The following is a 124,975-nucleotide window of genomic DNA, read 5'->3' as shown; positions in this document are numbered from 1 at the left end:
GACCGAACGTACTACTTAAGGCACTCTCTTAAAAACAATTATTTTTCTACTATGTAGATGATTTTTATGGAAATTATTATCAACAGGATACAAAACCCACATACTAGCTACATCTTAGGTTGCACTCCAAAAATATAGCACACCAATGCTCGTGAACTTTTCAAACAAAAAAAATTAAGTGAATAATAATAAGAAGAAGATACCGTGTTAGATGAGATGGTGTGAAAAAGAGGGAATGTAAGAGAGAATATTAGCCTTGTTAACTTGTAAAAGAAAGAGAGAATATGAGGTGACAGAAAAATTATTCTTATCTACCCAAGCACATGTAGAAGAGAAATGCTTCATAAAAGAGATATAGCTGGTCAAAGTTTCAAACTTCCTCCCAATGGATATATAAAAAGAATAAACGAAGCATCTCTTGATTAAGGGAACCAAATGGTCAAAGTTTCAAAATACAACTACCTCCAACAATAAGAAGCGTAAAATGTTTCTTTGAAAATAAAGCTCTAGACCCTGCTTGAACCCTAAATCAACATCTTGCTACTGTAAAATCGCCATTTTATCCCCTGCAAAATATGAGTTGGAATCCTGGAAGAGGGGTATAACCATCATCAAAACCCTAGAGCTATGGTGGCCTTCATTTTCTTGATGCGGGAGAGGAAAGAGGAAGAAGGAAACCCAAAATAAGGATGGCAACGAGTCAGGTATGGATAAGTAGGCATAATGGCCGTCTCATATTTGCTTCAAATTGGGCGGGACAAAATAGAACTGGTAGAGTTAGACAAGATGGGTTGAACGGCTTGGATCAAGTATAAGTTATAAAAATCAACTTTTATTTTTTTACATACAAATTATTTTTTTTTGCTTTATCAAAAAGATTTGTGTAGAGTTATATATATTTAGTTCGGATTCGGGACAAATTTTATCATTATCCGTATTAGCTCTGAATCCATGGTTAATCAGGTAAGAAGGATAGTTTTCGTAATTGTCTTAATATTAAGGGATATTTTGATCTTTTGGATACCTAAAGGCGGGGTGGTTCTATATACACCCCCCCTATTGCTCAGGACACCCCCCAAAAATTAAAAAAAAATTAAATACTCTCTACACCCCCCCATTTGCTAAGGACACCCCTAAAAAATTAAAAATTCCTAAATTACCCCCCACCCTCCCCACCCCCTCACCTAAATTGCTCTCTACACCCCCCAAACCCCCCCACCCCGCTCTTCCCCTCCAAAACACCTCGCCAACGCCCAAAACCCCCCCGTTCCCCCTTCTCCCTCTCGTCGCCGGCATTCTCCCGATCTCCGACCACCTCGCCGGCTTCTCCCGGAACCACCTCGCCGGCTTCTCCCGAAATTTTTTTTTTTCACGGTTCGTGCTCCGTTCGGCACTGGATCGCCGAACAAAAGGCTTCTGTTCGGCTGAACAGTGCCGGACAGAAGCCTTCTGTTCGGCACTGTGCAGCCGAACAGATCTGTTCGGTTGAGGGTTGCCGAACAGAAGGCTTCTGTTCGGCACTGTTCAGCCGAACAGAAGCCTTTTGTTCGGCGATCCAGTGCCGAACGGAGCACGAACCGTAAAAAAAAAAAAAATTTCGAAACAAGGTGGAACACGTACCTTTGCGGCCGATTCTTCGTCCCAAATCACTAGTTGCTTGTCCATGCTTCGAATGGGGCTTAAATCTCCTTCAAAGATCGCCTAAACGATGTAAATGGATCGAGGGGTTTAAGGGGGGTTTGAGGGGTGTTTTTTTTTTTTCTTTTCAAAACGAAACGGAGGAGGAGGAAGGAGGGGTGTATGAGAAAATTTCAAGGGCAATATGGTAATTACGCTAAAGGTTAGTTTGGGTATTTTTTTTTTTGGTTTTTGGGGGGTGTCCTTAGCAATTAGGGGGGGGGGGGGGTATATAGAACCACCCCTAAAGGCGTGAGAGGCTGATAGATTTCTGGATAGCATTGCACAAAAATAAAATTTTTTAAAAAAAGATGAGGGTTTCATTGCAAATTTTGAAAGCATAGAGGCGCCATGTCAAAAATCATGCAACTTGGTGGTGTCCAATCACGTTTTCCGTATATGACATGACTCTGCATATGCAGTCACTCGTAACTCTGCGATGGAAACTATATTTCATAAATAAAAATATTATTTCAAAAGGTAATGTAGTTGCCTTACTGCATTCCTCCTGCATTAAAGTCTGTGTCATTTTTTTTTTGTATCAAAGATTAAGTGTAAGGTGGAAAAATGTGAGAGGCTCGGTGGAAAATTTTAGGATGCCCTTCCATGCATGAAAAGCCGCAGAAAAGTCCAGACCTGGCAGGACTGCTAAAAATTTAAAAGTCGAGACAGAGACAAAACTACGGTCGCCATCAACCCACGATTCCAGATACAAATTGCCCGTGAGAGATAAAAGAAAAAGTTAAAACAAAATAATATTACTCAACACTTTTCAAACTCTTACGTTCCAAGTCCAACAACCCTCTCATTAGAAAAAAATATATCGTTTCATCTCAAAATATCGCGTTACGATACGAACCCGAGAAGAAAACGTCACATCATACTCCTTTCCATCAGCATTCAGCAGTCGCTTTCTTTCCTTCCTTATCTCATCTAACTTTTTCTTTACTTGCTCGTTGACGCATACCAACCGCGGCCTTTTCTTTCTCGGACCGCCGATTTATCGTTTCGTGTCGTCGAATCGGTGCGATATATCACGATATATCGGATCCGTCTGGCGGTGGCCGCGCCTAAAGGTCCATTTTAACGGTTCTCCGACGCGGAAACCGAGACTACTTTATTTGTGCCTTCCAAACATTGGAGCCCCTTCTTGGAGGTAATAACGAGAAATGACACTGGCCTCCTTTTTTTTTTTTATTTATGTTTTTTGTTTTTTTGCTAGGAACGCGGGCTTGCTCCACCTGCGTAGCAGCTTCTACTAGACCCTCCTTCTACAAAAAAATATTCGATGCGGATCGCAAGTTTTCACTTGCTCTCTCTAACTCGTGAAAATTTCATTGGGCCATCCACATGCGAGTACGTCACCTCAGCGCCACCTCAGTACCGATGTAAGGAAATCATATACACACAGAGCTATCCGGACATGGAGCATACGGAGCTCTAATTTAATCGACGTCTGCGCATTTTGAATTCGAACAACTTGGATGGAGTCTAAGCTTCCTTACCATCAGGCTACCATCTTGGTGGCAGCACTGGCTTCCCTTGCGGAAAAAAACAAAGGGGCAGGGTGCCGGTCAGCAGCGCTTCTATTTTAGTTCCGAAAAATAAAAGTAATCTTTTATAATTAATTATTTTAAAAATATAAAAGTGATGATTACGGTATATATGGCCAGGTGGAGATAATAAAAATTATAGCAATCGTGGTGATAATGATAGCAATATGGCAGATTGTAACTTTGATAATGATAGCTTAATGGTGATAATGCTAGAGACGGTGCATGGTGAGGATGGGAAAGATTATTTTTTATATTATAGAAAAATAAAGACGCACAATTTAGGACTCCACTAGGAGGCTTTTTTTCGTTGTTATAGAAAGATTGGCCAGCATGATAGGACCCACAAGTAATCTATGAGGCGGATCCATCGACAAACGACTAGTCATAGTCTCCTTTTTGGTTGAAAATTATATTTTATGTTTGCTTTGGCAAATGATTTATTATAAAAAAATTAAGTTGATTGACCTGGGGCATGGAATGCTATACATATATATATATATATATATTAGAATGCTAAATTCTTGTAAAAATAATGAGGAAGTTCTCATCTCTGTGCTTTCTTTGACCATAGCCCGGGGACCCTTGTCACGTCCTACTTTTTATTTTCTATGGCATGCTGCTCCGTAGCAGCAACGGAGCAACGCGCACGCTGTCCAACGTTGAACGCACTTCGGATTAAAGCAGGCTGTACAAGTCGTGTCATGGCTTAGCCTGCGACCAAATAGAGTTGATCATAGATCGTAACTTTGAGCCTAACCTATATCTATTTTTAATCCAACTTTAGATCGAATCTATTTAAAATTTAATATTTTTTTATCCAAATTCGACTCATGATCAGTTTAGCCACGCCATATATATTATAGTCTAATTTATTTTTCATTCATATCTTGTTTAAAATTAGTTGAAGCAGATATTAATGTTGGATTTTGTTCTTGCTTTGCTGATGATTTACATGATGTTCAACACGCTTTATTTAGTAAGCCAGCGAAGAATGACACTCTTGAAAAAGAACTTTTTTTGGAAATTTTAAATTTCAGAAAAGATTTTAATTTTAAAAGGATTTTTATCCTCTTCTTTTTAGTTGTTTTAAAGTTTTAAAACATTTTCCCTTTTTAGTTCTATATTCGACATGTAGAAGCAAGTTCTCTTGCTTTTATAGAAAATCCCATCCTTTGAAGTTCAAGCCGATTTTAAGAGGAGTGGGCTGGTGATCGTATATGTGCGCTTGACTGAGGACCAAAACAAATAGGTTGTTTCGGTCAGCACTCAGTCTCAATAACACAAAAGATGAAAGAAGATCAAAAAGAGGTATAAGGATATATAGTATAGGCCAAAGTATGGAATTATACCTTATACCTATCTATCTATCACTATTTTAACTTGTTATCCTTTCCGTCAACCAATAAGTTTCTTAGCACATTCGGATGCTATAAAAAGTGAAAACAAATTTTGTGGTATATCTTGTGGAACAAAATAGGCAAACACATTCTAAGGTCTATAATTGAGCAACAATTTGCTATTTTAGGAGGAAAATGGTGCATTAGTGCTTGAATTGAATGAATTTGTTGGGAATTTGATGATGATGGATATGAGATCTATTCTTAATATTGCAATATCAAAAACATAGTGGCAACGTTGATGGCTTAGGAGGTACATTTCCTATAGGATTTGTATTGCCGATTTGAAATGAAATTCTAAACATTAGTACTTAGCTAGGGTTACCTTTTTCTTTCAAGCAAGAATATCATGTCCGTTAAACCCGTATTTGCAAGGTGTGAGAACTGGCCTAGATTGGGTCGTATTGGACTGAAGTCGACGGCCCCAACCGACTTCGACTTATAATTCAAATTAAGAAGAAGGGACCGAAACAGAGGATACAATTGCGATCCTCTGCTTCCCCGCCCCCCTTCTTTTGTTGAGCAAATAAGCCACAAAAATTGTGGCTATTATGGAATCCGTGGGGCCATTTGAACAGTTGCTGGCCGTTGGGTCATGCTCAACTGCCACCAGGATCACAAGCGGGTGCGACAAACATTGAGCTTCTCCCCCCATCTGAAATTCTTTAAATCCCTCTCATCTTCTGCGATTGATCCACCGATAAGCCTCTCTTCCTTTCTTCCTTACCTCCGGCAGCCATCGTGTCGCCGAATCCGAGCCCTGTCACACCAAAATCCTCTTCATTTCTCTCTAGTTCCTTGACGGCTCTAATTTTCTTCTTCTTCCTGTTTCGAGCGTCGTCACCACAAACTCGTCAGACCAAGATCCACCACCTCCGCCACACACCGATGAACTTTCCTTCCCTCTTTCTTCTCTATTCTTCCTTATGTTGAGGCATCTCCCCTGTTTTGGGCCAAATCGAGAATGTTCCTTGGCTTCTCCTTTCTCGTCGGCCATTGCAGCCACTGCCGGCCTCCGCTATTGTCGTCGACTGGCCATCAACCCCTCAATTACTACCGTTGCGTGTCCAACCTACTTTAATAGAAAGGATCAAGGTTGCACAAGTAGATGACCCTTAGTTACAAAAGATTAAAAGTGATGTTGAATCAGGTTTTGATACCAAGCCATCAGTGATTAGAATAGTGATATTTGGCATTTTGTGCATCTTATATCTGATCCATGCTACAGGTTTTAGATCCTGAATCATGATTGCTTGAGACTTGGTGGAGTGTACTAGATTTTTTAAAGATATTTGTAATTATTAGAGTTCCAGTTTAGACTAGTTTTGTTAGAACATTTTATTTAATTTGAACTAGTTAGCATATTTTGACTTACGCTACTTTGGAATAATTGATTATGATAATGATTTGTTTTAGATCATAATTAAATAAATTTTAAAGAATCGAAAAACTATTATTGCTTTAAAATTATGATATGATCTGTAGTATTGTATGCTTGTATATTTCGTCATGCAGGTATGCGGTATCTGTTATACTCTAGGTTCGGAGTGTGACATAGGGCTTATAACACCCTGCACAACATGTAATTATTTGGTAAATTAGAAAATCATTTCAAGGTGCTATTTAGTTGGTTACGCTTTTGCCGTGCATCCTTCATCAAAAAGCGATGCAGAATATGTCACCAAGAAACATACACATCTGTTGCACTAATAATTGGTGAAAATTTTCCATACATGCAACAATAGTCCATCAGTTGCACTGCAATATTCAAGTGCGGTAAGTTTATGTACAAGAGCAGTACCATCTCTCTCTCTCTCTCAAAAAAAAAAAAGAAGAGAAAAAAAGCATGGCTTGCAGCAATTTTAATTGGCAATTACTTGATAAGTATGATGTAGCATTTGAAAAATGCTTATGGTAGTTGGTTGGCGGACGGAGCACACGGAAGAGTAGGCTTTGTAATTAGAAATCACCTGAGGGGATTGATTGCAGCTAGGGGCGATGCACCACTGACCGGGCCGTCATTGAGGTCGAGTTACAGACTGCCTGGAAGAGCTTGTCCTATGCGCGGAGGGTCCTTGGAGTTGACAGAATACTCTTAGGGCTCGTTTGGTTCGCGGAAAAAGAATGGGAAAAAGTGTAATCAACGGGAAAGTAATGGGATGCCTCTTATTTGATTGGAGTTTTCAAAGAAGAGAGACGGAAAAGTTATATTCCCATGGGAATATGATTCCCACATTCAATGGAAAAGTCTTTTTCATGAGAAACATGCAAAAGTTACTTTTTCATAAAGCATGAATCACTTTATTTTTATTTTTTTTTCCAAAAAGGCCCTTCAGCATTAAAGAGGCATTAAAGACCTAATTTTTATTAAGGGTATAATAGGAATTATACATAACTTTTCTAGGTAAGTGGATGGTCAACCAAACATAAGCACTTTGTAAATCTATCACTTTCTCATGATCAACCAAATATACCAAAAGTACTTTCCTAGGCATCCTATTTTTAGGAATCTGATTTTTAGAAATCATATACTTAGGAGGAAAAATGCTTCCTGCAAACCAAACGAGCTGTTAGAGGGGGACTCCATCATGATAGACTGGATATGGAGAGCAATCCGGTTGGAGGCGGGCTTCCGTTGCTTCGCGAGATTCGCGGTCTGGCTAGTGAGACAGGTTTTTTCCAAGCAGCACATGTTTATCGAGGGGCGGACAATACGGCAGACTGGTCCCCTTTTTTGTGGCTCAGCATTCGGATGGTGTAATTTGGACTGGGGTCATTGGAGATGTATCCAACCCTCTATATCATTTTGTTTTTTTTTTTTTATTTGGCAGGCTGAACGCCGCTTTTAATAATAAAAAAATAATAATAATATGCTTACTGAGTGATGGCTCTCTTTACACGCACCATACATCACACGTCCATAAGCCATGCATGTAGACAGCGTGGAAACTGAGCTACCGAAAGAAAAAACAAAGAAAAAGCTTCCACTGAGAGTCACGTAGAATTCATATCAATGGCGGTCAAACTCGTGGTTCTCACCACGTACCACCTTTACCACCATACCACCCTGCTCACGCACCAAACTTGCATGTTGGCTACCCAACATCAAATCCTCTACCTTCGTAAATTCTTTTCGCCAATTACACGAAACACGAGGACATCGGGACCGTCCAACCACTCCGAAAGCCATCGTTTTGTCCTACATGGCCGATATTGGAATGGGAATTTACCGTATCGCGCGATTTATCGCCTGAAATCCCGAGATCTGCGTCCTGCTTCGATTCACGTGAGGATTATTTTATTCCACTTTCTTTTAATGATGGGACCGCAGGGGCTTTTTCGTCCGCCGGGACGAAGTCGTGATTCGATTCGCTGTCCCGCCGTACCCGGCCCTCTTTTCCAAAATTACCTCTCTGTCCCAATCCCAGTCCCGTCGTACTTTCCTGGCTCCATGCTCCTTAATTAATGACTAATTAACTGAATAAGATCGATTTGTGGCCCTAATTTAATTAATGACCGTCGTCCTAATTCCGAACGTGTCCATCAACTTTGCCACGTGTCGGAGTTGCACGTGGCAAGTCGGGGACCGTCGAAAAATATTCTAATAAAAGACCATCGCATCGGTGAGCGGTCCATCAGACCCATCCACGGCGATAGCGACCACCGATTTGGATGGTGATGGGTCCAGAAGGACCAGAACCGAGCGAACCTCGCTTTCAGAGAGAAAGAGAGTAAGAAATAGGGGAACTATGGTCATGCTACTAGCTGTATCGGGACAAACAGCAAACAGCTCTTCTTCCGTGTCCATTCCCCCAGGGCGTCCTTCTCCAGCTGGACTGGATGGTACACGCGGGACCCACGGGACCCCGAACGGACGCGTCGCCAGATTAGGTGTACCAGCGCCCACCCCCTCTTTCTCTCTCTTTCCCTTTTACGCTATACGGACGGCCCTGATTTAACTCCACGGTATACATTCTTAGGTGGACCATATTGCCCCTTCGATGCAGCGCAAGAGTCCAGTTAATTCCGGGGGATTTGTAGTTTTGAATCCGGACCCTCCGACGCACATGCTCGCGTTCGAAATGGGAGAGGACACGACCGCAATTATATAGAAGAAGGCGTCTCTTTTTCGTGAAAGGACAAAAGGCCAGAAAAAAGCGAACTGACAGCGAGGGGGACGGAATCCGGGACTCACGTGATTAGATTGGTTGGTACGATACGTGTCCAAATCAGAATGGCTGGAGGACGGAAGTTTCCCGTTCTGGGACCTGCCACGCGTTTCGTTCCAGCCGTACGCTATTATTCCCGGCCTTATACAAAATTAGAAAGAGGACAACCGATTCTTAGAGAAGAACGCGGGCTTATCAATGTAACCGTTGATAAGCCAACGAGCTTATCGATCTGACATGTGACAGCCACAGCGCACTAACTCCATATAGCGACAGCCCCATCGGTGGCAAATATTATAGTAAGGGCGATAAAATTACCCCCGTCTTAGTTTTTGAACAACATCCAGTGGCCGTCCTAAAAATCTAAGGGCAAGGAGAGACGTGCATGTTATGAAATCGCTGTCGTTCCTAAAAATCGAGCTGCCGTTTGGCGCACATGGAAGGAGGGAGTAAACGGGTACGAGGAAGGATGACGTGGCGAGCGGAGACGAAGTGAAATGAAAAGACGGAAATGCCCTGGGGAGCCCTCGGGAGCCGCGGATACCTTTACCTTTCGGGTGAAATGACTATTTGCCCTGGAGGGCCTCCTCGAAACCGACAAGGACTTTCTCTTCCCGGATTGCCCCTCGCGACGTGACGAGCGGTTCCTCAATTTTTACCGCAATGCCCCTACCTGGCCGTACAGGAAGCCGGATAGCGACGCCACGAGGGGCTGGCAGGATGGTAATTTGGGGCAAAACTAGGTGCTGTGATGGGATCCCGGTCGCGACCTAATTGCCAGGGTTTCCGCACTATAAAATGGGGAAAGGAAAGATGGAGCGAGCCGATCGAGGCGAGTCGGGGCTATAAAAGGCGAGAGAGAGAGGGCAGTGGAGAGAAGAAGCGAGCACGGCGGCTGGTGAGCGAGAGAGAGAGAGAGAGAGGGAGAATCGGAGGCGAGAAGAGAACAGAGGGTTTCTCTTTCCTCGAAACCCTAGAAGTCGATCGAGGGATCCATCTCTGAGTTTATCTGCTTCTTGTGTGGAAATATTCGCTTTTTCTCGGTTTCTCAAGGGATCGGGTTCCAGATCGAGGGTTTGTCTGGGGGGATTTGGAGACACGACGTTTCTCCGGCACCAGATCGGCCGTATATCGCTGGGACGAGCTCTCTGTCGGTTTTAATAGCTTTCTTGTAAGGGTTTTCTCCTTCCTTTTTGCGTTTTCTCGGTGGATTTTTGGTTTCCGGTGGTGGATGGAGGAATTTTTAGGGGTTTCGATTATGTGTTTAAAGCTGGGTGGAGAACGTGGGGAAGGTTTGTTGAGGGTACCTATTCTCTGAGTTAGGGGGTTTCCAGGTTTCGGCTGAGATCTTTGCAGTTTATGAGGTGTTGGGGAGGATTTCGGGAGAAAAATATGATTTTTTTTTAATGTTCGTTGAAGTGTTCTACTTATTATTTACTGTGTGCGACTGTAACTTTTGTCTTTGAGAACTGGGAGCTCGGTTTTCCTGGTTAAAGCTTTATAACATGGTGGTGTAGGTGAAGAAGAAGTTTTCTGAAGATTTTGGTACGATAGAGAAAGTTAAAAAAAAAAAACACTTCCTTTGGAAGTGATTAGGAAGGGCTTCTGTGGTTTGGAGGACTGCTGGTGTTTTGTCTTGTCTTTTTTCTCTTTAGATTTAGATACCAGATCTTTGCGCTGGAGCGTTTAGGGATTCCGGGAACCATGTCGTCGTTGAGCAGGGAACTAGTTTTCCTGATTCTGCAGTTCTTGGACGAGGAGAAGTTCAAAGAAACTGTTCATAAGTAAGTCGCCTTCTTTTTCTTCGGTTGTTTCATCTAAAGCTCATACATTTACCGTTCTGCTCTCTTACACAACTGGTCTTCTTGGATCCTAGGTTGGAGCAAGAGTCGGGCTTTTACTTCAATATGAAATACTTTGAGGATCAAGTCCAGGCAGGGGAATGGGATGAAGTTGAACGGTATCTTGGTGGATTCACAAAGGTCGAGGACAATCGCTACTCCATGAAGATCTTCTTCGAGATTAGGAAGCAGAAGTACCTTGAAGCACTTGATAGGTGGGATTTTGGTTTCTGTGAAGCTTCCTAAGTATGTCCGGGTTCCTTGAATTGGTTGTTCTGTTTCCTTTCAGGCATGACAGGGCGAAAGCTGTCGAGATACTTGTGAAGGACCTCAAGGTTTTTGCTTCTTTCAATGAAGAACTTTTCAAGGAGATCACTCAATTGCTCACCTTGGAGAATTTCCGGTATCCCTTCTGGGCTGTTTTCTTCTTCCCAGATATGTTTTTTATTTCTTTTCATAATGTGGTATTTACTATATTTTCGCGTATGCAGGCAGAATGAGCAGCTTTCTAAGTATGGAGATACAAAATCTGCCCGAAACATAATGCTCATGGAGCTTAAGAAGCTGATTGAAGCAAATCCTTTATTTCGTGATAAGCTTACTTTCCCACCCTTTAAAGCTTCTAGGCTGCGTACACTGATCAACCAGAGGTATAATTTTGTTTTATTTAGCACCATTATTCCTTTCCATATGTTCGCTGTAACTAGTTTTGGTATTGCCTGGTGATAAGTAGATTAAATAACCAACCATTACCACATTTAGTGGAATTAGAGAATAGAATAAATGCTTTCAGCGGGGTCATGCTAGGACCTTCTTTCCTTAAAAGCACATGTGCATTAACCTGTGTGCATTGAGTTAACTTCTTACCATAAGACATACATCAAGACATACGAGCATTTTAGTAGATTAATATCTAAATCTGGGAGCATGATAGAAATGTGGGATAACTAATCATTTATCCCTGTTTCATGTAAATAAGTTTTCTTGTTTAGCCCTGTTGCACATCTGACTCATTTATGCTCTTGTTTTCAGTCTGAACTGGCAGCATCAACTTTGTAAGAATCCACGCCCCAACCCTGATATCAAGACACTTTTTGCTGATCACTCATGTGCTGCTCCTACCAATGGAGCCCGTGCTCCTCCCCCTAACAATGGCCCCCTTGTAGGGCCAATTCCTAAGTCTGGGGCATTTCCTCCAATTGGTGCTCATAGTGTAAGTGGACTGCATTACCAGTTTTCTGAACCTTTCTTATCATTCCAGGTCATTGATTAATGTCATAGCACTTGGTGCAGCCATTCCAACCAGTTGTTTCTCCATCTGCAAGCGCCATTGCAGGGTGGATGACGAACGCTAACCAATCTTTACCACATGCTGCTGTGGCGCAAGGACCCCCAGGGTTGGTGCAGCCTTCGGGTACAGGTGAGCCTCTTTTAGTTGTCCCTGTTCATCATTGACTTGATTGATTATGGCTTAACTGAGGCTATGATATGCTTTGCAGCTGCATTTTTGAAGCACCCAAGGACTCCCACAAGTACTCCTGGTATGGATTATCAAACTGCAGACTCTGAACACTTCAAGAGAATGCGTACTGGCCCATCAGATGAGGCACGGAATAAAATATCATTCCTTGGAATTTTCCTAACATGTTCTTGGTTATAGCCTGGCCTTCTTTAAATTTGGACTTATTTAGTTTCTTATGCCATAATAACAAAATGATTTTTAGGTCTCATTCGCTGGTGCATCTCATCCACCTAATATTTATTCTCAAGATGATCTTCCCAGAACTGTGGTGCGGACCCTTAATCAGGGTTCGAATGTCATGAGCTTGGATTTCCATCCAGTTCAACAAACATTTCTTTTAGGTACATGTCTGCATGATGCACCTGTATAGTATCACAAATTTACTGTTAACGATTTTCCTTCATTTGATTCATTTGTATGGTATCTGGTTTTTATCATAGTTGGAACCAATGTTGGTGACATTGGGATATGGGAAGTTGGATCTCGAGAAAGGATCGCGCATAAGACATTTAAGGTTTGGGATGTCTCATCTTGTTCTTTGCCATTACAGGTGCTCTCTCAAACTTAGAACGAATTGCAGTTGCTTTATCAAATGATATGTGTCCAATTGTGCTTTCAGACTACACTTTTCCTGCCCATCTTACATTAAACCCAATTCAATTTCCAGGCAGCATTAATGAAAGATGCTACAATATCTGTCAATCGGTGCTTGTGGAGTCCTGATGGAGCTATTCTTGGTACAGTGAAAGCAAATTACTTCTCTATTGGGTGATATTTCTCTTTTATTTATGCCTTTTATGCCTCCAAACTTTGCGAGCTTGTTTTATGCTTGATTTTTCTCTTAGTATTATTCTAATGCTTTGTTATTTTTTGTAGGTGTTGCATTTTCGAAACATATTGTTCAGACATATGCTTTTATTCCAAATGGAGAGCTGAGACAACAATTGGAGGTGAGTCGAAGGGTGCAATTTTGGCAAAGCAGCCACATATCGGCTTCTGACTTGTTGCATATTTGTCTAGATTGATGCTCATTTAGGCGGTGTTAATGACATTGCCTTTTCCCATCCCAACAAGAGTTTGTCGATTATCACGTGCGGTGATGACAAGACAATTAAGGTCAGAATCAGGCAGGGGACTTGCATGGATTTTTGAAAATATCGTGGAAAGAAATTTTCTTACAATGCTTACATGAATCACAGGTGTGGGATGCTGCAACAGGACAGAGGCAATACATGTTTGAAGGGCATGAAGCTCCTGTGTACTCTGTATGCCCTCATTATAAGGAGTCTATCCAGGTTCTTTTTCTTGTCTCTTGGAAGTTCATTTCTGCGTGGTTGATTTTGAATCTCACAATTCTGAATGTTTTTATGTGTTGCTGCATGTTATAGTTGGTTTTATTAATTATTAATTTATCCTTGACAATGGTGTCTCGGAATTAGCTCTTAAGAATTTTCAGTAAGGTTTTATCTTCAATGACAACCTTTTCTTCGATCCTTCTAATTCTAGCTCTTGCATGCAGTTTATCTTCTCCACTGCTGTTGATGGGAAAATCAAAGCATGGCTATATGATTGTTTGGGATCCAGAGTTGACTATGATGCGCCTGGGCATTGGTGCACAGCGATGTCATATAGTGCAGATGGAACAAGGTCAAAAATTGTCTGTTTTACAGATATTTGTTAATACATTGACATTGATTACTATACTCGTCTTGCTAGGAATAGAATGCTATTGTTATTCTACTTAATATTCAACTAATGCACAGAAATCATATTACTACTTCTGCAAGTTGTGGAATCTAAAAGTGTTCTTTTCTCCCATTTGCCTGTGCTTCAATTCTTAATTTGGTTGAGCTAGGATTATGCCTTACTAGTACACCTTGGTCAAATTATGTTGCCGTGGATGAATGACATTTTCATCAACATTTATTTGCAGGCTTTTTTCCTGTGGAACTAGTAAAGATGGTGATTCGCATTTAGTTGAGTGGAATGAGACTGAAGGAGCTATTAAAAGGACATACTCTGGATTTAGAAAGCGTTCATTAGGTGTCGTCCAATTTGACACAACTAGGAACCGATTCCTGGCTGCTGGAGATGAATTTATGATTAAGTTCTGGGACATGGATAGTACCAGCATACTAACCACCACAGATGCTGATGGTGGATTGCCTGTTAGTAGAATTTTCTCTGAGAAAATTTTCTTTTAATTTGTGCCATACTGAAAATGGACAGTTTACAAGTCTCCTTGCTTCTCTGATGCAGGCAAGCCCACGTCTAAGATTCAACAGAGAAGGTTCATTACTTGCAGTTACAACAAGCGACAACGGTATTAAAATCTTAGCCAACACTGATGGGCAGCGCTTGCTAAGGATGCTTGAGAGTAGGGCATTTGAGGGATCTCGAGGGCCTTCCCAACAGATCAATACGAAGGTACTATACTGCCAACTTATTTTCCATAGATGGATATTATGTTTAAAAATGCTTTACAAAGAGCCAACTGTGATGTGAAGCTCGAGGGTCACATTGATCCGGACCTACACAGATACTTGTTGGCTTGTCTGATTTATGGCTGAGAAGTTAGTTAAACTATCATTTAAGAAATAATCATTGAAAAAAAAAGTGAAATTTGTTCATCTCTCTCTCGTCACCCCCCCCCCCCCCCTTTTCTCTCTCTCTCTCTCTCTCTCCCTCCCTCCCTCCCTCCCTCCAATTTTCAATGGGCAAGAAGTACTGGGCTGGGCTCTGGTTTCATTTTCTATCCACTCGGCACCATACAGAATTAGTTTTTAGATATAGTTAAATGTATTAATGCTGTAACAATGTCTCTGCCTTCTGCAGCCTCCACTTGTCAATGCATTGGGTGCTGTTTCTAGTGTTTCTAGCCCATTAGCAGCCACTCCTGAGCGTCCTGATCGAGTTTTACCTGCTGTCTCAATGGGTAGCATGGTGAGCCACTAATGAACTTAATATTCCTATTTCTAACATGCATTTAACTACATAACCACAGCTTTTGGTGTTCTATGATTCGCTCAGGCACGCGCAACCTCCACTGCACATGCACACCTGCACACATAGACACAAAACACGCAATGCGTGTACATACATATGTGTTTATATGCATAGGCATGCATAAACATCTGTGCATGTATAGGAAGCAGTGAGGTAACAATGTCGAACAATTCGCAGGCTCCTATGGAAAACAATCGGATGGTTGATGTTAAGCCAAGGATTTCAGATGATGCTGACAAGATCAAAAGCTGGAAATTAGCTGAAATTGGGGACTCTGCTCATCTTAAAACCTTAAGGTTGCCTGACTCCATGACAACAACTAGCAAGGTATGCTGTCGATTGAACTGACGAATTTATTGCTGCAACCTCTTCGACTTCGACTACCATAATTAAGATATTAAAGAACAAGTTAATCATTTGTATTGCGTAATTTTAACTGCTTTCAATTACTCTCAATTTGTTTAGCATATATTATTAATTGAAACTATGTTATTAATTGGTTTGAATTCTTGTAACTTGAAGAGCAATTCCTTTGAAGGTTGCACTTATATATTAAAACAACTGCGGGGATCCATAGCTATACTACAGAAAGAGGCAATTCCTCCTACTATGCTGTATGAGATAAATAAAAATTCATGAGAATTGATGACAACTATATATATACATGTACACTTTGGTGTATTTTGAGTTTTATTTATTTATTTTTTGGAAGACCTTCTATTAATCATGATGCCTTTACTCATGCAACACTTCTTCTTCTTTTTTTTTTTGCTTAACTTTGAAAAACTCTTGCTGTCTGCCCCCTCGCTTATATAATAACATATTTTTACAAAAATGACTATGCCTTCTTAGAACCCAAGCTAATGTTCCTTTGATCTGCAGATTGTGCGATTGTTATATACGAACTCTGGGCTAGCTGTCTTGGCTCTTGCATCCAATGCCATACATAAGCTGTGGAAATGGCAGCGCACCGAACGAAATCCATCTGGCAAGGTTAGTGTTTTTGTATGTGTTAAAGTGAATCTATTTATTGTACCTCTGTTTCCTAATGGTCATTTTTTTCTCTTCAGTCCACTGCATCTGTTGTCCCTCAGTTGTGGCAACCATCAAATGGAATTCTCATGACCAATGAAACCAATGATAGCAACCCAGAAGAAGCAAATGCATGTATTGCTTTGTCAAAGAATGACTCATATGTTATGTCTGCATCTGGTGGGAAGGTTTCTTTGTTCAATATGATGACGTTCAAGGTACATGGCTTTTTACAATACCATCCTTCTCATTGGATACAGCTTGATTTATTCTTCATCTATAAAAGCTGACTTTCCTGTTTTTAATGGAACTTTACAACTAATCTGTAAAATGCTTAACAGGTTATGACAACTTTCATGCCACCCCCTCCTGCAGCCACCTTCCTGGCATTCCACCCTCAAGACAACAATATTATTGCCATAGGAATGGAAGATTCTACTATTCAAATATACAATGTTCGAGTTGATGAGGTAATCATATGACATTTTGATTTTGTGTATAAGGCTGAAAATCAATCCTAAGCTCTTATTCTGGGAATTATTCATTACTATTGCGATTCTGGACATCATGAGCTTTCAGAAAGAAAGTCGTTTATTATTGGTTACAACAGCATCACATATCCTCTCAGCTCACAATTTTCATGACTTCCCTAAATCCAATTTGACTATTATTTCAAGTTCTTCATTTTCCCCTCTCTATCTTTTAACAACTTGAACTTCAGAAGCTGGGCCTTTCCATGTGCCCATAACATCTTTTTGTTTCTAGGTCAATTTTTAAATCTTTTTATGATTTTGGTTTTCAAGTTATATGGATATGTGTGCCATTCATGTCAGCACAACCGAAAACAAAAAATCCAAAATTTCATGACTTTTCTAAATCCAATTTGGCTATTATTTCAAGCTTTTTATTTTCCCCTTGCCATCTTTTAACAATTTGAACTTCAGAAGCTGGGCCTTTCTACGTGCCTATAAAACCTTTTGTTTCTTGGTTGGTTGATAAATCTTATTATGATTTTGGTTTTCAAGTCACATGGAAATGTTATGCCATTCATGTCAGCACAACAAAAAACAGAAGACCTTCCTAAATGTGCATATTGATATTTAGGACATACGCGCTAATCAGAATATCTAAAATTGTCCTTTTTTATCTGTATTTGTGCTGGCTATCTCAATGTTACACAACATTTATTGCACACCTGCAGGTGAAAACCAAGCTCAAGGGTCACCAGAAGAAGATCACTGGCCTAGCATTTTCCCAGTTACTAAATGTCCTTGTCTCTTCAGGAGCCGATGCACAGGTATACAATGTTTTAGCATTTTGTGGATCAGACTTCGAAAGATGCAAACGTAGCTTATGATCAGACCTTTGGTTTCTGGAAAATCCTGTTATGACATTTTTTGTTGATATCACCAATTCTGCAGTTGTCATTAACTCCTAAAAGCCAGTATAGAAATGATGTCTTATTAGCTAGGCAAATTGGTTTCTTTTTGGACACAGGATTATTAATAGCTTTTCTCTGCATCTTCCTTAGGTGTGTTATGGATATCACTCTATCCTTTGACTGCCCTCAACTTTGAGTGACTTCTATTTATCTGATTGACTTGCAGCTGTGTGTGTGGAGTATAGATGGATGGGAGAAGAAGAAATCAAGATTTATTCAGGCACCAGCTAGTCGTGCATCCCCGTTAGTTGGGGATACCAAAGTTCAGTTTCATAATGATCAGGCACATCTTTTGGTTGTTCATGAAAGCCAACTGGCCATCTACGACAGCAAGCTTGAATGCTTGCGCTCGGTTAGTATTTTTTTATAGATATTGCAGTTTTGTATCAATAAAGGATATCTGCTCTCATATTTGCAAGCTCTTCCTATTTCCAGCTAGCCATTTGTATATTCTGTCATCCACCTTTGATTAGTTGTATTCAAATTGAATCGTATTTTCTGGATTTCATGATTTGGTCTCTAGTGTTTATTACACTAAAACAATGAAAGAAGAATGTTTGAGCCATCTAAGGAGTAGCTCATCATTAATTATGTTTTTTCCATTATTTTTTCCCTTTTCACACTCTGTTTCTTTATTAACTTGCTCACATGGAAGACCAAGAAATATGAGAGGTTTTCTTCACTGGTAAGAAACCTGTAATTCCAGTTACAATAATTAGCCATTGTTTTGTCTACTAATTCATTATGCACTATTCCTTCCACATAAGGCTTAATGGTGGATTCGTTCAAAATCTATAATCTGTATTATGAGTCAGCGTTGCATAATTTCCCACTTTCTGAGATTATGCCTATTTCAGGTTGAATCAGCTTACTTTTTTCCTTTTTCCCTGCAAGCAGTGGTTTCCAAGGGATGCATTACCAGCACCAATTTCAAGTGCGATATACTCTTGTGATAGTTTGTTCGTGTACGCCGGATTCTGTGATGGTGCAGTTGGCGTTTTTGAAGTAGATGGCCTGAGGCTTTGTTGCAGGATTGCACCGTCTGCCTACATATCACCATCCATTACCAGGTATGCCAGTATTCTTAAATGTAAAGACTGAAGCTAAAATTCAATTATCAGTATGCAATAAAAATCCACGAATCATGTGATTGTTGTGTTGAATTACCATACAATCAGATAAAACCATGGTAATATAGGCAGCACATCAAGATATTTAATAATATGTATTTTGAATATGTCACTTTAAGCAAAAATTTGCGAGTCTGTCCAATAAAGATGTCATTTTGCATGCATATCATTTCTTGCTTCTGTTTATGCAACTTCTAATGATGACATGATAAAAACACAAACTTGAAAAATTTCAACCCGAATCCAAACTTGGTCCTAAGTATTCCACTTTATGTGGTCCGATGATGCTTGGATACCCTGCCTTTATTAGCTTTAGTTGGAGATGTGGAAACTGGATAACTCAGGCGGTGCTCTTTTCACAGCATCATTCTAAACTTATTGGTACGCGTATCCAGAGCTATGCAATTCATTAGATATTTCCTTTTTCTTAGTTAAATCTTCACTTGTAAGAAATAAGTGGTATATTTTACCCTGCCAGATATTTTCGTTTTCAATATTGCTTTTTTTTATAAAAAAAAATATTTTTGGTTCTCCAATTTTCGGAAGCTCATTAGTCTAGACGTTTCCGCCAGTGCTGGAACTGTTTATCCTATGGTGATTGCTGCCCACCCATCAGAACCCAACCAGTTTGCACTGGGAATGAGCGATGGTGCAGTTCATGTGGTCGAGCCATCAGACGCTGAGCCAAAATGGGGTGCGCCGCCACCTCAGGACAATGGAGCTCATCCGTCAATCTCCAATTCCGCATTGACTACTAATCAGGCATCTGAAGCTCCTCCTAGGTGACTTGGGAGCAGAACAGCAAGAAGGCTAGGGAATCGAGCAGACTTGCCTGAAAACCAGTAGCTCTCCAGCTTCAGAGGTGATCTCTTTTTGAATCTCAGCCCGATGCCATACCGCCCGAGGGCTGGTATATCTTCCCTTGTAAAGCATCTTATAATCTGTCTACCGTCCTTGAGATATTCTTTTGTTGTTGGGTTGGGAGAGTAGCAGCATGTAAATTATATCATATTATGCATCAGACATGGGGAAAGAAACATGGTTAAGGGCTAAAGATCTGAGTCATCTGACAGACACAGGAAGTATGCACAAGGTCTTCCTTCTCCCATGCCCTTCTTCTGCTGACTGAAACCTTTTCAATTTTTTTTCTTGGGAAAAAAAGGTTCTGTTACGAATGATGTATGCGTGTTTAAAATTTCCTTGTGCAATTGCTGCCGCTGCTGATTTGGCGTGGTCGATAAGTGGCCTGTTTTGAGAGATCTGATTTCTGTCCTCCAGCTTTGCCTGTGGAAGATAGCATAGCACTGTGTGAAAGCACTAGGAAACCAGGGCAGCTTGTGCTTTGTGTAGGAAACAAAGCACTAACTTTTCCTCTCTTGATTGCTCATGTGTGACCGGAATGGCGTTGATGAGGCTTTTTCAGGCGGTCTATAGCTTTTCCTCCATGTATGTTTTCTGACCAAGGCTTGTGTGAGGGAGGATAAGTATTGGCATAATACCCTCAGAAAGCAGAGAGGGAGACAAGTCTTAATGGCTACATACAAGCATAACTTTTCTCTCCTCCGATGGAGATATAAATCAAATGATTCACCCTGTAGCTGTTGCAGGGTGAATAACTTCTTTCTTGGTTGCACTAATACCGACTCTAAACTTGCCAAATTCGGCCCCAGTCCGATCTAATTTAGCCCAAACCCACCTATTCCAAACCAACTTAGCTGATCCGATCCAATCCAACCCAATTCAACAAATCCGATAGGACCTTAGTGAATCCAATCTAACCTTAGCCACGTGATATTGTTTGATGGCACCTGGCTATATTCGATCAAGCCTGCGATGCTTGATCATGTTCAAACTTATCTAATCGTGCCCGATCGCATGTGATCAAACTTTGATCGCCCCTAATTTGACCCTATCCCATTTAATTCTACTTACCTCATCCAAGACCCAATTGACCCAACTTGGAGGCCAAATGCCATTCCCCCAAAACTCTGTCCTAATCCTATCATTTCCTTCTTCCTCTTCCGTTTCCATGAAACCCTAATCCTAGAGCCTCCACTTGCAACTATACAATAATAATAATAAAAAAAAGAGCTCTCAAGGAGCTTCAGGTGCTACACTCCTCTTTCTCTCTCTTGGTTTCTTTCTTCCCCTTTAATTTTCTGTTATTATCTTGTATCATAACCCTAGACTAGATTAAGTCAGGAGCCTAAATATTGTCTCTATGATATAGACTTCAATCTTTTTTCAAAAAACAAAAAAAGCTCACAATGATCATGTATACAGCAAATGTCGAGTTATATTGGACAACAATGATGAGTCTAGAAAGCTGTCAATAGTGGTATGGGGGTGGTGTATAAAATATGCTAGATACTAAATGACATACTTGAAGAAAATGGTTAAACATGGTTCCTAAGAAGTTTTAAACTTTGTTCACATGGATTACATGTCCAACCTAAGCTTTGCTCTAAATCCATCTTCTTTTTTTTTTCAGAAAAAAATCTTTTTTTAATTTTTAATAAATAAAAAATCGAAGGCTTATCTTACTTATGAGTATATGACATTTATTTCGAACTCACCTTTGAAAATTAAAAACCAATAGCTACAATTATTGCACATCCTTGTAATCTCTTGTAATATAACTTGCACCAGCTTCATCCTTACTCAAATTTAATCTTCAGAAGACTAGTCTGAATGGTTCAAGGAAGATGATGAGTGTCATCAGTAGCAGCAATTTCCGAATGAGCCAAGGTAGACCAAGAAATAATGAAAGGAGAAACATTTTGATTGAGAAGAAGTAACTCATCTATTAGCAAAATTTCCTTCCTAACAATTTGCATATGTGCATATAGGCTCCGTCCAGCCGAATGCCATACTTACATGATAAGCATCGAAGCCCATGCTTATCAGCCATCAGGGTTTTTAATCAACCCAAAACAATAGCCATGTGTAGACCATCCAAAAGCATTCTCTAAACGAAGACTTGAACGTGGAGCCGGGATCTTCTATAGTACATCCATATGGCAGAGAGCTACGCATATTTGGATGGATAACACATCATCCATCTCCAACCATCTATTAAGTCGGGCATGCCAGCCAGGTTCTATACGGGATGCGTTGGTGATAGCTGTCTATTTTTGAGATGGGCGGTAGCCATTCATTTTCGAGATGGACGATATAAGCCATGTTCTATACGAGATGTGTTGGTGATAGCCGTCCATTTTTAAGATGGGCAGTAGCCATTCATTTTCGAGATGGACTATATATCGTATAGCCTTTTATGGTGCAAAACATGCGATACAGAAGGTCAAGACAAATGAAGTGAAGCTTTCAAGGTCATTTGGGTGATAAACACCTTGACGCGTTGTGGAATGGCAAGTAAAGTGAGGGTTTCTTTATCATTTACTTCTGTATTCAAAAGAGGAAATATAATATTTTACTCTTAATTGCCCGGTTGCACATCCTAAGATGTCATTCCAGCTCCTGATCCTGCTCGCATGGCCAGCACATCAATCCGATTAGGTGTTCCTTCTTTTGCGTCGTGGCAAGCTTGAATGCTAATTTAGGAGAAGAAAAAAATAAAAATCCCTCGCACCCAGAAATTTCGATGGCCCACACCAACCAAAAGGACCAGCAAAAACTTCTGACCTGACTACCAAGAGGCCATGGCCATTGTCCGGTGATTCGCTCTGGTGACTCACTCGAAGTAATCCGTGTATTTCTTGGTTTGGTTTGTGCTCTTTTTGCTGCTGCTGCTGCTGCTTGTTTCCATTGGCAAACGTTGGCTCTCCAGCGAGCAGCGCTGAATGGAGCACAGGTGTTCGAGGAAATGCCTCGGTACTTACAGTTTTGTCCGCCGTCTTCCCCACGTGTAATGCTACTAGGTTTACCATCTTTTTAGAAGCATAACTTAACGGTCAAAAATTTTCAAACGTTATATGCTGTGTCAAACGGTCGGACTTGCATCCACGAGCCATGGATTTCCACAGCCTCTCAAGGAGGCAGCTGCAGGCCCTCTGCAAGAGGAATCGAATTCCAGCCAACACAACCAACATCGCCATGGCCGACGCCCTCCAAGCTCTCCAAACTGTAAGTATATCACCTTCTCTCATCTCCTAAAACCCAACAAATCCCCCCAGCCTTCGGTTTAATTCCTGCTATCAAAACCAGGTTGGAGGTTTGGACGAGATCAAAGAAGCCCTGCAGTTCCAGTCTCCCTCTAAGGCAGAGGAAGGGTCGCAGGAGCTGCCGCGCTTCTCCCGGAGAACCTCGGCTCGAAGAGGGCCCATATCCCTTTGTCGGGCTTGTCCCGGTTGTGCGGGAACCTCACAGTCTTCACTGGTCAAGAAGAGAGCCATGGAAGAAGAGAAGAGGGGAAAGCAAGAGAGCCATGGGGAGATACCTGAAACGCCATCAACTTCCAGTCGCCGCAAGACACGAGGGTCCGGGACTCCGGGCGCTACGAGAAGAGCTGCAAAGAAGGAGAAGATAAAGAGATTAGAGAGCCTGTTCGATGAACCGGAGACTCGATTTGCTCGGAGTCCTCGGACAACGTCAGCTCTGCAGCTACTCGGCACTCCAGTGGAGGAAGAAGAGAAGGCGACGTCTTTGAGGTCCTATAAGAGAAGGCGTTCATCTTGTCCGAGGAAACAAAGGGAAGACGAGGTCGATTCTACTCCCCAAAATAGCAGGAGATCGGAGGTTCTCGTAAAGACGGCACCTTTAGCCCAGGAACATGCAGAAGATGAAGGTATATGAAGCTACTGTTTTTAGCATGTCGGCTTCTCATTTTCTTCCAGCTTTGTTAACATCAGCAATTTCTCTGATCTTTGATGGTGCAAATTCCAGATTTCAGAGATTTAACTATTGGTGGCGCGAAGGCCATCTCCAGCGAGAAAGCAAGCGCACATATGCTGTTTGATCAGATGACAAGCTCTTTTCAACCTTGTCCTCGAGATACAGTGGATCTTAAGGAAGAGTTTGGTGGCAATGTGAATGCAGTGGGGGTAAGCAAGGAGATCAAGGAAGGTCCCAGTTTGATCACAGAAGGAATAAAGAAATGCCAAAATGAAGCAACTGGGGAAGTGAATTCTCTTGGTTCTGGATCCAATGTGACAGGCCCAAAGGCTGAAGGCCAAAACTCTGAGCTCAGATCAGTAGTGGAACTTGACCAGAATTCAAGAAAAGAATCAAAAGAAAGGGATCGACAACAGGATCTACAGCTCACTTGTTTTGAATATTCACCAATGAGAGGGCTGGTGGAGTATAAGGGAACAAAGAGAAGAACAATGGAGGGTGGAAGAACCAATTCAGATGACCAATGTCAAAATTCCAGCTTCCAATTTCTAGCAAATGAGGCAACAGAGACTGACAATAGTCAGTTCTCTCATGAGTTTCCGGCAACCTGTCCTCCGTCAATAATTCTAAACTGCAAGGCAAATGGAGATTCATTAGAGACGGAGGCCAATCTAGAGCTTGCGGCTGCTTCCGGCCAATTGATCCTAAAGGGAACTAGAAATTCATTGGATTTGGAAGCTAACCCAGATGTCTCTTATGAGTTTCCTGCTACAGACTGTAACAGCCGTGATGACCTGATTCCAACTACTGGTTATCAAATACTTCCAGCATCAGAACTCCTCGATAACAGTGGCAGCGATGATCCAAAATCCAATCCATGTAGTGTGGATCCAAGGATGGAAATCTCCAGCGAGCTTCCAGCAAGCAGCCATCAAGCACCTGCAACATCAGAAATTCCACGCTTTGATGAAGAAAGAGGTAGCACAGGTGTTGCAGTTCCTAAGATTGAATTCTCTGGAGAGACTCTGGATACTTGTAGTCAGATACCATTGGAAAGTGTAGGCTCTGATAGTCGATGTGATGTCGATGGAAACAGAGAAAAGACGAACCTAGATCAGTGCGACATACTGAAGCAAGACAGCAATTCCTCAAATCTACGAGTTACTGCAGAAACTTCATGTGCCGTGGAAAAATTTTCTGGCGAGATTTCGGCCTCTCTCAGTTTTGATGGATGTGAGGATGTTACTGGCGAGATTTTGACAGGCAGATATCCAGAGTCTGGGAGCATCCCTGAGACCACCTCCTCTCCTCGTCTGCAGATAGCATTGCCGGATTCAATACTCCAGAGCTCACACTCCACTGAATCTCCAGCCATGAATGGAGACCTGCTATGTCCACCAGCAGACCCTGGTATGCAGAGCCAACATGCTACCGCATCTCCAGCCAATGTCTCCATCGAGGTTGGAGACCCTTTGGACGCCACTGAATCTGAGGCCGGGATCTCAGCCAACAGCAGAGATCTGATCTTAGAACAAATGATTTCACTTTCAGGTCCAAGTTTGAACACATTAGTTGCTACCAACCTGACCAAGTTTGCAGAGCCGATTGAAAAACTACCAGAAATTTACTCCTCTGGTGACAAATTCCAGGGCATCGGTGCTGATATTATGGAGTTGGAGGGAGGAAGTAAGGAGGTGAAATGGAGGCAAGAGCCCATCAGTATTTGTAGGGAGGAGGGCGTAGCAGCTAGAGCACAAACCAAGGCAGAGAAACATAGAGCAAAGGAGGACTTGGATAGCTTGAGCATAAGGAAGCTAAAGATGCTGTACAAGAAGAGAAGAAAGAGGGTGAGTCTGACTTCTTCGACAGCGGAGGAAAGAAGGGAAGAAAAGGAGCTGCAAATTGAGGAGGGGGAGTGGACCAAACAGAAGAGTTATTTGAATGGTCTAAGCTTGAGGAAGCTGAGGATGATGTACAAGGTGGTGGCCAAAAATAATGCAAAGGTACGAACCCTCTGTCTTAGATAAGTACAATATGTGCATTCATGAAATCATAGTTGAAGACTTAAATGAATTTAGTGGAATGTGTTTTCAAAAGAAGACTTGTATGCTGTTGAAAGTTCAAGTGAAGAAGTGACATGGTTTGGTAAGCTCTGGTTTTTAATTATCCAGGACTAAACTGTCCAACACTTCTATCCACATTATGTATGAGAATATGTCAATGTTCATTTATTCAATGTTTATGGTAAAAAATGTGGCTTTATTATGTAGACTGGAGTAGAAATTTTATTGAATAGATAAGAAGGGGAACATGATGTTTGAAAAATTATGCCTTTGGTGTATGCAGAGTTCGTAACATGACAATGAAGATTTCAAGGATGAGTCATGACACAAAGAAACTATTGAGATATATCTACCATCAAGTACACAAAAGAAAGGGAAGAGTGATGGGCAGTCCAAACATTGAAGGAGGGAAATATACGAAAAAACTATTCAAGCTGTGACCTTGCAGTTGTGCTGCATTTAAGCCACTAATATAGGACTACATTTTCTTCACATTCTAGTGCAATTTTTGGTTATTTCAAATCAGTTAGTGTTACTGCTCAGTTTGTTGATGGCCTAAAAAGGGTCTTGTGATAGAAAAAAAGTCCGAGTTTTTGACTGGGCATTGCTGCAACAAATGAACTTGTATGGCATGGGGTTTTCTAAATAACCTTTTTTTGTTGAATCTAAATATATATTTTTCAAACATGTACTAGATGCGTTTTACTATTGTCTCTTTTTCTTACCAACAATCTGACAATAAACAGTGAATTCTCTCATATGAATTGTTGGCCATTTTTATTTTCAAAAACAGAGAGACCTTCATCAGAGGCACTTTCTCACTCTAGATTCCCCACCTTCTGCCTTCACGACATTATTCACCAACTTTAGACTCTACCAGTAGCATCAGTCAATCCTATATTTCTATTTAGTTATTTCTTTATGTCCTACGCAACTGATCATGGTGATGAATTTCAAGAGTAAATCATTTGCTTAGCAAAATTCTTATTGTTTCACTTGTGTAGCAAAATTTTATGTCATCTAATTTCCCATTTTATTTTTATTTAATGTATTGAATTTTGATATTTGCTAGATAATTTCATGTTTTCCATTCCATAACTTTCTTACAACTTTAGCCCAAATTTTTCCAAGTCCTCTCTCATAGTGTGAGTTCATTTCAACCTTGTGTCCAAGACCGCTCTAGGTAGGGCTTTTGTGAGGCTCTGAGCTTTTATGTTTTTTTTCTTTGCGTGTCTTCAATTATGTGTGCGTGATTTAATGAGTCTGATACGTCTCTAAACTTGTACTAATCTCTCTCTCCTGGCAAGAAAAAATAAATCCTAACATTTTAGTTCTTTTAAACTTAGAATTATGGTGTTATTTAGTAGCAGTATTAGTTCTCTAAAGCATGTATTAAGTGCCTGATGTTGTGTCTCTAACATTTCAATGTCTTTGGCGATGATGAAAAATTTCAACTTTTCCATCTTCAATATTGTGATGTTTGACTCAATTGATGTGATTATCTGATCATCATAGTTCATAGAATATGCGATATTCTGCTATCTGTTGCACCGTGCAATTGATTTTTTCAAATAATTCAGTGAACCTGCTGAACAAGGATAATGAGCCTATCGATCATATTTTTTGTCTCGATTTCTGCAATGCCAAACAGGTTATGTGCTTTTCGGATTCCATCATCTTTGGTTGTTTGAATTGCTAATAGATAGATAGATAGATAGTGAGGAAAGGTGTTCTTGAGAAAGCATGCATCAACAGCTTAAAAGGCCTAAGTTATCTTAAGATGAAGTTGAATTTCGTCTATGCATTGTTGGCATTTGTCAGGTTGCTTTGCATCTGGTCAACTTCATTAGGTTTTGATTTTTGAAAGGATTTAATTCATATCTGAATCTTAGAATAAAGGGGACCAAAAGGAAGAGCAGTGGCAGTGCACATCCTTCAAGGTCTTCTAGAGGCAGAAAGAGAGATAAGAAAGAGACGAAGGAAACAGGAGCTTGCGGTTTAAGAGAATTAAAGTGCAGAGTTAAGTAAGACTTGGGGTTTAAGACCTAGTATTTTAGGGACTCACTGGCTGCAATCATTTGGTAGATATATACTATGGAAAGAAAGAAATGCTCATATTTTCAGATTTGTTGTTAAAGCAACTTCTTTAATTATTAAAAGGGTTAAAGAGTTATGGATACAATAGTCTAGGATAGTTTATACAGAGTGTTTTAGGGATCTTCAACATTTTAAGAATGCCTGTATTGCCTAAGAGCATTTTCTGTGAGGTAGGTCTTGCTCTTTTGTAGCTCTTTATGTAAATGTTGATGGACTTTAACCCGTTTTTTCTTACAAAATAATTGTGATTTTTGTTATGTAGAGACTTAGAGATGATAGGATATTTCCTGATGATGTTATGTAAGAGACACTTAGGTAGAGAGGATATTTCCTTCATCTTTCATGCACAAACCAACCTATTATGCAAAAGTTGTCCATCGAATGTAGGCTTCTATGACCTAATTTCTAGAAACACACTCAACTATCAAATGCTTGTTGTTCTTAGATTATCATGCACTCGCACACCAAGTATTAATATATTACTCATATGTATCCTAGCTTTCAAGGCACCACTCGCCTTTTATTTGTTTATTTATGTTGAGATAAAGAGCGATGAGGGGTTATAACTCCACACCTTACCTTATAACTCATCCCTTCCTTCACCTAGCCCCAAAAATGGAACTCTGAGCATATCAAGCCTAATACTTGGATAAGTTATAAATTAGGAGGCTCATCAACTTGCTAATCATCTCTAAAGAGGCTCTCTCACAACTGTTTTTCAAGTTCTTGTTTCCTACCTGAAATCTTTGGCCTCACCAAGAATGACATGTGACTATACTTAGTTTTAAAATGTTACTAGGTTGATCATGTGCTAACTTGAGCTGAAACTAAGTTAACTAACCCAAGATATAAGGTTTGGATTTGAATAATAGACTCAAAAGTTATTGGATTTGGTTTTGCATTTCGAAATCAAGTTCGAAGTCTTAATCATTAGGTTCATAAATGCTGATTTGGAATTCAATTATCAACCGCCCCCCTTTATGGCAACAAGTCGTGCAAGTTACATCGATCTCTTTATACCGCACGGCAAGAGAGCCATTTGTACGCACATAGTTGGAGCATTGTAGCATTACATTGTTAGATTTGGAGATATACCCTATTAGCCATTTGCATATTTAGCACTACGAATAGTTGAGAAATCATGGCTATCTCATATCCCTATAGTCATATGCAATACAAGATATGCATCATACATCAGCCAAAGAATCTAAAAAGAGTTCACGAGTACTCATATTTATCTAAGTTTCTTCACTTTCATGCATGTTCTTCAAGATTCTGTTTCTTATATAAGCTCTTTGACCTCACTAAGACAGCATGTGACTATACTTAGAAATGTCCCTAGATCGATAATGTGCTAACCTAAGTTGAAATTTACTAGAGATATAAAGTTTGGATTTTAATAATAGACCTACAAAGTTATTAGATTGGGTTTGCGCCTCGAAATCCAATTTGAACTATTAAATTGTGTTTACATTTAGGGTGTGTTTGGTTTGCAATTACGATTGGAATTAGAATCGGAATTGGAATAAATTGAAATCGGAATTAAAAATATCCCTCAATGTGTTTGGTTCGTAACTAGAATTAGAATGAAATTTGAATACTAGAGGAGAGTAGAGATTGAGTTTTAGAGAATTGAGGCATTCTCATTCTTTTCTAGAATCAACATAGGAATAGATCTCTCCTCAACCAAACAGCTGAAATAAAAGTCCCTCATTCTTATTCCTATTTCAGAGTCCAAATCTTCCCAACCAAATATGCCCTTAGATCCATCCCTTGAAAGCCAACTTGGTAAGAAAATGCTTTGGGGCGCCAATTATAAGCACACAAATATTCACTGGGCCCACAAATGCTTGGCAATCTCATCATCAACTAATCCCCTATATTGCATCAATTTTCTTTCGCCACTTGGCAAGAGGACTATTTATGTGCACAGATCAGAAGCACCATAGCATTACATGACTAGATATACATACATACTATAAATGCATATCTACTATATTGTAAAATACATGTACATGCTATAGTATAAGTGGAATAAGCTGACTAATTTCCATCTCAATTTCACTAACCGAATATTCTTATTTTTAAAAAGTATTACCTAAGAGCATGCTATGATATTTTTAGTAAATATGTAAAACAATGTATTTTATTTTTTGTTTTCCTGTTTGTTAATTACATGAGTCAGTATTTATGCTCTAACCAATCAACCATTAATTTTAACTTAAAATGTTTTATTTTTTATAATTTATAGTATTAAACATTTCCTTAATTTTATTTTATTTATTATTATTCTCAGTATATTTTCTTTTATTTCTAAGCATGAATTGCATGTGTGTTGCTTACTAGTATGGAAAATGCTAATTAAACCTATTTATGAGAGCCTTGATACATTGCTCAGTATTGCCTTATCTTCTAGTCTTAGGCCTCGCCAGAAAGAAACGGAAAGCAAAAGCCCTCACCTCAGCTCCATCACGATGCCCAGTACTGTAACTTTCCTGGCGTTCCACCTGGTGGGAAAAAAAAAGTTAGAAGAGTGCATGGATGAATCATTTTTTGTTTCTAATTCAAAAGAATTAAGAAAGAGGGCTTGATGGTGACAAGCTGAGGCAGTAAGCAATTAAAGGAAGGAAGGAAGAAGGCTCGAGTATCAAAATGAAAAATTCAGAAACCTTTCAATAATACACTTTTTCTCTCCATCAATATATCCGCCACTGCCCGCAAGTTATACCTCATTTAACACGCCAAACTAAGGTGTCCCTTAATTTTGGATAAATTATACCCTAGCCTGCATGGACCATATAGCCGATACATCTCGGTTCACCGATACACAAATGAGCTATTGTAATTATCTATACGCACGGCCAGATGGTGCATGGAGTGCAAAATATAATTTTTTCTAATTTGGGAAGAAGAAAGTAGCTAAACTACGACTCATTTTTTTCAACTAAATTCCTACATTTGGCTTATGGTTTGACATGCTGCATGCAGTACAAAATATATTTCCTTCTAATTTGGGATATAGCTTGCAGCGATATAAAGTAGAAAGTAGTTAAACCATAACTCATTTTCTTCAACTAAATTCCTACATTTGGCTTATGGTTTGACCACTTGAAATTGCTCATGGACGCCATCTATGTTTAGAATTAATTCCTACTGCACAAAAAATCAACTGTTTACTATTTATGACTATCGAGCTCGATTGGTACTGAAAACTTTTTTCTTCTTTTATGTGTTTTGATCGTAAGAATGCTTGGGCAACAAAAATAACAGTTGCATAGGTGTTATTTTGTTAACTCAATTTTTATCATTATTTTATGTCCTTGTTATTTTATTATTTAGAGTTTATGAGATAGTATTTTAGTGCACCAAATAATTTGAAATAACTCATTAAGTATCCGATTATTATCCGATTGAGTACCTAATTAGCTATTTACTCTCTCTCTCTCTCTTTTTTTATGAACTACGGAGCATGTACCACGTAGCCATGTACGCTACTAATTACAGCTACTCGTTTCTGTAGTAGTGCATCAAGATAACCACTTGATAAATAAAATTTATATGAATGAGCGGCTATAATTGGCGGTGTGTATGGACATATGGTGTATGCCTCGTATACGATATAAGTTTTTTCTTCCCTTTGTATTTGTGTGTGTGTATGTGGATGGTTTGGCTTCACAGGGAGGGGTAGTCTTTTAACCAAAAAAAAAGAAGATAAAATGAAGAGGCAAACAAAGAAAAGTATTTGAAACAAAAGAGGCCCAAATATGACTTTGGGCCTTGCTCAGGACTCTATGGGACTGCGTGTAACCTAGACGCCTCTCTCTCTCTCTCTCCATCTCTCACTCTCTCTCTAGACGCGAGGCGATGCCGCGATTCCGACTCCTGTTGGTGTTGTGCCGAAGGAGCAGCGATCTCCATCTCCACTCCATCCCCCGGCACTTCGCTTCCTGCCCCCTCCCTGTGGCATCGCCTCTAGATTTCTCCAATCCCCGAGAACGAGAAGGAGACTCCTCGGAGGAGAAGCGTAGCGAGACGCTGTCGTCGAGGGTGGAGAGGCTGACGAGGGGGGAGTCGGTGGTGTCCGCTTTCCAGAGCTGGATGCGAGAGGGATTCGCCATCCACAGGGGCGACATCTTCCACACCGTCAATCGGCTTCGGAAGCTCAAGATGAACAAGAGAGCTCTCGAGGTTAGAGTCCCCATTGATTCAATGCAATAAATCTCTGTTTTTTGGATTTATACTTGATAAAAATTGTTATTATTTATAGATAAAGATTACGTCTTTGCTAATTCTCTTTTGTGGTTTGCGTGGAGAATTGGGTTTTGAGGTGGATTTTTTGGGAATGGATTTGGAGGTGAGTGGGGTTATAATGGAAAATTGCTTTAATCTACGGTTTTCTGTTTGAGAGTATTTATACGGTCACTTGTAAATAGGTTCATTATGGTTAAAACAAAATTGGGGCTTTATTAATGTAGACTTTTGTTATGTGCTGAGACCAAGCAAATTGATCTTTTGTGTTCTAAATTGGAAGTTTCGGAGAACAAATAACTAGAGGAAAACTAATCATATTTGTTGTGTATGCAAAATTCACGAAGATTCGAAGGATGCGTGATGACACAGAAATGTTGGGTTATGCTTGGCATCAAGACTCAAAAGAAATGGGGAAGTGATGTGTGGTGTAATCATTCAAGGAGAAAGTGCAAGATTAAACAATTCAATCGAGGAACCATTTTATTGAGGCATTGAGTCATTTAAGTATAAGAAATTTCTTTATTCGCATTCTAATGTCATCTTGGGGTTGGATAATCTCATTAAAATAGCTTTAACTTGTAATTTGCAGTTAAATTGATGGTATAAAGAGATAGTGTGATAAAAATTACGATGAGCAAGTTTTTGTTTGGAGTCAATACAAAATAAGAATTTGCAGTGATGATTGGATGGGACAGGCCGTGCAGATACATATTCCTTTTTAAGTATGGTGGATGCCACTTATACTGATTTCTCTTCCAACCAAAACTCAGACAATTAAAAAACAAATACTCTGACATAAATTATAAGGCATTGCTAATTTGCAAGAGGAACCCTCAGTCAGAGTTGTTGTCCCCGCAACCACCTTCTGCTGTCACGTCCACTATATGCTATCACCACCTTATCTCATCTCTTTTCCCCATTTGATTTTCTTTCCTCCATTTTGTATAATTCGGATTTATTGGATAGTTTTGCATTTCTTATTGTATCGCTTTCTTACAACTGCCCCATTTTTCTAAGTGTTCTCGCCTGTTGCCAGTCCTTTTACACCTCATTTCCAACACTCCTCCTAGATAGGGCTTTCTGAGGCTTTCTTTGCATATGATTATATGAATGTACAAGTCCATTCAGTATGCATCAATTAATCATCGAGGATACTGTTTCTTAAAAATTTATAGTGTTTTCATATGCTTTGCTTGAATCTTTGAATGCAGTGATGTTTCATATCCTTGATTGCTTATATTTGTATGCATGAAAAGGTTACGCGAGACAGTATAATGACTTTTTCTCTGCGTCGATCAAACTGTTAGTTATGCACAATCTCAAGTAAAAATTGCATCATTTGTTGTGCGATCTTGTAAGGAAAAAACAAGCTCATATAAAGCAACTAGAACTTCTTTTATTGTCATTTTCTTTTCTGTTATATAAACCATGTTTTCTTGGTGAATCAAGGCTTTCATGTCTCTTATTTGGTTGCATGATTTAATGATATGTTTAGAGCATCTTTTGATGGTGTAAAGATATCTGTGGATCTGTACTAATGCCTAGCCTCTACAATTGTGACAAAACACTCCTTAATCCTATGTGGGTAGCATACAACTTTATGCATCAATAAAAATGACATCCTAATGCGCACCCGCCATTGCGAGGTCTGGGGAGGGTTAGATGTATAGAACCTTATCCCTCCACGCGAAGAGGTTGTTTCCGTATTTCAAACTCGCGACATCCAGGTCATAATGGAGCAACCTTATCGTTGCATCAAGTCTTGTCCTCCCAACTTTATGCATCAAGATGACATAGATATTTACGGAAAGGAATTTGCTAATGCAAGATTTGTCATGATTGCCATCTTTGTCAAAAACATGTATTGTGTATTATTTCCAATAAAATAATCACAGTGTTGAGGTTAAATAAAACCATTAGATATACTAGTTCTCCAGGACTCATAGTACAGCAAGGCATAATATGCTGCCCCTGTGGTATGGTGCATTCTATATCTTGAACCTGATCATATTTTTCTTTTGGATAAACATACTAAAGTCTTTTTTCTGAAATTGAGAAGGTAACAAAACTGAGACAAGTAAACTAAAAACAATTTTATGATTCTTTGACAGGTTATGGAGTGGGTGATTAGAGAGAGACCTTACAAGCTGAAAGAGCTGGAATACTCTTATCTTCTGGAGTTCACAACCAAGATTCATGGCATTTCACATGGTGAAAGTCTCTTCCTTCGCGTTCCCCATGAGTATCAGAATGAGTTGCTTTACAACAATCTTGTCATGGTGTGCTTGGATAAGGGTTTGATTAGGCTTTCACTAGCCTACATGAGAAAGATGAGGGAATTAGCCTTCCCCATTTCCCCATATGTTTACAACCGCTTGATAATTCTCCATTCCTCTTCAGGCCGCAAGAAAAATATTCCTAGAATTCTTACTCTAATGAAGGCTGATGGTGTCTCCCCACATACATCCACATACAACATTCTCTTGAAGATAGAAGCTGATGACCATAATATTGAAGGGCTCTCAAAGGTATTCATTGAAATGAAACAAGCAAAAGTTGAACCAAATGAAATCACCTATGGCATCCTAGCAATTGCACATGCTGTTGCGAGACTGTACACAGTATCTGAGACATACATTGAAGCAATTGAAAGATCAAAAACTGGTAATAACTGGTCTACGCTAGATATTCTGCTTATCTTGTATGGTTATTTGGGGAAGGAAGAGGAGCTAGAGAGGACTTGGAAGTTTGTGGAAGAGCTTCCTCATGCTAGAACTAAAAGCTTTGTGTTAGCAATTGAAGCATTTGGAAGGATAGGCCATGTAAGTAGAGCCGAAGAAATATGGGCAGAGATGAAATCAAACAGAGAATTGAAGTTTACAAAGCAGTTTAATTCCATAATATCAGTCTACTGCAGGCATGGGCTTGTGGAGAAAGCATCTGAGGTGTTCAAACGAATGGAAGCAAATGGATGCAAGCCAAATGCTATAACGTATCGCCACCTTGCACTAGGTTGCTTAAAGGTTGGTTTGATAAAGGAAGCATTGAAGACTATGAACATGGGGAAGAGTGAAACTCTGGGTTTTCAGGTAAGAAGATCTACACCGTGGTTGGAGACTGCTCACATGGTACTTGAGGTTTTTGCAGATTTGGGTGACTTGGAAAATGCAAAAATGTTATTTGAAGAATTCAAGGAAACAAAGTATTGTAGGTACACCTTTGTCTATAATACCCTTCTAAGGGCTTATGTGAAGGCAAAAGTTTATGATCCAGAACTGTTAAGGAAGATGATTTTGGGTGGAGCAAGGCCTGATGCTGAAACATACAGCCTCGTGAGACTCTTAGAACAGTTTAAGAACTGATAATATCACGTGAGGAGAGATGCTTTAAGTTATAGAAAAAAGAACAGATCAACATTGTAATCTTTATATTGCAGTAAGTCTGGAATTCGAAGCAGATGTTATTGGTTGGGAACATTTCAGTGGAAAAGATGAAAAATCAATGTTGAGAACAGCTGTATCTTTGCAAGATTTGTGCAAATGAAAGTCTTTGGCACTCTGGAGAGCTTGAGCAGAAGTTATTTTGATCTCTAGAGGCGAATTGTGTGAGGGATTTAAGGTTATTAAGGGAAGTGGAATATTCAGATTACAAAATTGCTGATATCACGAGCTGAAACCAGTTATCTACTTTGAAGTGTGGTTTCACATCCCTACCTATAGGACTGCAGATTGTTCATGTTGGCAGTAATATGACCTATGCCTACTGATCTACATTCTGGTACCCTTAGTCCTTTTATGTTGTTTAAATATTGATGTTCTGAAAAATCTCCTATGATATGATCTGATATAGTTAACCAGTGATTTTTCCTGATGTTCTTAGGAGTATAGCTCCCATGATATCGGTGAAGAATGATTTGAAAGGAGTAGCTGCTTCTGCTAGAACCGGGCTGTAGATATTTTTGAATACGGAAGGCAATAAAAACAATATTAATGGAAGTAAAGAAAATTTGAAGGCGAACATGATGTCTCGGCATCTTGTAGGATCTTTATCTTCTCCTACAGAGAGAGAAATGGAGACCAAGCGCCTTCCATCAAACTATTCCTAAAGTTACCAGCATATATTATCACATCCTCTAAAAGAGTGCTCTTTTATACCATGCCAAAATCCCAACATCCAGATGAAGTCATCTGATCACATAGTGCACCAGCAATAGGCTATCAGTTCAATCAGCAGGTATATTGGCATCTTGAGAGCATTCTAGAGTTTGGCAGATCTGCTTCCTGAAGCATTGCCATGGATGTTCTTGGTCATGCTTATAATCTGGTATACCATCCATCATCTCTAATCAAGTTACTGCTAGAGTGCAAATAATTAATCACAAGATTGAGACTTCAGGCACCATTAACTTCCCATGGGAAAGCATGTCAGTCAGATTTATGTAGCTGTTGCCTGCATAAGCATCTCTCTCTACAAGTGGGCATCATAAGTTTCATTCATCGCATGACAAAGGAGTGTTCAGAGGTTCTTTGTTTCATAGGCCCGGTACTGAAGGTAGTTGGTTATCAAAACCTGCAACCAGTGGCTTCTTGCATGATTGGCCTCCATGAACTTTATGCTGTCACAACTTAATTGCTCAATTATTTGCTTAGCTTTTTTGTTTGAAGCCCCTAGAATGGTGAGTTCATAATTTTCCAAAATCAACCGCTAGTATAATCTTAGGGAGCAGATGTCAGTTCAGCTCCAGATCCAAAAAAGTCGTCATATTTGTCATACAGCAGTTCCCTTTGCCAATATCAAATTTCAGTTGGCATTGCTGCTGACAAAATCCATCTTTCATTTTGCATGCATTCCAATAATTTGAATTCTTTGGAGTTGCTAACATCACTAATCTCTTGCTCTTTTTGTTCCAGTAATTTCAACTCCTTGGCTGGTGCATTTCAAGTGATGTGATGTAGGGATGTGAATGGCAGAATTCAGAGATAACAGGATTGTGAGTGATAATTAGAGCAAAGTGATGTCAGTCTATCTGCACAATATTTTCTCTTGGGGTTGTCTGCAGTCGATTACATAAATTGTAATCATGTATCCTTTGCATATCCTTTTTTTCCCCTTCTTTTTGATGAAACAAACTAAGGCCTAGTTAAGTAGCTCACAATAATAACAGGTCCCGTTTCCTGCCGAACAAAATTCAGAATCCAGCTAAATGTTAAGGGCAGCAACTCAGCACCATTTTTTTTCCCTTTTATTTCCCGTAACAGGATGGGCATGGAACTATTTGCAATTCATTTTACCTGTTTGCTGGCATGCAAGTACTTGGTCCTGTTAGAAATGATTCGTCATCATCCAAATCTTTTTGCATCAAATTTGTGGTTGGCTGTAGAACAGAATTCCAGCTTGAGAAGGCTTTATGTAACAACTGAGGAGATCTTAGAACTCCAAGTTATCAACATACAAGTCTCATGTCAATCCTCTCAAATAATGGATAAGACAGTAAAACAATGTTTGATTTAACAAAAATCCTGTATGCATATTATGATTTTGTTTTTAGCGCCTTCTAAAACTATGGAGAGGTGTTAATATAAAGATAATTTTTTGTCATGTAAAAAACAAATCAGTTAAGAGCCGTTATCTCCACCATGTAAGTCCATTATAACAGAATAACAGCTAAAAGGTTGTTATTTGAGTGCCTGAAATATGCATGTAGAGAAATAGTCTGATATCTGAGGGATCCATTATTTCCCTTCTTGTTTCTTTTAGTGGTAGATGCTCTTCCAAGAATGCTTCAACTGGCAACGAGAAATGAGCTGCTTCATTGTCTTGGTCCTGCTGAAGCTGAGATTCTGTCCCTTCGCTTTGCCTATGATACCATTCTTTTTTTTGGTGGCTGAGAAAAATACATGTAATCAAAGAATGCTTTGTATCTTTTTCTTTTTTCTTTTTGTTGAGTGTTTTATATCTTTTTGAATTGACATCTGTGTTGAAGGTGGATTATTCTAATATCTTCAGCTGTTTATTTTGCAAGTAATGGTGTGTTGGCAGCTTCATTTGTTCTTAATTGTAAAACTTGTGGCTTCCCTATATAAGTGTTTGGGTCTTCTGTGGAGACCTATTGAACTGAAGAGGCAGAATGGATTCCCAAAGACTTTCAGGTTGGTCTGCTAGGATGCTTGCAATTGGTGGCAGCTTAACTCTTGTTAATTCTGTTTTATCTGACCCGCCAGGTTATTTTATGTCAGTGTTTTGTCACAAAATTCAGTAATTGGGTAAACTGATTCTATTATAAAAAAACATTTTTATGGAAGAGGTACTTCTGTTTATGGCGGGTGTTTTCTTGTTAATTGGAAGCAAGTCTCAAGTATAGGCAGCGAGGGAGGCTTGCTGTTGAAAACCTTATGAGGTGTGAATATGACCCTTCTGGCAAAATGGTGAAGGACCAGAATTGAAATGATCAGGAATTGACTACAAGGCTACCTTTGAGTTCTGCAGCTTCTCTTTTGTTGCTTTCACCTTTGGAAAGGGATTTAAAAGGCTAAAGATTGTTTCCATGGGTGAAGGGAAGCTGGTCAGATTTTGGTTTGCTAGATGGTTATATTGTGTCTACCTTTATGTAATTTATTCCCTAGAATTTTTGATGTCACCAGAGATAAGGAGGAGAAGGAAGGTTGCAGTCTTCCCTGATTTCATTTGAGTAGGCGAAATTGCTACATAATGTTGTAAGTATATGAGTCAATTATATGAGACAAGATTAAAGGAAGTAGAGTGGACGTGGGAGAGGCTTACTTCGCATATGATATTCCTGTGGAAATTCCTGTAGTATGATTTTTTGCCATGGAGAATGTGGGGTTGATATATAGAAGTTGCCATCGCCATTTTACCAATCGGAACTAGGTTCATTTGTCTTAGATTTCTTATTCCCAGGCCTTGTCTCTTGTTTAGGCATGCAACAAGTTTTCTATCTTACTAGGCAAAATCCTCTAGATGTTCTTTTGGGATCCTTCCAAAAGAAAGATCTCCGAATGCTCGATAACTCAGGATGGTAGAGTGAAGAGTTTTCGAGAGAAAATAGGGATCAGACTTCAGTCTGCTTCATCATTGAGGAAATGAACAATGCAAGTGCCCTGGGAAAGATCCCAGGGGAAATGTCGCATCGACAAAGGAAACAAGAACTCCCACTTAACATGATTAATGAACTCATTCAAAGAAGGAAGGATTCTGTTAATGAGAGCAACCACCTTTGATTTGTCTTTTTTAAACACTCTTATCATTGTTTTCCAATCCACACCACCCAAAGGACCACTGCAGCCAACACTTTCCATCCATTTCTTCTCTTGGTTTGAATACCAGTCTTCCTCCTCCAAGAAGTCCGAAGAGAGAGCATATCCTTGGCCATTTCTGAAGTCAGCCTGCACTGTCAGGTATCTGCTGCAAATGGAGGGCTTCCACCTGTCGAAGAACTCGTAAACCTGAAAGATTGTCATGAAATACTGAGGAACCGCTGAAGAAAACCCAGTAAATGGAAGTGCCTTTGCAGAAAGTTAATTTTGGTTTGCCTGATCAAATGACTTGACTGCTAATGTTGCCTAGATAAAGTTCAACCCTGCAGTGGTACTCCTAGACAATTGAGGGAGAGCTTTTCAAGCTCGCAATGCCTGATATTGGCCCAGTGATCACCTTGATTGTGGCTGCCGCTGAGAGTGACTATTGAAAATTTGGAGTAATTAATATTGAGTTGAGTCCTAAAATGAGTTCAAATGCGCAAAGAAAGAATTCGAATGGTGTCAACTGCTGCTGAGAAGCCTGGCAGAAAATAGGTCTGTCATCTGTAAATTGTAACAAGTCCTGTCTATTGCAGGGCCAGCTCCAGTCCTGTTATGGCCCCTAAGTTTGCTCTTTGGGGGATGCCATGAGCCAAACTGCAAGCTATGAACCAGTTAGATGCCATGAACCATTAGCAAAATATGCATCAAGTTATAAAAAATAAAATACTCAAAATTAGAGCAAGCTTCAGCAACAGCTCGGATGGATCAACCAGCAACAGCACACAATCTGTTCTCCATCTCAGCACTCTGAATCTCCTAGGCCAGTTTCGGTCCACCTCCGAGTGTCTTCATACAGGGGCATGCAACTATATATACAATAGGAAAGCAACAATCACAGAAGCTACTGAAAGGAAATTTTACCAATACAAAATATTCTTCGAAAAACAAAGAACAGCTCAGAAAAATTCATTGCACAATATTCAACTTGTGAATTCTGCTCCCAGAGAAAGCAAGGAAAGGAAGGGAAAATGTTGCACCAATTGTTATACCAAGGGAAGACGATGAGGCACACATCATAGCTGCCACCTCTCCTTTCTTAAAAGCCAGAACAGAAATCTTTGTAAATAGATGTTTGCATATCTCTGTATAACAGATAACTGGCCAATCTTGAGAAACTATTTCTTGCTGAAAGTGATTTCTCATTCATAGCCTATTGCAAATAATATTATGAACCAAACAATCTGTGAATCAAGTAAATATTAATTCTGTGAATGGTAGGTACGTTGGCTGCTGTTTCACTGCATCAGCCAACATGCCAGTGTCATCGAGCATGTTTAAAGTGCTTGTTGTTATGTCTCCAATATCTCAACATGTCAACCATCATTGGCAATGGATGTAGATAATTAATATAATCAATTTTCACTTGAAGTCCTGGAACAACATTGCTCAAGTTTCTGCAAAGCAAGTCACAGATTTTTTTAACACAAAGACATGCTGAAGTTTTCAATGTCGGATATGGAGAAAACACAGATTTTTGACTCGGGCAGCACAGCAGCCGTGGGAAAAAAAAAAGGCTAACTGACCAAAATGTGACCTGCAATTTTTGGAGCATATTTGCAAGCATGCTTTTTATTGTTAAACATAACAAGGGCTCTGTTGCCAATTAGAGCCAGGAAACCTTGTGAAAGTGTGAATCATAGATTAATCATAAGGTACCTAAAGTTTTTTTTTCAAAAAAAACAATTAGAACAAGTTTGAAGTATCCATAAAATTTAAGCCAGTTCACGCAAGGAAAATAAAATTATATATTACAAGCTCAAGTACAAATAGCTGAAAGCCTCAAAAACTAAATAACACACATGCAAATAATACAATCAGATTATTTCTATCGGAACATGTCTAGTTATAGATGATGATCCTCGGTACAATAGTAAGGTTGCTCCATTATAACCTGCATATCACAGGTTCTATACATGAAATAGACTTCCTGCACATAGGGGTCAGGCAACATTTATCTGACCCTCCCAGATCCTATAGTCATGGGAGTCCCATGCACAAGACCATCATTTTTCTTTCTTAACATATGCAGTTACAAATAAGAAGAGGGAAAAAATAAAATGAAAAAGGAAAGAGAAGCAAGTACCAGGGACAGGAAACTGACCAACTCCATCATTTTCCCCTAAAATACACTCTTTTGCTTACGAGCTAATGTCAAATGCATAAGTACTTGTACCAGTGCCCACGGTGATAGGAAACAGTTCTCGCAAAGTTCACAACCAGCTCAAAAGAAGACATGCATAAGCAACAACTAGACAGGCAAATGAGAGCAATTTTCTGATAAAGAAACTAATTATTATTAGAAGACTCCATGTATGTTGGAATAGATGCTCTGACCTAACATTAAGAAATACAACTTTACAAAAGAACTAAAAGGTTCATACGAAGCACTATGGCACAAATTTTAACAAATATAATGCAGCATATAAGGTCCAGGAATATCATAACTGATTAAAAGCAAAATAACATGAAGTTGATTTAAAATTTCTAACATAGCAACTTTATTAGCTCTAGTTCAGCCTTCTCCTCCTACGTGCATTAAATGCTCCTCCATCCACATCCAAAGAACCAGAGGTGCTGCTCCTTCCTCTTCTTCTAAGGGATCTAGATGATCCTGCTCCACTTGGTTCTGCTGAGACATCAGTAGCAGTAATATCTCCCTGTATCACAGCCATGGTGCTTGAAGCAGATGCCTGCTCCGTAGTCAGTGTTGGTTGCATAGTAGGCCTGTGATGCAATGGCTCAGGACTGTGAGGGTTTACAGATGAGGATGCTCTACCACCGGCAGACCTCCCTCGCAGCCTAGCACGCAACCTGCCAGTACTTGCATGTTCAAATGGAGATTGCTGTGAAAGATCAGTGCCATCTCTAGAAAGTGAATTTGTAGAACTACTTCGAGGGTTTGGTTCAGTATTAGCAGGCAAGTCAATGCCCACAACGTTAGACCCGCTCCCTTCTTCCCTTTGCATTCTCAATCGCCGTAGCCTAGTTATAAGTGCGCGCCCATGTAGACCATCGAATGGAAACCGCGAGCTTAAGCCCCGAATTTCTTCGAAGGTAACAACATTGTGCACCTCTTCACCTATAATATGCCTCCATGATGTGGCACTTTCTTCTCCCAATCTTCTTGAAACTGGTCTCTGCAATTGTTGCCTCGAGCTCTCAGTTCTATGTGCAAGGGGTCGAGGCGGTATTTTCAATCCCGAGCCCCCATCTTCTCCAGATACCTTCTTGGCAGTAGAATTCGAACCTCCCCTCCCGTAAATGGGAGTCACGTTAACTTCAAGCACCTCTCCCTTGCACACAGGGCATTCCGAATAGACAGAATGGGCATGAAGCCACTGATACAAACACGGCCAACAAAACAGATGACCACATGGAGTAACAACAGGTTCCTTGGCCATTTCAAAGCAAATATTGCACTCAAAGTTAGCAGCATTTTCATCCACTTTTTCCTTTTCTGAATCCTCCTCCATTGCCTTGCCTTGGGCATGCAATTTATCCTTCTTAGAAGCCTCTAATGTTCTCTGTGAATGCATTATATCATGCATCAACTGGTCAGGACTGGTCTGCAAATCAGACCTCTCACTATCAAATGTACTGGTCAACCTGAACCTTCTACCCCGTGACCGATTGTTTGATTCGATCAACCTCTGAAAACGGAACTCCGGACATTCAAGGAGCTCTCGTCGCCCATCATCCTGGGCCACAAGCTCGCCCATGCGAGCAGTCAGATAAGGGCTAATGGAGCCTGCTGCTTCATTTTGCCGTGGTGGAATTTGCGAGGCCAAAGGTTGATCTGGCTCGACCGGAGCGCGAACATGGGGTGGAGAGTATGAAGCATCTGAAGCATGAGTTTCCGGTTCAACTTGTTGAGCAGGAGCACGGGGAGTGCCATCAGGTTCCACAGATGGCACGTGTGGTCTGTGCTCCAAAGCAGGACTACTGGCCGCGGCACGAAGAGGATCCATGGGCACCAATTCAGGTGTGGACAAGACATTGGATGGGGAGTAGTTAGTTTGGAAAAGTGGCTGCTCGAAAGCATCCGGCATGCTGGCAAGAGAACGGATTTCTTCAGCAGACGAAGGAGACAGAGGCAGTGGGCTGAGGGTGAGGTCCGAGCCAAGGTCATGACTTTGATGGCGGGGCAAAGGAGGGAGGCCGAGGTGGAGATTCAAATCCAACCGACGCTCATCACCGGCCATTCCTGATGAGTAAAAATCCCAACCTTTTTCCTACCACCTTCTCAAAATGATCTCAGTTCCATCAGCAAAACCCTAATTTTCTCAGACCGAGCTCACAGAGTGCCGGGGAAAAAAAAAAAACCAAGAAGAAAACAATAGCTCATCTCCCAAACCCATCCTCAAAATCAGATTTTTGGACCCTCTTTCTCTACAAATGCTCTCTTTTAAGACACGATCGACCGCCAAAAGAAAGATCTCGGTTAGGGCTTGTACCCTGGAAGTGAAGAAGAGAAAATCCCTAGAAAATGGGACAGGGGAACCCAGTTCGATCGGACAAGTATGAGAAAAGAAGGGCGACGAGTGAGATTGAGAAATACGAGAATTTAACCGGAGGATTTTGAACGATTTCGTACCGGAATCGCCACTTTGTCGATGGTTTCTACGTCCAAGCATTTCCAGTTCTTCCCCAAAGCCCCGAAAGAGAGAGAGAGAGTTGCATTGTTTTGGTTTGCTTTGGTTTGGTTCGAGGGGAGGTTTGGGGACTCCGGGGGTCGTATTTGAGTCGGAGTTTCCGCCCGTGACGGGGCCCACGGATCCGACGGACGTGATTGCGTCCACGGATTTTCTTTTTAGCAATTCTCATAGCCATAAACATGCCGGGTTATCTTTGAGATTATGAATGACAACTCCACTTTCATTTTTCGCCATTATAATAGTAAATAATAATAATAAACCGTGTACTAATTCTAAGGCTATCGTCTTATTGGAATCTTCCGTCGCTAATGCTTCTGCTTATGAGTCACGAGAGAACGATGGATATATGAAATAAATAGTGGAATATTAATGGATTGATAAGTTGATTGGACCTAAAATTTAATGGTTTAATCTTTTAAGTTGAATTGAGTTCCGATACATGTATACCAAGTCTATTTCTTAGTTGGACTCGAATTCTTTCGATTGATCCATTCATCATACTCGTTGGTATGTAGTAAACAACATCAAAACAAGGGCACGTAGCCTATGTTACAAGAAGGAAAAAAGAAAAAAAAAATATACTAGAACAAAGGTTAAGCCAAGCCACCACAGGTTATATTGCAAAACTTAATGGTTTAATCTCTTATGTTGAATTGAGTTCCGATGCATGTATATCAAGTCTGTTTCTTAGTTGGACTCAAATTCTTCACTGGACATTGATAATGGTCTCCAGTTCGATTGATCCATTCATCATAGACTCGTCGGTGATCAAATAAACAAGATCAAAACAAAAGCATGAAGCCTATGTTACAAGAAGGGACAAAAAAAAGAAAAAAAGAGAATTGATAGAACAAAGGTTAAGCCAAGCTGCCACAGGTTACATTGCAAAATAAAAAGAGCGTCGTTATACACATGTAAGGCATATCATATAAAGATGATTGATGCATCCGATTTAATTAAAAAGCTTTTTCTTAAAAAAAAAAAAATTGCTTTACATGTTTTTAATGCAGTGCTCTCATTTTTGTTCATTCTTAAATAATGTCAGAAAACATGAATCGATCGAAATATAATTACACAAATGAATTTTTTATAAAATAGGCAAGCAGATCTGATCATGCATGAATGTAGAGTCAGCACGCTATTTTAACACACTAAGATAACGGTCGTAATAATAATTTTGGAATTTCCGAGTACACATTACAAGTATTAGAATAACAAATATTTATTTGGCATCCATTAAATATTTATGGCGGGTCTTAGGGCTAATGTCTTTTATAAACTTGTTAGCAATAAGCCAGACCTTAGCTGCTCATGAGCAACTAAGATTGTTTACGACCATATATGGGAGTAACAATTAGGGGAGATATTTGGTACATGGTTGGTTGTGACGCTCTGGAAAATTGGTCAAATGTCATTTTTAGCCAATGGCAAAACCCTGATTTCCATCTCTTGATTGACCACCACAGACTAGAAAAAGAAATATCATCATTTGCATCGCTAAGGTTGGACCAAGCAACATCTTCATGGTACAAAAGCTTGACGATATGACAATTTGATGTCATAACCTCACTGAATATCCTTCATTACATCCACCAACTTATACATAATGGCGTATCATGAACCATCTCCCTCATTGTCCTTTTTTTTTTTTTTTTTGGTGCCAAATAGGAAGGGGAGAGAGAAAACCTCACCCGCGTAGCAGTCCCCACTTGGAACTTGGCCCCTCTTCACCAGAAAATGTTCGATACTGGTAGACGGGATGGCCATCCTTACTCATACCCTCTTCGATCCGTGGGTTATCCTACGTGTGAGTACGTCACCCGAGCGCCACCTCAATACCAGCAGATCAAATGGCGACTCCACCAAACAAACCAAGCGTGAGGCATCCGGTCCCCACATTTAATCGATGACCGCGCATTTCGAACCTGGGCCATTCCGGTGGAATCTTAGCCCCGTTCCAACCGTGCTACCACCTTGGTGGACTCTCTCATTGTCTTTGAAACCATCATCTGGATGCTTTTTAGTGCCTGTCGCCCCTGCAAGCCACCATCACACGTATGATAATGGTTGATTCTCCTTAGTGAATTGGATTTCTCTCCCTTTGATAAAGAAGCATGGGCATGCCATTTGCATAAGCTTGCATAGTCTCTCTTCTATCTTGTTTTCTTTCATTGTCCTCTGGACTAATTGATGCACGCGCGCTTAGTTACTTTTGAAAAAGCATCGACTCATTTCATCGTTAGCAAGTAGGTGGCCGCTAAATTGCGCCTCGTGTATCCATTGGCGTACCCACCTACCATTGATATGACTAGCTACCATTGATATGACTAGTGCATTTACAACCTATGCCTTCGCTTCTTGCGCCTTTGTTGTTGCTATTCCACTCGAAACTTAGATTCTACCGGCTCAAATCCCTTATCATTTTGCAAAAAGTGGCTCCACGTGATTAAGTTTCATCTATTGTGTTTGCCAAAGTGACAATAGTTACATTGAACCCACAAATATGCTAAAACATCTCAAAATGATCTTCCAATTTCGGAGAGAATTCGTAAAACTCCATTTCCATCAAAAAATTCATGAGGATTTTCTCGTATTTCAACTAAAGAATCTAACGGTTGATCCTAAAGGGTTGATTTTGATGATGAAAAATAGATGAGTCAAAAGTTGACTAATCTATTGCTTTGAGTTTAATTGATTAATTTTAAAAAGCAATAGAAAAGTCTTCAACTACTTTTAAAAGAAGATCATCTATTTAAAGCTCCACATCAAGAAGCTGAACTTTAAAAAGGCAATAAAAATATTTCTTGGAAGCTTACATACAAGACAGAGAATTTCATTCTGAGCTATCTCAAGAGTCAGACTCCAAGCTTGCAATGACTCGACTCCGGTATACTGTCGCCAACTGATACGCCTTACGAGCCAATTTCAACAGATTGCGAGTCGACCAAAACAATCTAAGAGGACATATAGAAAGCCAAAAAATTGATCACATTGATGAGTTGACCCATAAAAATCACGAGCCGATTCTAGATAAACAAGAGTCGACCCTAGATAAAAGTGAGTCGATCCCAAAATGGCCACGAAGAAAAGATAAAGAGTTGAAAGATTCATCACATTGGTGAGTCTACCCATGAAAATCATAAGTTGACTCTAAAAGTCTACCCCAGAAATAGAGAAGTCGACTCCTGAAAAACTATAGTAAGAAGATAGAAAGTAGTAAAACTTAGTTCGTTGAAGAGTCGACCCCTTAAAGCTACGAGTTGATCCTAGTTATCTGACAAGTCGACCCTTGAATTAAGAGAGCCGACTCCGCAATGGCCACAGTCAAAAAGATAGAGCACAACAAAAGCTACAATAAGTTTGAGACGACTCTTGTAGATCACGAGTTGGCTCCTAAAAATTTCGAGTCAACCCCAAAGAATAGCGGGTCAACCCCTCTACACCTGACAACAGTAACAACTAGTTTTTTTGTGAAGCAGAATTGATATTTTCATTTCACAACGACTCTATTATCTGCCTAACAGATAGAAAAGTATTCAAACAATCTCCAAAGAGTGCAAATGCATGAAAATACCAAAGAAAAAAGAGATCTTAAGCATTACAAAAACAAATTTATTAGAGTAAAAAAAAGGTAGAAAGAGAGAGCTTCAAAGAGAATATCATTCAAGAGCTTTTATTGTGAGCTGAAAGATCACATTTTCAACATCAGAGAGTTGGTGAAGCTCTTTCAAAAGCAATCAAAGCCAACCAATAGAGTCTAGCTCTATTTATTATTTTGTATTTATTGTCTTGGAGCTGTATTTATTGTGTCAGCACTTCATTCTTTCTATTATTTACTGTAACAAGTTTCAGAGATTGAAACTTGGGAGAAAGCTCCATCCGAACTTAAATTAGATTGTTAACATTTTGGTTGATTTTCTAAAAAAAATAACTAGGATGATTGTGAGCTCGAGTAAAATAATCGGTATAGGTTTTGGTTGAATTTTTAAAAAAATCAACTAGGTTGATTGTGAACCCATGTAAAAAAATTGATTAAAGGTTTTGGTTAATTACCTAAAAAAATCAATTGGGTTTGGTTGTTAACCTAAAATATAGTTATGCAGTAATCTGAGTTATAGATTATAGTGAAATTTTTAAAAAGAAAGTCTTGGAGAGCAGACGTCGGTACAAGGTTGGCAGTGAACCACTATAAACCTTGTGTGTTTATATTGCTTGATTTATTTGCTTTTATCTTTAGCATATTTACTTATTAAGTTGCTAAAGTTTATATTATTCTATCAAGCATTTAATTTTACTGTATTTAACAAAAGTTTTCAAAAAACCAAATTCACCCCCTCTTTTAGGCTACATAGCTGGGCAACAAGTGGTCCAGTACTCAAGTCTCTCATCGATCTAACTGTCAACAAGTTAAAGATCTATGATAGCTTATGTTGGAACCTCTCTTGCCAAAGGTCTCAGTCCACAAATAGACATCCACTTTTCAATGGTTTAAATTATACTTATTGGAACCTATACATATTTTTATTTAAGCACTAGACTATGATATGTAGAATGTCATAGTTTATGGACCTCACACACCCATAAAAATTATTGATGGTGCCTCTCTTTCCAAACACGAAGGAGAATGGGATAAGTTAGATAAGATAGCACAATTGAATGCTAAAGCCGTGAATGTTTTGATTATTCATTAAATGCAAATAAATTTAATCACATGTTAACTTTTTTTTTTGTTAAAAAAATCTAGGATAGGCTGGAAGCAACTCATGAAGGCACAATATTAAAGAATTTAAAATCAATATACTTGTATATAATTATGAGCTATTTAAAATGGAGTCCAATAAGTCTATATCGGATATGTTTACTCACTTTTATTTTTATCGAAAGGCGAACAATGCTAGCGATTAGGTCGCCTCTTATGCTGCGCATCATTCAGGAGAGATCCTCAGAGAAAGTTACGAGTATGTTCCTTCCCCTCTTCATCAACTTCTTTTTTTCTAATCTTTATGAGTGTACTCGTGCTCGCTTAGTGTGAGTCACCGTTGTATAAAAAAACCCACATATTTTACTATATAAATAGTGAGGATTGTATTAGAAACTTTGATGGCAATGGATATCTTAATTTACCTGTCAACGCTAAATGATTGTTTAGTTGCCTTAACAAAACAAGCCGTAGTTGCAGTTTACTGCAATTAAATTGCTCCCATCCAGAACAAGTATTTGGATGTCTGTAATTGCACATACAGGCTGTAATTAAACTGCAAAAAAAGCTCCAAAACTTGTAGCAACTACAAGAAATATTATACTTGAGAAAATCGTTTGGAAGATGATGACCCAAAGATTGAGTTAAAGATTGATTTTGATGATCACAAAACCTTGAAGTATAATTACTAATGTTTGTGTTGCAAGAAGAAAGATAATTTGTTTTGCAAGAAACATAGCAAGTTGGAAAAATACAAGAAGGCCTCAAAAGCTCTCAAAAAATTGAAAGAAAGTTATACTTCATTGGCCCAAGTTTCAAGTTCAAAGGGTTCAAGTTGGAGGAGCAAATTCAAAGAAAGATTCAAAAAAATAGTCCTCGAGTCGACTCCTGGAAGTTCAGAGTCGACTCTAGCACTTTGGAGTTTCAAGGAACAGTGTTCGAGTCGACTCCGAGACTCTGTGAGTCGACTCCGACTGAGAACAGACAAAAAGACAGAGAGTTGATTTTCAGCGCTACAGTGCTCGAGTCGACTCCTACTTCAGCACTACAGTGCTCGAGTCGACTCCCAGCTACAGTGCCGGCAGACTACTATTCACGAGTCGACTCCTGTTTCAGCCGAGTCGACTCGAGCACGCTGAGAGGCATAACGGCTAGTTTTTTCTCAACTCCAACGGCTCTATTTTTGTCTCTAATGGCTAGATTTTTGTTCCCACTCCCTCTAAAGCTATAAAATCAAGGGGAGAGCAAGGGGAGAAGATAAGAAAGTGGGGAAAAACACATAGAAAATAGATTTCAAAGAGATTTCAAGAGAAACCTTCCAAAAGCACAAAAGGGCCATTCAAAGCAAAAGTGAGAGAAGAAGAGCATCCGAGTAAATCCCAAAGCTTCCTCTCCAACTGTGTGCTGCCTCAATGATCCTCTACCTCGTGCGAAATCAGAAGAGGGTCAAGTAAAGAAGAAGCCGAGTTCCTTCATCTACAAAACTTGTTTGAGGGCTTCTTCTCTTTACTCTATTTGTTTATATTGTTATATCTGCTTGTTTAAGAAGCTTGTATTTGCTTTAAACTCTTGTTCTAATATCTTGTAACTTGATTCAATCAAGGAATTGAATCAAAAGGTTAAGGTTTGTTGGTGAGCCAAAGAAAAAACCAACGGTGTAAGGTTGTGGTTGGTGAACCGGAAAAAACCAACTGGATTTGATTGTGAACCTGGAAAAACAATCGGTTGGTTCTAGTCGGTGAGCCTGTGAAAACCGACCGAGTTTGTTGTGATCTCGCGAAAACAACAAGTTGGGTTGTGAACTTGTAAAACAACCGACTGTAATCTGAGGAATTATAGTGAAATTCCCAAGAGGTTTTGGGGAGTGAATGTAGGTGCTGGGGTGCACCGAACCACTATACATTTGGTGTGTTTGTGATGCTTTCTTTCATTGTTTAATTTCCTCACTTACTTACTTAGATAAATATCTAATTGAATTGCTTGCTTAATTCTTATCCGCGCATCCTTTAGTTGCAAGTATATTCAAATTGTTTACTCAAGTTTCTTTTAATAAAACTGCATTAAGATTCATTATATTGAAATGCTCGCTTAGGAAAATCTAGACTAATTGTTTATTGAGTCCGCTTCTTAATAGTTTTTATCTTGATCAGATTAGAATCAAACTATTGCTAAGTTTAAATTCCACTGTGCATCTATACAACTTAGCTTAATTAATAGAAAAGTTTAGAAGTAGTTGAAAAGTTTTAAAAGACCCAATTCACCCCCCCCTTTGGGTTGTATCTACTGGGCAACAAGTGGTATCAGAGCCTCGTGCTCTAATATTGATTGTTAATCTAACGATCAAAGAGACAAAGATCATGACAACTCAAATAGATAGTTTTCTAGGAGAGGGACAATTAATTGATAGACCTCCACTATTTAATGGCATAAACTATACACATTGGAAAGCACGCATGCGTATTTTCATTCAATCATAAAACTATGATTTATGGAATATCATAATAAATGACCTTCACACATACTCTCAAGTTGTCAATAAAAAAGACTTAGCACAATTGAATGCTAATGCTATGAACATACTATATTGTGCTATCTATGAAACTATATTTAATAAGATTTCTGCGTGCTTATCTACTAAAGAAATCTGGGATACTTTAAAAAATATTTATGATAAATCTCAGATTAGCTCACATGTGCTTCAATTACATACTAACAGTGAGACTGCAGAATCTCCCACATCAGCCGAGTCGACTTCCAGTTTGTCCGAGTCGACTCCTAGAGAAAAACAGTCTGAAAGGCAGAGACTCGATTTTGGAGACCCTGTGAACGAGTCGACTTGAAGTATTTCAGAGTCAACCCCCAAGTTAGCCGAGTCGACTCCAACAAAGCCCGAGTCGACTCCGAGGCAGATCAGTTCAAAAGACAGAGAATCGTTTTTTAGGCCTCTGAGAACGAGACGTCTCTCAAAGATCTCGAGTCGTCTCTCAAGTCAGTCGAGTCGACTCCAAGTAAATCCGAGTCGATTCGAGGAAGAAAGAACAACAAGAAAATTCAAAAGCTTCCTAAAGACAAAGAAGAAGAGGAAGCTAGAAGAAAGGAAGAAAGAGATAAAAAGAAAGAAAGCCTTGACCAAGGAAGAGTCAAGCAAGAAAATGAAAGTTAGGAGCAACAATGATGATATTAGCTCCAAAGAACTACAAGAGGTAACTAACTTGTGCTTTATGGCACAAGAAGATAAGGTAAAATCTGAATCTACTTTTACATTAAATAATTTTCAAGAAAAATTCTCTTATGATGAATTATTAAATGCTTTTTATGATTTGTATGGTGAATGTAGAAATTTAGCTATGAAGAATAAAAATCTTAAGAAACTAAATCTGAAAATTTTAAAAGAAAGAAATTCTATTGTTGAAATACAAGACAAACTAAATTCTGAAAATGAAAGCTTAAGGTTAAATTCAGAACAATTGATTCAGAAAAATCAGAATTTAATTAAAGAAAATCAAAACTTAAGTGAAGAAATTAACCAATTAAAATCTTTTATTAACAAATTCACTGTAAGTTCAGAAAGATTAAAAATGATGTTTGAAAGCCAACATGCTGTTTTTGATAAATCGAAATTTGGCTTGACTCCTTCGCTTAGCCATTTATCCCTAAAGAAAAATGTTATAAATTTGTCAAGCAAATCATCAAAAAGGATAACGTATTTCAAATATCAAAAGAATGGGCATAACAACTTTACCTATAGTTCTAGTACAATTAAATCAAATGGTAAAGTTATTACTATTAAACAGATTTGGGTTCCAAAAGGAACCATATGTCCTAACTCTCAAGGACCCAAGCAAGCTTGGGTACCCAAAATGAAAATATGAGGATGTAGATGTAAGTGTGCCAAGATACCCATGGAAGAAATAGAACTTTCATACAAATGGATGTTCTAGACACATGTTAAAGAATGGAACTTAAAATATAATCAAGAAAAGCAATTAAAATAGAAGAAATAAATTCAAATTCCTTCATCTTTCTATATTATACTTTACTTATTGATGGATACTTTGTTAATGATTAATCAATTTTCTTAAAATATCTTTTTGAGTCCTCTATATGCTTGATTGAGAGTTTTTATCCATGGCATTATCTTTTATTGATCTTAGGCATAAGAATATGTACTTGGTATATTTTTATGCACTATGAATACCAAGAGTAAAGAAACCACTTTTGGCATATAAAATCAACTCATGCTAGTATGTACTTAATCTCAAAAGACCTTGTCATTAGCTTACTTAGATTATCTTCTGAAAGGTCAAAGTTTGCTATGCATATTAATTAAGAAAACAAACAAGAATCAATTTCTAAATCTAAAGATATTGTTTCCATCACTAAGTTTTTTCAAAAGCTTATATTGGATTTGTTCTTGGCAAATAAAATTGAAGTATTTTCTGTATTTGCTAAATCTTGTAAAAGTGTTTCAAATGAAAAAGGTTTCCAAACTGTGAAGATAAAGAGTATCATGGCACAGTGTTGAAAACCAAAATCCTGATAAGGTTTATACAGAAAATAATATTGAATACAATTATTTCAGCACCAAGGACACCATAAGTAAAATAGGGTTAATAGAATTCTTGAAGAAATGAAAAAGACAATGGTGTATGATAGTCATCTATTTAAATAATTTTTGTTAAAAGCTATCATCACTGCTTGTCATACATATGGTTTCTATTAGATCTATTTTTGATGAAAACTCTTTTTGATCTTCTGAAAAATAGAAAATGAACTATTGCATATCTTTCATATTTTTCAGTCGTACATATTATGCTTGATATGTTCTTATGAAAATAATGCCAAATCTGATAAAAATATTTCCATCCTTGGATATCATTCATCAAGCAATGCAAATAAAATATTCAATGAAAAGATTCTAGTTGTAGAAATATCAATTCACTTTGTTCTTTATGAGACTAATGATCTTTTCATCAAGACACTAAAATCAGATTATTTGATATGTATATGATTAATCTTTTTGCTTACATATAACAATCTGAAACTAAAACACCTTAAGAATGAACAAGATTATAATTGGGCGAGTTAAACTAAATCATTTTCTTTTAGGAGATAAAATTTGAAATCTTGCCGATGAAATCTGAAAACTTGTTAATAATTAGAACCAAATTGAGTTTTTCAGAAATGCACTTAATGAAGAAAAATTGGTGACTACTAAAAGATTCAATCAAGAAAAAATGAAATAGATCTTGATGAAATTCTTGCATGATTAAAAGTAAAGATCACCATTATCATTTGCTTGCCTTATGAGCTTTATATTCTGTCAAATGAATGTGTAGAATGCACTCCTATGTGGTTATTTTATTAAAAAAGAAGATCTATATAAAATAACCACCTTATTTGAAAACACTCATTACAAATATAATAAAGTAATATGTGATTTGGAATAAGCACCAAAAGCATGATATAAAAGCTTGAGTAACTTTTTTTGATAAAAAGTAATAGTGATAAATCTATGCATCAAAAAGAAGAATTTGTGATATCTTATTTGCTCAAAGAATATATTAATGACATCATTTTTGGTTTCACTAATGAAGATTTATATGAAGATTTTACTATGCTCATGCAAGGTAAGTTTAAAATATGTATGATGAATGAATTAACATTTTCTCTCGAACTTCAAATTAAGACAAATAAGAAAGGGGATCTTCATTGACCAAAGTTAGTCCACAAGAAAACTCCTATAGAAGATTGGCATGAAGAAGGTATATCTATGACCCCATCTTGTAGAATTTGAAAAGGATGAGCAAGGTAGATCTATTATTTTAAAGCTGTATTGAAGCATGATAGAATAATTATTTTATCATACAGCTAGTAGACCAGATTGTATGCTCATTATGTGCCCTTGTGCAAGACTTCAATCTAACTCTAATGAATCATATTTTATTGATAACAAATGAATCATAATCTGAATTTTAATAGAAACAACTGTTTAAGATAAATTGATTAAAACTTAGCTAGCATGTCTTATTGATAATTATCATAAGCAAATAGAATCTAAGCTAAATTGATTCTGAAAACAAGAAATTGATTTGACCTTGATGAATCTTCCTATTGCCTCACATGCTTGTCCTTGAACCATCTTGGTTAATGAAAGTATCTCTTTAGTTCAAGTGACATGTGCTTGCTTATATTTAGGCAATCTCTTGAGTAAAGTGACTCAACATTCAATTATTGTCATATCTTATGTTGAGTCATCTAGTTAAAAAAATATGTTGTATGAATGTTTTGTATCTTGAAGAAACTAATGACTTTCCTTCAAGAAAGAAAAAGATTTTGTTAATAATGCACGATCCTTAAGCAAGAAAATGAGAGATTTCAACTTGAAAGATACCTCCACATAAGATACAATAAATATTCACATGCAAACAAAAAAGGAGACCTTCTTCAGCCAAAAGTTTACACATAAGAAATCTAGTAGGTATTTGACTTGAAGAATGCAGAATGAATCGGTAGTTTTAGATACATCTCTCATAAATTAGCTGAGCAAAGTCAATAATTTAAATCTTATTATGGCATGATTATAGTCTTTAATTATTAATTTCTTGATATCATGTCTATATATGTATTGATTGACTTATGCTTTTAGAAATTATTTCATGGTTTGCCTAAACTAAAATATATCTTTGCTTATATCATAACCATGAAATACACAAGTTTATGCTTAAAATTTTGATTTAAAATAACTTGTGAGAAGCCATAAATCCTTAAGCATAATGAATATGTTGTTTGCATGATATACATCTATATGATACATAAGATTATTTCTTTATTCTGCTCTTTCATATAAATTACTTGAGAATAACAAAAAGAGAGAGAGATAAAGAAAAGAAAATGAACATTATTCAAGAGAAGTAAAATCTAAGTAAAGGCAAATACTCCAATCTTAAGGAAAAGCAAAACAAGCATGATATATTCGGCACATTTGTGAGACTTGTGTGAGCATTCTTTTGGAAGGGATAAAATCCGTAATTAATTACACTTAAACAAGGGAAGTTTGAAGTGAACATTTTAACCTTTCTATATTGCTCATTATAGGGATGGTGCCAATGGGAAGACTAGTGGTAGTACTCGGTACTATTTGACCCAACTATTCGGTGTAGAGTATATTAGGGACGGCACAAGAGGGAGGCTAGTGGTAGTACCTCGTGCCCCTTCCAACTCCATCGGATAGGGAGCAAATAGAGTATAGAGCATAAGAAAGTAAAAATGAAAAATAAAATCAAAATATTCATTAATTGGTTAAGAAAAGAAATTCAAAAAAAAAATGAGAAAATAAATGACAAAGTAAATGAAAGTATATAAGAAGAATCAAGTCAAGTCTTAATCACTTGAAAATACACCTTAAGGATGAAATCAAGATTATATTTAAATAGGGGGAGTTTATTTGAAAAGAATTGATTTTGATCCTTGACATGCTTGTTCTTAAAATTTTAATGCATGACTTAACACATAATATATTTTGCATATGGCATGATGTTTTGAATTATGGGTTCTCAATATTTTGTAATGTTCCATGCTTGGATAATTTGATTGAATGTTTGGAATACTACATAATTTTTTGGTATTATTAAAAAAATTTTCAGATTTGTCGTTCACGATCATCTTTGAAATCTAAAAGTTGAATAAATTTGTAAAAAAAAGAAGAGAAGGATATCTCTATTTAGGAAAAATAAATTGATTTTGTTTTATCCTTCAACTTGTTTAACTTTGGCACATAATGTTCTAATTTGTACCAAAACTCAACATTAAATACAAAGATTCTGAATATGCTCTAATATGTTTGAAATATGTGTTTTCAATCGTAATGATTTAAGATGAGCTACAATGTGGAAGATACATATCTCAAATTATAACTTTGAAAGCCTCCTTGAAAATTTTTATGAAATTCAGAATTCGATTTTGTATAAAAGCTTAAACTTAATTTAAAAATGCTTATATCGTTACATTTTTGTAACCTTAGTTATATGTTTCAATGATCGCAACATTCAGAAGAATAACTCAATATGATTCCTAAATAAAAATTTTAACTTAAGAAAAACAGAATTAATTATGATGCCTTGGTTATTTGCTCTGATACGCATCTGAAACATATCATTTTCTATCTTTAAAGTGTACTAAAATTGGTCTAAATGATGTATTTTTCAATGCTCTTGATTGCAAACAAATATTTCTAAATATATGATTTTATTTTGATATTAAAAAGATTTATTATGTTTCATGTATACATTGCTGTGAATCTATGAGTAAGAAATTAAATCCTATAAACATTCACTTGAATGATCTTCTATATCCCTTCTGCATGATTGTTGCTTCCATCACTAAAAGAAAAAGCTATTTTTAAAAGAAAGTGAATGCTCCTAAAGCTAGAAATATTTTAACTCACTCGCTTAAAAGAAAGAAAATGTAATTGCTTTTGAAAGAAATTGAGCTTCAAATAAATTATTTTTTGATTAATATTTCAGTACATTTTCTCAAAGATTAAGAGAAAGCATAACTTGTTCTTGAAAGATGAAACAGAGTGATTGCTATAAATTTTGAAAAACTCTAGATCACTTTACATTCTTAATATCATAGAATTTCAGTTTTATTCATGCTTATCATTAACATCTGAAATTCAACAAAAAGAAAAGAATGATTAAAGAAGAATGCATCTTTTGAGGGGGAGCTTTAGATATATCAATCTCTCTAGATTTTGCATCTTATTCAAAAGTCACCATCATATGATGCATACCTTGAATATTTTATGAATTGATTTTGATGAACCTCCTTGTGTTGCCATTACTTGTCTTAATTATATATAGCCTATACTTTGAGTTTAATTCTATAGAGCGTTTATTATCTCAAATGAATATGATTTGATACTTGCAAATATGCTCTCAATGGGTTAAGTTGAAAATATGCTGAAATTTGTAAAAAACATATTTTCAAGATTAACAATTTGAATGTTTTATTGAAAATTATCTTCAAATTCTAAACTCTTAAATGAAATGATCAATTAAGGGGGAGAAAGAAAATTTCAGAGGGAGGGATCATATAGAACTTAATTGCATAAATCCATAACTAAAGGCGAGAGAAAGAATACTAAATGAGAAGTGATCCTAATACTCTCCAATATGTATTATAAATATCTGAAATTTAAATCTGAAAATCTCTGTTATACACCTTGAGGCTTGCTATTTGGTTAATATATCTTATGCATCAATCATGAACCAAATTGCAATTCAAATAGTTGATTTTAAGAGTCTCTAGTTTAATGAAAAAGGGGAAGAATAATGTGTTGAATTTTCTTGAGTATCTCTTGTAAACACAAATTTAAAAGTAGCTGCTACATATGATAGATTTATAGATTTTAAAATCAGAAAATCAGCTGTCTTGAAAATTATTTGAAAACGAATTCCATCTGTCTCTATTAGAAAATCTATTTTGAAATTCACTAAAGGGTTCTTATTGGCTTGCTCTTTAGAGCTTCAATTTTGTGCCAATTCATTTTTATATGTATCAAAATGTGTTTCTCTTTAACGGAGTAAAAGAAAGTCTTTAAAAAGGAGTTAGATTTCCATTCGTGCCTTCTTTGAATATCAGTTTTGATACTCCTTGAATTAACTTGAAAAAGGTTCCACCTACACTTGATTTGAAAACAATCTTTGGAATCACATTCGATGTGCTCTCATTATAATTTGCTATGAAATCATCTTAATTGGCTCTGATCTATGCTAATTAATCTTATTCTGACATTATTGCCTTGAGTTATATGATTCATATTCTTGCAATAATTTGACATGCATTAACTGAATATTAGAGTACAATAAGGAAAAGAAATATTTGAGTATCATTATCTTTGTGCTTAATGTTTCATTATCTTGCAACCTTTTTGATGTTGTCAAAAAGGGGGAGAAATATCTGAGTATATGCTCATAATGCTTTATGTGTTGATTATGTTAAGTTGATTAAATCTAAAGCATTATCGTAAAGTATATTTTAAAAAGATATATGTTTTCTACTTCATGCAACTTAGCTATGCATTAGTTCTACAACACAATATATTTTATATTGCACATACTCCAAGTTTTGTCATCATCAAAAAGCGGGAGACTGATGACCCAAAGATTGAGTTAAAGATTGATTTTGATGATCACAAAACCTTGAAGTATAATTACTAATGTTTGTGTTGCAAGAAGAAAGATAATTTGTTTTGCAAGGAACATAGCAAGTTGGAAAAATACAAGAAGGCTCAAAAGCTCTCAAAAAATTGAAAGAAAGTTATACTTCATTGGCCCAAGTTTCAAGTTCAAAAGGTTCAAGTTGGAGGAGCAAATTCAAAGAAAGATTCAAAAGAATAGTCCTCGAGTCGACTCCTGGAAGTTCAGAGTCGACTCTGGCACTCTGGAGTTTCAAGGAACAGTGCTCGAGTCGACTCCGAGACTCTGTGAGTCGACTCCGACTGAGAACAGACAAAAAGATAGAGAGTTGATTTTCAGCACTACAGTGCTCGAGTCGACTCCTACTTCAGCGCTACAGTGCTCGAGTCGACTCCCAGTTACAGTGCCGGCAGATTACTATTCACGAGTCGACTCCTGTTTCAGCCGAGTCGACTCGAGCATGCTGGGAGGCATAACGGCTAGTTTTTTCTCAACTCCAACGGCTCTATTTTTGTCTCTAACAGCTAGATTTTTGTTCCCACTCCCTCTAAAGCTATAAAATCAATAGGAGAGCAAGGGGAGAAGATAAGGAAGTGGGGAAAAACACATAGGGAATAGATTTCAAAGAAATTTCAAGAGAAACCTCCCAAAAGCACAAAAGGGCCATTCAAAGCAAAAGTGAGAGAAGAAGAGCATCCGAGTGAATCCCAAAGCTTCCTCTCCAACTGTGTGCTGCCTCAATGATCCTCTACCTCGTGCGAAATCAGAAGAGGGTCAAGTAAAGAAGAAGCCGAGTTCCTTCATCTACAAAACTTGTTTGAGGGCTTCTTCTCTTTACTCTATTTGTTTATATTGTTATATCTGCTTGTTTAAGAAGCTTGTATTTGCTTTAAACTCTTGTTCTAATATCTTGTAACTTGATTCAATCAAGGGATTGAATCAAAAGGTTAAGGTTTGTTGGTGAGCCAAAGGAAAAACCAACGGTGTAAGGTTGTGGTTGGTGAACCGGAAAAAACCAACTGGGTTTGATTGTGAACCTGGAAAAACAATCGGTTGGTTCTAGTCGGTGAGCCTGTGAAAACCGACCGAGTTCGTTGTGATCTCGCGAAAACAACAAGTTGGGTTGTGAACTTGTAAAACAACCGACTGTAATCTGAGGGATTATAGTGAAATTCCCAAGAGGTCTTGGGGAGTGAATGTAGGTGCTGGGGTGCACCGAACCACTATACATTTAGTGTGTTTGTGATGCTTTCTTTCATTGTTTAATTTTCTCACTTACTTACTTAGATAAATATCTAATTGAATTGCTTGCTTAATTCTTATCCGCGCATCTTTTAGTTGCAAGTATATTCAAATTGTTTACTCAAGTTTCTTTTAATAAAACTGCATTAAGATTCATTATATTGAAATGCTCGCTTAGGAAAATCTAGACTAATTGTTTATTGAGTCCGCTTCTTAATAGTTTTAATCTTGACCAGATTAGAATCAAACTATTGCTAAGTTTAAATTCCACTGTGCATCTATACAACTTAGCTTAATTAATAGAAAAGTTTAGAAGTAGTTGAAAAGTTTTAAAAGACCTAATTCACCCCCCCTCTTGGGTTGTATCTACCGGGCAACAGAAGAGATCCACTCACCACTCCAACTATACCGCTTCTTATCCACAGTATTCTTGTAATTAAAATAATAATGATAATGTAATGCTATTACTAAATTAATATTATTATATCATCAAGTTTTATCATTATAATAATTGTAACATTCTATGATACTACCATCATATTATTATAAGGTTATTCTGATAATAATATTTGGTATTATATTATAATATTTTTACATATTGCAAATAATACATTTCCATTAAGCATCATATACTATTATTATAATATAACATATTATTACGCTATCATAATATTTTATTATTGTTTTTATTATGTTGTAGTAATACTATTATAGTATTACAACATATTATGATAAAATTATAATAATATTACATTATTATAGTATGATATTGTTATAATAATACTACATACTATTATATCATTATATTATAATATTATAATATATTACTATCATACTATAATGCAATATCATTATACTTTATATTATTATTATTTTATCAAAGTGATATTTTTTTATTTATTTTTACTATATCATAATAGTATTAATATGGTATTATTATCTAATATCAAAATAATAATAAACATATTTTATTTAATATTCGATTATTATAACAATATAATGATAATACTAATAATACTATATTACTAGTATAATATGATCTAATATTATGATATTATAAATATTAAAATATTATTATAATATTTTTATGGTATTATTACTATAATATTATAATAACATTATAAAATTAAAAGATAATAGAACGGGACGTATTTACACTTCCATTCTAATTACATGCAATCAAATTGCAGCCCATGGTTATGTAATTGAATTGCAAGCATCCAAATGGTCCCTACTTGAGGTAGTTAATTTACATTGATAGGACCCTTCAAAAAAAAGTTGTAAACTACCATGCAGGGCACAAAAGGTTGTCAGCTGGTCCAGTTGGTAAAACATGTGAAGATTGAGATTGATTTTTTGAATTTCATCTTCACCAAATTTCATTAAATTCCAAACCAAAACCCTCCAGATTTTTTCCTGTACTAGATTTTTTTTTTAAAAAAAAAAAAACAAAGAGATGTGAATGGTTTGCAAAGTTTCTATTTCATTTCAATACGTTCTCGTGACTTTTGACGTGAAACCATTCTGATAGTGTAATCTAACAACACGTGTAGATGAGAGAGCATGCAAAAGAAAGGACGAACCAGATAGTTTTGGTCCCTCCTGTTCATCTTTTCAGAGTATATATGATTAAGATCACAGTAGTTTACGACATAGTACATAGTCTAAACATTGTGTTGATCAAATAAAGAATGTTCTTAAATAGGACCAGTGAGGATTTTTCGATTAGGCTGGACAGGGTTCGACCATGCGCACCAAGAATATTAAAAAGGATCCAAAGATCGTGAATGATTGATCAGGTTAGAGCTTCCAGCCCTTTGTATGTTGCTCCAGTAAAAAATCTCAGTGACTGTTAGTTTTGTCTTCATAATTCTCCATCATCCATGGAGGAACCACTGCATCCAATGCAAAAAAAAAAAAGGTTTATTCAGACAACTTTATTCTCACTGCAAGAGCCAAAGAAGAGTCAAGAATATGTGCTACAGGAATTCAAAGAATGGGTTTGGTCATTCTAACTAAAGCAGCACTTGGAAATGGTCAACAAAATACTTTGAGAAGAATCAGAGCATACTTTATACTTCTTTGAGCTCCAAAATTCCAAACACCCCAACTTCGTCACAAGAGAATAAATGGGTCCATCAGAGACAGGCCAGGAGATGGTAGGAACTAAATATGGGATCATCGTAGACCTCCAGGTCTGCTGATGAGGCAACATTTATTTTGGTTTTTTGGGCACCGCATGAATTTTGTACATCGGCTTTGACTCTCTTTGTTTTTAATTAATTTTTTTAAATAATGCAGCTCACGAAAAATTCCATATAAACCATCTAATTTGGAGCTTTCAGCAGCAGATGATACAAGAAATTATTTTAAGAGTACCTCAAAGAGCTGCAATGGTTGCTAATGTCTTGACAAAGAGCCTTGCTCACACCTCCTGGGTGTACAGACCCCCGTTTTATCCACTCGGCAAGCTACATGTGAGAATTGAATGGATGTCATTATCTTAAATAAAAATTGGATATTGGAAATACAAAATTGAGTCAACTTCTACAGATTCCAGCTATAAGTCTTCCCGAGGTAGGTCACAGTTTTAAAAGTGAATATTAAGATTATGATAATTGGAACATTGTACAACAGTTGTTGCAGATGAATAAATATAATATAATACAGTTGTCGACCAAGTCCATAAGTGATTGTCCAATTAGAGTTCAGAACATATAGCTCTGTGGAACTGTTGTAGTCTGTTTGTCACCCATAAGGTTGTTGGCTCATATAGTTCTCCATCATCCTCTTTATATATATAATGAGAAGATATGAATAGAAAAACCCAAGAATAAATCAGATAACATGGGAACTTAACTTACCTCGTCCTCTGTTTCCTCCAGCAACCTATACCAATGAGCAAACTATGTTAAATGTAAATCAATAGAAGCAGAGAAGGAATGCAAAACAATTGCTCAGCCTATTCAAACATAGGTTAATTTTCAAATTGTACTTGATGGTACAGTCATTATACAGCATGCAATATGAGCTGTAGGAGCAAACAGAATCATAAGAACTGCCTTATGTAGATGCAAATACAAAGCAGCATTTAGAATATACTATGAATTTGTCGAAAATGCAGAGCTGGCAACTATACTAGTTACTAAATATAATGACCGGAACTTAAGTAAACTACATGAAGCAGCGTTAGTTCGGTTGCACAAAAGTCCAGTCCAAATTAATATTGATACATTAACCAAGACGTAAGATAAACTACAAAAATGGTATTATGCTAGCACCAGAAGACATGGTAGAACAAGGATCCCTGAATGCATAATTGAACTATCACGTTATTCAATGCATAATGGCTGGCGCACGTAAAATAAAAAATGGTATCAGATACTGCCAAAATTTGTAAAATACCGACAAGGCTTAAAATAATGTGCATATGGTCCACTCCGATCAAATACAAGCTTGTCATTCAAATTATTCACATGGTCATAGAAAGCATATATTCATTTCAAGAGGATAACGTGTGATACAATTACAGATTGCCTTAAGCACTCTACCTTCCATAGCTAACAACTGTCATTAGTTTGGGACAGACTAGGGTGATTTGGAGGGGGGGGGGCATGGTTAGAAAAGGTAAATAGAAAATTCAAGGAAACACGCTCACATAAATTTTAATTAGATATAATGCTCTAGCAAAATGATGGATGAAATTACCATACTTTAAAAAACAAAGGTTCTTCATGAAAATGGGCTCGTAATCAACCCTCTTATGACATCCGGCAAACTGTAGATGTTTCAGAAACAAGTGTACTATAGCACAGATAAAGTACATGATGCACAATACAGGCAGACTCAAAATTGACCTAGTGATCTGATATATAAAACAACCAAAAAATTTAAAAGATCCCGGGGAATCATTCAACAAATAAAACTAGAAGGCACATCTTACCTTCCACAAAAGGATGACAGATTTTTTGAGTATGCACGTGCTTCTTGCTTATCTGACAAAAAGGGGAAAAACATCTTTCAGAAAATATATTAAAAATGATAGTAAGTTCTTACCAAGAAAGAAAACATATATTGATTGGTAAGTGTCAATCAGCCCTAAAGGATCACCACAGACTAGTTAACTTCCTCCTAGACAGAATCTCTAAGACCAGGTCTCCAAAAAAAATTGTGCATTTAGCAAGACATTTCTCTGACAGACTTGTTCTTTCATAGAAGTGAGAACAATCATATGCAAAACCATTAATCATCATCTCCAAAGCCATAATTTGGTAACTTTCGTATGACTATATTATCCAATCACCATTGTTCAGCCAATAAAAATATCAAAAATAATTCCAACATGTACATAAAGAAATGACTAAGAATTTCACTACAATGGAAAAGGACTGGAGTATGAGATAGTCATCTTCATTGAATTTTTAATTACCAAGACATGTTACAGAACACCAAGGGACACTAGAATCAGATAAAGTAGAAATCTCACTTACCTTCTCATTAACTTCCCAAATAGGGCAGAGACAAATTGGTCCAGAGCAAGGATGTAATTATTGGTGCATAGTGGTGCATATCTTCTATTCTGGATTATACTACTAAGGAATCGGCATTGGTATGGCCCCCATACCACTACTGCACTGACATATGTAGTATCATAATTTTTGTTGTGCCAGCACATAGAGACAAACCTTGTGTCAGTATGACATTGTATGATACTGGTCTGTGCAGTACAGGTAAGTATCAGTACAGGTAGCAATACCAGTACTCTAGACCTCGGTTTAGAGATATAAAGCACTACTCAGAATATCACTACAGCATTTTGTTTGATTCTACATTTAATATTTGTTTTAGTAAGTTCCAGAGCAGCGAAACAGCCATCAGTTCAGGGAATGGCTCAAGATTCATAATGTAATATTCAACGGCAACTAAGAAAAATAGAAATGAATTAAAAGGAAACAGACACTAATATTTGTGTATATCGATCTGTTTCATGGTAAATATGGATTTAAGCAAAATTATTTTCTCTTTCTGTTGCATTTCATTTCAGTCTTATTCAACGATGACATCACAAGGTGTAAATATTTTGTCAATAATTTTTGAGATGAACATGTTGAATGCATATTTCCTCCCTCTTGTCAGAAGCTCCTAAATGTTTTGATACACTTCTTTTGCTTGATTGAGTGATGATATTTCTACTTCTTATTTCTCAAAAAATTGGCAGTATAATTCCAAGTTGCAAGCACAATCTTAATGACTGTCTTCAAGTTTGAGAAGTGCATTTAAAAAAGGCTAGATGGCTGACATGCTATTATCAGCAGATGTTGTGTAGCAGTTCACCTCTTAAGAAGTATCCATATGGCTAGGTGGTAAAATGATTCAGAAAGAAGTACAATACCCTATGAACACTGTGTACCTTTTTTTTTTCTTGAAGAATAAGTACTACTTAGGTGAACGATTTGCCAAATCTGAAGTGAGAATTAAATTACTAATCATACTCCTAAAAACCATGTACCAACTTCTCTTTTCAAGAATATCTGCATTTGGGGTACAAAGTGCACATATTTCCTTAGTAGACATGACCAGAAAAATGCATGAGCGAGAAAGATCAACAGATGCTGTGTAATGATCAACGGATAAAAGATGGTCACGAAGTCTTTAAAAGTCTCACCAGTTTTAAGGTCATCCCAATCTCTTACTTTCACCCACCCTTTTTTGCCTGAATCTAACTGCCAAAAAGTATCATATATTAGCAAGTATCAAAGTTTTCTTAGTTGTATGCTTAAGCATTGGCTTCTAAGCAGTACCAAATATACTATATAAAAAGATGCATCCACAGCGACATGCATGTCGCATAAAAGCACACATATGCATGCATGTGAGCAGGCCCATGCTTATTTGCACAAGTGAGTACACACATAAATGTAAACATATATGCATTTGAATAATGCAAGACAAGTAGAAACTAAGTGGACAATTTTATAGACAGAATAACTTTGCAAACGGATCTGGTTAGATGTAAAATTATACCTTCATTAGAGTGTAGTCTTGCATTTTTTCACAAAGTCCATCCAAAAGTTCAACGACTCTTAGCTCACTGACTCTATTTGAAAGAATAACTAGCAATTTGGTATCAGCTAAGCATCAATAGAAGAAAAAGGAATATGTAGCAACAAAACATATCAATGAGCTTAACATGGCAAGAATATTTATTTTCAAGGTAATCAATTTCATGACAATTCAATGCATGCGAGCAAGGAAGTTCTGGAATATCTAATATGCCACACATAGGTCAAGCATGAAAAGAAAAATTAGAATTAAATAAGGCATATTAATTTGAGATGAAAAATACTAAAATAAAATTTAATTATTCAAAGAACCAAAATATCTCCCATCTCCTTCAATCTTCATCTGAAATTTCTTAAGAATCCAAAATAAATTACACAGTTGTGGTTCAGTCATGATGTGAAACTGAAGATTTCTTCCACCAGGTTAAATATATTGTTCGCAAAAAAAAGGAAAAAATAAAAGAACATAGTAGAAAAAAAAATAGAAGAACAAACTTTTCAGACACAATACTTTCGTTAACGATTTGATTACACTGAAACCAGAGGTACTGTCAACTCAATGAATTGTCATATTGAGTTCATTACCACAAAGGTTACCTAGAAAAGTCACATATTTCCGACTTCCGAAAACTAATAAAGAAGCTATATATCTTGCCAGTTTTTCCTATTTTGTATACATAAACAAAGAAGGTTATAAGTTAGTAGATACATAGTTTAATTTCCTAGGTGAACATGCACATAAAGGCACTGATAAAAGATGAAGCATTCAATTGCATTACCTCCAGTGCTAAGAGGTTCATTGTTAAGCTTTACAGTGTTCTAAAATCCAGTTCATAGGGCTGCATTTGCAGCTGCAGAAGTGTATGCCATTCCCTGACTGCACAGCATTGCCTATATACAGTCATATCACATATGGACCGAAAAGGAGATGATTTAGTAGCATGTGGCCATATGGGTGGCTTAATTAGTATTATGTGGCTGCATATGACCTGCTTAGCATTATGAAGCCAAATATGTGCTCTATTCTTATATGGGCCTCTGTGAATAAAGCACGTTCAAACTAATATTCAGGCCGAATGTGGGGTTCATTTATGTTAAACCACCACCAAGTATCAAGTACTAAACAATAAACACTAAGTGTTAGCTGTTAATGTTATTAATATTGATATTAATTATCCAAAAAATATTACTAGCATTATTGTTATTTTCACTGTATTTAATATAATTTATTTAATTTTGGATAGTTGAAAATCTAACCCCCTAGATGCTTGCAAATGCATCCTGACTGCCCAAATACCCCTGCTGCTTTTTAAAACACTGAAGCTTTAAGAGAAGAAATGGTACAATTGATAGAGGCTCAAGTTCAAAACTAGACAGGTGAATTGAGACTGGCATTAAATTATGATTTGGGCCACTAAAAGAAAGACATTGAAGATAACTGTGGAATAAAAGCAATACCGTGAGTTTTTTCATGCTACTCTCTACTGAGATCATAGGTAGACAAATGTTTGTTGAGGGCTTATTATGCTCTACTGAAATCATAGGTATACAAATGTTTGTTGAAGGCTTATCATGTAAATACTAATAGCAGCATCAGAATTAAATGTTGGCGTGAAAAATTTCTGGTAGCAAAACTTGATGCATGTATGTAATTGGTTAGATCATTGGTTCTCTTTGCTGCTGCATGGTGTGTTTGGTACTTGCAGGCCTACATTGCCTTTCCAGTCTTCCTCTTCTCAGTGGCTTGTTATGCAAGTTCAGGTTAGTGTTTTCCTCAGGATTAAGATCTTAATTGAAACAAGCCTTTCTCTAAAACTCTCCTTTTAAAATTTAATTGCAATTACTCATATGAATTCGGACTTCAAGGTCATCTACAGTATGATCAGCAGAAATTAGTCTAATGCCTTGAATACCAAATAGATGTGCAAATAAAGTAGAGACATTATCAATAAAGTTGGGTACCAGCATCTAGGCAGTGTCTTTTCATCAGGTTAGAAGAAGACAAAATGGTGCAGATGGTGATACAGATCATGTTACTGGTATGGTGGACTAAAGCAAGTTAAGACAGCCCAAATAATTTACGTCTGCATTCTCATCAGTGTACAATCCGGTATGATAAGATAGGAAGGCTAAATGCTGAATGAAAATAAAATGAAAATTTCACTATTCGAAGTGATACCTGTAATCAATGACTTTCCCTTCACGTTGACCTGTAGAATCCAAACGGTGACGCATGTCCAAATGGTTTCTTGGTTTCTCCTGTAGCAAGCATAAACCACAGAGTTATTGACTGGAACTGTATTATAAATCAATCGGTACGATGAAACCACTAATAACATGCATAAAATGGTGAAAGGATACTATGCAAAAAATAGGATGAAATGACTTACAGACAGTTGGAAAAGGTCAGAATGGTAATGGGAATTTATATAGGAAAAAGGAAACACCATATTTGTTACATCTATCAAGCATCATAGAATAACCATCAAGCCAGCCTATTCAATTGGGTCCAAGTTGCTATTGTGTTATCTAATTAAATAATCTATAGAGGTGATCAGGAGCAATCTGTGGATAGTAATGCCCACATTCATGCACACAGGGATGGTGGGAACATGTGAGGCTTGCATGTAATATGGGATTGGATGCATCATTCTAGGGCAGGGTTCAAGTGAGGCCGAACAGAGAAGCATTGCCAGTAATATTTCTATGTAAAATGTTACTTTTAATTATATCCATTTATATATCATAGTCTATCTAGACAACTGAAAGTATAATTCTTTAGGACCCACCAATGCACTGCAGCAGATGTACAAAATAAAGAGTTGCCAGCAGAACAAGAAAATTTACTTTTAATTGTTACAATAATTTGACACTCATAAGCAGGTAACTGGTATTTTTCCTGGTAAAAATGCCACCAATACCCATAATGGGTAACCATCCTCATACCATTTCAATGCCAACTTAATTCAGTCCACTGAATACTTTTAAAGCAAATTTTAAGATCATCTGGGTAAAGATAATAAAACCAGTTGGTCAGCATACAATTTAATAACAAATAATTAGATATGAACAATTTATACACTTGAAGATATGAAATTCAAAAGCTATGTTTTGAGTAGTACAGAGCACCATGACAGGTAAGGCAATGTTTTGGCAATCGCATAAGTTCCTGATATAAATTATACAAAATTCATTAGTTAAAAAGGTGGATATAAAAAACTTACATTTGAAAGTCCAATTTCTAGCTCACCCTGCAAATCATTCAGCATAAGAGTCAGATTCCAGCAACATCTATGAAGAAAGGAACTTGGTTTATTCCATGAATACATCATACACCAACCGATTTACTAAATAGATAAGGTTATATGTCGAAACAATACTAGGCTGAAGATCTAGCATGGCCGGATAAGTTGTTGAGGCATCAGCCCAACCGGTTAAATTTGTTTATCAAAATATCCAGGCTTGGCTATCCATTTCTACATCAATATGTCATCTTTCTCATTTCTTACCTTTCATATAACAAGAACATCAGTAGACTAAGTTCTCATAGTAAGAAACCGTTTTTAAAATCAGCTAAACAAGAACACTTCAGGAAGCCAACGGATAAGCTTTTAATAGGCAGATCCATATCTAAATCAACCTTTCCTGCTTTCCCACAACCCTACATTCAATGGAGTGTTTGTTTTCGTGGCTATTATCAAGAAAAAACCAATGCCATAAAAGATTCGTATCAGAGGCCAAAACAACAAAGCTCCCAGGAAACTTAAGACCGATTCATCTACAACATAGGAGAGCAGAGAGGGAAAAACTAGGGTTTTAAGCGGATCAGGGAGATGGAACTACCGCGACCGCCGTGCAAGCCCCGCACTTGTCGTCGATGGAGGAGACCGGAGCTACAGCGGCTAGAATTAGGGTGACGATGGCCGAAATCGCGGTGCATTTGGGGATTTCTCCGCCTCTCTTCTTCCTCCTCTCCATCTCGCCGGCTCCCTCCGCCTCCGCTCAAACTACCGTCGTCGTGAATTATGCCATGGGGAGGGAGGGATTGGCCTGTCTGCAAGTCCGAAGGGCATGCTTGGCACGTCGCTGCCTGACGTGGCGGGACAGGATTGGTGAGATGTACGTGGTTTGACCACTAATCGGACGCCACGTCATAACATGACGAAGTGGTGAGTATTGTCGGGCTATATAGCAGGATAACGGAGCCGGGAAGATAAATGTACTTTCTGGACCGGGTAGGCCGACATAAAAGCCGACCAAGAGTATACTTATTGCTCTTTTATCCCTTTAGCTCCAAGTGTAACGGATAGTTAGAGCGAGAAGCTCCAGTTACAGAGAGAGAAAGTTTTAACGGCTAGTCGGCGGTGTCTCTATCGGCGTCCGACGAGGCTCCGGCCGTCCGGTGTAACACTCACGGCGGGCGGGCGGGGCGGTGTGAAGCACAACAACTTGGTTTCGGCAAGCCTTCCCGGATCGGCAAGTTTCTTCTCGGCTTTCGGTGATCCTCGGGCGGCTTGGGGGAAACTCCATGGATCGCAAGGGGAAGGCACCGATGGGGAAGACGACGGAACCGCTGGGGAAGACGACGGAGGGAGCGGCTAGAGGACCGGGTAAGTTTACCAACCCTGGGCGCGGAGGCAAGTCCGGTGCTTGGTCACGGCCGGGGCCGTGGGTTACTCAGTGGCCCACGGCCGCGGAGGTGGAGCGGCTGAGCCGCCGCTTCCCGGACGTCCTTCGACTACCGGAGGAGCCGATAGCGGCGGCCCGGCTGAAATGGGAGGGGCGCGCACTGGTGGCGCGCAGTTTCGGCCGCCGCATCCCGGCGGAGTGGGTGGCCAAAGACGTGGCCGCCCGGGCAAAATTGAAAGACGTGGTGGCTGTCCCGCTCGCGGACGACCACCTCGCCCTCCGGTTTCGGTCGACGGAGGACCGGGACCGAGCCCTGAGCGAGGGCCCGTGGGTGGTGGCGGGGCAGCTCCTCGCCATGAGCCCATGGGTCCCGGATTTTGAGCCGGACGCCGACACGGTGAAGACGGCGCTAGTTTGGCTTCGCCTGCCCTGCCTTCCGCCGGAGTATTGGTCGACCTCGACCATCCTCCCTGCCTTCCGCCGGAGTATTGGTCGACCTCGACCATCCTCCACATTGCGGCTAAGGCGGGCCGGCCGATCGCGGTGGACGAAGTCACAGAGCAACAAGGGGCCATGGGTTTTGCCCGTGTAAAGGTGGCTATCGACACCACGGCGCCGCTGTTGCCAGGGGTGCTGATCCAGGGAATGACGAGGGTGCGCTGGCAGCCCTTCGTCTTCGAAAATGTGCCGGCGATCTGCCCCCGGTGTGGACGCATGGATCATGCGGACGCCGCCGCATGCCGTTCTCCGGCGACTGGCCGAGCCGCGGGCAGCCCGACCTCGGGAGCGGAGGACCCTGGGGGCGGGACAGACCGGACGCCTCCGGACACTGAGGAGGAGAACCAAGGGCCAGTGTACGGCCCTTGGATGGTGGCGACACGGCGGAGAGTTCCACGGGAGAACCCTCCGCCGTGACCGGGGGAGACGATCGGGCCCGATAAGGGGCCTGGGCCATCATCGACCCGGTCGCCACCCCCTGCGGTCAACCCGACCTCGCCGGCATCACCGGCGGACACCGACGGTTGGCAGAAGCCAACGAAAGTCGCGCGCCGCCGGTCGCCGCTGGCCAGTGGGGGGGACAGGCCGGTCCCGGCCGCCCTAATAGGGGCCGTCTGGTTTCCTTTGGCCGACAACCCGGGACCCGACTCGGTCGAACCGGGGCCAAGCCGGCGGGTCGACCCGGTCGTCTCGGTTGACCCGGCCCCCCCGCGGGCCGACCCTGGGCCCAACGGGGCGGTCGTGGCCCGGGCCCAAAATCAAAAACGGCCCAGGCCCCTAGCGGGCCTTGGCCCACATGGCGGCCCAGGCCTGTTCGCCCAAAATACGGGGCAGGCCCAGCGCGCACGGGCCCAGCGGGCTGGGCGCCGCGGCCGTGGGCCGGCCCACTTGATCGGCGCGCCCTGCGCCAACGGCGCGCCAGGCGCAGGAGGCGCGCTGCCGACTGCGGGCGCGCCCTGCACCGGGTCCACGCCCGTTGTCGCGGGCGCGCCCTGCACCGGGTCCGCGCCTGTTGTCGCGGGCGCGCCCACTGTTGAGGGCGCGCCCGATGCTGGGGCCTCTCTCGGTGAGTGGGCCGCAAATCCCTTGGAACAGCAGGGCCCGCGGGCCCAATTTGCTCTGGGGCCGCAGGCCTTGCTAGTTTCGGGCCTTGGAGCTGGTACGGAGGCCCAGGCGACCCAGGATCTGGCTGGTGGGGGCCCACGGGACTCTGCCCAGCCAGCCTTGGGTGCGGGGGATCTGGCTGACCTGTCTCCCTTGGCCCAGGACGAGCTGACCATGGCTGGGGGACCTGTGGCACCAGCGGGGCCCTTCCAGTTCACCCCACCACGCCAGGAGCTGGCGGTAGGTCTGGGGTTCTCGCAGGCCGACGGCCAGGACCACCCCATGGTGGGTGTGCCGAGCGAGCCGCGACCGTGGGATGCTTTCGTGGACCCTGGGGGTGGCCCGGATGGAGTCTTCCGCTTTGGCCCACCCACCCCCCCCCGGCTGCGGGAGTGCGGGAGGATGCCACCCCAGGTGGGTGTGTGGTGGGGGACCACCCCATCCCACACACGAAGGGGAGCAGGGCTGAGGCACCACCATTAGGAGGGGGTACGGACCACTCTATTGCCGTGCAGCGCACAGGGCAGCAGTTATGGGGGTTGTATCCGCAGCTGGTGGTGAGGAGGAGGGGCGAGATTGCCGGGGTGCCGGGCCTGAGGATGGCCCTGCGACTCTGGGGGAGGATGAGTCTGAGGCCGACTATGTGGACTGTGACCCATGATGATACTTGCTTGGAACTGTAGGGGGGCGGCCAAGCCGTCCTTTATGTCTACTTTCAAACGATTAGTACAAGTCCATAGTCCGGAGATCTATTTCCTATGTGAGACCCGATTATCTGGCGATGGGCTCAGCCGCTTGAGACGACGCATGGAGAGGGATTGGGAGACCTATGCAGTCGATTCCCAGGGGCTGTCGGGGGGCATCTTGGTTTTATGGAGGCGGGTTGTGGCAACAGTCGATGTCTTCCACAACTGCTCCCAACAAGTCATTATGATCATATCACGACCCGACGCCGCTCCATGGGTACTGTGTGGTGTGTATGCTAGTACGGACCACCGAGCCAGGAGAGTCCTCTGGCAGGAGATCACCAACCTGACCGCCCAGGGCATTCCGGCGGTAGCAATTGGTGATTTCAACTGTATCCAGAGTGAGGCTGAGAAGCGGGGGGGCGCGGCATTTACGGATTGAGTGGACAGGAGAGAGTTTCGGGACTTTGTGTCGCGGAACGGCCTGGTAGACTTGGGGTTCACGGGACCACAGTTTACTTGGTGCAATAATCAGCTGGGCAGTGCTAGGGTTTGGGAGCGATTAGATAGGGCCCTTGCGTCCCCTGATTGGATCCTCCGATTCCCTACAGGCCGGGTTAGCCATTTGCCTCGGATTGCCTCAGGCCATTGCCCATTGCTGCTATCCACCTCATCCGGCCCTACGCATCGCAGCCCCTTCCGCTTTGAGAAGGTTTGGCTGTCGTACCCCCAGTCCTGGGATGTCGTCCGCGACGCGTGGCGGGCCCCGGTGCACGGCGATGCCATGCAACGGGTCTCACGCAAACTTGAGCTGACTAAACGGCGCCTTCGCCGGTGGAATTATGAGGTTGTGGGCAATATCTTTCGGCGATTGGAGGGGGTTGAGACTTCGATCGCTGAGCTGCAGAGGAAGGAAGACTTGGGAGGCGTGCTTCCGGAGGACGATATGGCTGATCTCCGGGGACTCCTTGCGACTCACCACTCGCTACTACGGCAGCATGAGATATTCTGGCGACAGAAATCTCGGGTGCAGTGGGTAAGTGAAGGTGATCGTAACACTAGGTTCTTTCATCGGTCGACGGTTATCCGGAGACAGAGGAGCATGATCCACTCTCTGCGAGCTGGGTCTGGACATCGAGTGGAGGGTGAGCCTGCCATCCGGCAGGTCTTACTCGATTTTTTTCGTACTAGGTGGACGGAGGATGAGGAGGCCAGTGATGGGGACCCTCCTCTGACGGCGGACGTGGGTATTGGTGATTCTGAGAGCGTACTCCTGACCTGGCCAGTGTCAGCACAGGAGGTACAGGAGGCAGTATGGGCCTTGGCCGCAGACAAGGCCCCGGGACCTGAGGGTTTTCCCCCGTTCTTCTTTCGGCAGTATTGGGGTATTATCCGACTAGCGGTGGTGGAGGCTATCCAGTGTTTTTTTGCCCAGGCAGCTATGCCTGAGGACTGGAAGGCCACCTTCATCACGCTAATACCTAAATGCCAAAATGCGGCTGAACCTTGTCACTTTAGGCCCATCAGCTTGTGCACAACCCTATACAAGGTTGTCGCAAGAATTATGGTAGGCAGAATGAAGCCCCTCCTGCCTGGTATCATTAGCCAGGAGCAGGGGGCCTTTGTGGCTGGCAGAAATATTTCTCATAATGTTATGTTGGCCCAGAAAATGATGTGGGATCTCCGACGCGCATCGAAGCGGCACAGTCTGATGGCAGTCAAGCTGGATATGGAACGGGCTTACGACAGGATCAGGTGGAGCTTTCTTCAGCAGGCGTTGGAGGCTTACGGCTTCCCCAGGCAGTGGATTGGCTGGGTTATGGGGTGTGTTCGGGGGCCAAAGTTCTCTATCTTGGTCAACGGCACACCGTCACCTTACTTTGAGTCCTCTATAGGGCTACGGCAGGGATGTCCCTTATCCCCTTACTTGTTTATTATCTGTGCTGATATCTTATCTCGGTCTTTGCAGAGAGTGTGCGCCAGCCGTGAGCTGGAGGCCTACACCCCAGCCACGAGGGCTCGCCCTATCACACATTTACTTTTTGCTGACGACTGTCTTCTTCTGGCTAGGGCAAAGACTACAGAGGCTCGGGTCCTTCGCAGGGTGGTGGCGGCATACTGCGCGGCATCCGGCCAGAGAGTGAATTTTTCCAAATCTACCATCTCCTTCAGCCCCAGCACAGAGAGCGGAGTCAGACAGGAGATTAGAGGGATCCTCCAGATACCGGAGCAGGAAGGGACGCTTACCTACCTAGGCGTGCCTATCTCTGGCCGGAGATTGCGGGTGGCAGAGTGCTCCGGTTTGGTACAGCGAGTCCAGAGCAGGCTGGAGGGATGGAGGGCATCCTCATTATCCATGATGGGGAGAGTGACACTGGTCAGGGCAGTGCTGGGATCTCTACCGGTTTATCTCATGGCCAACACAGTGGTTCCCAAGACGATCCTGTTAAGGATCGAGCGCCTTCTTAGGGATTTCCTGTGGGGGTCATACGGTGGAGGTCACGGAGTGCACCTGGTTGCCTGGGAGCAGGTTTGCCGCCCCATTAGTGAGGGCGGGCTGGGAGTGCAGTCCCTTATTGAGAGGCGCGATGCTTTCATTGCTCGGCATGCGGCTCGGTTCATCTTAGAGCCACACGGCCTCTGGAGTCAGGTGATGGCAGCCAGATATGGCCGAGGGGCTTCAGGGGTGGCACAGCGGGGCCGCCGAGTCTCCTTCATGTGGCGTGAGATCGGGAGGCACCTGCCGTCAGTATCGGCACACATCAGGGTTCTGATTGGCGACGGCCGGAGTATTGATGTGGCTAGCGACTCATGGGTGGACTCCTTGGCCCTGAGCCGCTGGCCAACTATGTTTGACACAGAGGCAGTTGAGGGGTTACGGGTGTGCGATCTTCTTGTACCAGGAGGGGCAGTATGGGATGAGGCTAGACTCAGGCTATTGTTCGGGGTACACCTAGCTGCGAGGATCCGATCCCTCCCGTTACCAGGATGTGGGGGGCCAGATGTCAGGGTGTGGGGCACCTCGAACCAGGCCAGTGTCAGGTTGGGAGACATCACGCGCGCCATTCAGCCAGGGCATGAGCCGGGGCCGAACTGCACCTGGATTTGGAGGTCCGGACTTCATCCGAGGGTTGCTCTCTTTCTATGGAAGGTGTTCTGGAACCGACTTCCTACGAGAGCAGAGCTGAGCAGGCGAGGTTGGGGGGTCCCAGCTGAGTGCGGGACGTGCGAAGCTGAGGAGTCAGCGGACCATGTGCTCTTCCAGTGTACATGGGCGCGGACGACATGGCAGTGGGCTGGGATCCCGCGGGGGGCCCGGAGTGAGCGGCTACAGTTTCTTAGGGTGACACGGCAGTGGTTAGCCAATTTATGGACCCGCGAGGAGGGCATTAGAGCTACTTGCACGGCACTTCAGATCTGGCTGGCAAGGAATGCCCGCACTCTCGGTGAGCGCAGGGTGTCACCGAGATTTGTGGCAGAGCTCGCTCGAGCACAAGCCTTGGAGATCAGACCCGTCTTTCTTACAGATAGACCTTTGACAGCTCGGGACACCTGGGGTTCCCCCCTGCTTCGGCAGCTTCCCAGTTGGTGTTTTTCACCTGGGAGCCCCCACCCCTGAGCTTCCTCAAGGTCAACTTCGATGGGTCGATTCTGGATGGCGGCACGCGAGGCGGTGCAGGCTTTGTCATACGAGGCCCACACTCCAGGGTAGTGGCCGCAGGTGGCTGTCAGTTGTTTGATACATCGGTGCCTGGAGCAGAGTTGCACGCCGCCTGGGTAGGCCTTCGACATGCGAGGGTAGTACTGCGGGCCAGCTCGATTATTTTGGAGGGGGACTCGGCCACTGTTGTCCGATGGATTCAGAGGGGATTGGGGGGTGAGACCACAGACCATCCCTTGATTCGCGATATTGTGATGATGAGTCAGGGAGGGGCCACTTTGGCCAAACATGTATTCAGGGGGGCCAATGGGACAGCCGATTGGGTGGCTGGCTATGTGGCCCACCATTCGGGGTATGCCCTCTGGGCAGGGGAGGCGGAGCTGCCATTGGCACTCCGTGAGGTCTTGTATTTTGACTTTATTGGGTGTATTCGTACCCGTACTGTATGAAGTACCTGCTTTCAGCAAAAAAAAAAAAAGACCCAAGAGTGCAATAATCATTAAAAAAAGACCTAAGAGTACTTTTCTTTTTATTTGTTGGTACAAACCCAAGAGTGCTTTATGGAGCCTACGGTCGACCGAGTGCCGTTTGGTTCCTTGCGATAGTGTAATTGAAGATACACGCAAACAGACTTCCCAAAATTTGAGTGATGTGTTGAGAGCGAAACATAAAGTATGCCCGATGGCAGCGGACTTTCAAGTTAGTCGTCAGTGCTTATTTATATGGAGGAAGATTTGCACTCATGCACTGACGGTGCCAGCTACGATTAGATGGAAGATCGAAGACGGGCGATCCATCGAAGTTCTAGAGAATAGCTGGATACTCGAGCAGTCGCTTTGCCGTATGCCTACCTTAGTCAACTCAGCAAGGTTGGAGGGTTGTCGGGTAAGTGATCTGCTCGTCCGGATCGAAGTAGGTGGCATGAGCTGTTGATCAGGGAGGTCTTCAGGGGGCAGCTGGCGGAGAGAGTTATGGCCACTCCATTGTCATTGGAGGGGACAGAGGATAGGCTGGTATGGGCAGCCACAAGCAGGTCTAGGGTGCGGGCCGTTGATTTGTAGGTGGTGATAGGAGAGGAGGACACTAAGTAGTTGGACGGTAGATGGATTTGGAGGATGCGGGTACATCCTCGGATAGCTCTGTTTCTATGGAAAGTGGCATAGGGGCGTCTCCCAACCAGAAGCGTGTTGGCGAGGAGGGGTGTCAGGATTAATCAGGCTTGTAGATTGTGTCCGAATAAAGAGGAGTCTATCAGCCATGCCTTACTTGGATGTCCACGGGTAGTGCAGATCTGGAGTCGAGCTGCTTTGGCCTGGCCCCAGACTTTCCGATTAGCGGATGATCTTCTTTGCCAGATGAGGGAGGCTATGCAGAGTCCGAGGACGTCGGAGTAGGGGGTGATGAGTGCCTATCTGGTGTATCATATATGGCTGGATAGGAATGCCCGGATGTTTGACGACGGGCGGAAACCACCGAGGCGTGTTGTTGAGAGGGCTTTCATCAGGCTGCCAAGATCATCAGGGCCACTGAGATAGTTTCATCTAGGATGGTCAGAGACATCTGGATCCCCCACTCCAGGTTCGCTCTTGTTTCTTGGAAGTCTCCACCTCCTAGCCATCCCAAGGTAAACTTTGATGGTTGCGCTACTGGTGATGGAGATAGAGCAGGTGCAGATTTCATGATCAGGAGTCTTGACTCACAGGTCATTGCTGCGGGCGGGCGATGCACAGATGGACTGACACCTATAGGGGCGGAGCTCGGGGTAGTATGGGAAGGCATCTCCTATGCGAGATGGAGGCTGAAAGCGGAGCGCATCATCCTTGAGGGCGACTTAACTACGGTGATCAATTGGTTATGGGAGGAGGGGCGGAGAAGGGATAAGAGTCCTCTACTCGGTGATATCTGGTGGATGGTGAGAGACTGCAGTGCCTTTCGAGCAATACATGTGTATAGGGAGACGAACAGGGCTGCCAACTAGATCGATGCCTATGCAGCACATTATTGTAGAGGGGTTCTCTGGACCGACCAGGATATCCCTCCTCCATAGTTCAGCTATATTGTTGCTCTTGATTCTGTTGGTTGTACCTATACTAGACTAGAATGAGCAGTCATTGTATCAAAAAAAATAAAAAAAATTGTAGACTTAGGAGAGGTTTTCAATTTTGGTTTGAAGTGGAGGAGAGCGGGAAGGAAAGAAATGGTCAAGAGAAAGGGATGTGGAACTATTTGCCTAATATGAAAAGAAATAAGTAATGACTAGTTTGGTGAGAGGTGATTGTGTCAATCATCATGCATGGCCGATATGGAAGGCAAGGTGAAGGCTGGGAAGGCGATGGCGGGGGCTGCCGCGGGTGAGGGTCGGGCGCAGCCGACAGGGACAAGGAGCCGGTTTCTCGGGCGAAGCCTGGGGGTTGGGCGACCCATCGGGTCTCGAAAGCAGAGGTGGAGAAACTCCAGCTCTTCACAGCAGTTCTCGAGCTGCCCGAGGAGCCAATAGAGGCATCATAGAAGGAGTGGGACGCTCTGCCGGTGGTGGTCCGCAGCCTCAGCCGCCGAGTGCCGGCAAACTAGGTGGCCAGAGATGTCGCGACCCGGGGGAAGATAAAGGTGGAGGTGGTGGCGGTGCCCCTTTCCGACGATCACCTCGCTCTGAGGTTCCAATCAACGACGGATTAGGACCGGGCCCTCACCGAAGGGTTTCCGACTTTGTACCGGGGTTGGATGCCGTGAAGATGGGAGTGGTCTGGATCCGGCTCCCCTGGCTGCCGATAGTCTAGATCTGGCTCCACGACTGAGCTGGTAGATTTGGTCCCGCTATTAATTTTTCAGGAGCTAAGGCGTGGTTGCATTTTTGGTTGGAATGCTCCACCGGAACCTGCATATTATACCTTCCAAGCAAATGCTGGCGTTCTATCCAATGGCCCATTGAAATTAATTTTAAGCCCAGTCCATTCTGTGCAACGCACGGCAACCACGCAGAGCTTGTCTAAGGGGCCACTCTAAACAACCGGGTCAAAAATCGCCAACTGCGTGCCACCCCGCGGCACCTCTCATCGCTTATAACGACAAAAAAAAACACAGCGCGGAAAGAAAAAGAAGCAGGCAATGGATATACAAAATATGTTTGAACGAGAACATGCAAATTAAGTGCCATGCTTGACGCTACCATCACGGTATCACGTGAGACTTTTTTAAATGACGTGCAGATAACAAATGGGAGCAATTTACTTAGACTTATAAGTGGGTCGCACTAAAATTGAACATTGTATTTGATGCTTAATAAACTATAGTGTGATATTGGACAAACATTACATAATAAAATGCATGATTGCATGACTGTGGCATGAGCATTGGGTTGTGTTGGGGGAAAAAATGGACCATCCCACAAGTACAATTAAAGCACGCAAATCCAATAGCAAGGCCGAGCTCATGCAGACCGAGCTCAGAAGACCGAGCTCATGCAAGCCGAACTCATGCAGACCAAGCTCAGAAGACCGAGCTCATGCAGACCGAGCCGAGCTTATGCAGACCGAGCTCAGAAGGCCGAGCTCCGAAGGCCAAGCTCAAGCAGGCCGAGCTCATGCAGGCCGAGCCCAGAAGACCGAGCTCATGCAGGTCGAGCTCAAAAGACCGAGCTCGTCGTCCACATGCTGCGGCCACACCCTGCGACAGTCTCACTGCACCATGCTTTGTTTGCTGGCCACGCTACGACACATCAACCAGGGACCATGCCCTGCTACGACTGTCAACAATTAATGCACATGGTCTCCACAGATCTCCGGGTTACTCAAAATCTCAGGCCATACATACCAACTCATCGACTCACTCAACTACGTCCGGTCACCCATAATAACTCATTGGCTCCAGTCCCGTCCTCCACGGCAACGCATTAATTCAGATGACCACACTCAATCATGACGGTAACTCATTTAATTCGTCCGGTCACATCACAGGTAACCCTGTATCCCTCCTATAAAAGAGGAACTTCTTCCTCTTTAAAAGAGGCTTCAGACTTCTACATACAGTCCATCTCCTTCTCCAAAATTAAGCCCCCACTGACTTAAGCATCGGAGGGCCGCGCCGGAAACCCCGGCCACCGGCTTCTTGTAGGATCCCCAGAGGACGCCGCCCACCGACGCGCCACCAGCCAGAGCTCCTCCTTCTCAGCTAGTGGTCGCCCCCGGATGCAATTTCCAGCAACAGTTGGTGCTAGAGGAAGGGCCCGAGTTGTGATCATGAGACTAAGGAGCATAGGAGTCTCTGATACCTCCCAGCATCATGCTCCAAGCCCCGGACGCTCAGTCCAGAATCTACCGCTAAGACCTCCGGCAGATTAAGCTCCACAAGTCCAACCCGAGCAGTTCGACGCGCTGGTGCAGCAAGTCCAAGCGCTAGCCATTGCAGCCCAAAGCCTGCAACAAGTGGAGGCCCCTTCTGTGCCGCCTCTACGTGTTCACATTAAGCATAGGAAGAAACTTTCTCCCGAGCCATCTCGAATCAAGCATGGCTCCCGCTGCAACGACGTGGGACGTGGGACGTGGGGACAACCAGTAAGAAGTAGTAACCTAAGTCTCATGTCAACGAGTTGGAGGGAAAGAGAAACAAAAGCTGAGGTCTGGAGAAGGAGAGTCGCGATGTCGCTCTCCCACAGAGCGTCGCCATCACCGAATCTCCCACCGAGCTCGGAAGGACAACTTTGGCAGGCATGACCTCGGAAGGCCGAGCTCAGAAGGCTGCCGAGCACAGAAGGCCGAGCTCAGATGGCTGAGCTCAGAAGGCCGCCGAGCACAGAATGCCGAGCTCAGAAGGCTGCCGAGCTCAGAAGGCCGTCAAGCACAGAAGGCTGCTGAGCACAGAAGGCCGAGCTCCGAAGGCTGCCGAGCTCAGAAGGCCGCCGAGCACAGAAGGCCGAGTACAGAAGGCTGAGCACAGAAGGCTGCTAAGCTCAGAAGCCCGAGCGCAGAATGCCTCCCCCAGAAAATCGAGCTCAGAAGGTTGGTGCTGAGCCAAGTCCTGAGGGACTTCGAAGCTCGAGACCATTAAAATGTCTCCGAAAGGTACGGGACACCACTTTAGCTTTAAATAATTTCAATATTTTACCTATCTCCAGGTCGGAGAATGCAAAAGACGACCTATGGGTATCTCTATCTCCAACGTCACCCCACTTCGGGTGGGGGTGCATGATCGCCAACGGACAAGGCCATCTTCGGTCTCCATCTCCATCAAAGGCCCCGACCAAGCTCGGGACGCCAATTTGACAACATTCGACACCATTCGACGTCCTTCGACGACATTCGACGCCATTCGACGACATTCGACGCCCTTCGACGATATTCGACGACATTCGACGACATTCGACGACATTCGACGCCATTCGACGACATTCGACCCCATTCGACAACATTCGACGCCATTCGATGCCATTCGACGACATTCGACGCCTCCTACGACAACATGCCCCGATCTGAGTGGGGGCACCCTGCTGAGTCGACCACAAGCCAAAGAAGGCTGCTGAAGTCGATCTCATAGCAAAGTCGCTTAGCTCCGCTTGGACAGCTCAGCTTAAGGCCGTTAGCTCCGACTGCATGAGAGGTACATCCTACTTAGCACATACATCTTCATAGACATTTGGCTATATTACAGGATGATTGACGACTGGACTACTTCCTTCGCCCGAGCCTAAAAGCAGCTCGAACTCGGAAGTCGGAGGGTAATGTTGGGGAAAAAAATGGACCACCCCATAAGTACAATTAAAGCACCCAAATCCAACAGCAAGGCCGAGCTCATGCAGACCGAGCTCAGAAGATCGAGCTCATGCAAGCCGAGCTCATGCAGACCGAGCTCACAAGATTGAGCTCATGCAGGCCGAGCCGAACTTATGTAGACCGTGCTCAGAAGGTCGAGCTCAAGCAGGCCGAGCTCATGCAGACCGAGCTCAGAAGGCCGAGCTCATGCAGACCGAGCTCATACAGGCCGAGCTCATGCAGACCGAGCTCATACAGGCCGAGCTCATGCAGGCTGATCTCCGAAGACCGAGCTCATCGTCCACATGCTGCGGCCATGCCCTGCGGCAGTCTCACCGCACCATGCTTTGCTTGCCGGCCACGCCATGACACATCAACCAGGGACCATACCTTGCTACGAATCAACAATTAATGCGCATGGTCTCCACGGATCTCTGGGTTACTCAAAATCTCAGGCCATCCATGGCAACTCATCGACTCACTCAACTACATCCGGTCACCCACAACAACTCATTGACTCCAGTCCCGTCCTCCACGGTAACGCATTAATTCAGGTGACCACACTCAATCATGACGGTAACTCATTTAATTCGTCCGGTCACATCACAGGTACCCAGTATCTCTCTTATAAAAGGGGAACTTCTTCCTCTTTAAAGGAGGCTTCGAACTTCTACATACAGTCCATCTCCTTCTCCAAAATTAAGCTCCCCTCTGACTTAAGCATCGGAGGGCCGATGCCGGAAACTCCGGCCACCGGCTTCTTGCAGGATCCCCGGAGGACGCCGTCCGCCGACGCGCCACCAGCCAGAGCTCCTCCTTCTCAGCCAGTGGTCGCCCCCGGGTCCAATTTCCAGCAACATGTTGTATTACATAATGTATCCCATGCATCTTGAATTTTTTTCTTAAAATTCAACTGAAAAGTAGAGAAATGGTTAGCAAAAATTGGTGTGGTACAAATCATACATCACTTTTCAGTTGAATTTTAAGAAAAAAATATCTTACCGGAAGTTAAAAGGGTAAAAATGTCATGATGCTTTCATATACAAATTAATTGTGACCTGTGATTTTTTTGATGAGCTTTGCCACACAAGTACATGACTTTACAGCTTGATGTGGCCACGAACAGTTGTATATGCAAGGAAAATATCCTATTACTCTTAGGGTTAGCATAATATATGGAGATAGTTGTCTCTTCAATGTAGCTATCTCTGCATATAACGGGCTTGTGCATAACCACATCCATGGTCTTCTGAAATGGATTCAATAAATTTACATATTTGATGCATGAAATTAGATGCTATAATGCTATTTGCATGAGGCCGGCAGCTATATATGTTATTGTGAGGTGCAGTTTCCATCGTATAATAATGACTCCAAACATTTTCTTAGAGTTTTTTGTTTTATATCATTCTAATCCATATAAAATGTGGATTTGTGCATATAGGCGAAATGTATTGTATAGATTGAAGAAAAGAATATTTAAGATATTAGAGGAAACTGATAATTCGAAAATTTTATAGAATGTTTTTCAATAGGCAACGATACAGAGCTCTAAAATTTGAACATCCAGAATCACCCTAAAGGCTTCAGGCTCCCTACTCCTAGCTACCTTATGTATCTGGAAAAAAAATGTGAAGCAATAGCTTCTTCCTCTTATCCAGGTGGGCTCTAATCCAAAATCAGTTTTCTTAAAGAGCGGGTGTTTGAGTGCCGGAGCTTCCACTGATTGTGCCCTCTCCAAGTTTTTTATCTGTAGGAATCTCAGCTAGGACAGAGATTGTAAATCCTTCCGATCACACCCCTCATCATCTTGCATGCCGCCGACCACAAATCCTTCAAGATGGTTAAGATCTTTTAATTTGCCTATTCCCTTTGGTACATAGCTCACTCGAGTTGTTCCTCCCAAATGAAGGCATCTTAGGTTGCACAATTTTGTGATGGCCTTGAGGAGAGCATGTAAGTACTACAATTTGAGAGTCTCAATATCTGCAGCTTTACGAGGCATCCGATGGACACTGGCAAATTACTGATGCTCGTCCAGATCTAAATGTCTTAGGTGCAAAAGATCTCTTATAGAGTTTGGAAGGCTCTCAATTCTCATATCGTTTATTGTTATGATTCGTAGAAACCGCAGTCTCTCAAGAAATTTATTCTCTATTATCTCTGTCCCAGGGCTTATTCGGAGCATTAGAGTCCTCAAGCATTTCTGTTGTTTTATTGTATTCGGGACTTGTACTATCTCTCCCATGTATGCCATTGACAAGTGATGGATTTTAGTCAAGGGGTTTATGTTAGGGGATTGCTCGCTGCCAAGAAAAATGCTCTCATCATCTATCAAAAAGAGAGCAAGGGAACGTAGCAGATCATGCATCAATTTCCAACATCAGGGGAGCACCGATTCCTCCCATTTAACTCCCTATAACGGTCCTCTGCTAGATCTTCCATAAGTGTATGCTTTCGTGCTGGTTGTAAAAAGTTCCTTCAAATTAACTCCCTAAAGCAATCCTTTGCTGGATCTTTCATAAGTGTATACACAGGATTATTTAAGTAGTGCTGGATGGTTGGTATTTAATTATATAATATTTGTATTTACTCTATTATTGATTGTTTGTTGTTTTCAATCTTTACGTTATTCACGTTGTCTCGCTGAGTTGTTGGGTCATTCCACTTTGTCAGCGTCCTTCCACAGTTGTATAATACTTCGTACTTACTAAAGGGCACCACAAGGATGGACAGACTCAAAGAACGGTCTGCATTGTAGTAGTAGAGGTAGGAAGACACCGATTGAGCTCACTCATTTAAATAAGCGTTAATACTTGATTTATAAACAGCTCAACATGACATGCCTCTCCAAAATGTCATCAGACGAGAAAGGATGACCCATCGATCCCTTTAGTCTTCACGCTACTTCTGTTAAATCTCTTTCTTTATTGGGAGTAAACATGAGCTTAGTCGGTGGGATCATCAGAGCTGTCTGATTTTATTCCAGGATTTTTCGTCATAGGATTTTTCCTGCGTTGTTTAAGGGGGCAGCTGCACGGTAAGGACGGCGGAGTCAAGGTCGATGCCACAACTTTCTGGATTAACGGCCAACGCGACGCATTTTCTTGTACAAGAAAGCCAGTTAACGGAGGACTCACACCCCCACCATGTGGAAGAAAGTCCTGTGCTAGTGAGCTCACCACATGTTCGCGAAGAATCTGAAAATTTTCTTTTTATTTTTGGTGGCATTGGATTGACACGGCCCATTTTCATGCGTTTGGGTACACGTAGGTCTGCGGCATGTCTCATGCACCCGAAGAGATGGACAATTACGATCTCTTTTAATTGAATAAGTTTTAGATGCATATAATTATTAATTATTTCTTATATATTTCAAACACATTTCTTTATTTAATGATAAAAAATAGAGCATCACTCAAACTCAAAAAAACAAGTGTTTGCCTGGTTGTTTTATACTTCGGTCCGAGGGTTAAATTGCATCGTGCATGAGAAAGATTCGTGTCGTGTAGTGCTTAGGAGCACTAGGTATTTATGAATAATGATTCTCCCTCTTGATCTTGGTTTGTCGACGGATGATAGCTATTCTACATTTTCTTGAGATGGCACATGTCTATGGAGACGGCGGATGTCTATAAAGACGCAAATACTGCTATTAATGGGATAGTTTACAAATGTGACCTCATACCAGGGTAACCTTGAGGGAGTTTATCTCTGCTGCTCCTCTCCAGCTTAGGAATTTTTTATTTTCGTATTCTCATGGATGTATTCATATCAACACTGTGTATATATCCATTCCAAAAAAAAAAGGGTATCTGTTTCTTTGAAAAGAGAGACAAATAGAATGATATGGTGCTGAGGACAAACTAAAACATCATTTTGAGATCTTTTATCTTCCAAAGTATATAATATATCCATTCCAAACAAAACATTTCTTTTCTTAAAAACGTGGATAAGTGGAATGATGTGGTGCTGCTGAGGACAAACTAAAAGATCCAACCCTAGTTGAACAAGGAGACAATCAATTAATGATAAATTAGATTTTTTTTTAACTTTTAAAGTAATATAAACCAGCGAACACATGTCACTCGTGTTTTACTTGAAGGAAAGAAATATTTGATAGAGGACTATAATTCCATCAGATTCCGTAGGATGCAATTTTAGAAAATAAAAGGACGGCAATAAAATCTAGTGGGATGCAAATGAATTAATTGATCAGATAATTATCGTATATACCAGCCAGAGCACCTATCCACTAGCTTATGTCTAAATTTATATGGTAATTAAATATCTAAGAGAGAAAGATGTGCGAGGACTCTCCAAAGTTGTATGCTGGCTTCGATTCCAACTCGACTAACTCAAACATGTTCGCAAGTTGATCGACAAAATCCCCCAAACAACACCTTCTTCTAGAACGCCATCCTCTGCACTTGTAGGATTTCCAGCTCCCATGCACCAATGGCCTGAAGCCTTCCCACCACCTCACCGAGGCCTTTGCGTTCGCCTATTGCTTAGCCTAAAAACCCACACCATTATTCATCATAGCCTAAATATTCCGAAGCAGAGGATAGCCCTCTACCGTCATTGGAGCCACTCTGGATCCAGCCAATCACGGTGGCCGAGTCATCCTCCAATATGACTGAGCTAGCCTGCAGCAGGATTCAGGTCGGTCTAACTGAAAAGCAACACGCGCAAATACACCTCTACAACCCTCATTTCTTTTTTTTTTTTTTTTTTTGGTTCGTATTGCTTTTTGTGTGTTGCTTTATGGTTGGATCTGGCTCCACGGCTGAGCTGGTAGATTTGGTCGAACTATTAATTTTTTAGGAGCTAAGGCTTCGTTGCATTTTTGGTTGGAATGCTCCACCTGCACCTAACTATTTTACCTTATAAGAAGGTGCTGGCGCTCTACCCAATAGCCCATTGACATTAATTTTAAGCCCAGCCCATTCTGTGCAACGCACGGAAGCAACGCCGAGCTTTTCTAAGGAGCCACCCTAAACTACCGGGTCAAAAATCGCCAACCACGTGCCACCTCGCAGCACCTCTCATCGCTTATGACGACGAAAAAAAACACAGCGGAAAAAAAATGCAGGCAATGGATATACACGCTACCATCACCGTGTCACGTGAGACTTTTTTAAATCACGTGCAGAGAACAAATAGGAGCAATTTACTTAAAAGTCTTTTAAGTTGGTCGCACTAAAATTGCACACTGTATTTGATGCTTAATGAACTATAGTGTGATTTTGGACAAACATTACATAATAAAATGCATGATTGCATGACTGTGGCATGAGTATTGGGTAGTATTACAGGATGTATCCCACGCATCTTGATGTAGGATATGCACCACACCAATTTATGCTAACCATTTCTCTACTTTTCTACTCCGTCTCTATCACTTTTCAGTTGAATTTTAAGAAGAAAATATCTTATCAAAAGTTAAAAGGGTAAAAATGTCATGATGCTTTCATCTCCATATCATCGGACATATATATAAATTAATTATGACCCGTCAATTTTTTGGATGAGCCTTGCCACACATGATACATGACTTTACAGCTTGATGTGGCCACGCACAGTTGTATATCCTATTTACTCTGGGGTTAGCATAATATATGGAGATAGTTGCCTCTTCAATTAATGTAGCTATCTCTACATATAACATACTCGTGCATAACCACATCCATGGTCTTCTTAAATGGATTTAATAAATTTACATATTTGATGCATGAAATTAGATGCTATAATGCTATTTGCATGAGGCCGACGGCTATATATATTATTGTGAGGTGCAGTTTCCATCGTATAATAATGACTCCAAACAGTTTCTTAGAGTTTTTTTTGTTTTATATCATTCTAATTCATATAAAATGTGGATGTGTGCATATAGGTGAAATATATTGTATAGATTGAAGAAAAAGGTATTTAAGATATTAGAGGAAATTGATAATTCTAAATCTGTCTTGCGATACAGCTGTACTATTGCCCACAATAATACGAAGCCACAATACCAATTCATAACAAAGTAATATTTGAGAAGCAGGGATTTCAAAATTCTATCGGTTTTTTAAGAATCCACATAAACAACTCACCAGATGAGTAAATCATAGTAAAGAAATCTAAGAAAGCTTACAAGAATGAAATATTGGAAAAACTAGAGGCTCAGATTCACCGTTTAATCCAGCAAGCGTTATATTGTTCGTCTACGACTGCTGCAGCAACTACAAACGGTTGCCAGCAGACCATCCAAGATTTCCTCGCCGTCAGTCGGAGCCATTTCTTGATTCCCAATGCAGCAAAACCCAGATTCCAAAATCATCATAGCCCCTTCAAATAACCCTAAAGAGATGCCCGATCTTCGATTTGGAAAACAAGAAAGAAGACGAAGAAAAAATGGAGAGAAAAGAAACAAAAAAAAAACCATCATTGCGACTGTTGCTGGTGGTCCAAACCGAGAACGATTGGCACAGCGGTGTGAACGGGGTTCCCTTTCAGTTGCTTTGGTTGCGCTCCGCCTTCCGCCGTGAAACCTGCAAACAAGCCTCGCACCACCACCGGGGTAGTGGGGGCCCTCCGACGATCAAGTCAGAGAAGATCGAAGGAGAAGGAGAAGGAGAAGGTAGCAGGTGAGTTGATACTCTGGAAGATATATCTTACCCTCCCCCTTCCCCCCCAGCCTCATATATATCAGGCTGGGGGGTTTTTCCGGGGATTCGTCATCGTGGGGCACGATGGGGCTACCACTGACATGGCCGTTACAGGGCGTCGTGGGGCAACGCTGGGTACAGCCATGGCAGGGCATAGTGGAGCTCCGCTTTGTACGGCTGTTACAGGGGATCGTGGGGCAGCGCCGGATACGGCCGTTGCAGGGAGCAGTGGAGCAGGGGGCCGCGGCGTGCCTCAGAGGAACAGTCTGTTGTTGTCGAGAGATTGTCGACTCGGGGTCGGCCGTAGTCTTCCTGGGCGCGCGTGCCGGTCACGTGGGGCATGGTGGCTAAGTTCCCCCGTAACAGTAGCCCCCCACTCCCGAGCCTGGAACCAGGAGGGGAACGGGTGAAGGGAGTGATGCTTCGAGATTGCCGCCATCCCTCGGAAAGGCGCGCGCGCTCCGAGCTTCCCGCCTTCTTTATGGCGTATGGCAGTTGTCGCTGATCTGGCGGTCTGCGGATTTCGGCGGACATCCTTCCTTAATGGCGTCGATTCGCCTTTGGGGCGCGAACAAACTTTCGGCAGCCAGGCGTCCTCTGGCGTCACCGAGGCGTCACCCGCCTTTCCACCTATTTAACCGGGGGGCCCTCCCCCGTCCGCCTTTCTCTTCACAGGCATCTTCAAGTTTCTCCCTTGTGCCGCTGCCGTTGCCGCCGAACTGTTCGTTCGCTCCTCCTTTGACGCTCTCGGAGCCGTTCTTCCTTCCTTTCCGGTGAGTTGCCCCACTCTTCAATTTAGGGCTCTCCGTACTTTCTCCTTTCGTGTTAGTGTACTCCAGTCGTTCCGGTGCCTTCCCCCCTCTTGACCCCGTCCTGACCGTAGGTTCACTGGCCATTAGGGATGGACGAAGTAAGGGCGGACCGCATTCAGTCGGAGCTGGTCCCTGAAGACCTAGATAGGTTCGTGGCCCGGTACCACCTTCCCGAAGCCTGCAACATTACGCTCCCGGGGCCTGAGGAGAGGATGTCCCATCCTCCTCCAGGGAAGGTCGTCATCAATGAGGACATCCTTCGGGCTGGGTTCCGCTTTCCCCCCTCGGACTTAGTCGTGCAGGTGCTTCGGGGTTTAAGAGTGGCGCCGACGCAACTGGTGCCGAACTCATGGCGTATCCTGACGGCCTTCCAGGTTCTCTGCCGCATGCATGAGGTTCCCGCCACCCTGAATGTCTTTTGGGAATGCTACGGCCTGAACGGCCACCCCCGGGACAGAGGGTGGTGGTGCTTCGGGGCGCGGCGAGGGTACGGCCTCGTCAAGGATGCTCCTTCCTCCATTCACGGCTGGAAGGAGCGTTTCTTTTTCATTAACGTAGATCCCTCTTGGGGAATCGGGACAACCTGGGAGACGCCGATGAAGTCCCCGATCGGCTTATCGAGGTTGTCGAGGGAGGAGTCCGATGGCGTTGCCGTCTTGAGGGGGCTGGTTGCCGAGGGCCGGCTTCCCCCGGTGGCCCGCCTTATTTCCGAGGATGCCTTGGTGAACGTCGGTCTGAGCTCGGTCCCCGCCGACCGTGAGCCCGCCACCACTTCTTTTTTTTTAGCTCTTTTCTCCTCTTTCGTTTCTTCTTTCCATCAGTTTCTCAGTCTCCGACCATCTCGTCCTTTTTGCAGAAATCGACGACGTCATGCGGTCGGACAAGGCGATGGCTGTCAGTAGGGCGTCCCTACTGGAAGCGGTCCGGAGGAAGAAACGGATTCCTCCGAGCGGGGTCCCACCGGCGAAGAAGTCCCGCCAGCAGGCGACTCCGACGCCGACAGACGGGTCCGGACCCACCGATCAGGGGGGCGCCGCGGGCTCGGACCGACAGTTGACGCCGTATCAGCCCTCCGGTGATGAGACTACCGCTTTTCCGGAGGCGTCACCCGGGCGCGCCCGAGACGGCCGGGTCGGACGCAATCGGTCCCCAGCCCGGCCTTCGACTCGGTCGGCTTCGGATGATACGAGAAGGAGCGCGCCGAGGCCCCGGCCGAGCGGGACCCTGTCGATTTCTGGAGCGGCCCCCGCCCCGAGCACGGTCAGCATGACTCTCCCCCAAGCAATGGGTAAGGGTAAGGCCGCAGAACCACCGTCCGGCTCCGGGGCGAAGTCGGGGTCAGCCTTCACTTTCGCCGGCGCCCGAAACCTCATCGAGACGGTGCTGCTGGAGAGTGACCGTAGGCGGGTCCGGCAGATGGGGATCCCTGACGTCGGAGCTGCCAGCTGCGTCTGTCTCATGTCGGTGAGTGTTCTTCTGGCCGCTTTCGTCATTTATAGGCTCTATTGATCCCCGCCTGACACCCTCATTTTTCCTATCTCTTAGCTCGCCCAGTACATGATCCGTCTGGAGGAAAGTCACGAGGAACAGGCGAGGCTTCTGGCGAGGGCCGAGAGCCGACTGAAAGCTGTAGAGGAGGGAGGCCAGGCTGCGGCAGGGAGGACGACCAGGGACCTCGAGACGAGGCTCCAGGTGGCCGAAGAGCGGGTACTCGGCTTCGCCGCCCTCGAGAGGCAACTGTTGGAGACTCAGGAGCAACTCAAGGTTGCCTCGGGTCTCGAAGGCGAGATCAGGAAGGCGGAGGAGCGGGCCGAAGAGCAGTCCCGGAAGGCTGCCGACTTTCGGGAGAGGTGGGAGAAGGCCCAGCAGTCAGCCGACAACGCCCGCAACCGAGCCCGATCTCTTGAAGCCAAGCTGGCCGAATTGGAATCGGCCTTGGAGGAGTCCCGCGCGAGCAACCAGGAGCTTCATTCGCGCCTGGAGGAGGCTGAGGCTGCTCGCGTTGCTGCCGAGGCGAAGCACATGGAGGCTCGGGCCGATCTGCTGAGGGTCTCCTCCGAGGCGGACGACCGGATTGTGGCGAAGGTCATGGAGGCGAAAGCTCAGATTACGGAGCGAGCGGAGGCGGCGCTGGCCGAGAAGAGCGCGGAAATTGGGCGTCAGGCGGTACAGGCCTATCGTCAGTCCGCCGAGTTCATCCGTGACATGTCGGACGCGGGGTCCGACTCCTTTGTCTTAGGCTTCGATGAAGGCCTGGCGAGGGTGTCCGCTAGATACCCCGAAATTGACCTGAGTGGGGTCTCCCTCCTCGACTCCCCTTCGATGCCATTGCCTGCTGATTCTCCAACTATTTCCCTACCCCTTGCGGGTGTGCTCGCCGTTCCCGACCCAGGGGTCCCTCCAAGTTGACCCTCTGTATTTTTCTTTGTTCTTTTCTTTGTATGTTGGCGTTTTGCCATGTTGTATGGGTCTCGGCCCCGGTGCAACGAAAGTTAATGCAAACAGAGTGTTTCCTCATTTCACTTTCATCCTTCCTCTTTTTAACTCTCGGTAGCGCCTCGCCGACTCCTGACTCTTGAAGTTCCTCCGGCGCTAGGCCAGGCATCCGAGGGTTAGGCCTCAGGAAATTCATCCGGCGCTAGGCCAGGCATCCGAGGGTTAGGCCTCAGGAAATTCATCCGGCGCTAGGCCAGGCATCCGAGGGTTAGGCCTCAGGAAATTCTTCCGGCGCTAGGCCAGGCATCCGAGGGTTAGGCCTCAGAAAATTCTTCCGGCGCTAGGCCAGGCATCCGAGGGTTAGGCCTCAGGAAATTCTTCCGGCGCTAGGCCAGGCATCCGAGGGTTAGGCCTCAGGAAATTCTTCCGGCGCTAGGCCAGGCATCCGAGGGTTAGGCCTCAGGAAATTCTTCCGGCGCTAGGCCAGGCATCCGAGGGTTAGGCCTCAGGAAATCCTTCCGGCGCTAGGCCAGGCATCCGAGGGTTAGGCCTCAGGAAATTCTTCCGGCGCTAGGCCAGGCATCCGAGGGTTAGGCCTCAGGAAATTCATCCGGCGCTAGGCCAGGCATCCGAAGGTTAGGCCTCAGGAAATTCTTCCGGCGCTAGGCCAGGCATCCGAGGGTTAGGCCTCAGAAATTCTTCCGGCGCTAGGCCAGGCATCCGAGGGTTAGGCCTCAGGAAATTCTTCCGGCGCTAGGCCAGGCATCCGAGGGTTAGGCCTTGGGAAATTCCGCTCGTTGGTCGGCCAAGGCTGGCGCAAGCCGAGGCGACCGGTCGGGGCTTCAGGCTAGTCTGCTCCCGGGATGATCATCGGGTTAGCCTGGCATCCGAGGGCCGAGCCTCGGAGAATTCCGTTCGTTGGTCGGCCAAGGCTGGCGCAAGCCGAGGCGACCGGTCGGGGGCTTCAGGCTAGTCTGCTCCCGGGATGATCATCGGGTTAGCCTGGCATCCGAGGGCCGAGCCTCGAGAAATTCCGCTCGTTGGTCGGCCAAGGCTGGCGCAAGCCGAGGCGACCGGTCGGGGCTTCAGGCTAGTCTGCTCCCGGGATGATCATCGGGTTAGCCTGGCATCCGAGGGCCGAGCCTCGGGAAATTCCGCTCGTTGGTCGGCCAAGGCTGGCGCAAGCCGAGGCGACCGGTCGGGGCTTCAGGCTAGTCTGCTCCCGGGATGATCATCGGGTTAGCCTGGCATCCGAGGGCCGAGCCTCGGGAAATTCCGCTCGTTGGTCGGCCAAGGCTGGCGCAAGCCGAGGCGAGGCGACCGGGTCGGGGCTTCAGGCTAGTCTGCTCCCGGGATGATCATCGGGTTAGCCTGGCATCCGAGGGCCGAGCCTCGGAAAATTCCGCTCGTTGGCCACGCGCCTGTCGCTTGCCGCTCGACGGGATTTCTCCATGGCCAGCTACGATCGTGTTTCTCCTCTTCTCCAAGCGTCGCCTGGGGAACACCAGAAGGGTATTAAATGCTAATTGAGGCGTTACCTGGAAAATCGGATCGCCAGTTGCTGCTTGCAAGGAGTGTCAGTTAAGCGGCCGCGATACGCGCGTTCTTCGAGGCGGATGCGGCCTGGGCGCGAGCGGAGATACGTGGGCCGTGGGATACACACCGCCCGGAGTGTCCTGCATGAGGAATGCAATTAAGGAGAACGACGCTTAGGAGATCGTGGGAGGATACGCCTCGAGAGCTGGAACGGCTCTGGATTCGATGCGCCCGCCTTTATTGGAGCCACCCGCATCGGAACGACCGGGGGGCCACAGTTTGGCTATAAATATAAGTGCAGGCGCGGTGGAGCCTGCCAAGCCGGAGCTATTCAGGTTGCCATGGATCGTGGACCTTCTCTCCGGCGTGTGGCTGGGAAACCCCCACCGGAGGAACGGGAGGCGCGCCCCTCGCGACTTCCGCCAACTAGCCGTTTCATCTGGGATCAACAAGGAGGTTCTCCCCGGCGGAACTCCGCTCTAGGCGTTTCATCCGGGATCACATCCCCCCTCCTTTCAGCCCCGCCTCCCGATTGAGCTCTGCGCCAGACGCTTCATCCGGGATCGCGCCTCCTCGCGCTCTTCTCCCTTGTATTCCTTCCCTCCCCTTCTCCTGGGGAGGACCGGAATATCCCTTGGAGGTGGCATTCCTCTGGAGGTAGCGGGAACTCCCCCTTCGTCCACTTCTTCTTCGTCCGCGCCGGCTCTTTGTCTTTTGCGTGAGGCGTTAATGGCGCCTCCGGGGAGAAGCACCACGCCCGGTGGGATTGCAGCTGCTTCGGATGGAGGGTTCGGGATCCCAGATCTTCGGCTCCACGGAGTCTCCACCTCTTTCTTGTTTTCTTTATTCCCCAATTTCCCTCTGGAAATTCTTTGTAATCACACGAACACACCGTTGTAACTAGGAATTATTGAAATGAAAAGAATTGTACATTTTTCGAACTGTCTTCCTGGCTTTGTCGTTCTACTGGTGATACACCCGCAGGTTAGCGGAATTCCAGCTTCTCGGAATTTCTCGACCATCTAGGGCCTCCAACTGGTAGGAGCCAGGTCGGTTTACCCAGCGAACCCTATACGGGCCTTCCCAATTTGGCGCCAGCTTCCCACCTTCCGCGAGTTGAGATGCTTTGGCTCGCCTTAGCACCAGATCTCCGATTCTGAAAAGTTTTGGTCGGACCTTGGAGTTATAATATCGGGCCACCCTCCGCTGATACATCGCCATCCGAACCTGTGCCATTTCTTTTGCTTCTTCCAAGAGGTCCAGGTTCCCTCGGAGTTGCTCCGAATTGGCCTCGGGTCGGTGCGCGGCCACCCGGGGCGAGGGGAGTCCGAGCTCCACGGGAACAACCGCTTCCGTGCCATAGGTTAGGCTGAAAGGCGTCTCCCCGGTAGGGGTCCGATGCGTGGTCCGATACGCCCAAAGGACATTCTCGAGTTCTTCGACCCAAGGTTGCCCCGTCCGACCGATTCGCGCCTTAATTCCTTGGAGGATTGTCCGATTTGTGACCTCGGCCTCACCGTTGGTTTGGGGATGCGACACAGATGTGAACCGATGCTCGATCCCGAACTCCTCGCAGAAGTCACGGAAATGCTTGTTGTCGAACTGTCGACCATTATCCGAGATGAGGACCCGAGGTACCCCAAATCGGACAATGATGTTTTTCTTCACGAACTTCCGGACTTGCGCCTTCGTGATAGTGGCCAGCGGCTCTGCTTCCACCCACTTGGTGAAGTAGTCGATTGCAACAATCAAAAATTTCCGCTGGGCTGAAGCGACGGGGAATGGTCCGAGGATATCCATTCCCCACTGTGCGAAGGGCCAGGGTGCGGTGATTGGTGCCAAGGGGACAGAAGGGACTCTCTGGACGTTGGCGTGGCGCTGGCAGGCGTCGCATTTCCGTACATGATCCTTCGAGTCCCCCAACAAGGTAGGCCAATAATAGCCTTGCCTCATGATCTTGTGCGCTAAGGACCTAGCCCCCAAGTGCGATCCGCAGACGCCCTCATGGATTTCGCCGAGGACGTAGGCCGCCTCCGAGGGGCGGAGGCACCTTAAGAGGGGGGCGGTGAACGAGGTCCGATACAGCCTCCCTTCATAGAGTACGTAGTGGGCGGATTTCTTGACAAGTCGCCGAGCTTGATCTTCGTCTTCAGGGAGGATCCCTTCGGCGAGGTAGGCGACGAGCGGGTCCATCCAAGACGGCTCCGGATCAATCGCCATCACCGCTCCAGCCTCGTCGATGCTCGGGGCATCCAGGGTCTCCAGGTAGATTGCCCTCGACAAGTTGTGCGCCTCTGTGCCCACCAAGCGGGACAACCTGTCGGCCCTTGCATTTTCGCTTCTGGGGACCTGCTGGATGTCGACACTGCCGAGGTCGGGAATGAGTGCTTGCACCTTCCGGACGTAGTTCTGCATGGTCGGGCTCCGGGCCTCGAACTCCCCACGAACCTGCCCGACCACCAGCTGGGAGTCGGTGAAGACCTTCAAACGCCGAATGCCGAGCTCCCTGGTGAGTTTGAGTCCCGTGACTAGGGCCTCGTACTCCGCCTCGTTGTTGGTCACTGGAAATCCAAACCTCAAGGCATACTCGGCTATCACTCCATCAGGACTGGTAAGGACCAGCCCGGCCCCTCCACCCTCGGGGTTCGACGACCCATCGATGTGAAGCGTCCAGATCGGGAGGTCGAGGCTGGGCATTTCCGGCGATCTAGGTTCCGCCTCCTGCACCGTGCACTCAGCGAGGAAGTCCGCGAGCACCTGGGCCTTGATGGCGGGTCGGGGCTGGTAGCGGATGTCGAACTCACCGAGTTCTACTGCCCACTTCACCAGTCGTCCCGCATTCTCGGGGTTGCTGAGGATCTGCCGTAGTGGTTGATCGGTTAAGAGGGTGACCGAATGAGCCTGGAAATAGGGGCGAAGCCTCCTGGTCGCGGTCAGCAGCGCGAAGGCGATCTTTTCAGCCTTCGTGTATCGCGTCTCGGCATCCCGTAGGACCCGGCTGATGTAGTACACAGGCTTCTGGAGCTTTGCCTCTTCCCGAACCAGCACCGCACTGACCGCGGTTGGGGAGACCGCCAGATAGAGGTAGAGCATCTCCCCTTCTTGCGGCTTGGACAGTAGGGGAGGAGACGCCAGGTATTCCTTGAGCTGGTCGAATGCTGCTTGACATTCGGCCGTCCAGAGGAAGTCTTTCGGGCGTTTTAACACCTTGAAGAATGGTTGGCAGCGTTCGGCCGATTTTGCCATAAATCGTCCAAGCGCGGCGACCCTTCCAGCGAGCTCCTGAACCTCCTTTACTTTGGTCGGAGGGGACATACCTTGGATGGCCTTGATTTTGTCCGGGTTGGCTTCGATACCCCGCTGGTTGACAATGAAACCGAGGAACCTCCCGGCCGAAGCGCCGAAGGCGTACTTCGCTGGGTTCAGCTTCATGCGAAACTTCCGCAAGGTGGTGAAAGTCTCCTCCAAATCCACGATGTGCTGGTCTGCATGGCGGCTCTTCACCAGCATATCGTCCACGTACACCTCCATGTTCCGGCCGATTTGCTCTTTGAAGATTTTGTTGACGAGGTGCTGGTAAGTGGCGCCAGCATTCTTCAGACCGAAGGGCATTACCTTGTAGCAGTACAGCCCCCGGTCTGTTATAAAGGCAGTTTTCTCCTCGTCCTGTGGGGCCATCATTATCTGGTTGTAACCGGAGAAGGCGTCCATGAAAGACAGCAGCTGATATCCGGAAGTCGCGTCGACCAGTTGGTCTATTCGCGGAAGCGGAAAGCTATCCTTAGGGCACGCCTTGTTCAGGTCGGTATAGTCGACGCACATCCTCCACTTTCCGCTCGCCTTCCGGACAAGTACAACATTTGCCAGCCACTCGGGGTAGCTTACCTCCCTTATGAATCCTGCCTCCAAGAGCTTGTCTACCTCCTGGTCGACCACCCGGATCCGATCCGGGGCACAGTGTCTCTTCTTCTGCTTTATTGGTCGGTGGGTCGGGTCGACGTTGAGGGCGTGAGAAATGACCTCCGGGTCGATCCCAGGTACATCGGCCGCCAACCAGGCAAATACGTCGGCATTGGCTCGGAGGAATTCCACCAACCGGGCCCGAGCTCCCGGGTCGAGATTGGCGCCGACTCGGACCGCCCGGTCGGGGCGGCCTTCCTCAAGGGGGACTTCGACCACACCCTCGGCCGGCTCCCCCTGCCGCAAGGCCACCTCGTCTCTGGCATCAAGGGACTCGACGCTTAGGGCTTCCACGGGCTTCTTCCCTTTGAGGGTTTGCTAGAAAACATTGCCGTGCGGTCGGTTGGTCACCTCGGACCTCTCCGATCCCGACCGCCGTGGGGAACCGCATGAGCAAGTGGTACGTGGAGACCACCGCGCGAAGGGCGTTCAGCCCAGGTCGCCCGAGGATAGCGTTGTAGGCCGAGGGAACACGGACGACCAAGAACCCGAGTCGCACCGTGGCTTCTGCGGGTGCGACGCCCGCAGTCACAGGCAGCTCAACGACACCTTCCGCCGGGACAGCGTCACCGGTGAATCCTACGAGGGGGGTGGACATTTGTGCAACAACTGTCTGGACAAGCTCATCTTTTGGAAGGCCTCGTAAAACAAAATATCAGCTGAGCTTCCACTATCCACAAGAACACGCCTTACATCATAGTTTGCCATAGTGAGGGAGATCACCATGGCGTCATCGTGGGGAGTCTGAACCCCCTTTACATCCTCATCAGAAAAGGTGATTACATTGCCGATCCTCTGCCTCTTTACGACGGCCGTCCCTGACGCTTCCGTCGAGCCCCCTGCGTTCCTCACGGGCCGAGAGCAGCCCCCAGTGATAGTGTGGATCACGCCCGCAACGGGTCGATTCTGCTCCCGAGGCTCCGGAGGAGCCGGGTCGGCCGGACGCGGGTCTGCGGGGGGACGTCGGTCGCTCACATATCGACCGAGACGCCCCCGACGGATAAGAGCCTCGATCTCGTCCCGAAGATGGAAGCAGTCCTCTGTGTCGTGGCCGTGGTCTCGGTGGTACTCACAGTACGCCCGGGAGGGCCTCTTTCCAGGGATCCTTCGTATCTGTCTCGGGGCCGGGAGGTCCTCCCGCCCCTTGATCTCCATAAGGATCTGGGCCCGGAGAGTCAGGAGAGGGGTGTACCGGTTGAAACGTCGGGGCGGAGAACGAGGGCATGGGGTGCCGTGGTTCTTCGCCGGCGACGGGCTTCTGCGCCGACGCTGGGGCGTCGGGCTCCTCCTCTGGCGTGCCTCTTTCCGCCTTTTCTTCCCAAGCTTTGGAGGGATCTCGACAGCCTCCTTGCTCCGGTGGGCGGCCGCCTCCTCGGCGTCCGCATACTGGTTCGCCCGGGACAACAGCTCTGGGAAGCTCCGCGGCAGGCGTTTGTCCAGGGAGAAGGTGAGCCTGCCCTTCCGGAAGCCACGCTTCAGGGCTGAAAGAGCTACCTCCTGACTCTGGTTCCGGACCTCCAGCGTAGCCCTGTTGAAGCGGGTAAGATAATCCCGCAGGCTTTCTCCCTCGTTTTGCCGGACGTCAAAGAGGGAAGTCGGAGACCAGTCGCCGCCGGCTACTGACGGCGAAATGAGTGATGAAGAGGCGAGTGAACTGGTCGAAAGGACCGGATTGAGTCAGCCTCCAGCCCGGCGAACCACGCCCTCGCCGGCCACGGAGGGTTGCCGGGAAAGGCCTTTGCAGAGAAGGGGATCTGATGCTCCGTGGAGGAGCATAAGGGTCCTGAAACTCTCGACGTGATCCCGCGGGTCTGCCGCCCCGTCATAGGGCTCGATTGCCGGCATTTTGAACCCCGGGGGATTCGGGATCCGCAGGATCCTCGAGGCAAGCGCCGGCTGGGAGGAGATCTCTAAGTCGGCGAAGGGATCTTTGGAATGGCCCTTCAGGACCTGGAGTTGTCGGTGGAGATCGTCCACCCGCCGGTCCAGGGAGCGCGACCGGTGGGTGGGAGACAAGGAGCGGCGAGTGGGGGACCGACTGGAGCGCGGGTTCCTCGAGGACTGGGGGGTCTGGGAACGCGCCCGGGCCCGCCTCTCGTACCCCGCGCAGCTCCGATGGAAAGGTCCCGGCAGAATAGACCGTGCTCGAGAATCCTCCTCGCGCCGGCGCTCCTCCCCATGGGAGAGGAAAGAGCGCGGGTTGAGGAGGACAGGCGAGCGCTCAGGAGCAGTGGCTCCTGAGCCCGCTGCGGCGCCCGGGACATCGCACCCTGCAGATTCTGCACTGCCTCCGCGAGGGTGCGAACCTGCTGGGCTAGCTGGTCGAACTGGGCGGCTTCGACCGTCTGAATGGGCGGTGGGTGGTGGAGTGTTGCTGAGAGTGTGTTGGAGATGCAGCGGCCTCCCGGCCGGAGGCGCGAGAGGCCCCGCGACCAGAAGCATTGGAAGCTCCACGACCACCTCGCCGTGCCATTACGATCGCTCTGAGATCCGGGCCCTCCTTCTAGCGCCAACTGTTGCTGGTGGTCCAAACCGAGAACGATTGGCACAGCGGTGTGAACGGGGTTCCCTTTGAGTTGCTTTGGTTGCGCTCCGCCCTCCGCCGTGAAACCTGCAAGCAAGCCTCGCACCACCACCGGGGTAGTGGGGGCCCTCCGACGATCAAGTCAGAGGAGATCGAAGGAGAAGGAGAAGGAGAAGGTAGCAGGTGAGATGATACTCTGGAAGATATATCTTACCATCCCCCTTCCCCCCTAGCCTCATATATATCAGGCTGGGGGGTTTTTCCGGGGATTCGTCATCGTGTGGCAGATGGGGCTGCCACTGACATGGCCGTTACAGGGCATCGTGGGGCAGCGCTGGGTACAGCCATGGCAGGGCATAGTGGAGCTCCGCTTTGTACGGCTGTTACAGGGGATCGTGGGGCAGCGCCGGATACGGCCGTTGCAGGGAGTAGTGGAGCAGGGGGCCGCGGCGTGCCTCAGAGGAACAGTCTGTTGTTGTCGAGAGATTGCCGACTCGGGGTCGGATTGCTGGATCAAGGGGCGGCCGACTCGGGGTCGGGCTGCGGAGCCGAAGATATCCGATCCGAGGTCGGATTGCTGGATCAAGGGGCAGCCGACTCGGGGTCGGGCTGCGGAGCCGAAGATATCCGACCCGAGGTCGGATTGCTGGATCAAGGGGCAGCCGACTCGGGGTCGGGCTGCGGAGCCGAAGATATCCGACCCGAGGTCGGATTGCTGGATCAAGGGGCAGCCGTAGTCTTCCTGGGCGCGCGTGCCGGTCACGTGGGGCATGGTGGCTAAGTTCCCCCGTAACAGATACTAACTGGATAAATGCCATGCAAGAAGAATTAAATCAATTCAAAAGAAGTAATGTATGGACATTAACTGAAAGACCAAAGCATAATTCAGTAATTGGAACAAAATGGATATTTGGAAATAAATTAGATGAAAATGGATTAGTTATAAGAAATAAGGCTAGACTTGTAGCTAAGGGATACAATCAAGAAGAAGGAATAGATTTTGATGAGACATTTGCTCCTGTAGCTAGATTAGAGGCTATTAGATTACTTCTAGCATTTGCATGTTTCATGGATTTTAAATTATATCAAATGGATGTGAAGAGTGCATTCTTAAATGGTTTTATTGAGGAGGAGGTATATGTAGAACAACCTCCAGGTTTTGAGAATCATGAATTGCCAAATCATGTCTTTAAACTACATAAGGCATTATATGGATTAAAGCAAGCACCTAGGGCTTGGTATGATCGACTAAGCAAATTTCTGCTTAATAATGACTTTAGTAGAGGAAATGTAGATAAAACTCTATTTCTCAAAAGAAAGGACAAAAATCTATTAGTGGTACAAATATATGTAGATGACATAATCTTTGGTGCCACAAATGATACTCTTTGTAAAGAATTTGCTGATTTAATGCATGGAGAATTTGAAATGAGTTTGATGGGAGAACTAAGCTTCTTTCTAGGATTACAAATCAAACAAACTAAAGAAGGCATTTTCATTCATCAAACTAAGTATACAAAGGAAATACTAAAGAAGTTTGGAAATGAAAATCATAAGGGAGTAGGCACTCCAATGAATCCCACTAGCAAGCTAGACAAGGATGAAAAAGGGAAGAGTATTGATATCAAGCTCTATAGAGGACTAATTGGATCCTTGCTCTATCTTACTGCTAGTAGACCCGACATCGTATTTAGTGTAGGAATATGTGCTAGATACCAATCGGATCCTAAGGAGTCACATTTAAGTGCTGTTAAGAGAATCCTTAGATATTTAAGAGGAACTACCAATATAGGGCTATGGTACTCAAGGGACTCCTGTCTAAATTTGCTTGCATATTCAGATGCTGATTTTGCCGGATGCAAATTAGATAGGAAGAGCACAAGTGGCACATGTCAATTCTTAGGAAATAACTTAGTATCATGGTTTAGCAAAAAGCAGAATTCAGTGACACTGTCCACAGCTGAAGCTGAATATATAGCTGCTGTAGTTGTTGTGCTCAAGTATTATGGCTTAAGCAACAACTAGAGGGACTATGGAGTTAAACTAGATAATATTCCTATTAAGTGTGATAATACTAGTGCCATCAATCTTACTAAAAATCCAGTTCAGCACTCTAAAGCCAAACACATAGAAATAAGGTACCATTTTATTAGGGATCATGTGCAAAATGGAAATATATGTATTGAGCATATATGCACTGAAAAACAATTAGCCGACATATTTACGAACCATTGAGTGAAGATAGATTCTGCATGCTAAGGAGGGAATTAGGCATATGTGATCCTTTTTATTGAAGAAATATAAAAAGGGAGCTAGTAGTCTCATGATACATTCTTCTAATTTCTAAAATCCCATGAAACATGAGTCAAATTTGTTATCTAGAGATTCCTTACTCATGTATCATTGTCCCATAAAGAGTTTATAAGGATTGGAAGCAAGGAAAATTCTTAGAAGCAAAAAGGAAGAGAAAAGAAAAAATTCTGCACTTGGGTCGACCCAACCCTGAATAGGGTCGACCCAACATTGAGTCGACCCAAGAAAAATCCTGAGTCGACCCAACGTCGGGACCCCACTGTTAAAAGGGGACCCGAGAGCATTGTTAGGGCACTGTTTGCCCTTGTCCTCTTCTGAATACTCTAATTCCCACTCTCCAAACTCCTCCAAACAGTAGATTACCTTGAGATCTTAGAGAAATGGGACCCAAAAGAGCCGTAGCCAAGAGATCCGGAAGAGTCACACGGATCCAACGGGAGGAAAGGCAACCTACGGAGCCATCTACCGTGTCTCCACGACGTGAGGCACGTGTGGAGGCCCCTCCTCCTCCTTCCCCCTCAGTGATACTTGCAAGATTTGCGGGGAGACCGGTTACAACGGGAAGAAGGATCCATTCCGAGTTCTTTGATCAAGAAGGGTTTCGGTTGAGGGAATGGATCCAAAGGCAAGGTTGGGAGTATCTTTGCTCCCTAGACGTGATGATCTACCCCGGATTGGTTCAGGAGTTCTATGCCTTCCTCAAAACTGGTATGGGAGGGCTTGTTTCGGAAGTTCGAGGGGTTCGAGTTCGAGTTTCCGAGGAGAGCTTGAGTGAGCTACTTCATCTACCCTGCGTAGGAGCCACTCCGGAAAAGCCTAAAAACAAAATGAGAGCTCTACAGTTGATCATGGAAAATGAGAACTTCGACTTTTCCGCGAAGGTAATAGCTAGTTCTCTTACTGTTGAAATGAGATTACTGCTCAGTATAATAAATAGAATCTTATTTCCAAAGACCGGGAGATTCGATCTCATCACAGAGCGAGATCTAGCAGTGATGGAGTGTATGATTCAGGGGATTCCCCTAAATCTTCCGGCCATGATACTGAGACAGATGAGGAAGGTGATGTGCAACTCCAGGGTATCACTACCTTATGGTATGATACTCACCTTGATTTTTCGACAGCACGGTTTAGCTCTCGAGGAGGAGGCATCCAAGAGTCTGCATCATACTGACACATACACTGCACGGACACTTATACGCATGGAATATGAGAAAGTGAACGGGCAGTGGATTCACACTGGAGCAGGCATTTAGGGTGAGGCACCAGAGGGAGATGCACCAGAGGATGAGGATGAGGAGCATATGGATCATCCTACTGCACCTTCAGAGGCTGGACCATCATCATCCGTTCCTCCGAGAGATACGGATGAGTTCTGGAGCAGGATGACTGAACTCATGTCAGCTCAGGCGAGGACTATCACTGACGGGCTGACGAGCCGATTGGACGCCCGATTGGACGTCATGTCTGCTGAGATCAGTGATCTGAGGCAGCAGATAGGAGCACTCCGGAGAGAGAGAGAGACCCATGGACCATCTGTGCCACAGGCTGCTGAGTCAGAGATTTCGGCACAGAGTCATCCAGCTCGTCGTGCTCCACGCCAGACACAGTCTCACCAGGCTCGACCTCCCCTCGCCACGTACACTAGGAGGATGAGGACTAGATCCCAGCCGTTAGAGTCTCCCTAGGCTGATCTTAGCATCTATGTTTAGAGCCTAGGCTAGATATCTAGTTCTCATATGTATTTTGCTTTTATCATGTATCTTTAAACTTTGATTCAGGAACATTGTATCTGTTTTTGTTTTTGGCATGAATGTATGAAAATGTTCCCATTTTGATCAATGAAATTTGAAGTTTGGTATTTATTGCATCTTTCCCATGTATCTTTTTGATGATAACAAAAAGGGGGAGAAGTAAAGAAAGAGTATTTATTTTAGAAGAAGTAAAGATTTTAGGAGAGAAGTAAAGATATTGTTTAGAGTAAATAAAGTAACAAAAAGGGGAGAACTAAAGATATCTTTAGAGTAAGTAAAGAAAGATTAATAAGAGCAAAAGTAAAGAAAGTTAAAGAAAGGAGAAGTAAAGAAAAAGAAATAAGAAGTTATGTAAAGAAAGAGAAATAAGAACTTATGCAAGAAAAGAGAAATAATTGGGCAAACAAATTGAAAATCATATAAGAAAGCTTATACATCCAAGGGGGAGCAATTTGTAACAATGAAAATCATCAAATCAAAAATTTCTATCAAATTTCAGAATTTGGCACATATAATTTCAGAATTTGGCACGCACCTCTCGCACCCCGATACATAACCTGAAACTCATATTTTATCTCTAATTTTTGAAGTTTCATCGTTAATGAATTATAAATGAAAGGGGGAGCAATTCAAAAAGTCAAATTGGCAACATTTAAATGAAATAGGGGGAGATTTCACTCTTATATATGAAAAGCTGAAATTCAGCAAGTTAAGCCCTTTTAAAAACTGATCTTAAAGACAAGTATCAATAGGCTCATACTCTTTATTTTGTAATCATCAAAAAGGGGGAGATTGAGGATGATAGTGTTATTTTGATGATTAACAAGCAATTATCTAGAGTATGTTATAAGTTAAATTGATACTTCATTTATAAGACTATTACTCTCAGGATATTTGTATAAATTGATATAGATACATTTCATTGTTTATTTGAATGAATCTAACCTTGAGATGCAGCAAAGTGTGGATTGAGTCGACCCAAAGGATGATTGGGTCGACCCCGGCACATCAAGAAATCATTTGGCACACTTCTGCAAAAATGGCACAGATGAACAGTGAGTTGGGTCGACCCAAGGAAAGCATGAGTCGACCCAAACATCAAGATCCTCAAAACAAGACAGAACAATGGTTCTCTGGATTCACTGAGAGGGTCGACCCAAGAAGTAGTTGAGTCGACCCAAGCTTGAGTCGACCCAAACCCTGAGAGGGTCGACCCAAAGGCAAGACAGAAAAGAAGACAGAAAATGGTTCTCTGGAATTACTGAGAGGGTCGACCCAAGAAGAAGTTGAGTCGACCCAAGTGAACTTTGAGTCGACCCAAAGAATGGTTGGGTCGACCCAAGGGAAGGAAGGCTGAATTTCAAGTTTCTGTATTTTCTGAGAGAGTCGATCCAAGGAATGTTTGAGTCGACCCAAGTGAAAGTTGGGTCGACCCAAGGACAGGTTGAGCCGACCCAAACACGGGCTGAAGCATAACGGCTAGTTCTGCAGATGTACTTTTTGTCCTTCCCAAAGTCAGTAACGGCTAGTTTTTGAATTCTAACCATTGGGGCTTGTTCAATGGATGTAGGAGACTATTTAAAGTGGCACTATTCATCAGATAGAACAACCTTTTGAAAGCAATATCAAAGAGTACACAAGAAAACAAAAGTGCCCTAATCTTCTTCATCCAAGTGCTTCATTCAAGAATCAAAGAAAGGGGTTGAGCAGATTCAAAGAGTCATCAAGAGCTCCATCCTCCCTTGTAGAGTGAAGCATCCTTGACAAAGAAGAGAGAAGCCACTTCAAAGCGATAAATATTTTCTATACTCTTCTTTGTAGTTTATATTGTTTCATTTGCTCATTTAGGAGTTTAAATCTTCTTTCTTTATTTGTTAAACAACTTGTAAAGGTTGGTTGGTGAGCCCGGAAAACCAACGGAGTAGGTTGATTGGTGAACCCGGAAAACCAATTGTAAAGGTTCGTTGGTGAGCCCGTAAAACCAACAAAGGTTTTTGGTGAACCCGAAAAACCAAAGTGTAAAGGTTCGTTGGTGAGCCCGTAAAACCAACAAAGGTTTTTGGATTGTGAGCCCGGAAAACAATCCAACTGTAATCCGCGAGATTATAGTGAATTCCCAAGGGGTCGCTTGGGGAGTGGACGTAGGTGCTAAGGAGAGCGCCGAACCACTATACTTTGTGTTGTTTGTGTTGTGATTTGCTTTAGCTTACTAACCATCCATTTGACTTGAGTAAGATAGTTTAAATTTAAAAGAAACCAATTCACCCCCCCCTCTTGGCTTGTCACCTTGGGCAACAAAAGAGATGTTCACCGGCTGGGAAGAGATCTTTGGACCGCGGATGCTGGAGAATGGGATGCAAGCTTGTATGATGACCTGGACGGTTGGGAGTGAACTCTATTTTGAGCATCGGGTGGATTATGTGGAAGATACTTGGGAATGAAGGGGACTTGCATGATGACGTAGGGTGGGCTTAGCAAGGAGTGAACAGGGGAGTTTGAGCTCAATAGATTTGGGTTCAGGGCTCATCCCAAATAAGTTTGACTCGACCTGCATAGATTAAATTCGACCTGCATAGATTGGATTCGACCAATAAAATCAGTCAAACTCAAATTATTTTTAATAATGCAATGATGAAGGGGAACACATTTTCTTATGTTAAATTTAAAACATGTGCAAAGAAAATAATGATAAGTGCTGTGTAAAATAGTTAAATATATACATTATTTAGCACTTATCACACCCCCAAACCTACATTTTGCTAGTCCTCGAGCAAAATAAAAACTAACTCACTTTCACAGGAATCGCGATTGCATTTACCGTATGCAATAAGGCTTTAAACCCCTAGGTGGCCCTAGTGGACGAGTTTTGTCTCGTGAGGGTTTCCGGCTCAGATACCCACAAACTGCTGTCTCTACCTAAAGAATTTATTTTACTGTTTTATAAAATCTAATTTCAAATGCATAAGTGCTAAGAATTTCAAAAACACACAAAGTTTTAATTACTAAGTCAACCCAAATTCTAGGTCAGCATGCAACTTAAGTTGAAGTTATTAAGTTTCCGTTAGAGAGTCGTAAGACTTTTTTATACTTGGGTGCGCGGTGATATCTGGACCATACACAAGCTAAGGTTTTAGATTCCCCAAAATCCTGCTAAAGCTAATAGTTTCCAAAAATTGGTCAGATAAGACCTAATCACTGATTCAAAATCATTCTATCTTGCAGGATTTTGAGAGTTGTGGATGTTTACTTTAATACCTCATGGGCTTTATCTATAATATTCCAGTTTACTCGAATTTTTACAACGACGGCTTTCACACTATCGTCTTTTTCAAGGTCAATATTATTTTTCTTTTTCTCTTTTTTTTTCTTTTTTTTATTTATATTTTTTTTTTGTATTTATAAATAAATTATGCACTTTTACTCTTCTAATGATTCCTCCGTGTAACGAGCATTCAGTCAACACTCCCACACCAGATGGCATAAGGTGTTGGGCATCAAGACTCCCCTACGGACCTATGCTCGGGTTCATCATCACAAGCCCGCTGACCTTTGACAATAGGTAGCCCTTTTCGATGTACCTGACTAAATTCACTTTTTTTCTTCTTTTTTTTTTAATGAGATCATGGTGAATTAGATAGGTATGATTCATCAGGACTCAAGGTTGCTACCAGACCTAATAACATAATGTTGAACCTAACCCTTAGAAGTGCAGGTCATGGGTGTTGTGAAATTCCAAAGTAAAAATTATCTTACAACTCACTAAAAGAACTTTTAATGAAAAGAACTCAAATTGTCTTACTTCTGACTAATCATTGGATTTTTTTAGATTTTATCTACTTTGTGTGTTTATCATTTCAGCACTAAAGCATAGAAATTAGGTTTTTTTTTTTCAAAAAAACTTATTCAATAATGCGAAAATGCATTTTTTTTTGTCGAAAAACTTATTTCATACTGAGAAAATGCAAAAAATTTCTTATAAAATTTGAATATTATACCCCCAACCTAGATCAGACATTGTCCTCAATATTTTTTTTTGAATATTATATTATTATTTTTATTTTTTATATATATATTTTTTATTTTTTTTATTTTAGTTTGGACGAAAATATGATGCAAATGGAGGATAGAAGCATTTTACCGTAATTGCATTAGTAATATGAGGGATCCTGTTAATGCAATAAAAAAATGCAAAAATAACCTACGAAAATTGGGTTGCCTCCCAACAAGCGCTAAGTTTAACGTTTTCAGCCAGACGGAGCGCATCCTTATCAAATCATACCGGGTATAGTTGATTCTAATGTTCTGATCTCAGCTCGAATATTCCTTAGGGTCCGTTCTATTTCAGGGTCAAAAGGTAATAGTTTAGGATATCTGGAACGACACCCTAGCATGCACCAATACTTTTTCGGATCAGCCACGTACAGTCAAGCATGCACTAAAAGAAAAACACATCAAATCCTTGTATTTGCCCTAAAATCACTAGACAGCTCCTAACTGGTTTGAAGAGGGCACCTAAGCCTCCAATCCGGTCTAATGAACTTAGTTGACCATGTAAGCTCCTAGGTAAGTGGGGGGGTCACGATGCGTTGCAAAGGTCCCACTTAAAAACCACTTGCCTCGAACAGATGAACTGTCTCCCTTGGGACAAAGCTTGCCTAGACATCAACTGAGCCATAGAGCGAAATTGGTGCAACTTTCGGTGATCTTCATCCTATTGAGCTCGAATGTCCCTAGGGGCCAACGTCTAATTGATTTTAATTAACGTGATAGCTATGTGAGAATTGATTCACCTAATTTGGGCAAGAATCTGGTGATGAAATCCAGTTCTTATCTTGTTGGGGTGATTGCCCTTACTATGTGCGGATTAATTGGTGTATGTGTATCAAGCATGCATTCACACTTTTGCTGAAATTAAAATCAGACAATCACCACAAAAGAAAATTAATTTAAATAAGAAAGGTTTAGAGGTTACCAAAGGGAATTTCCCCAGCAATTTTTTTTTATTTTTTTTGGCAAACCACTACAACATTCCTTTTCCAGCAATTCCATTCTTGATCGTCCCAGATATCTTCTTCAATTTCTAATCAAATAATATTAAAAGAAAAATCAAAAATTAGTAAGAGAGAAGAAGGAGATAAGGAAAGTAAAAATAGAAAATATTTTTATTTTATTTTAAATATATATATATTTTTGAAAGTTTTTTTTCTATGAAAAGAAAAACAACTATGCTAGCAATCTCCGACAACGGCGCCAAAATTGATAGTCAACTTTAAAGACCATGCAATAGCACGTATCTGGTAGGATAGTAATTACGGGTATCGATCCACAGGGATTAGGGTATAGTTGTTTTCATAAAAATATTTGAAAAATGAAATTTGTGAAGACTATTAAACTAAGCAATGTAATAAGAAAATGCAATTAAAAGGATATCAGTTTGAGAGAACCTAGGGCAAGGAATTCACCACTAACATCGGAACAAGGGTTAATTGTATTTTTAATTTATATTTGGATTATTATGCAAATTGGCTACAAGCCTAATAAGCATTCAAATAAAAAATTCACTAAAGTAATTTAGGAACATCCATCTTCGGTCGGCATGAAATATCTATCCTAAACTAATGTGGCAGGATACTGCATCTTCCCTAAGCATGGGTGATCTTCTATTAACTTAGTGATCATGAAGAACAGTTGTATAAACGTCATATTTAAAATTACAGAAATTAAATATGAGATGAAATAAAATATTCATTAAGAACAGAATAAAGTTTATACAACTCCAAGAATAGAAATCAAAAATATAAAACCCTTGGCCCTTTGTTAGGGCTGCATCCAGCCCCAAAGAGGAGATCAGCCTTCCATGGAGTCGTGGGCGACAGCAGCAGTGGCACAGCAGCGGGCTCCCATTTCTTCTTTTCTTCCTCCCTTCCCTTGGTCTCTCCTTTCTCAGCTTTTGGGAAGTCATTCCCAAAATACCCAAACTACTATCTCTCCCTCTTATTTTCTTCTTCCCGTGGGATTTGGCCTGTGAGGGAATGATGGGAGCAGCCCCCGGTGGGGGAAGAGGGAATGCCCCCCGGTGGGGAAGGAGGAATGAATCCCAAAGAAAGCTCTCCTGCTTTTATAGCCTCCCAGCCCTCTCTCCTCTGTTTCGTGGCTCTTCCGAATGGAAGGATCATCTTGGATGCCGTGAAGCTTGGGAGGATGAAGCCGAGGAAGCTGGAGAGCTGATCCCTTGATTCGCAGATGATTCGGGAGGATATGGCTCACGAACGGGATGCTGATGATGCGGCTTCAACGCAGAGGATGCATGGACGTTTGAGAGGATCTCTGGGAGGAACTCACGGACGCTGGGATTGGTTCCGAAACAGGGGAATACGTGAAGCTCGGTATGCACGTGGAGGATGGGCAGCTGGATGCGATCGAGAGGAAGACTGACTTGATTTGGAAGAGGAGATTTGGAGAGTGTTTTCAGAATCTGGATGGATTAAAGCCAATCCGAACTGATTAGGAGATTGAGGCATTGAAGAACTGCTGGGAATGAGTGGAAGAAGAAGATGGAACGGGATGTTGAGATTTGAAGTTTATCTCGTGGATGTTGGAAGCTGCGAACGGGATGACGGTTGGCTTGAATCAGAAGAGGATATCCGGGAGATAATCTATGGAATAAATCTAGAAATGCTGGGAGGAAAACTGGAACTCATTGGGTTCATCTCGGTTGGCTGGAATGAACGTGGACTATTAGCATTCTGTTCTGAAGCAGGGGAATCCGGAAGAAGATTTGATGGCTGGGAGCTTATCCGTGGAGGGGGAAGCGGTTGTTTTGATTCATGATGAAGAGGAGATGATTTAGGAGTAGGAGATGTGAAGGAATCGGCTGATTAGTTGCCATTTGTTGGGAGTTTTGCTCTTCACGGCTGAAACAGGGGAATTGGTTTGAAGAGAAGATTACGAATGGGATGAGGGCTGGTTGCTTGATCTGCAGACGTGGAAGAAGTTTAGACGAATTTGGAACTTAATTCCGAAGCAAAGAAAGATGTGGAGAACTTTGTTCCGTTTGGGAGGATCTCGGAAGAAGATTAAGGTTAGATTTGCTGGGAGTTGATCTTGCGAACAGAGAGAGATTTTGGGGCTGTGTTTAGATGCCGTGAACTCGGAAAGATAAAGCCAAATCGCGTAGAAGAGGTGTGAAGTAATCCGAAAGAATGGGCTGATGTTGCTTCGATGCGGTGGAGATGAAGATGTTGAGGAGATCTCGGCTGGGCGTGGGAGAATCAACGTGGAGGAGATGAGAATGGTATGCATATGAGATGTTGGGAATTCAGATAAGAAAGAGATATTCACCGGCTGGGAAGAGATCTTTGGACCGCGGATGCTGGAGAATGGGATGCAAGCTTGTATGATGACCTGGACGGTTGGGAATGAACTCTATTTTGAGCATCGGGTGGATTACGTGAAAGATACTTTGGAATGAAGGGGACTTGCATGATGACGTAGGATGGACTTAGCAAGGAGTGAACAGGGGAGTTTGAGCCCAATAGATTTGGGTTCAGGGCTCATCCCAAATAAGTTTGACTCGAGCTGCATAGATTAAATTCAACCTGCATAGATTGGATTCAACCAATAAAATCAGTCAAACTCGAATTATTTTTAATAATGCAATAATGAAGGGGAACACATTTTCTTATGTTAAATTTAAAATATGTGCAAAGAAAATAATGATAAGTGCTGTGTAAAATAGTTAAATATATACATTATTTAGCACTTATCACACCCCCAAACCTACATTTTGCTAGTCCTCGAGCAAAATAAAAACTAACTCACTTTCGCAGGAATCGCGATTGCATTTACCATATGCAATAAGGCTTTAAACCCCTAGGTGGCCCTAGTGGACGAGTTTTGTCTCGTGAGGGTTTCCGGCTCAGATACCCACAAACTGCTGTCTCTACCTAAAGAATTTATTTTACTATTTTATAAAATCTAATTTCAAATGCATAAGTGCTAAGAATTTTAAAAACACACAAAGTTTTAATTACTAAGTCAGCCCAAATCCTAGGTCAGTATGCAACTTAAGTTGAAGTTATTAAGTTTCCGTTAGAGAGTTATAAGACTTTTTTATACTTGGGTGCGCGGTGATATCTGGACCATACACAAGCTAAAGTTTTAGATTTCCCAAAATCCTGCTAAAGCTAATAGTTTCCAAGAATTGGTCAGATAAGACCTAATCACTGATTCAAAATCATTCTATCTTGCAGGATTTCGAGAGTTGTGGATGTTTACTTTAATACCTCATGGGTTTTATCTATAATATTCCAGTTTACTCGAATTTTTACAACGACGGCTTTCACACTATCGTCTTTTTCAAGGTCAATATTATTTTTTCTTTTTCTCTTTTTTTTTCTTTTTCTTTTTTTTTATTTTTTTTTGTATTTATAAATAAATTATGCACTTTTACTCTTGTAATGGTTCCTCCGTGTAACAAGCATTCAGTCAACACTCCCACACCAGATGGCATAAGGTGTTGGGCATCAAGACTCCCCTACGGACCTATGCTCGGGTTCATCATCACAAGCCCGCTGACCTTTGACAATAGGTAGCCCTTTTCGATGTACCTGACTAAATTCACTTTTTTTCTTCTTCTTTTTTTTAATGAGATCATGGTGAATTAGATAGGTATGATTCATCAGGACTCAAGGTTGCTACCAGACTTAACAACATAATGTTGAACCTAACCCTTAGAAGTGCAGGCCATGGGTGTTGTGAAATTCCAAAGTAAAAATTATCTTACAACTCACTAAAAGAACTTTTAATGAAAAGAACTCAAATTGTCTTACTTCTGACTAATCATTGGGCTTTTTTAGATTTTATCTACTTTGTGTGTTTATCATTTCAGCACTAAGGCATAGAAATTAGGTTTTTTTTTTCCGAAAAACTTATTCAATAATGCGAAAATGCATTTTTTTTTGGTCGAAAAACTTATTTCATACTGAGAAAATGCAAAAAATTTCTTATAAAATTTGAATCTTATACCCCCCAACCTAGATCAGACATTGTCCTCAATGTTTTTTTTTGAATATTATATTATTATTTCTATTTTTTATATATATATTTTTATTCTTTTTATTTTAGTTTGGACGAAAATATGATGCAAATGGAGGATAGAAGCATTTTACCGTAATTGCATTAGTAATATGAGGGATCCTGTTAATGCAATAAAAAAATGCAAAAATAACCTACGAAAATTGGGTTGCCTCCCAACAAGCGCTAAGTTTAACGTTTTCAGCCAGACGGAGTGCATCCTTATCAAATCATACCGGGTATAGTTGATTCTAATGTTCTGATCTCAGCTCGAATATTCCTTAGGGTCCGTTCTATTTCAGGGTCAAAAGGTAATAGTTCAGGAGATCTGGAACGACACCCTAGCATGCACCAATACTTTTTCGGATCAGCCACGTACAGTCAAGCATGCACTAAAAGAAAAACACATCAAATCCTTGTATTTGCCCTAAAATCACTAGACAGCTCCTAACTGGTTTGAAGAGGGCACCTAAGCCTCCAATCCGGTCTAATAAACTTAGTTGACCAGGTAAGCTCCCAGGTAAGTGGGGGGGTCATGATGCATTGCAAAGGTCCCACTTAAAAACCACTTGATTCGAACAGATGAACTGTCTCCCTTGGGACAAAGCTTGCCTAGACATCAACTGAGCCACAGAGCAAAATTGGTGCAACTTTCGGTGATCTTCGTCCTATTGAGCTCGAATGTCCCTAGGGGCCAACGTCTAATTGATTTTAATTAACGTGATAGCTATGTGAGAATTGATTCACCTAATTTGGGCAAGAATCTGGTGATGAAATCCAGCTCTTATCTTGTTGGGGTGATTGCCCTTACTATATGCGGATTAATTGGTGTATGTGTATCAAGCATTCATTCACACTTTTGCTGAAATTAAAATCAAACAATCACCACAAAAGAAAATTAATTTAAATAAGAAAGGTTTAGAGGTTACCAAAGGGAATTTCTCCAGCAATTTTTTTATATTTTTTTAGGCAAACCTCTACAACATTCCTTTTCCAGCAATTCTATTCTTGATCGTCCTAGATGTCTTCTTCGATTTCTGATCAAATAATATCAAAAGAAAAATAAAAATTAGTAAGAGAGAAGAAGGAGATAAGGAAAGTAAAAATAGAAAATAGTTTTATTTTATTTTAAAAATATATATATATATATTTTGAAAGTTTTTTTTTATGAAAAGAAAAACAACTATGCTAGCAATCCCCGGTAACGGCGCCAAAAATTGATAGTCAACTTTAAAGACCACGCAATAGCACGTATCTGGTAGGATAGTGATTACGGGTATCGATCCACAGGGATTGGGGTATAGTTGTTTTCTTAAAAATATTTGAAAAATGAAATTTGTGAAGACTATTAAACTAAGCAATGTAATAAGAAAATGCAATTAAAAGGATATCAGTTTGAGGGAACCTAGGGCAAGGAATTCACGACTCACATCGGAACAAGGGTTAATTGTATTTTTAATTTATTCTTGGATTATTATGCAAATTGGCTACAAGCCTAGTAAACATTCAAATAAAAAATTCACTAAAGTAATTTAGGAACATCCATCTTCGGTCGGCATGAAATGTCTACCCTAAACTAATGTGGCAGGACACTGCATCTTTCCTAAGCATGGGTGATCTTCTATTAACTTAGTGATCATGAAGAACAGTTGTATAAACGTCATATTTAAAATCACAGAAATTAAATATGAGATGAAATAAAATATTCATTAAGAACAGAATAAAGTTTATACAACTCCAAGAATAGAAATCAAAAATATAAAACCCTTGGCCCTTTGTTAGGGCTGCATCCAGCCCCAGAGAGGAGATCAGCCTTCCATGGAGTCGTGGGCGATAGCAGCAGTGGCACAGCAACAGGCTCCCATTTCTTCTTTTCTTCCTCCCTTCCCTGGGTCTCTCCTTTCTCATCAATTCATTATTATTTTTTTCTTTTGGGATGTCATTCCCAAAATACCCAAACTACTATCTCTCCCTCTTATTTTCTTTCTTCCCGTGGGATTTGGCCTGTGAGGGAATGATGGGAGCAGCCCCCGGTGGGGGAAGAGGGAATGCCTCCCGTTGGGGAAGGAGGAATGAATCCCAAAGAAAGCTCTCCTGCTTTTATAGCCTCCCAGCCCTCTCTCCTCTGTTTCGTGGCTCTTCCGAATGGAAGGATCATCTTGGATGCCGTGAAGCTTGGGAGGATGAAGCCGAGGAAGCTGGAGAGCTGATCCCTTGATTCGCGGATGATTCGGGAGGATATGGCTCACGAACGGGATAATGATGATGCGGCTTCAACGCAGAGGATGCATGGATGTTTGAGAGGATCTCTGGGCGGAACTCACGGACGCTGGGATTGGTTCCGAAACAGGGGAATACGTGAAGCTCGGTATGCACGTGGAGGATGGGCAGCTGGATGCGATCGAGAGGAAGACTGACTTGATTTGGAAGAGGAGATTTGGAGAGTGTTTTCAGAATCTGGATGGATTAAAGCCAATCCGAACTGATTAGGATATCGAAGCGTTGAAGAACTGCTGGGAATGAGTGGAAGAAGAAGATGGAACGGGATGTTGAGATTTGAAGTTTATCTCGTGGATGTTGGAAGCTGCGAACGGGATGACGGTTGGCTTGAATCAGAAGAGGATATCCGGGAGATAATCTATGGAATAATTCTAGAAATGCTGGGAGGAAAACTGGAACTCATTGGGTTCATCTCGGTTGTCTGGAATGAACGTGGACTGTTAGCATTCTGTTCTGAAGCAGGGGAATCCGGAAGAAGATTTGATGGCTGGGAGCTTATCCGTGGAGGGGGAAGCGGTTGTTTCGATTCGTGATGAAGAGGAGATGATTTAGGAGTAGGAGATGTGAAGGAATCGGCTGATTAGTTGCCATTTGTTGGGAGTTTTGCTCTTCACGGCTGAAACAGGGGAATTGGTTTGAAGAGAAGATTACGAATGGGATGAGGGCTGGTTGCTTGATCTGCAGACGTGGAAGAAGTTTCGACGAATTTGGAACTTAATTCCGAAGCAAAGAAAGATGTGGAGAACTTTGTTCCGTTTGGGAGGATCTCGGAAGAGGATTAAGGTTAGATTTGCTGGGAGTTGATCTTGCGAACAGAGAGAGATTTTGGGGTTGTGTTTAGATGCCGTGAACTCGGGAAGATAAAGCCAAATCGCGTAGAAGAGGTGTGAAGTAATCCGGAAGAATGGGCTGATGTTGCTTCGACGCAGTGGAGATGAAGATGTTGAGGAGATCTCAGCTGGGCGTGGGAGAATCAACGTGGAGGAGATGAGAATGGTATGCATATGAGATGTTGGGAATTCAGATAACAAAGAGATGTTCACCGGCTGGGAAGAGATCTTTGGACCGCGGATGCTGGAGAATGGGATGCAAGCTTGTATGATGACCTGGACGGTTGGGAATGAACTCTATTTTGAGCATCGGGTGGATTACGTGGAAGATACTTTGGAATGAAGGGGACTTGCATGATGACGTAGGATGGACTTAGCAAGGAGTGAATAGGGGAGTTTGAGCTCAATAGATTTGGGTTCAGGGCTCATCCCAAATAAGTTTGACTCGACCTGCATAGATTAAATTCGACCTGCATAGATTGGATTCGACCAATACAATCAGTCAAACTCGAATTATTTTTAATAATGCAATGATGAAGGGGAACACATTTTCTTATGTTAAATTGAAAATATGTGCAAAGAAAATAATGATAAGTGCTGTGTAAAATAGTTAAATATATACATTATTTAGCACTTATCATCCCATATTCCTAATAAGATTAGGAGAAGCCCTAAACCCAATCTATAAAAGGGTAGCAAGGGAGGCATTATGAATTAATTCTCTCCTCTCCCTCTCCACGCCTCCCTTTCTCTTTTCTTCTCCCTTCCCACGGCAGCAAGGTAGATCAAGTTCATCTTCTTCCAAGTGTTGGAAAGAAAGAAAGAAGAAGAACCTAGGAAGAGATCAATTCGCCCAAGGAAAGAAGGAGTTCTTTCCTCCACTCCCAAGCCCATGCTTCCTCCTTCTCCACGACAGCAAGGGGGTCCTCTGCATCCTCTTCTTCCACGGCATCAAGGCCAGGAAGATCCACGCGCAAAGGTTCCTCCTTCCTCTTCCTCCATTGCGAGTAAGATCAAAGAAAAAAGGGTTCTTCTTCAAGGAGGTATGTTGCAAATTTCTTCCAATCTATTTGATAGTCATTAGAGGTCTTTGCAAGGAGCTAGCACTCCAGTCAGACACTATCTCAGATGATTATATCCTCATGTGGATACCTGTAGAGGCCGGACACATGTGCGGCTGAACCAGGAACCTAGAAAGATCATTGGGCTGCGGTGTTCTACACCTGCAGAATTTTTGAAGATGAGATCTTCAAATTTATAACTTCTAATTTTTGTTTCAGTTTTATAAATCTTAATCAACCCTCCTCAGATCCTAATCTCCCCTCCCTAATGAGTTCAAAGATCTTCTGGATTTGGATCCATAAAAATTTTTGAATTCTACGATCCGAGGCGCGTTCATACGATGAACGACATCCCGTTCGAATTCCGCTGCGAACGTCGCATCAAACAGGGCGTAACTCATCAGCATGTTCACCAGATTTACTGATATTGTCAACGATTTAAAAAGCATTGGCAAAAGTTATACTAACAGTGATCTTGTCAGGAAGATTCTTCGCTCTCTACCAAGGTCATGGGAAGCCAAGGTCACGGCAATCCAAGAAGCAAAAGACTTGAACATGCTGCCACTCGAGGAGCTTTTTGGATCTCTAATGACGCATGAGCTCACGATGAAACAACACAGCGAAGAAGAATCCTCCCATAAGAAAAAAGTAATTGCCCTCAAGTCTACTTCTTCTAACAAAGATCTTTCTTGTAGTAGCAGTAGTGAAGAAGAAGACAATGAGGAAGATGAAGAAGAGGCTCTCCTTGTGCGAAAATTCAGAAGATTCATCAATAGGAAGAAGCCCTTCCATAAGAAGAGATTTCCGACGAGTTCCTTCAATAAGGATAAAGGTAAGAAAAAGAAAAGTGAGGAAATCGGATGCTACGAATATAAGAAGCCGGGTCATTTCAGAGCCGACTGCCCCTTGCTGAAGAAGGTCAACAAGCACAAGAAAAAGAAAGCTCTTCTCACCACCTGGACTGACTCCGATAAGTCATCATCATCATCGGAAGAGGAATAAGAGGAGAAGGCCAATTTCTGCCTTATGGCCAATGAGGATGAGGTAAGTACTGAAAATAATTTAGATTTTACTTTTGAAGAATTATATGATGCTTTTAATGAGTTAATGGATGAATATAGAGCACTAACCATTAGAAACAAAAAATTAAAGCTAGCTAAGAACAAAGAAAATCGAACTAAGGAAAATCTAGAGCTTGAAACTAACAATAAAATACTGAAGCTAAAAACAGAAACCTTAATTAAAGAAAAGGAAGGATTAACAAAGAAAATCTTTGTTTTAAAAAATACCAATCAAACTCTAAAAGATAACTTTACAAAAGATCTAAACCTACTAAAAATAGAAAATTGAACTTAACAAAAGAACTTGAAAAATATAAACCTATTGTTGAGAAGTTTACTTATAGCTCTGAAAAACTAGAAATGATTCTTAATAGTCAAAGAGCTATGTTTAATAGAGCCGGGTTAAGGTATAAGCCTAAGAACAAACAGAAATTTCTTAAAAACTTCTTTGTAAAAGCCGGTGAAAGTAAAGCTAAAGATGTAACCTATTTTTGTTGTGGTAGAGTAGGACATAAAGCTAATGTATGCAACTATAGAAAAATAGAAGCTAAAAGAAAGATTAAAAATGTTTGGGTTTCAAAAGGAACTAACATAGCTAACCTTGAAGGACCCAAGAAAACTTGGGTACCTAAGACTGTATGATTTCCTTGTTTAGGAGTGTCTTGCAGCCAAGCTCAATAAATACTGTTGGTACTTAGATAGTGGCTGCACAAGACACATGATGGGTGACAAGGAGCAATTCTTCATCCTAGAATCTAAGAAAGGAGGTGCGGTGACTTTTGGAGACAATAACCAAGGTCACATCATTAGTATCGGTAAAATACAAATCACATCTTCAACCCTTGTTGATAATGATCGGTTTGTAGATGGTCTCAAGCATAATTTACTTAGTGTTAGTCGATTGTGTGATAGAGGTTTTGATGTTTTGTTTAAGTCATCTTTATGCATCATAACCAATTCAAATGACAATAGCCTAGTTTTCAAAGGACCAAGACGTGGCAATATTTATGTAGTAGAACTTGATGATCTTGCTAAAAACAGCCGCTACTTAGTAGCTAATGATACTAAGCTCAATGAGGCAAGTTGGTTATGGCATCGTAAATTGGGTCACGCAAGCATGGATACACTGTCTAAATTAATTAAAAGAGATTCTGTGATTGGTTTGCCAAAGCTAAAATTTGAGAAAAATAAAATTTGTAGAGCATGTTAATTTGGCAAATAATCTAGAAGTTCTTTTAAGTCTATAAACTGTGTTTCTACTACTAAACCTCTTGAGCTACTTCACATGGACCTCTTTGGACCAACTAGGACCACAAGCCTTGGTGGAAAGAAGTATAGTCTCGTCATAGTAGATGATTTTTCTAGATACACATGGATCATGTTTTTAGCTCATAAAGATGAAGCATTTTCAGTGTTTAAGAAATTCTATAAAGAAGTAACTAATATAAAAGATACTTCAGTTATAGCTATTAGGATGATCATGGAACAGAATTTGAAAATCATCTCTTTAAAAAATTTTGTAGTAAAAAGGGGATAACTCATAATTTTTTTGCACCTAGGACTCCACAGCAAAATGGAGTGGTAGAAAGAAAGAATAGAATCCTAGAAGAAATGGCTAGGACCATGTTGTGTGAAAGTGATCTCCCAAAGTACTTTTGAGCTGAAGCTATTAACACATCATGTTATATTCTAAATAGAGTTTTGTTGAGACCAATTATAAAGAAAACACCTTATGAACTTTGGAGAGATAGAAAATCCAAAGTAAACTACTTTCATGTTTTTGGTTGTAGGTGTTTCATTCATAATAATGGTAAAGATAACTTAGGCAAATTTGATTCCAAATCTGATGAAGGTATCTTTTTGGGATACTCTACATCAAGTAGGGCATATAGAATCTTCAACAAAAGAACTCTTGTTATTGAAGAATCTATTCATGTTATTTTTGATGAGACTAATGATGCTTCCTCTAGCAAGGGAGTAGCTTTTGATGATGATGCAGGGATACTTGAAGAAAAGATGAATGACATGACCTTGCAAGAGGACGAACCAAAGCAAATTGAAGAGACTTCAACAAGCCAAGAGGTAATTGCTGATCATGGGCTTATAAAGGCTTGGAGGTATGCTTACGGTCACCCTAAAGAGTTAATCTTAGATGATCCATCTCAACCTGTTAGAACTAGAGCTTCTCTTAGACTCTTAAATAATCATCTTGCATTTGTATCACATTTAGAACCTAAAAACATTGAAGAAGCTGAAAATGATGTAAATTGGATAAACGCTATGCAAGAGGAACTTAACCAATTTACAAGAAACAATGTATGAAACTTAGTTGAAATACCCTCTGAATACTCAATAATTGGAACTAAATGGGTGTACAAAAATAAGCTTGATGAAAATGGAGTTGTGATTAGGAACAAGGCTAGACTAGTAGCAAAGGGCTATAATCAAGAAGAAGGTATAAACTTTGATGAGACCTTTGCTCCTGTGGCTAGACTTGAAGCAATTAGATTATTACTAGCATTTGTATGTAATAAAGATTTCAAATTATTTCAAATGGATGTAAAGAGTGCCTTTTTAAATGGGTATATTAATGAGGAGGTTTATGTAGAACAACCTCCTGATTTTGAAAATCATCAATACCCCAACCATATTTACAAATTAAACAAAGTACTTGTTAGGGGAAAAACTAAGTTATCCCAGAACAACCTGCGGGCGCCCGACCCGACGACGCCCGGACCGGAGGCGCCCGGACCCGAAGGCAACTAGCTCGGCTCGGCACCCGACCAGATGCCGGACTCCGGGACGCCCCGTCATAGCATTCTGTTGTCAGCGCCCGCGCCGGAACCCACTCACACCGGCGCCGCCACCGACGTCGGACAAGCAAAGAGAGAAACGAACGGATAAGCACTCTCTCGCTCCCTCGACACCGGACTCAAGGATCACCACTTCGCTTCCGCTACGAAGGGCAAAAGATTACCCCTGGTATCAGTAGGGTAAAACACTTGAGCACCGCAAACGGATTATCAAAGATCAAAGGAAGAAGAAGGAAGAAAATAGCAAAGCAAACACAAAGATGTAACGAGGTTCGGCTACAAGTAGCCTACGTCCTCCACCGCTCCAAATCTCAATTAGGATGATCTGATTACAGAGATAGCACACACCCGAACGATCACAAGCGATCTCTCTACAAGAGATTCACACAGAATTTCCTTTGCACAAGAAGTAGGATCCCAATCCTCTTCTTTTCTAAAACCCTAGCCTCACAAACAAGAGTCTCTCTCAAATATACGGCAATCTCTATCCCCTAGGGCTCTCATGAGTCCTATATATAGTCTCAAGACCTTCAGATGATCATAGCCGTCGAAGTGCCACCAAAAACACCAAAGGAAACTCGTCCGTATGATTTCCTGCGAGCTCGAGTCGACTCGGGCACGTCTGGACAACTTCCAGTATAACTGGCACGATCTCGGGTCGACTCGACTGTGGCTCGAGTCGACTCGACGATGCTTCGAGTCGACTCGACTGTAGCTCGAGTCGACTCTGACAGTCCAGACAGAAACATGGTTTTTCGGCTTTTCTCCTCCCGGGTCGACTCGACAGGCCTCGAGTCGACTCGACTGTAGCTCGAGTCGACTCCGACAGTCCGCCAGACAGAACTATGCAGAATTAATTCTCCTTCAATTCTCTTCATCACCAATGGTCTCCACATACCCCAACAATCTCCCACTTGGAGACCTTGGGTATATCCTTTTGTTACTTGGTTTTCCTCTGTACTCCCACTAAAAAAAAAAAAAAAACTGGATCATCCTAGTGAAATCGGTACGATGCCTCCTCAACGTCTTCAAGCATGAAGACCAGCAGAAGCTGAACAACTCCTCAGCTTCTCCACCGTGACGACCTTCGTCAACATATCTGCAGGATTCCGACTTATATGAATCTTCTCCAACTTGAATAGTCTCTGCTCGAGCAATGACCTCACGAAGTGGTACCGTATGTCAATATGCTTCGTCCTTGAATGGAAAGCTGAATTCTTCGCCAGATGAATTGCACTTTGACTATCTGAATATAACATGCAATCCTTCTGCTCCTTCCCAAGCTCCTTCATCAAGCCTTGAAGCCATATTAGTTCCTTGCACGCCTCTGTGGCTGCCACATACTCCGCCTCCGTAGTCGACAATGCAACAACTGGTTGCAACCTGAAAATCCAACTGACGGCTCCACTGCCCAAGGTGAACAAGTACCCTGTCGTGCTCCTTCTGCCGTCCAAGTCCCCTGCCATGTCTGAGTCCACAGAGCCCTGTAGCCGGATCTCAGAACCTCCATAGCACAATGACATGTGCTCAGTGCCTCTCAGATACCTCAGTATCCATTTGACCGCGCGCCAATGCTCAAAGCCTGGGCAGCTCATAAAGCGACTCACAACTCCCACTGCTTGAGCAATGTCTGGTCTCGTACACACCATAGCGTACATCAAGCTCCCCACTGCCGATGCATACGGAATTTTTGACATATTGAGCTCCTCCACCCGCGTCTTCGGACTTTGCCCTTTTGAAAGCTTAAAGTGGGCACCCAGCGGTGTGCCAACAGGTTTGGCACCCTCCATGCAGAATCTCCTGAGTACTCGGCTGATGTACTCCGCCTGAGATAGTCTGAGGATATGTTTAGACCTATCTCTGCTGATCCGCATCCCAAGGATCTGTTTCGCTGCTCCTAGATCCTTCATTGCAAATTTTCTTGACAGCTTCAGCTTCAATTTTGCAATCTCATGCATGCTAGCTCCTGCAACTAACATGTCATCAACATACAATAGCAAGATAATGTAAGATGTACCGAAGTCCCGGAAGTAGCAACAGTGATCCTCCTGACATCTCCTGTATCCTATCTCAAGCATGTAACTATCGAACTTGAGATACCATTTCTGGGTGCCTATTTCAAACCATAGAGGCTTTTCTTTAATTTGCAGACTAAGTCACCCGTGCCAGCTGCAATGTATCCCTCCGGCTGCTGCATATATATCTCCTCATCGAGATCTCCATGGAGAAAGGCCGTCTTCACATCAAGCTGCTCTAAGTGAAGATCCTCTACTACCACCATACTCAGCACCGCTCGAATAGAACTCATCTTAACTACAGGAGAAAAAATCTCTGTGAAGTCGATACCTGCTCTCTGCTGAAATCCTTTTACAACCAGCCTGGCCTTGTACCGCTTCTTCCCACCTTGCTCTTCCTTCAGCCTATAAACCCATTTGTTTGACAGTGCTTTCTTCCCCTTAGGCAGATCCACCAAATCCCACGTTTGATTCTGCTCCAATGACTTCATCTCATCATCCATGGCCAACTCCCACTCCTCCCTGGTATCAACCTCCAATGCCTCCGTGAAGCATTCAGGTTCGCCATTATCTGTGAGCAGCAAATAACTAAGAGTCCCATCATACCTTTGAGGAGGCTTCCCATGAGTACTACGAGTGGACCTTCTTAGTTGTGGAGGGGATGCCAATGCTTCAGGTTCTTGCTCTGACTGAGTCTTCTGACCAGAATTTGTAGACTCCTCTTCAGGATCCACAAAACACGGCTCAACAGGTTTTGTTTCTGATTCATAGCTCTGCTGCATTTTCTCATTGAATACCACATCATTACTACGAATGATCTTCCTGTGTTCGGGATCCCAAAGCCGGTACCCAAACAGTTGACCTCCGTATCCAACGAAAATGCACTTCTTTGATTTGGCGTCTAGTTTGCTTCTTTGACTGGAGTCAACATGGACATAACTGGTACAACCGAATACTCGTAAGTGCGCCAAATCAATCTTCTTCGCTGTCCATGCTTCCTCAGGAATCCCAAATTCAAGTTTCTTTGATGGCCCTCTGTTGATCAAGTAGGCAGCAGTGTTAACTGCTTCCGCCCAAAACTGCTGTGGCAATCCAGCATGTATCCTCATGCTCCTGGCACGATCATTAATTGTTCTGTTCATCCTTTCAGCAACTCCATTTTGTTGTGGTGTCCCTGGAACTGTCCTCTGCCTGACGATCCCAGCATCTGCACAGTAGTCCTCAAACTCCCTGCTACAATACTCACCACCGTTGTCCGATCTTAGGCATTTCAACTTCTTTCCTGTCTCGAGTTCTACCATCGCCTGCCATCTCCTGAAGACCCCAAATACCTCTGACTTGTGCTTCAAGAAGAACACCCAAAGCTTCCTGGTAG

At 42.5% G+C, this 124,975-nt stretch overlaps 5 protein-coding genes across 9 annotated transcripts; 3 read left to right on the top strand and 2 right to left on the bottom strand.

Moving 5' to 3' along the window:
* The first annotated feature begins 9,671 nt into the window (after positions 1-9,671).
* Positions 9,672-20,026, top strand: LOC103698154 (protein TOPLESS-RELATED PROTEIN 2). The gene is made up of 25 exons (XM_039114700.1): positions 9,672-10,583; positions 10,676-10,855; positions 10,930-11,043; positions 11,132-11,290; positions 11,673-11,853; positions 11,934-12,060; positions 12,140-12,246; positions 12,365-12,503; positions 12,603-12,712; positions 12,830-12,899; positions 13,039-13,112; positions 13,183-13,278; positions 13,362-13,457; positions 13,682-13,809; positions 14,096-14,330; positions 14,422-14,589; positions 14,998-15,105; positions 15,346-15,495; positions 16,051-16,161; positions 16,239-16,418; positions 16,542-16,670; positions 17,402-17,497; positions 17,808-17,993; positions 18,539-18,711; positions 19,344-20,026. Exons 1-25 carry the CDS (start codon positions 10,504-10,506, stop codon positions 19,555-19,557), a joined length of 3,411 nt encoding a protein of 1,136 aa, XP_038970628.1. The 5' UTR covers positions 9,672-10,503; the 3' UTR covers positions 19,558-20,026.
* Positions 20,027-22,158: 2,132 nt separating this feature from the next.
* Positions 22,159-26,591, top strand: LOC103705033. Its single transcript, XM_008788615.4, has 4 exons — positions 22,159-22,857; positions 22,939-23,518; positions 23,617-25,568; positions 25,912-26,591. The coding sequence occupies exons 1-4, from the start codon at positions 22,744-22,746 to the stop codon at positions 25,918-25,920; spliced, it is 2,655 nt and encodes an 884-aa protein (XP_008786837.1). The 5' UTR covers positions 22,159-22,743; the 3' UTR covers positions 25,921-26,591.
* A 4,900-nt stretch (positions 26,592-31,491) lies between these two features.
* On the top strand, positions 31,492-37,493 carry LOC103705034 (pentatricopeptide repeat-containing protein At1g07590, mitochondrial). Of its 5 annotated transcripts, none has more exons than XR_005506612.1 (3): positions 31,492-31,913; positions 34,088-35,753; positions 35,856-37,493. XR_005506612.1 is itself a non-coding variant. In XM_039114699.1 (3 exons), the coding sequence occupies exons 1-3, from the start codon at positions 31,590-31,592 to the stop codon at positions 35,336-35,338; spliced, it is 1,386 nt and encodes a 461-aa protein (XP_038970627.1). In that variant the 5' UTR covers positions 31,492-31,589; the 3' UTR covers positions 35,339-37,493. The 5 variants fall into 5 exon arrangements, 1 of the variants encoding a protein (XP_038970627.1); XR_005506615.1 differs by having other exon boundaries at positions 34,088-36,299; positions 36,887-37,493; XR_005506614.1 differs by having other exon boundaries at positions 34,088-36,527; positions 36,887-37,493.
* Positions 37,494-41,565: 4,072 nt separating this feature from the next.
* On the bottom strand, positions 41,566-44,019 carry LOC103705035 (E3 ubiquitin-protein ligase rnf8-B-like). The gene has a single exon (XM_017842267.3). The coding sequence runs from the start codon at positions 43,495-43,497 to the stop codon at positions 41,803-41,805; it is 1,695 nt and encodes a 564-aa protein (XP_017697756.2). The 5' UTR covers positions 43,498-44,019; the 3' UTR covers positions 41,566-41,802.
* Positions 44,020-61,647: 17,628 nt separating this feature from the next.
* Positions 61,648-70,365, bottom strand: LOC103705036 (protein canopy-1-like). The gene is made up of 9 exons (XM_008788618.4): positions 69,999-70,365; positions 69,380-69,406; positions 68,335-68,414; positions 66,118-66,190; positions 65,759-65,816; positions 64,037-64,088; positions 62,958-62,982; positions 62,473-62,564; positions 61,648-61,988 (listed from the first exon to the last, which is right to left on the bottom strand). Exons 1-9 carry the CDS (start codon positions 70,131-70,133, stop codon positions 61,958-61,960), a joined length of 573 nt encoding a protein of 190 aa, XP_008786840.1. The 5' UTR covers positions 70,134-70,365; the 3' UTR covers positions 61,648-61,957.
* Between the last annotated feature and the right edge of the window lie 54,610 nt (positions 70,366-124,975).

This window comes from Phoenix dactylifera, chromosome 17 (assembly GCF_009389715.1).
Source record: "Phoenix dactylifera cultivar Barhee BC4 chromosome 17, palm_55x_up_171113_PBpolish2nd_filt_p, whole genome shotgun sequence".
Lineage (NCBI taxonomy): Eukaryota > Viridiplantae > Streptophyta > Magnoliopsida > Arecales > Arecaceae > Phoenix > Phoenix dactylifera.
The sequence above is the reverse complement of the archived record's forward strand: the minus strand, read 5'-3'. Positions and strand labels throughout refer to the sequence as shown.

Excerpts from the sequence above, each read along its gene's own strand:
- LOC103698154 (XM_039114700.1), top strand. The coding sequence starts at position 10,504 with ATGTCGTCGTTGAGCAGGGAACTAGTTTTCCTGATTCTGCAGTTCTTG. Across the intron at positions 11,044-11,131 it reads CTCACCTTGGAGAATTTCCG|GCAGAATGAGCAGCTTTCTA; the intron begins GTATCCCTTCTG and ends TCGCGTATGCAG. Across the intron at positions 17,994-18,538 it reads AGCTTGAATGCTTGCGCTCG|TGGTTTCCAAGGGATGCATT; the intron begins GTTAGTATTTTT and ends CCCTGCAAGCAG.
- LOC103705033 (XM_008788615.4), top strand. The coding sequence starts at position 22,744 with ATGGATTTCCACAGCCTCTCAAGGAGGCAGCTGCAGGCCCTCTGCAAG. Across the intron at positions 22,858-22,938 it reads CCCTCCAAGCTCTCCAAACT|GTTGGAGGTTTGGACGAGAT; the intron begins GTAAGTATATCA and ends TATCAAAACCAG. Across the intron at positions 23,519-23,616 it reads GGAACATGCAGAAGATGAAG|ATTTCAGAGATTTAACTATT; the intron begins GTATATGAAGCT and ends TGCAAATTCCAG.
- LOC103705034 (XM_039114699.1), top strand. The coding sequence starts at position 31,590 with ATGCCGCGATTCCGACTCCTGTTGGTGTTGTGCCGAAGGAGCAGCGAT. Across the intron at positions 31,914-34,087 it reads TGAACAAGAGAGCTCTCGAG|GTTATGGAGTGGGTGATTAG; the intron begins GTTAGAGTCCCC and ends ATTCTTTGACAG. Across the intron at positions 34,188-34,376 it reads GATTCATGGCATTTCACATG|GCCGCAAGAAAAATATTCCT; the intron begins GTGAAAGTCTCT and ends ATTCCTCTTCAG.
- LOC103705035 (XM_017842267.3), bottom strand. The coding sequence starts at position 43,497 with ATGGCCGGTGATGAGCGTCGGTTGGATTTGAATCTCCACCTCGGCCTC.
- LOC103705036 (XM_008788618.4), bottom strand. The coding sequence starts at position 70,133 with ATGGAGAGGAGGAAGAAGAGAGGCGGAGAAATCCCCAAATGCACCGCG. Across the intron at positions 66,191-68,334 it reads GGGAAAGTCATTGATTACAG|AGTCAGTGAGCTAAGAGTCG; the intron begins GTATCACTTCGA and ends TCTTTCAAATAG. Across the intron at positions 61,989-62,472 it reads AACCATTGCAGCTCTTTGAG|TGGTTCCTCCATGGATGATG; the intron begins GTACTCTTAAAA and ends CATTGGATGCAG.